This window comes from Vulpes lagopus, chromosome 6, assembly GCF_018345385.1.
Source record: "Vulpes lagopus strain Blue_001 chromosome 6, ASM1834538v1, whole genome shotgun sequence".
In the NCBI taxonomy this organism is placed as follows: domain Eukaryota; kingdom Metazoa; phylum Chordata; class Mammalia; order Carnivora; family Canidae; genus Vulpes; species Vulpes lagopus.
The window spans coordinates 10086989-10231167 of record NC_054829.1 but is presented as its reverse complement, the minus strand read 5'-3'; the positions used below and the strand labels follow the sequence as shown (position 1 = coordinate 10231167).

Sequence of the window (144179 nt, the reverse complement as noted above, 5' to 3'; positions counted from 1 at the left end):
CCCAGCCCCTGCCGCGGCCGCGGGCTCCAGGCCACTCACCTCCGCCCACTACAGCAAAGGCCGCCTGTTCTAGGGAGACGAAAAGGGGGAGAGGGAGACCGCGTTAGCTGGGTGGGAGGGGGAGGGGGCGGGGGAGGGGGCGGGGGGGCGGGGTGCAGCGCCGCGGGGGCTCGGGGTCCCGGCGCCCCGGGGGGGAGGCTCACTCAGCATCGCGGAGATCCCCGCCTTCTCCCGGAGCAGCTCTGCAAACGCCTCCGCTGCACCGGGTGTTATTTCCTGGGCCAACCAATGGGGACACCCCCATCCCCCCCAGGGCGGGCCCTTTCGCGGACGTCAGCCCCAGCAAAACCCGGGGCGGCCCTCCCCACCCGCCCCCAGCTCCACCCACTTCAGCGGCTCCGCCCCCTGCCTGGTGCCCCCACCCAAGAGAGAAGCTCCGTAAAGCATCTGAACAACGGAAGAATTGTTTCCAGCAAAAAAAAAAACTCCAAATGTAAAGAAAACACCCAATACAGATGACTGCTGCACAGCAAGGGTTTGAACTCTGGGGGTCCACTTTTGTACTGATTTTTTTTTTATAGTACAGTACTGTGAATATATTTTCTCTTATGATTTTTTTTTAAACATCACATTCTTTTCTCTAGCTTATTTTATTGTAAGAATACAGTGTGTAAAACATGTAACTCAAAAGATGTGTGAATTGACTTTATATGAGTGGTAAGGGAGAAGCAGGCTCCCCTTGGGCAGGGATCCCCCCGCCCCATGCGGGACTGGGTCGCAGGACCCTGGAATCCTGACCTGAGCTGAAGGCAGATGCTTAACCGACTGAGCCACCTAGGTACCCCCCAGTTTTATTTTTAAAGTTAACAGAAGCTAATTATTTTCGGGTTTACTAGGCTTATGCAATCCTTATGTTATGAATTATCTTCGCACATTCCTGGTTTTTTTTTTTTTTTTTTACATGGAGATGTTATTTTTTCCCTTACAATGTATAGGAAATATATATATATATATGTTTCATGATATATATCTCTTAATTCACTCTCACAAATGTTGCAGAACTTTGTTTCGAGTTCAGCACCTTTTTGCTTTTCTTAACACAGAAAACTTTAATACCTATATAAATTTGTCAATATTTTACTTCTTTATTTTTGTCTTTGTTGCCTCAAAAGGTTGTTCCCGTTAGCTGTCAGACATCATCACTTGCATTTTCTTTGGGTTCTTCTGGGGCTTCACTTTTCAAAATTAACTTTTTATTCCATCTAGAATTCAGGTTGCTACATATACGGTGATTTGCATACCTATGTCCTGGTTCTTCCCGTGTCATTAATTAATCATCTTTCCTTTCCTCTTTGATTTGAAATTCTGTCTTTATATTCAAAATGCGCATACTGGCATATACACCAGTATAGGTGATTTGGAATTTCTCTTTTCTAATGAACTATCATTTCCTTTTGGCAACACAATCACACTGTTTCAATGTTTATAAATGTATGTTTGACTCCCGTATTTTTGAGATAGAGATATTTTAGAGATAATATCTAAATTGGGCCTTAATATTTCTATTTTTTGGATAAGCACATGCTACACAAAAGGATACAGTGAAAAGTCTCCCTTGCCTTACCATTTGTCCTTGAACTACCCAGTTCCATCCTTGAAAGCAATCAGTGTTTCCAGTTTCTTATGTATCACCTTTGCACATTATTCTGTACTTTGCTGTTTTTCCTTTATCAGTGTGATAGCAGCTATGTAGTTTCTATTGTATGGTTACACCATGATTCATTGAGTAAATTCTCTCTTGATTGACTTTAAAAAAAGATGTATGTTTGATTTAACATCTGCTCGTTTTGGTTGAGGTTTTAAAAATATTCTGACTCTTCCTATTAGTTCTTCAGATGAACTTTAAAAATATTTTTTTTCAATTTCAAAAAAAATTCTTTCCTATTTTTATTGAAATTGAGCTAAGTTTTAAAATAAATATTCAGGAGAAAAGCTTTACAGAAACTATTTTTTACATCCAGGAACATGATAAATCTTTCCACTTATTCAACTGTTTTTTAAAAAAAGTATTCCTTAATAAAATTTTATAGTTGTTTTTATATAAGGACTAGATATTTTTAAGTAAACTTTATTTTTAAAGAAAGTTTTAGATTTACAGAAAAAATTTAAAGATAGTGCAGAGAGTTCAAACGTACCCCAAACCCATTTCCCCATCATTGATGTCTCATATGGTAGGGTACCTTTGTTAGAATCAATGAGCCAATGTTGGCACATTATTGTGAATTAAAGTCCCTATTTTACAAGCTATCAACCTGACTTACATGGTTGAGGTTAACCTTGAGGACCTGGCTGACCTTGAGCACCTGGCTGAAGGAGTGTGTGTCAGGTTTCTCCACTGTGAAGTCACTTGTATCCATTCCTTTCCATACTGTCCTCTTGGGAAGAAAGTGTGCAGCCCACACTTAAAGATTAGGAAGTTAACCCCAAGACTGCTAGAACTCATACAGCAATTTGGCAGTGTGGCAGGATACAAAATCAATGCCCAGAACTCAGTGGCATTTCTATACACTAACAATGAGACTGAAGAAAGAGAAAGTAAGGAGTCAATCCCATTTATAATTGCACCCAAAAGCATAAGATACCTAGGAATAAACCTAACCAAAGAGGTAAAGGATCTATATCCTAAAAACTACAGAACACTTCTGAAAGAAATTGAGGAAGACACAAAGAGATGGAAAAATAGTCCATGCTCATGGATTGGCAGAATTAATATTGTGAAAATGTCAATGCTACTCACAGCAGTTTACACATTTAATGCAATCCCTATCAAAATACCATGGACTTTCTTCAGAGAGTTAGAAAAAAATATCTTTAGATTTGTGTGGAATCAGAAAAGACCCCGAATAGCCAGGGGAATAGTAAAAAAGAAAACCAGAGCTGGGGGCATCACAATGCCAGATTTCACATTGTACTACAAAGCTGTGGTCATCAAGACAGTGTGGTCCTGGCACAAAAACAGGCACATAGATCAATGGAACAGAATAGAGAATCCAGAAATGGACCCTGAACTTTATGGTCAACTAATATTCAACAAAGGAGGAAAGACTATCCACTGGAGAAAAGACAGTCTATTCAATAAATGGTACTGGGAAAATTGGACAGCCACGTGCAGAAGAATGAAACTAGACCATTCTCTTACACTATACACAAAGATAAACTCAAAATGGATGAAAGATCTAAATGTGAGACAAGATTCCGTCAAAATCCTAGAGGAGAACACAGGCAACACCCTTTTTGAACTTGGCCACAGTAACTTCTTGCAAGATACATCCATGAAGGCAAGAGAAACAAAAGCAAAAATGAAACTATTGGGACTTCATCAAGATAAGAAGCTTTTGCACAGCAAAAGAAACAGTCAAAAAAACTAAAAGACAACCTACAGAATGGGAGAAGGTATTTGCAAATGACGTATCAGATAAAGGGCTAGTATCCAAGATCTATAAAGAACTTATTAAACTCAACTCCCAAGAAACAAACAATCCAATCATGAAATGGGAAAAAGACATGAAGAGAAATCTCACAGAGGAAGACATGGACATGGCCAACAGGCACCTGAGAAAATGTTCTGCTTCCCTTGCCATCAGGGAAATACAAATCAAAACCACAACGAGATACTACCTCACACCTGTGAGAATGGGGAAAATTAGCAAGGCAGGAAACCACAAATGTTGGAGAGGATGCGGAGAAAGGGAACCCTCTTGCACTGTTGGTGGGAATGTGAATGGTGCAGCCCCTCTGGAAAACTGTGTGGAGGTTCCTCAAAGAGTTAAAAATAGACCTGCCCTATGACCCAGCAATTGCACTGCTGGGGATTTACCCCAAAGATACAGATGCAATGAAATACCGGGACACCTGCACCCCGATGTTTCTAGCAGCAATGTCCACAATAGCCAAACTGTGGAAGGAGTCTCAGTGTCCATCGAAAGATGAATGGATAAAGCAGCTGTGGTCTATGTATACAATGGGATATTCCTCAGCCGTCAGAAACGACAAATACCCACCATTTGCTTCGACGTGGATGGAACTGGAGGGTATTATGCTGAGTGAAGTAAGTCAATCGGAGAAGGACAAACATTATATGGTCTCATTCATTTGGGGAATATAAAAAATAGTGAAAGGGAATAAAGGGGAAAGGAGAAAAAAATGAGTGGGAAATATCAGAAAGGGAGACAGAACGTGAGAGACTCCTAACTCTGGGAAATGAACTAGGGATGGTGGAAGGGGAGGAGGGCGGGGTGTGGGGGTGACTGGTGACGGGAACTGAGGGGGGCACTTGATGTGATGAGCACTGGGTGTTATATGTTGGCAAATTGAACTCCAGTAAAAAATAAAAAATAAAGATTGGGGAGTTACACTCCACCTCTTGGAGGGATGGGTATCCTCATAAATTATTTGTAATTCATCTGCACAGATTTGTCTCTTCTTCCCTTATTATTAATTTGGTCATTTGTTTATATCAGTATGGACTCACTGATATTTGTTTTATACTTTTTTGCATAACCCAACACTACTTTGTTTTTTTGCTCAAGTTTTTCCAGCTTTGGCCACTGGCAGTCTTTCCATTGGCTCCTGTGTCTCTTTGACATATCTCCATCATTGTGGAGTGCATACGTGTGTGTGTGTGTGTGTGTGTGTGTGTGTGTGTGGTGCTTCATCATTTTCTGGCATTACAAGATGCTCCAGGCTCATTTTGTATATTGCTTGTTCCAATCCTAGTATTGGAGTCCTGTTTTTTTTTTTTTCCCTTTTGATTGGAGCATGGTATTAGCAACATCTGCAAGCTAGGTGTGATCATTGCTACTGGGGTATCATTGCTTCTAGGCCCTCTTATTTACAGAGCAAAGAAATATAGGTGTATATACTAATCCATGCGTGTACACATATCTATACATATTTCTGTTTGTAACCACCTGGATCAATGTTGAGCTAAACAGGAGTTCATACTGATACCTCAAACTCCACCTCCAATGCATTATCTGTGGATCATTTTTGCTTCCTCTCTTTTCTTATCTTTTAACTCCCACTCCAGTGGGGAGAAACATTGCTCCTTTCTTCTATCATCCACTTACTTAAATGTTCAGTTCCACTATACAATAGCAGTATTAGAGCTGTTGATCCTAGACTACATATATTTTAAAATTGTTTTTAAATACTTTATTTATTTATTCATGAGAGACACAGAGAGAGAGAAAGGCAGAGGCACAGGCAGAGGGAGAAGCAGGTTCCATGCAGGGAGCCCGACGTGGGACTTGATCCCTGGTCTCCTGGATCACACCTTGGGCTGAAGGCGGCACTAAAATACTTTGAAACGTTTGCTACTATCCTGAAATGAAATTCATAGATAATATCATCCAGTTACATCCAATATATTTCCCAAACTTCAATATGAAAGAGAAATAAAAGGAAGTTACTTATATTAAACTAGTGTATATATCAATATTTATGTGCTTAAGCACTATTATACCAGAAAATATAATGAATAAGGTGCTTGCATCTATCTAAGTTTTGAATGGACTTAATATTCAGCTGAAAATTATAGAACACTTTTTTATATTTTTATAATTTGAAACAAATGCTTGAGAAATATCTCCACATGTCTTTATCCATTGATCTATATCTAATCATCAGAGATATGACAACTGCCAATACAGACTGATTCCAGTACCGTGAGTAACATTGCTACCAGCAACATGATTTTCCAAATGGTATCATTCTGGCACCAGTTATAACGTGTGGGGAATTTCATCCCACACCACCAAGTAATTCTCTGTACTAGTTGGGTGTCCTACAATTCAACTCCATTCTGACACTATCTCCCTAGAGATAGTGTCAAATCCCATGAGCTGAGGGCTCAGAAAGCCCCCCACTTCAGATGCCACTCCTAAGTCCGGGTTGTTACTTTGTGTTATTGACCAAGTGGAATCAGAGGTTCCCAATTAAATTGGATTAATTTTCTAGAGTAGCCTAGAGGACTCGGGAAACCAGATTGCCATTTATTACAAAAGATATTCAAAGATATGAATCAACTGTCCGGTCAAGAGATACATAGGGCAAGAACCCCACCCAAGGAGCTTCTGTCCTCCTGGAGTTTGGTGCTGGCATACCAGCAGGTGGAAGCATTTTGGCTCACCAACCTGGAAGCTCTCTGTACCCTTTCCTTTTGGGTTTTTATAAAGGCTTCATTACTTAGGCATGATTGGTGAGATCATTGACCATAGGTGACTGATTCACCTTGCAGCTCATCACCATTCCCTGGAAATGAAGGGGTGGAGCTAGAGTTCCAATCCCATGTTCCATTGTTGCTTCCTCTGACACCAGCGCCCCCACCTTCGGAGGATTTCCAAATGTCACCACATTAACAAAAGCTTAGTAGTGTTTGAAAGGGGTTTGTTGTGAATAACAAGACACATATTTCACCTCCACAACTCTGAAGTGACTCCAGGGATTGAGCACAAGAGACCAAATATTATGACAAAAGATACTCCTCATTGCTCTTATTGGAAGAAATAAGAAATCCCAGGAGTTTGGGGAAATGTGAGTCAGGAAACTTGTTCTAAGACCAAAATATATATTTAATATAAATCACAATTGTCACCAGTTATGAATAACTCTTGGTAATGTTCAGAACAAATCAAAGTACAATCTCGCTCTGGTTTGCAAGATAATTGCAATTACTGAAAATTCAAACAGTTATAACTATACAAAAAATACATGTAAAATTTGGTGACATTCTAGGCTCGGATAATTATGAGTTTTCTGCTTGTGTGAAAGGACTTTTGACATTTCTACATGATGACTTTCAGTTGTGTGAGACAGTCCTGCATATTTCAGGATGTCGGGCATTCCTGGCCCCTATGTCCTATTGGTAACATACTTCCATCAGTGGGACTACTTAAAAAAACAACAAAACCCCCAAATTTCCCAAATGTCCTCTAGAGGGCAGTACCATCCTATTAAAAACTATCTTCTTAGCTGGTAACTAAAAAACATAGGGATCTAGGGATGTTTATAATTATTTAAAGAAAAAATAAAGCAAACAAATGACAATATGGTACTAATTTTAAGAATACTCTGTGCATACTGAGTATGTAACTTGTGCATAAGAACTTGGTATATGTGACATATCAGAATTATGATTTAAATTTTAATGGTACATACTTCAGTAAGAATTTAATACTGGGATTATAAAGTTGAAAAAGATCCCATTTTTCAACCAATTTTGAAAATTTTGCTTACGAATACTTGAAATTAAAAATTGTATAAGCTGGGATGCCTGGGTGGCTCAATGGTTGAGTGCCTTTGGCTCAGGGCATGATCCCAGTTTAGGGATCGAGTCCCACATCAGGATCCCTGTGAGGAGCCTGCTTCTCCCTCTGCCTATGTCTCTGCCTCTCTCTGTTTCTCTCATGAATAAATAAATAAATATTTTAAAAAATAGTATAAGCTTATTTGATTAGATTTCTATGATTCACCAATGTTTGCAGGCGGATTTTAAAGAAAGAAAATTTCTTTAAAAAGGCAATTGACTGTACATGCTAAAACCACAAGACAACAGGCTCCAAATGGAGTCACTTATGCTAAGCCCCATGACACCAAACTGTGATTTAACTTAATAACAGTTTTGGCTCCTCCAGAAACAGAATCTTAACAGGGAATGGCTGTTAACCCTAGTTAAGTGATCCGCCTGATAGGTTCCTGACATGCCCTAAAGCAAAGTAACCTTGTGTTAATCATCCTGTTTTTTTTGCATAGTACATCTTCCTTGCTCCTGCTCCCCTCTGTCTAGAAAAGTCTTTCATTTTATGCAGTTCACCAGAGCTCCTTTCTATCTGCTGGACTGGGTGGGTACTGTCCAATTTGAATCAATTCTTGTCCAGATTAATGCTTACAATTTTTAATATGTCTCAGTTTATCTTCATACACACACACAAACTTTAAAAATTGATTACATTAATATATATGCAGCATTTGGTTAAGTTGTAAAGTCCTCTTAGATTTATATGTAGAATATTAAGTTTTTAATTAGACCTACTTAAGGAATATTAGCTTTTAATTCGTTTTTCAGTAAGTTGAGTATTAACCTAAAAATCCAAGTCACAACTAGACTTTATTGTCTCTAGAAGCTGCTTCCAAAGATAACCTAAAGCTCACATGTGTACCAGTTACCTTCTCCGTTTCCCCTGAGCCTTTACTAATTTACTCCAAATTGCAGATAAAGACTATAAGCTTAAACCAAACACAAACAAGTATTTAATCATTAAGGGAAAAGATGATTAATTTTAATTTTTTTTTGAGAGAGAGAGAGAGACTGCACACACACGCACATGTGAGTGGGGAGGGGCAGAGGGAGAGGGAGAAAGAGAATCCCAAGCAGACTCCCTGCTCAGCCTGGAGCCTAGGGCAGGGACTCCATCTCATGACCCTGAGATCATGACCTGAGCTGAAATCAAGAGTCGGCTGCTTAACTAACTGAGCCACCCAGGCACCTATTAATTTGAAGACATTAAAATTTAGAAGCTCTATCCAACAAAAGGCACCAAGAGAAGAAAGAAAATCCAAGCCACAAGGTGGGAGAAAATATTTGCCATACATGTAATTAACAGTTGATAACCAGAATACATAAATTATTCCTACAAATGAATAGAAAGACTTCAGTTAAAAATCCTAAGCAATTTAGAAATAAAAGGAAGCTTCTACAATCTTACAAAAGTTTTCTATGAAGAAAATCAACAACAAATGTGATTCTCTATGCCTGCATATTGAGTGCATTCCCCTTTTGATTGGGAGGAGGCAAGGATGTGCACTTTCTCCACTTCCCTCCAGTATTGAACTGGAGGTCCTACCTAGCACAAGGAAGAAAGTCAGGGTGCATGGGGAAGATTGGAAAGGAAGCGTAAAACTTTCTTCATGTACAACTTTATGTGTATGTAGAAAGTTCTTAAGAAGTCCACAAAAAAAAATCCTGCTAAAACTAACAAGTGAACTCAACAATATTGCCCAAATCAGTTGTATTAATAAATGCTAGTAACAAAAGTCAAAATGACACTTTGTAACACCAGAGGGGTTTCAAATGACATGATAGCATTGAAACTGGGAAACACTTAGGAATGTATTATCAAAGGATGCGCAAGACGTGTACGTCGAAACCGGAAAATAATTGCGGAGAGAAATTAAATGGGACTTCTCCTCCCCCAAATGGAGAGAGTCACCATACTCATGGGTTAGAAGACTGAATTTTAAGTGCAATACTTCACACACTGACCTATAGATTCAGGGCAATCCATCAACTCCATGCCAAGTGTTTATTCAGAAGAAATGAAGACATCTGTCCCCACTTACAGACTTGCACACAATGTCCCAAACAGCTTTATTCAGAATAGCCCTCCGGCTGAAAAAAAAAACCCCAAAATGTACATTAATAAGTGAATTATACAAGCAATACAGGGTCATTAGAACATTTAGATGTTCTAGATTTACAAAGTGGGGGGAAATCAAAGCCGTCCGGTTTCCTACCACTAACCCTGTTCATGCTTTTGATGCAGAGCCAGCCTGCAACGTAGTCCTTAGGCCTCTCCTATGGCCTCTACCTGAGGCCTCCTGCCTCTGCAGTTCTGGAAATTATATTGGGGTGTGAGTAAATCATCCAACTCCTAATAAAGTGAATGAATTCACCTGGGAGGTGTCATCCTTCAAGAGATGTGACAGCGGTGGGCGCCGTGCCAGGATTTCTGAGATCCTGGGTCCTCTGCTCTCACCAATACCTGCAGCCATCCCAGTATGGCCTCAGAGGTCCCTTCTGACAGGGGACTTGGGGACAGCTGTCACTTCTGAGGAGTTGGTTTGGAGGGCCCTCTTGTGGCAGCGCCTCAAACTGAAGCCCAGTTGCAGGGACACAGGGTAGCACACCTACAAGGCTGGCTCCACTGGGATGGAGATTTGTTTTGAGGCTGGAGCAGGCTTGTCAGGAATCTCAAGCTGAGAGGGCTGCCGGGGTAGCTCCTTTTACTGGAGCAAAAGTTTGTACTGGGCGAGCAGAAGTCTCACAGTGACAGAGGTTTTCCAATACCATCTTTTTAGGACGTTTCCTCAACTCTCAGCCATGCCATTAAATGCTATTTCTTCCTCATTCATGGGGTGGGCTCCTGGAATCTATGTTTGTGAACATGGCCTCCCTTCCTGGACCACAGCAATAGGACCTGGGTGGGCACTTGGCACATCTGGACCAAGCAGCGTTGTTTTCCTGGAAACTTGGAAGGAGAGCAATACAGAGATACTAACCGGATAGCTGAGTCTCTGATAACATGGGGAATGTGGGGCAGCTGTTTGTTTAGTTCTACTTTGATATCTCCATGTGGGTTGAGTAAGAGAGAGAGCTGGGGAAATGGAGCAAACGTGCAAAAAGGAGCCAGGTGCCTACACGCATGTGAGAGCCCTCCCTGTGTTCTCCTTTCTGGAAGCTTCTGAGGTCTGGCTGCATCCAGCTTTTGGGCTCTGAGATACTCCTAGAACTTATCGGGCATTCTTCCTTATGTCTTAAGCTACCTGATGCTACATCTGACCTTGGTGCTTATCTCTAGTCTGTTCATTCAATCACGCGTTCATTTATTCATTCAGCAAGTAATTATTGACCATATCAAATAATACTGCTATAGAAACTGGGGAAAGAGCAGTGAACAAAATGATTTTTTTTTTTACTGTCACGTAGGGGAGATGAACACAAAAAAAGCAAACCCACAAGTGCATCACACATCAGATGGTGTGAAGGCTATGAAGAAAAGTGAAGTAGAGTAAGAGGAACAGTGGATGTAGACAAAGCAGTCAATAAAGGCTTCTCTGCTTAGGTGGGACTTGAGCAAAGACCTAAAGGAACCAAAGAAGCAGAGGGAGCCATGTAGCAACTTAAGGAAGAACATCGGGTAGAGAGAACAGTAGTCAAAGGTCCTGGGACAGGGCGTGTTTGAAGAACATCAAGGAAGTGACTTTGACTAATGGAGTGAGTGAGGGCTGAAGATGAGGCCAGAGGGGTGGAGGGAACTTGAGAGGGTAGGCCGTGTGGGTATTGTCGGGTGGTGATACGGGGCCTACAAGGACTTTGGAAGGACTTTGGCTCTTGTTCTCAGTTGGATAGGGAACAATCCTATTGTTTTCAGTACATGTTATGATCCTACTACATTTTTTAAGTTAATAATCAGAATTTGGTGTTTATTTTGGGAGCCCAGGGAGATCCATTCAACATTCTGGAATTGCAAAAATTACCATAGGCCTGGTGGGTAACAACCCTGGAAGGTGCAGATCTGGGTCCTTGGGAGCAATTGGGATGTATTTGTAGGAAGAATGAGGGCTCACCCTAAAATGGGCTGGATTTCGGTTTTGTCCACTTGGTATCTCTAGGCTTTCACACACTTGATTTGTTCTCTTTTAGGGGCTTTCATTTTTTTTTCTCCCATGAGACAGAGCTGAAGGATGGGCCAGGTCTGATGTCCTCTTACTTGGGAGGAGAGACCCTTCACCCTGCCCAGTCTCCCTCCTTGGCCAAGGGGGAGGGAACTGAGGGGTTATGGGGGGGAGGTGGAGAGACAGCCTTACATTAGGACAGCACCAGAGTCCATAGCAACAACCACACCATGTCCAACACAGTCTTGGGTAGGTCCAATCGCAAACCAGACCTGGGCTCCAGACTTGGGGCAGGAGGGCTTTCCTCCACCCCAATCCCCAGTGGTCTTTCCCTTTGATGCCCCACGGAGCCCGGCTTGTGTCCTCCAGGAATGGCCCACTTTCATCTCTTCTACATGGAGGGGACTAGCTTATTTTATGGTCCCCTTGGTCAGTTCCTTGCCATCCTGGATTGTTAGGTAGAACCCCTACTAGTCTGTGGGCTGAAGCCTCATGGCCCCAAAGTGGGTTAGTAGAGCCTGTGTGGAAGTAGAGTTCATTTATTTATTTAGTGACTATGTATGTTCATATTCTACACGTCAGACTTTGTCCCCAAAGTGGATTTAAGGGAGACTTGATCAAGAGCCTTTCTCTGAGCAGTGGGGTAAAATACCACACATGCTGGATGCAAGGGAACTGTGAATCCCCCAATCTTCACTGATGCTCCACTGATGCTTCACTGATGCTGTGGGAAGATGAATGCCAAGACCATAGGTCCTCATTTGTACGATACTGAAACGTTTCCTCTTGAAGTGTCTATAATCTCACTATATAACCACTCAAAGAAGACTTTCAAAGTCTTGTTACCTGATACCTAGGACTTGAATGGTGAGACCACGCCTCCAGGAAAAATTCTTTAAATTTTTTTTTAATTTTTATTTATTTATGATAGTCACACAGAGAGAGAGAGAGGCAGAGACAGAGGCAGAGGGAGAAGCAGGCTCCATGCACCGGGAGCCCGATGTGGGATTCGATCCCGGGTCTCCAGGATCGCGCCCTGGGTCAAAGGCAGGCGCCAAACCGCTGCACCACCCAGAGATCCCTCCAGGAAAAATTCTTTAAATTTTTTTTTTTTTAAGATTTATTTATTTATTCATGAGACACACAGAGAGAGCGGCAGAGCCACAGGCAGAGGGAGAAGCAGGCTCCCTGCGGGGAGCACGATGCGAGACTGGATCCCAGGACCCCGGGATCACACCCTGAGCCGAAGGCAGACGCTCAACCACTGAGCCACCCAGGGGCCCCTAGTTTTTCAATTCTATCACATGCTGCATTGATTTGCTACAACCACCAGAATGCTGCAGAATAAGCTGTCCCTAAGTATAGGGGCTTAAAACAACTTTTTTTTTTTTTCCTGTGGCTCTGTAGGCTGGCTGGGTCTGTTCTGTTGATTTAGGCTTGGCTGGGCTGGGTGACTCTGCTTCAAGCTGTGATAGAAACATCTCTGCTTTTCCCTCATTGCCTGCGTGTTAGCAGGGGCAGCTCTGTTCCAGGTTTGTCCCTTCTGGCAGCTACCCAAAAGTTTTTTTTTTTTTTTTTTTTAGGGTAATGGTAGGAATATGTGAGGCCACTTAAAACATGTGTGCTTGCAACTGGCTTCCTGTTGCTTCCATTCCCTTCCATTGGTCAAAGCAAGCCACGAGGTCAGGCCCAAATCTAGGAGAAAGGGATTACTCTGCCCCAAATGAGGCCATGGAAAGGGTGTGGATACAGGGTGGGGTAAGAATCAGGCCAGTAATTCAATCTCACACCTGGTCAGTGCTCAATATGAACTGTTCGTCCCATGTGTTGACTTGTATATTCTCTAGGTTTTGAATGTGCACCCAGGAGAACTTAAAACTACTGTCTCCGGGGACTTGAGGTTAAGGATGTTAAGTCCCTTGGTTTCCTCAAGGGACTGCTGTTAGCTGCCGAAAGCACAAGGGGCCAGTCTGCCAGTGGTACTCGAGAAAGATAGAGGAGCTCTTTCTGAAATATAAAAACTGAGAAGCCTCCACCAGCCATGACTTGGGGCTTTTAAGATCTGCGTCTGGAGCTCCATCACTATGGACCCAAAACATCCATTAACAGGGCCATTAGCATGCGGCTGCCAGGGACAAGGCCAAGGACAAGGCCTCTGGGCCAAAGGGAAGCATTCGATTCCTCTACAAGACTGCAGGGAAGACTAATAAGAGACCTGTGCCAAGGGCGGGCCACACATTATCTCATTTAATGCTGGCCGCAGCCCTGGAAAGTGGTATTTTTAAACCCACGAAATGGAGCTCTTGTATCTGTGCCGTTATAATGCCTCTCCCTGGGTAATTACTTGAATGGGATTTTGTTGACCGAGATGCACTCCATTTCCCAGCATTGCTGGAAAATTTTGAAACACAGGTCAAGTAGCCTTACCTTCAAGTTATATCCCGAAGCTTGCTTCGTAGGAAATCCAGTGTCATGAGAATATCTCCATTAAGTGAGCACGCAATGCCTCTGAGACAGGCTGCAAGACCTCCTCATGTGCCCCCTTTGGAACCTGGAGGATGGGGCTGCTTCACGCTTCTCCCATTCCCTTGCTGACCTCAATCTTGGGTCTTTAGGTGCCATGCACAGGATGCTCTGTGGTCTGGAAACAGGCTGAATGGCACCCGCCTCACCCCACTAGCCCTCCTGGAGGAGTTGGAGGCCCTCACAGCCCTGAGCCTCGGGACATCTCCTTCCATCTGTGCTGGTTGTCACCTTTGGTTATCTGCTGTCTACTCTTCAGCTGCCTTTGTTCAACAGCTAATTTGAAGGTCCGTGTCGAGTGGCTTTGGTGGCTGGGGGAGATGGGGTGGAGGTGACAGAGGCCAGGCAGAAGGAAGCACTGAGCTATTTCCTGCTCTTCTGCATCTTTTATCTTTTTAGATTTTATTTATTCATCCATCATGAGACACACACACACACACACACACACACACAAAGACACACACACAGAGGCAGAGACACAGGCAGAGGGAGAAGCAGGCTCCCTACGGGGAACCCGATGCGGGACTCGATCCCAGGACCCGGGGATCACGCCCTGAGCCACCCAGGGGTCCCACATCTTTTATCTTCTTCTCCAACTCCCGTCTGAGCCCTTCCCTGACTCCTCACTTAATTGCCCCCATGCCTGGAAAGTGCTCTCTGTCATTCCACCCTCTGTGTGCTCCCCTCTTCATTCCACATTCTCCTACAACAACAGTGAGGACAAGAGCCTCCAGCCATTTCCCAAGGCCACAAAGGCAGCCTGGGGCAGAGCTGCATCCCAGTTAAGGGGATCCAGGCTCTACACACGTACCTTCCCATACCACTCTCATAGTTGCCTATTGCAATGCTCCTCACATAAATCATCAGGAAGGAGGTGCGGGGGGTGGGTGGGAATTTGCTCCATAAAAATCAGACTCTGATTCAGCAGGTCTGGGGTGGGGGTGTGTCTGCATTTCTAACGAGCTTCCAGGCGCTGCTGGTGCTGCTAGCCCATGGACCACCCTTTAAGTAGCCAGAGTATATGGTGTTTTACGAAGAACTTCTATAAATATTATTCCTCTTGTTCGTTGCCACAACCCAGAAGTGCTGGCAGGGCAGGAGCTAGTGCATTTATATTTCATGGGTGAGGAGGCTTAAGATCGGAGAGCTGGCAGGCGGGACGTGTTGGAGGCCGCCTGGGTAGCATCAAGGAATTGGACCCCAGGCTTACGATTAGCAACTCGATCCCTGGTTTATTCTGCTCAACTGTGAGGACACCACGGCGTGGAGCTGTGGGCTCCAGCCTGCCCAGCACGGCTCTGCAGCTGCTACAAGCCGCTGATGTGTTTGAGGTCACCCACACCCCTGCCTCTGAAAGCAGCCTTGAAACTGCGGTGACTGTCCTATTATTCCGAGGTCCCGTTGTTCCTGGCCTACTGAGGTGCCCCAGTAAAACGAAAGACTTCGGAAAAGTGGTGTGCGGCCGTAGGTCGAGAGCACGCACACCTCAGAGGGCCGAGAGCTCCAGGTTTCCCTGTATGAGATCAGGTGTGCTTCGTGGACTGTTCTTGGCTGTGGAAATGGGCCATATAAATTATACATCGACACAGCATACATCCCGCTGCAATCTGCCCGAAGGCCTTGCGATGGTGGAGATGACGGATTGCCTCACTGGGGAAGGTTGCGCTGTGCCGAGGCACCTGAGAGCATCAGAGAAAGACACCAGTTCGACAGGATGTTACCCCCTTTGATCCTTTTTTCTTGAGCCACTGTTCAGCTGGCATTTGCACCTGCCTCGCATTAGGGTATGTCATTTATCCGTCCGTCCCTCAGGAAATGCCATCCATCCAACGAGTGGATGAGCTGAGTGCTCAGGCCATTCCTCCCTGCAGCTCCTCTGTTTCTTCCTCGAGAAACCTGATGTCACATCTTGTCTCCACCAGCCTAACATAATGCGACCGTGTTCTAGAGGGGTGCTACTCAGAGTGCCTGTCCGCTTCCACAAAAGCAGCTTGCACCATGCTGTAAACTAACACACCTATCACACCACTGAGAGTCTAGCAAAGTGGCTGACTTATCCTCTAGCATGGGGTTTTATCATCTCATGGACCCAAAGATAATTGTGGACTGCTGACCTGTGGGCCACATGCCGGGAGCCCTGTTCTAGAGCATTTTCTGTGCATCAGGCACACAATTAAATGCTGTGTGTGTGTGTGTGTGTGTGTGTGTGTATAGTATATACATATACATATATACATATGTATATATATTTAAATCTATTTGTGTATTAATTTCATTCATTAAATTATGCCATAAAATTAACTTTTTCTCCTTTTTGGTGTATAGTTCTATGAGTTTGAACACTTGTATGAGTTCGTGTAACCCTGACTATAATCAAGATACAGAACAGATCCCTAACTCCAACAAACTTGCTCCTCCTATGCCTTTGTAGTCACCTTCCTGACCCACCCAGAACTCCTGGCAACCCCTGGAAGGTAGACATTTAGGTGGGGAGCCAACTTGGACCATGCAGAAGAGGGTACTATCCTAGGGAAAGAAGGAGCATGGGGCTCCGAGACTGCACTGAGCAGAACTCAATGAGAATCAACTCCTACTGTCAGGTCCCTTTCCTTACAGGCAGGACCTCAAAACTCTGCCCACATCTAACTGCAAAGGGCCTGGGAAATAGCACCTTTGCTCTGGACGGTCACTGTCTCGAACCTATCCTACAAAATAGGAGGGGTGACGATTATAGCCTCTGCCACAACAATGAAGTTCAGGAACTGTCTCGTTTCTTTATCGTTTTTTTCTTTTTGGAAACAAATCAAGTGTGAGGCTCCCTGCAGCACGCCCTGGCTGGACTGTCCAGAACCATGTGGAGAGAGACCCCTGGAGTTTTGCATTGTTCCCTTGATGCTTAGCACAGCTGACAAGGGTGGCTCTTCATTCTCTGTAGCTCTGAGGAGGGGATAGAAGATACTTTTTCTCCCCAAAGGCCCGGCTACGGGCTCTGCCCTGCTCCCACCCCTGCTGTGAAGGCCACCGCCTTCATAGGATTGGCCTGTTGAGCACCTCCTCAGCCACCTGCATCCAGGGCGTTATAAGGCATTCTTGAGGAACACCCCAGATCTCAGGGGTTCCTGACATCGTCTCCGGAGCCTCAAGATTAAATATTTAAAATCAGTATGAATTCCTAAATTCACACTAATAATGATCTTAAACATCCATATATATTTAAAATAGTCTTAAAAAAATAAATTGGACAGAGCCTTGGGGAAACTGACCAGCCTCTGACATTTAACTGAATCAAACATGGTTCCTGCCGATATTTACAAAGCAGATGTCTCGGTCAGGAGCCTGGCAAGAAGCAGAGTCAATTTGGGTAATTTCAGGAGAATTTAACACAGAAATCGCGCTGTGCTTTGGAGGTAGTAGTAACATCAGGCGGTGGGGGGGGGGGGGGATTGTTCCCAGCACACAGAATTGTCCTGAGGGCTTTTCCCAGGGTCAATGATTTAATCCTGGGGGGGGGGGGGCAGGAGCAAAGGGCCAGCAAAAGCCCGGTGAGGATGGGGAGGCGGTCCAAGCCGCTTTTGATCAAAGCTACAAGGAAGTGGATCCGAGCCAGTCCCTGCAGCGTGGAGTTGCTTGAAGACGACACGTTTATGTGAAACGCCCAGATGGAGGCCCGAAGCAGGAGGTAAATAACACTCCTGGATCAAAATGCACAATTTATGTGACGAGCCAACAGTGGTGAGTGGCATTTCCCCGAGTGGGCGGGAGGGTGAGGAGGGGGATGGAAGAGGGAGGAGGGGGGAGGAGGGAGAGGAGGGGGGAGGAGGAAAAAGAGGGGGGAAGGGAGAGGAGGGAGAAGGAAGTAGGAGGGGAAGGAGGGAGAGGAGGGGGAGGAGGAGGAAGGAGGAGGGAGAGGAGGGGGTGGGCGGTGGAGGAGGGGAGGAGGGGGAGGAGGAGGAAGGAGGGGGAGGAGGGAGAGGAGGGGGAGGAGGGAGAGGAGGGGGGAGGAGGAAAAAGAGGGGGGAAGGGAGAGGAGGGAGGAGGAAGTAGGAGGGGAAGGAGGGAGAGGAGGGGGAGGAGGAGGAAGGAGGGGGAGGAGGGAGAGGAGGGGGAGGAGGGAGAGGAGGGGGAGGAGGAGTGAGGAGGGGGTGGAGGGAGAGGAGGGAGAGGAGGGGAAAGGTGGGGGAAGGGGAGAGGTGGAGGGAGGGGGAGAGGAGGGGGTAGGGGTGTGCATGTTCAGACAGGATCTGGATCAGCAGGAAGTCTGCCTTCCTGCCCTTGCTGGAAGAGAGGAAGAGAGAAAGAGAGAGAGAGAGAGAGAGAGCAGCGGGGAGGGGCAGAGAGAGAGTCTTAAGTAGACTCCATGCTCAGTGCAGAGCCTGAAGTGGGGCTCAGTCTCATGACCCAGAGCAGAAACCAAGATTTGGGGGCTCAGGCCTGACTGAGCCCTCGTGTGCACCAGCCAGCTCTCTTTAATCACCCCCTTCAGAGAAAGGCCAGAAGAGGGAGGCCTCCGAGGTCAGTAAGGTCAGCGGTGGTCACCGTTTGCCAGGTCCCTCAATATGCACCACTATCCTGCAAAGTAGGTGTTGTCCTTTTCTTATAGATGAGGAAACGGGAGGCCCAGAGAGGTTAAGTAACTCGCCCAAAGTCACACAGCTGGTTCTGGCAGAGCTGAGGCTCAATTTCAACCCGGTGAACTTCCTGTTACACTATGTTGCCTTCCACAGCCGGAACAGAGACAAAAAACACGGGAGTGCAGGGGACTGGAACAGAGCTCGGGCATACATAATGGGAGGACGCACACTGAGGAGGGGAGGAGCATTAGGGCTATCTGAGATAGTTCCAGGAGGAAAGCAGACATAAATTGAACTTTGCAGGGCAAGGTGAGTTGCTATTAATGGGGCAAAGGGAAAAGCATTCATGGTGGGGGAACAGCATAGCCAAGTGCACGGAGGCAGGGATGAACACGGTGTCTAGCACAAGCAGAGGCAACGATCCTGGTGAGAGCAGGAGGCTCAATTGGGAGGGACCTGCCATAAAAAATATGGGGGCCACGACAGTGGACTGGCCTCTGTGGTACTTAGGCATTGGCTCAAGTTCTTAATAGAAAGGCAAAGGGATGGAAACAGTGATTAAGGAAGATTAAAATCCGAGGTGCACAGCTGACCTGCCGCAGATGGGGCTCTGAAGAGTGCAGGTGATACAGCTCTATAAATTAGATATTGATAACAAACAATTTTCAAACCCAGTCATCGTATGTTTTGCTTCTAGCATCAGGTCTATCTTAAAAAGGGCTGTATTCAAAAATGTAGCTCACATATAAAGTAGGTGTTTTTCCCTTTTTTCTGACTTAATTAATTTTATTTAATTGCCACTTACATTGCTTTTCTGGAAAACTACTCTTACCCTCTGTCGCCTCCCCACCGTGAAACCCATTGTGCCGACACAGCCATGAGAGGAGCCCCATTGCTTTGACAATGGACATGGTGAGCACCCGTAGCTAACACCCTGCCGTCTGCCCCTGGACTGGCCTGAACCCCCAACAGGTGCTAGAAAGGAAGGCTTGGTCTGAGGAGCCCCAGGGCGTTGATGCCTACAGTGAGCCCCAGGGTGTCAGTCTCTGCTTAAACCCACAGTGGAAGAGCTCCTCTTCCAAGATATAGTGAGAGCCTGGAAGCTGCTTTTATTTGATTTTTATAATATTGTTAAATCAAAGTTAAACAAGCATAAACGAACTTTCCCCAGGGCTCTAGAAATGAGCAGGCTAGAGAGGGATAGAAGCAGTGGCTGGGATAGTGAGGGGTCACCTGTGATGCGTGAGTGGGTGATAGTCCGAGACCATGGCCAGTCCATGTCCACGGAGAGTGAGGCTCTGTGCTAGGCAGGGGTAGATGCAACGGTCAGTGAGGCCAAGTCTGTTCTTGTGTGGAGAAGCCACAGTTTGAGTCTTTAGTTGTCACCTTTTCAAGGGTCCCTTCTCTGCCACACACATACCTGTCCGCTTCAGGAATAGGTGCCTAATCTGGGGGCCCTACAATCCCATGTGTTCTATTAATTGTGTTGTTCCCCATACTGGATTGTCATCTGCTAACTTACATGTCTTCTGTGCTCTTGTCACTGCTCATATACCATTGCTTGGATCAACGTTTTAAAAAATTGATGGACCAGTGAAACAGGGTAAGGGAATTTAAAACCATGGAGGGAGTGAATGACTGATGTCGAGTTATCTGAAGGACCATTGGCTTTCCTAAGAGAAGCAATTTAGGAAATTTCCTCTAGAAACTCAGAAAGAAACCATCTTGTGTGTTTGGGGGCTCAGGGTGGTTGTGGAATTCTAAGAAACTGCAGCCACTGACGGGCTAATGGATGCCTGGCCACCTGGCAGGCTGGCTGGTGGGGCAGAGCCACTAGGAGGAAGCACCAATCACCTTTGACCCTTTTACTCCTGGGGAGGATAATGCATCATGTACACATCAGGCTTCATTCTCCAATGACCGGGAGAGGGAGTGGCTTAGGGTGACATGACCACAGCCAGGGGAATGTTGCCCCTCACTCTTCTGGTCCACTGACATAATGGTGTCAAGCCATAGGTGACCATGCTCGACCAGCATGATAGCACAGTATTTGAAAGGGAAAGAGAGGTGACCTGCTGCCACCCAGTTGGTAGGCATTTGTAGATTGTCATGTGAAGAATATTTTGTCCTTTCCCCACATGATCCCGATTCTTCCTTGACCTCTCTTTTCTTTTACTGGTTCTGGAAAAGATTTCTTAGGCCTTGGGACAATAGTAGGCAAACTATAGGTGATGAAAATGCATTGCCACATTCCATTCTCCAATGTGACGTTCACTCCAATTATGTGGGCATAATGAGTTGACACAAGACACAGAGTGGTCATACACTCATACCAGGCGGTTATGGTTTCTTAGCAACAAACTAGAAACTGTTAAGTAGATTTTGTTTGTGTCTGGCCTCGTGTGTATCAGTAGCTGTGTAGTCACTGCTGAACGTAGATGGGCATTTTGTGCGTGTGTTGTTTTCTTCTCTAGATTCCTTTGCAATGCAGTCACCTAACGAAGAGTTTGAAAGGTCGTAGTGTTTCTGAAATTGTTTCATGGGTCTGGAGCTAATTTTAAGGGAAGCTAATCTTACCTGCTTATGTTTACCATTTAATGCGTGCTATGCTGTGAGTTAAAACAATTTACCTGGAGTAGCAGAGAGTAGCTATTCCTAAGAACTGCCTTAGTTTCTAAATCCAACAGTCCCCCCCTATTTTCTCTTGCTCAAATTATCTTCAAGGACATACTTTATTTCTATTTTACCTTCTGCAATAGAGGTTCAGAGAGGAGAAGTCCCAGATCCCTTGGCTAGGATTAGGACTCAGACCCAGATCAGGAGGTTTCTCGTGTGAAACTTGAACCGCTATATATAGTGCGATTCCTCAAACATGATGGCCAGAATGATCTTGGGTGTCTGTGACACGTGTTATCACTAGAGCCCAGCATCAGGTGGTCATTGTTTTGGCAGACCCTACCTCTGGGTCAAGATGTGGGAGGGAATAAAGCCAGGCTCTAGACCCCACAGGGCACCCGGCCGGCCGCATCACTGGTAATCTATTGGTGTTGCTAAGTGAATGAATGCATACACGAATGAATGAGTGAGTGATTCCAATTCCATTCACAGCCAAGGTTCACACTCGCCCTGCACACTGAAGCAAAACATAATGGTTTCCATTACCCAATACTTGGGAGATTATTTTGCTGTAAACAATGGTACTTTTGCATGTTACCGGAGAATTGTAAGTTCTCATTGTTCAAATTATTGTTCTCAATAATTATTGTGGTGACACAGGGAGAGAAACGGAGCTGCCCCCTCTTATGAAACAGTGAGCCAGCATGAGTCAGGAATGAGCATTAGTGAGTATTGTTGCAAACAGGTGGCAACGGACTGCCTCGCTCTGTTTGCCAAGACAAATGCTATTGCAGTGCGCAGCGTTACAGATCCTTGCACGGTCTTGCTGAGAAATTGTGTAGAAGCATTTGATATCAGCCAAATCCATTTTATCCTGAATGTGAGCCATTCTGACATAGGCTTACTACCGAGGTGCTTTGAGTCTCTTGGGCCACAGCATCTATTTATAGCTGGGGCTCCGAGTATAAATGAACAAAAGCCCAGCTTCGCCTCCTCATCCAACCCACACCCTCTGGAAGCACCTCATTGTGCACTCTTTATCTCCAACTTGCACCTAGATGTGAGGTCTAGAGAGACCTTTGTGCTAGTGGACCATTATTCACTCTTTCATTTGTGTCCATTCATTAAACATGCCTATGTGTTCTCTCTTATAGTAAATGCTCATCAATTTTTTGCCAAGTGCCAGACACACTGGGAGATGCAAAAATGAATGTCATTCTTCATGGTGAAGAAGTCTCACTCATGGGACACAGTGCCTTTGTCAGTGGGGCAGATTTTATTTAAGATTTATTGGCAGAGAAGGGGTCTTTCCAACTCAGCAATGCCAACAACTCAACATTGAATATTGAACATCACTGTCTTTATTTTTTTTTAAGATTTATTTACTTTTCATGAGAGACCCACGACAGAGAGGCAGAGACAGGTAGAGGGAAAAGCAGACTCCCCACAGGGAGCCTGATGTGGGACTTGATCCTGGATCCTGGGATCATGCCCTGAGCTGAAGGCAGATGCTCAACCCCTGAGCCACCCAGGAGTCCCGAGCATCCACTGTCTTTAAAAGTCTTCCTACTCCCATGGCTTGTGTTCCGGCTATCCCCACTCTCCCTTCTCTCTCAGCTGGGGATACTTGCATTCCTGCCTCCCGAAATAATTCAAGGAATACCTTTGATGGCTGAAGTTTCATTGATACAATCCTCTTGAGTGTTACTCCCTCTCCTCCCTGTCCTTTTAAGGGAAAGGAATGAGAAGTATAAAGATTTACTTTGGAAATAGCTATTTTTTTAAGCTCTTGAGTAACTACTATCAGTTTTGGTTTTATTTTTTTTAATTATTATTTTAAAAGATTTTATTTATTTATTCATGACACACACACACACACACACACACACACACACACAGAGGGGCAGAGACACAGGCAGAGGGAGAAGCAGGCTCTGTGCAGGGACCCCGATGTGGGACTTTATCTCGGGACTCCAGGATCACGCCCTGGGCCAAAGGCAGGTGCCAAACCGCTGAGCCACCCAGGGATCCCCCAGTTTTGGTTTTAAAGCACCGTCATGGTCATTACATGAACTTGTACTTGTGAACAGCTTGCATATCTTTCTCTTCTTAGATCGTAAGCTCATACAGGCAGAGGCTTCATCATTTTGCACCCCTTTTCTTCTCTTAGCGCCAAACATGGTGCTAGGCGAGTATGGTGATGCTTTATCCATGTTCTTATTAGATCAAACAAGTTTCATATTGGGGTTGAATAAAGGAGTCACTTCCTTTATACAACAGGGCCCAACATGTGGGACAGGAACCCAAACCAGCTTTCAACTCTGTTGTTGAAGGAATCGATGAATAAATCCAAGGTAAAAACGTAGCCTAGTGTGATCCTAGAGTCCTGGGATTGAGTCCTACATTGGGCTCCCTGCATGGAGCCTGCTTCTCCTCCTTCTGCCTATGTCTCTGCCTCTTTCTCTGGGTCTCTTGTGGATAAATAAGTAAAATCTTAAAAAACAAAAACAAAAACAACAACCATGTAGCCCGGGAACAAATGTGTAATGTGGCCAGGTATATGCTAACAGAGAATGGTGAGGCTGGAAGCAACTGGCTGGCACTGCTTCCCTTCATTGCTTTGAAACCCAAATTACAAAACAAGACAACATTTTGTGCTAACAAACATAGAATCCCAACCTCAGAAACTAATGAATGAGGGAAGCTCGCCTTCATAGACATATTGTGCTAATCTGCTCTGCTTGTGTGCGTGCTCTAGTGTCCCATTGGACTTGGCTTACAAAACACAGGTTCAAGGATAAAGTTAAGGACTTCAAGAACGTGACAGGAGAGCACGAACCTCAAGTCAGGGGCCCATCTGTGTTCCAGGCCCTCTCTATGAGACTGTCCAGGCTGTAGGCCCATGAAGCTGGCCCTACCTGGCATATAGTAAGTACTCAATAAATATTTGGTTGATGAATGAACACATGTCATCTTAAGCACAGGCCTCACTAACCAAAGCTCAATTATTGAAATTAATCTAGAACCCAGTTACAACGGTGGAGGTGAGGGGCTTCCCTTACATGTCCGCCAAGCAATTCTCCATGACACCAGCTGGGTGTCCTACAAATTAACTCAGTTCTGACACCATCTAACTGGAGGCAGCATCAGATCTTGTCCCATCCCACAAGATTGTTCCTCATTCAGATGGCAATCCCAAATCTGAGTTGTCACTGAGCTTCTGATCAATCAGCTACAAATCAGAGGTTCCCACAAGCCCCTCTTCAGGTTCAAGTAATTTGCTGGAGAGAGTCACAGAACTCAGGAAAAAAAGTTTACTTCTGTTTATGGGTTTCTCGTAAAAGCATGTGATAAAGGATACAGACCAACAGCCAGGTGGGAGAGATGAGTAGAGCAAGGTATATGGACGGGGGCTTAGAGCTTCTAGGCTCTGTCTGGCTATGCCTCCCTTCCCACACCTCCCACCTGTTCACCAAGCTGGAAGCTCTCCGAACTCCCTGCTGTTGGGATCTTAGAGATGTTTTCTTCCTTAGGCAAGGTCAATTGTAAACTCCATTTCTATCCTTCTTCCCTCTCTGGAGGGTGGGGCTAAAAATTCCAAGCTTCTGTCCATGGCTTGTTGTTCCTGGGGACCAGCTCCCCTCCATGAGCGCTCCCAGAGTCTCCTCAATAGAACAAAAGAAGCTCCTAGTGCTCTAATCACCTAGGAATTTACAAAGCTTTTAGAAACTCTATGCCAGGAACCAGGGGCAGAGAGACCAAGGTATATATTCTCTGTTATCTCACAATTGTCTATTAACGGCAGACACAATAGAAATATTGGTCTCAGATAATTTTTAAAAAGAACTTCTGAGCCAAGAATTTTAATCTCTTTTTCTTATATGAGTTTTGTTCATCAGCTGCAATACTGAGCAGATTTGTTTAATCAATTCTGTCCTTTGCTAGAGAGAAGAGGTCCTCAAGAGAGAGGAGGACAGAAATGGATGGGACATGAAAAATTCATAGTTGGGGGAAGCAAGTCCCTGCAAAGGAAAGATGAATTTTCGTGGTGTATAGAATTTGATCTATTAATAACCACTGTGCTGTGTATTACAGCCTCACCCCAGCTGATTGTCACACGGTTGTGAACAAATTTGTTGAGTCAATGCTTCTTCCAAACTTTGAGGGGCTGGTGATTGTACCTGTGTGCCCTGGGCTTTCATGCCTATTCACGTTTTGATGCCAAGGCAAATAAACGCCACAGAGAGAGGTGGTGATGTAGTTTTCCCAAAGGGATAGAGGGGAAGACCCCAAATGGCAGACACCTGAGGTCCTAGTTTTATTTTGCCTATCTCCGAAATGAAGCTCATTGCTGATAGTCAAGAGAATCAGATTTATATCGCATTTATTTATTCATTCAACCACTAGTTGTCGAGTGTGTACTGTATGCCAGGCATTGTGTTAGGTCCCAGGGCTTTAAAGTGAAATTTGGCTAAGTCCTAGTTATCAGTCTATCCTCAAATGACAATGTGGTGGTGGGGATGGGGTGGGCGTGGGGCCCTCCCATCTCCTGGCACCTTGGTGAAATGACGGTTCCCAGCCGGAGCTCCCAGGTGCTGGAGGAAGTCATTGGACCCCACAGAGGTTGGTAAGCACAGGTCATCATGGCAACAGATGAGCCAGAGCTGGGACTGGGTGTGAGCGCCCCAGCTGTGAGTGTATGTCTCCTCCTCCTCCTCCTCCTCCTCCTCTGCCTGGGTCCTCACCTGATGAGTCCTTGCTTCTGTAGGATCAGTATCCTGGTAGGGGGATTTGGCTGGAGAAGAACAAGCAGATGGAAGGGAGCTTCTAGGGCAGGGGAGAGGACACTAGAGACACTGCATATTCGGATAAAATGAAAAGTGAAAAGCCTACCACTCATTGGCTCCTCATCGTGTGCCAGGCACTGTGCTATATACATTCCAGCTGCGTCTCAGCTGATTCTCAGCATAACACTGTGTCCTTCCCCCATCAAAGAGGCAAGGAGACAGGTTCAGATGGGCTGAGCTAAGGTGGGAATCTGGGTCTGTCTGATTCCCACACCTGTGGGAGAAATGTCCATGTTAAGAAATGCCGTGTTTCCCATGTTGAAAAACAGAGTGGCAGTGGTTCTGAACTGCAGGTGTAGTGTACCTGGGGGTATGGCCAAAATCCAGATTCCTAGGCATGGCCCCAGACCTGCTGAATCAAGATGTCTGGAGATGGAGTCCAGGAATCAGAGCACCAAGGGATATTGGAGACTGCCTGGTCTGAGTGAGGCCTGGAGAGGAAGTGATTTGCCCCATGTCCCAGGGCTAGTTAGGACCAGGATCCGGGTCTGTGTGGAGGGGGTGTGTTCACAGAGAACCAGAAGAGGGTATGGTGGGCCCAACCACTGAAAGTTGTTCTTCACTTATGATGCTAAGGCTCCATCTAACTGGTGCTCCAATCAAGAAAAAGAAAAGAGAGAAGAGCCCTAACTGGTGCTTTATTATATTTTCTCTCCAGCATTTCTGCCTGCAAGGCCAACCCACTTCCTAGCCTGGTCACCAGGGTAACCATCACTCCCACCTTGACAGTCAAGTGCATACACAGCTTCTTGCACCCACATCCAGGGCCGTAGGACCCAGCCCTATAATCAGCCTCCTGCTGCCTCTATAGACAGCCAGCAGCATCAGCTCCCTGCTTTCTGGGCCCATCACCCCATCGCAGTTCTGCAGACACTCCCCCCCCACGCTCACACACTGAGTTCTGCTTCCCTCGCCCACTGCCTCCCAGGAGACAAATGTGCAATCTGCTCGCAGCGTGTATCATCACCTCTGGAGGGAGGAATCTGCCCTCGAGTTGGGACACAACCCAACACACACGGCCCACACATGAGGAAAAACACCCCCTCCCTGAGGAAGGGAGCGGTGGCAGTGAACGCCCTCTTTCCCTCCAGAGACAGCTGAGGGGGCAGCTGGAGTTTAGGAATGATTTGTGAAGTGATGGTCAGGAGAGGGGCTGCAGAGGCTAGGGAGGAAGACTGGGGGGAGGCTGGGGGCCAGATCCCATTGCTAAGGTAGTAGCTCCCTGCCTGCTGAGCCAAAGGGCTCCCTGCTCCGGACATCAGAGTCCCTCTGTCACTACAGACACCTGGCGTCTGACCCTGTAGGTGATGAGTCTGGGTGCCCTTCTTCAAAGACCCCATCAGAACAGTTCCATGAAGCTGGGCTGCTGGGGCCTTGGGGTCCCCATTAGGACTTCAAAGGACCAATTCCATCCAGCTCCTGGACTCAGGGGCCCACCCAAGGGCCCTGCCAGCCAGACTGTGCTCTTCTGAGCTCCTGCCTCAACTGTTGGGGCTCATTAGAGCTCCCCACTAGCTCCCTCCTGCCTCTGTGCCACACACTCCAGCTGTTTCCCTCTTCACTTATTCCTTCCCTTGGCCCTCCTGTCTCCCTTGTCTCCTAGGCGCTGAGCCACTTGCTGAGCCCTGGGGACCAAGGATTGGTTACCCTCCTTTCTCTTTCCCTTGCAGCCTCAGGCTGGCCCCTTCAGACACCTGCCCCATTTCCTGACTGGGCTAAAGCCTTCCTCCTGAGGGCTTGGGCTCCCGCTTCCCCAGAGGCTGCTGAGGGAACCCGCTGAGACCATTAAAGTGCAAGAGAGTTGACTCCCCAGGAGCCAACTTTGACCAGTGGGAAGCAAAAGGCAAGAGGAAGCCTTACTGGTTCCCAAGCCTGGGCTTCCTCACAGCCTGCGTGGAGATGTCCTGTATGGGACCTGGCTGGGCCGCTGCCTGGGTTGGGGGCCCGCCTGGTAGTCCGTGTATTTGCTTCCCCTTCTGTCCTACCTCACCTCACTGTCCCTCACTCCGGCTGCCCTGGGATCTTACCTCTTATGGAAGTGTTAGAGCTCTAGCGTGTCCTCAGACTTTTCTAGAGAATCTGGGCTAAGTTGGCACTAACATTCAACTAGAGCAGAATTCTCATTCCGTATCAGCTGGCCTAACTCCCTCATTCATTGGAGGGAGCTGAGGCCCAGAGAAGTTAAGTGATTTCACCAAGTTGACAGCCAGTTAGTGGAGATTCATTACTCCATTATTCATTACTTTCTGCCGATTCATTACTTTAACAAATAACTAATGAGCACCTGTTAGGCACCAGGCATGATTCTAGGCACTGGGAAGGCGGTGGGGGTGGGGGTGGGGGTGAATAAAATAGACAAAAATCTCTGCCTTTGTGGAACCCAACGTCTGAATGGAGGATTGGAGGAGAAAAACGACTATAACTGAGATGATTAGGTGAAATATTCAGAATGTTAGACTAATAAGTGCTGTTGGTGGTGCTGGGAGGTGTTATGTGCTGAATGGTGTCCCCCCCATTCATATGTTGAAGCCGTCACCCCCAGGTCCTCACCATGGGACTGTATTTGGACATAGGGCTATTAGAGATGCTTAAGTTAGGGTGGGATCTAATCCGAGATGACTGGTGTCCTTATAAAAAGAGAAAATTGGGGGGACACCTGAGTGGCTCAATGGTTGAGTATTTGCCTTTGGCTCAGGTCATGATCCTGGGGTCCTGGGATCGAGTCCCACATTGGGCTCCCCACAGGGAGCCTGCTTCTCCCTCTGCCTATGTCTCTGCCTCACTCCCTGTGTCTTTCATGAGTAAATTTTAAAAATGTTAAAAAATAAAAGAGGATATTTGGACACACAGAGAGACACCAGGGATGCACACAGAAAGGAAAGACCATGTGAGGACATAGCAGGAGGGCTATGCCAGCGTCAGGAGAAACCAGCCCTGTCTACACCTTGATCTTGGAATTCCAGCCTCCAGAACTGTGAGACAATAAATCTCCATTGCTTAAGTCACTGAATCTGTGCTATTTTGTGATGGCAGCCCGAGCAGACTAATATAGTGGGATTTTAATTTCATAAAAGGCATCCGGAGCTGGCCTCACCAAGAAGGTGACACTTGAGGAACATCCTGAAGGATGTGATCGCGGGAGTTACCTGACAATACGATAGAAGAACATTCCAGGCAGAGGGAATTGCAGGCTCCGTGGCTCTGACTCGGATCAGACCTCGAGTGTTTTGAGGACTAGCAAGGAGGCCAGTGTGCCTGACAAGAGCAGCAGGGGTGGGGGAGAAAATGGGAGGATGAGGTGAGAGAGGTGAGAGGGGAAGGGGGGGGCATCCTCTGTGTGAGATGGGGAGTTATTACAGAGTTTAGAGCAGTGGTTCTCAACTGGGAGGAAAGGGCATTTTGCTCTCAGTGGACATTTGGCAATGTCTGAAGACATTTCTATTTTTCACTTGGGCCGGGGGTAGGTGAGGAAAGGTCAGGATAGGATGCTGGCATCCAGTGAGTAGGGGCCAGGGGTGTTGCTAAAGATCCTACCCTGCACAAGACAGCATTTCTCTCCCCTTCCCCAACTAAGAATTGCCAGGGCCCATGGAGTCACAAGGTTGAGAAGCCCTGTTGTTGACAGCATGAAGTGACTAAGTCTGACTTTCATGTTCATAGGATCACTCTGGCTGTGATTAATGGTACACTATGTTTTTCATGTTTTTTTTTTCTTAAATATTTTATTTGTTTGAAAAAGAGAGAGAGAATGAGTGGGGGGGGGGGTAGAAGGAAAAAGAGAGAGAGAGAATCTCAAGCAGCCTCCATGCTGAGTGCAGAGCCTGACATGGGGCTCGATCTCACAACCCTGAGATCATGACCTGAGTGGAAAGCAAGAGTCGGATGCTTAACCGACTGAGCCCCCCAGGCACTCCAACAATACACTACATTTGTGTGTTGGTCATCTCCTTTTCTTTTCTTGGTCATTTTAACTACATAGGGATATTAGATGTATATTACTGTTTTTGAACATTATGTAAGAGTTTCATACTGTAGGGATCCCTGGGTGGCTCAGTGGTTTGGCGCCTGCCTTTGGCCCAGGGCGTGATCCTGGAGACCCGGGATCGAGTCCCACGTCGGGCTCCCAGTTCATGGAGCCTGCTTCTCCCTCTGCCTGTGTCTCTGCCTCTCTCTCTCTCTGTGTGTGACTATCATAAATAAATAAAGAAAAAAATATTTTAAAAAAAAGAGTTTCATACTGTAGGTAACTTTGCATTTATTGTTCAACACATTCATGAGATTTATCTTTATTGAATTATGTACCTGCGGTTCATTTTCACCATCATAGTTTTCCATCAATTTGAGTATAAAATAATTGATCTATTCTCCTGTAGAGAGGCATTTGAGTTGCTACCAGGATTTTGCTGTCCCAGTTTATACTGCTGTGAACCTTCTCATGCAGATCTCTTTGTGCAGGTGTGCTAGAGTAAATGCCCTGAAGAGATTTGTTCCATTCAAGAAGTTAATGCCAAGTTATTTTCCAATGTGGTTTCCAAAGTGGTAACCCCAATCGGCATGACCACCAATGCTCTGCAAGAGTTCTTCTTGCTCTACATCCTTCCAATACTTGATGAGTTCAGACTTAAACATTTTCGCCCATTTGATGGGCGTGTCCATTTATCATCCTCTGATTATTAAGATAAGGTTGAACTTTTCACAGATTTATTGGTGATTCCCCTTCTCTAAGGTGGTTGTTTGCCTATTTTGCCCATTTTCCTACTTAGTTGTCTTCTCTTACTGATTTTTTTTTTTTTTTTGGGGATTTCTTCTTTCTGGACAGCAATCCTTTGATGAATTTGCCATGACTATCTTTTCCCAGCTGATGGTCTTGTCACACTGTCTTTGTGGTGTCTTTTGATGAATACCAGTTCTTAATTTTAAAGCAGTTAGGTTCATCAATCTTGTATTTTATAGCCTGTGCCTTTTGTTTTAAGAAAACGCTCCCTATTCGGACATTGTAAAACTATCATCGTGTATTTTCTTGGAAGAGTTTGGAAGGTCTGTCTTTCATGTTTAGATTTTGCTGTTGTTGTCATGGTGACATAAATGAACTCGTTTAGGCTAGCGACGTTTCCAGTGGTGGAGCTTCAACTGGTCTTGCAACTGGTGAGGTCTCTCTGATGGTAGAAGAGGTGTGATAGGGTCCATGTGCCACCGACTAGAGTCTTCATGCAGGAACCACATTGCCAGATCCTCACAGCTCATCTCTCCATCTTGGTTTTGCCACAGAAGGAAAGAAAGCACTTGGTGTGCTGGTTCATTTCTATTTTCTTTAGCACTTTCCCGAGGAAGACGCCCTAATGGGTCCTGAATTTACTGACCTTCTTAGAGAATTTAGCTACGTCACTACCTATAGGTTCAAGCCCAGAGAGCCGCATTTAGGTTTTTAATTCACCTGACATTAATTTTTATGGATAGTCTGAGGTAGTCATCTAACTTAAACATTTTTGTCATATAGATAATTTCATAGTTTTAGTTTTGCTCTTGTAGCAAATTACCACCCATCTAGTGGCTTAAAAGCACACAAACAGTAACTTTATTATCTAACTTCTGGAAGTTATATCTGGGTTTCAGTGGGCTAACAGCAAGGTGTCATCAGGGCTACATTCCCATGTAAGGATCCTAGGAGAGTTTATTTATTTCTTGTATTCCTTTTCCAGTTTCTAAAGGCTGTCCTCTCAGGTTCTATTTTCAAAGCTCACCGCAGCTGGTCAAGTTTCTCTTGTATCATGTCACTCTGATGCCAACCTTTCTGCCTCCCTCTTTCACTCATGAGGACCCTTATGATTGCATTGGGTTTACCTGGATAATCCAAGATAATCTCTCCATCTCAAAATACTTACATTAGGTACATATTGAAAAACCCCTTTTGCCAAGTAAGGTTCCATAGTCGCAGGTTGGGGAGATGAGGACCTGGACTTCTTTTGGAGTATTTAATTCTAGAATCAAGATTGAACAGATTCAACCACAAGAATCAACAGATTCAGCACACAATTTATTATTATTATTTTTTTGATCCTGGGGACAGAGAACTGATCTGATGGTAATAATGCTTGCTATGTGCTTGGAATTCCTCTAACCATTGTGTGCATAATATCTCATTTAATTCATATAAGACTTTGTGCTGAGTACTACTGTTATTCTGATCTTAGAGATGAATAGAGTGGGGGATGGCATCGTTAAGTACCTTGCCCAGAGTAGGAAGGAGCAGAGTCAGGATTCTAGGCAGTTGGCCAGAGCCAATCCAGGCAGTTGGACTCCAAAGTCCATGCACTTAACTACTGTGCTTTTGTCGAATGAATACATGAAATGAATAAGTCTAGCTTCTCTTAGCTGTGTGCTCATGCCTAAAGTCATGTAGCTTCTCTAAGTCTAAATTTCATTACCTATAAAATTGGAATAATGGTGCAGCTCATCTGTATTTCGCAGGATTGCTTCTAGGACATATTGAGATAAGTTGTAAGAAAGCAGTTCAGGTCAGAAAAACAGGGCTCCAAGACTCCTTCACTGCATGTCACTGGCAGAGCTGGGACTAGGACTAAGGTTTCCTGGCAGTCAGGCTGGGGCAGGATATTTCTACCACTGGGTAATAAGCACAGCAGTTACTGATTCTAGTCACCAAGCTGACTTGTCTCCTGCCCTGTAACAACAGCTAACATCAAAGCTATGTCTGTGGATTCGATCAGCTTTTCATTTAAGAATATTGTCAAGTCTCAGATCATGGTGTTGCAAAATAGAGACATGAGGTAATACTTCTTAGGTGAAACAGGGTAAAGTTTAAAAATATTATTTAATATCAGTTACAAACCAAAGGGAAAAGAGAACAATTTCAGAAACTGGCAGAAAAGGGAGGTTCAGGGTATTGTTAAGGAAAACCATCTCCCCCTCGTCTCGGCCTCTTCTCCATCCTAATCTCTCCAAGCTTCCACCATCTTCTACTTTTTCCTTAATGTGGAGCAAAAATAAGAATACCTGGATTTTAGCCGTGAAGTAACCCACTGACCATTTTTGCTTTGAACTTCAGAGGCAATACTGAATTAAAAAGAGAGCAGAGTGGCAGAGCACTCACAGTACCAGATTTCAGGACATACAACAAAGGCATAGCAATAAAATCAGTGCAGAATTGGTATAGGAAGAGCTCTAGATAAACAGAGCAGTAGTGAGAGCCCAGAAATAGGGACATTTATCTATTAAGACTTGGCAAAGGACAGAGACGCTGTCACATATCTGTGGGGAAAAGATGGATCATTTGGTGGGTACTGCTGGGCAAATTGGCTCACTATGCAGAGAACATAATATTGTATTCCTGGTCATACCATATGCCAGGTGAACTGCAGATGAATTAAGACCTAACTGTGGGGGTGGAGGGCACCTGGGCAGCTCAGGGGTTGAGCATCTGCTTTTGGTTCAAGCCATGATCCTGGGGTCCTGGGATCGAGTCACAACTGGCTCCCTGCAGGAAGCCTGGTTCTCCCTCTGCCTACGTCTCTGCCTCTCTCTGTCTCTCTCATAAATAAATAAATAAATAAATAAATAAATAAATAAATAAATATTTAAAAAGACCTGTGATAGGTAAAAGCAGGAAGTTATTAAATATGGGAAAGTGTAGGAGGAGATTTTGAGTAGGAAAAGATTCTTCAATGAGACCCAAAGAAATCTACTTCACCAGGCTAAAATTAGATGCATTTGTCTACATTAGAATAAGGATTTCCCCTATACTGTAGGAAAGCAGAGGTCAAGCTATCACGGTGCTTGAAAGATTGGGAGAAATACTTGCATTTTTCCAAGATATGAGATTAGTATTTAGAATATATAGGAAACTCCTTCAATTCACTCAGAAAATAATGGCAGAAAAATAGGCAGAGGATGCAAATAGTTAATTCTTCTTTTTTTTTTTTAGAAATGTAAATACACAATTTTAAAAAGATTTTATATTTTAATTCAATTTGCCAACATATAGTATAACACCCAGTGCTCATCCCATCATGTGCCCTCCTTAATGCCTGTGACCCAGTTACCCCATCCCCCCACCAATCTCCCCTTGGCAAACCCTTTGATTCCCAGAGTTACAAGTTTCTCATGGTTTCTCTTCCTCTCTAATTTTTCGCCACTCAGTTCCCCCTCCTTCGCTTATGGTCCCTTTCACCATAAATAGTTAATTCACAGAAGGAAACAAATTTCAATGGTTCTTCAGTATACAAAAAAATGGGTCACATCACTTATCAATAAAAAAATTAAAAGAAATTACAATGTGATACTGCATTACTGATATCAGATTTCTATAAATTAGGACACCAGATAATACCAAATGTTAGCATATGAAGTGGAAAACGGGGACCTCTCCGTCTTCATATGCCACTGGTGGGAGTGCAAACGGGCGAAGCAACTTGGCAGAGTGAAAACAAGCATTGTAGACTCCAAGACCTGGCAATTCCATTTCTTTCTTATGGTCCATCAGGGACACGTGTAGTACCATTCCCGTATTGTCTGTGGTACAAGGAACTGCTGGCAACCTAACTATCCATTTTTAAGGAATTTTAAGTAAAATGTGTTAGATGCACAAACTGCTTTTAGTGGTCAGGATTAATGAGCACCTAGAATATATAGCCCCATGGATAAATCTCCAAGAGATTATATAAGTTAAGGGAAAAACAAGAAACAGAATGAGTTCTTAGCACGATACCTCTCATGCATTTAAAAAATAATACAAAAAAAATACAGAAACTAACAGTATCTTTGGAGGATATACACATGTGCCGGGACGTAGCTTACACATACAAGAGAGGGTGCGCATGGCAGCTTAGAGAAATGGGACTGCAGAGAGAGAACGAGTGGGAAATAATAAAATAACAGCTCTCGCAGGAGCTGAAGAGTATGATCAACATAACTTTTGCCCCTGACATCCAAAAAAAATCGCTCCAGTCCCCTTCCCATTGCTTTCTATTTTCCATGGAATCAAACGTAGGCGACTCAGCGCGGCTGCCCAGAGCAGGGCTTTGGTCCTTTTGGTCCGAAAAGGACCTGCCCCCCCCTTGCACGCCCCTTGCCCAGCGCTCGCTTCCCCGCACCCCTGCACGCCTAGCTGCACGTCACACAGTCAAAGCAAGCTCAGATTTCAGTTCGAAGTGGGCTTCCTCTGACTTCACTAGCCAAGTCTCACTGATGGGTTAAGATTGGGTGCTTCCCCTCCGGGAGTCCTTTCTGGCCGCCGCCCCGCCCCAAGTGCTAGCCTCACCCAGGACAGCATTCCCTGCACCCCTGCCCCCATCACCCGCTCGCACACACCACGTCGTAATTGCTGATTTGGGGTACACATCCCTCCCCCAGGGCCACAGCTGAGTTAGGGACGTCTCCTAACGCCCACAGCTGGCCTGCTGGGGTGGGCGATCGCGCGAACTAGCGGAAGGTCTCTCCCGCAGGTTAAAGACCACAGCAGCCCACCTCCCTCTGCTTTGCTTCTCCAGCCATTGGCTCAGCCTCGCCACTCCCGGCCCCCGCCCCCAGCCCGCCTCCGCAGGCTGCAGGAGGCGGGGCCTCTGCGCACGCGCCAAGGGGCGGGGCGCGCTCGGCCGGGGGCGGGGCGAGGGGGGACCCGAGGGCGACGCGCGGCGGTGGGGGCAGCCACGGCCCAGCGCGGCAGTTGCGTCGGGCTCGCGTGCGCGCGGCGCCGGGGGGCGGGGCTGAGGCGGGCCCGTGGCCCCGCCCCCGCCCGTGGCCCCGCCCCCGCAGCCCGCCCGCGCGCCTCGCCCCGCCCCCCCGCCTGGGCCGCCCCGCCCCCGCCCCTTCCCCCCGCAACCCCGGCGGCGGCGCTCCTTCTCCCGCCGCCAGCTGTAGCCTCCCGCCCGCCTCCCGCGGCCGAGAGCGGGAGAAAGTCCTGCCGGGGGGCGGCCGCGGGGCTGCTCCGGCCCGGGCGGCGAGGGGCCCCGGCGGTCCATGCATCCGCCGCCGCCCGCCGCTGCCGCTGCCGCGATGGATTTCGGTCAAAACAGCCTGTTCGGCTACATGGAGGACCTGCAGGAGCTCACCATCATCGAGAGGCCGGTCCGCCGGAGCCTCAAGGTGCGCCCCGGGAGGAGGAACCGCCCGCAGGGCGCCCGGCGACTGGCCCCGACCCGACCCCGACCCCATCCCCTTCCCGAGGCGGCCCGGGACCCTCTCGGAGTGCGGCTGGCCCCCGTCCCCCTGCGGCCGCAGTGTCACCAGTGTCACCCCGACCCGGCCGCTGCCGGGGCTCGCAGCCCGGACCCCATCCCCGGGGGACGGCCCTTCGGAGCCCCGGGCCCCGCCCCGACCCCATCCCCTCCCCGAGGCGGCCCGGGACCCTCTCGGAGTGCGGCTGGCCCCCGTCCCCCTGCGGCCGCAGTGTCACCCGACCCGGCCGCTGCCGGGGCTCGCAGCCCGGACCCCATCCCCGGGGGACGGCCCTTCGGAGCCCCGGGCCCCGCCCCGACCCCATCCCCTCCCCGCGGCGGCCCGGCCGCCTCTCGGAGGGCGGCTGGCCCCCGTCCCCCTGCGGCCGCAGTGTCACCCGACCCGGCCGCTGCCGGGGCTCGCAGCCCGGACCCCATCCCCGGGGGACGGCCCTTCGGAGCCCCGGGCCCCGCCCCGACCCCATCCCCTCCCCGAGGCGGCCCGGGACCCTCTCGGAGTGCGGCTGGCCCCCGTCCCCCTGCGGCCGCAGTGTCACCCGACCCGGCCGCTGCCGGGGCTCGCAGCCCGGACCCCATCCCCGGGGGACGGCCCTTCGGAGCCCCGGGCCCCCGCCCGCCCCCGGAGCGGACGGCCCAGCGCGGTCCCGGGCGCCCCCCGCCGGGCCCGGCCCCGCCCCCCTCCCGTCCACGCGGGATCCCCTTCCCCCAGCTCCGCCGGGCCTCCCTCCGCGCAGCTCCCCGCACCCGAGCTGCGGGCGTCCTGCCGCCGACCTCGGCAGCCCCCTGGACCCCCGCCCCCGCCCCCGTCCTGGGTCTGCACACGTCGGTCCTCCGGGACTCCGGCTGGGACCCCGGTCCGCCCTCCCTGGGCTCCCCTCCCCCCGCAGAGTCGTCTGCATCCCAGCCCCAGCCCCCCGGGCTGCTGGCAAACCCGGTTTCCCGACCGCCCCTCCCCCAGCCGCCCTCTCCGCTGCTCCCTGGAGCTTTTCTCACTCCCACCTGCCGCAACGTCGCGAATCTTTGATTTCCTTCCAGCCCCAGAGTTTATTCCCTTCCCTTCCCCCACTCCACATTTCGTCTTTCTTCGTTCTCTCCCGGCTGCAGTTTGCCTCCATCCCCTTTGTAGCATTTCCTGGGGGTGGAAAATGCTGGAGAAATAGCCTCGGGGCATTAGGGATTTTCAAAGTACGTGTGTATTTTATGCATGCGTGTCAAATCGAGTTCGGCAGTGACCTGAAGCCGCACTGTAATTCTCAAGATAGAACAGTTAAAAAAAAAAAAAAGCAACGAACCCATACCCCCAAACCCCAAACTCCAAATTCCCAACCCCCCCCCAACTCCACCCCACAACCCAACGGTTCCTTAGAGACCTCGGTGGTTGAGGTCCGCACCTGGAGCCCGCAGACTCTTGATTAGTTTTCAAGGATGATGCTTAATTGTGAAACTTTTTCATTAGTCTGTACTTATATGGGGTTCGCGGAGGGTCACTGGGGTGGGGGGCAGGACTAACCCACGTGTGTGTGCATAATTTGTGTTTTACACTTGACAGACACCAGAAGAAATAGAAAGATTGACCGTCGATGAAGACCTCAGCGATATAGAAAGGGCTGTGTACCTGCTCAGGTACTGGCCCCAAGTCTTTCTGTGAATTTGTTGCTGGTTCCCTGTGGCAGCAGGGATGAACGCGCTGTGGCGTTCAGATGTAGTGTGAACCGCTTGAGCAGAGCACTTTGGCATGCACAGCACGTAATTATGTTTTAAGTTAAGATTTTGGTATGGGCTTAACGTTTGACAACTGAAATCAATTAAGACAACCAACTTCTAGACTATTTCTTGAAGGAGGAGGAGGAACAGAACAGCTAAGGATTTGAATTGGATCTCGTTCTTTTTTATTTTTATTTTTATTTTATTTTTTTGTTTTTTATTTTCCAGCTTTGGTTGTTCTCCCACAGATCCAGTAAGTTGAGATGAGTCTTAAAGAATGTTCAGTGACTAATTTTAAGTTAATCATAGAGTATGAACTTATATGCTATGTACTAAGTGGAAAAAACCCACACACAAATAGAGTAGTTCAATTTGTTGCTCAGCATAGCCTGTTTATATTACTTCTGCTACGTAAGCTTTGTAATTTTGTCTGAAAGAGTTTAAAATTTAATTGAGCCTCTGTTATTCAACTGTGATCTCACAAGCTCTGCAGAATTGCTTAATCCAAGTGGTTATTGCAAATATTTATAATTTCTCTTAGCTGCTTAAAAAACTTTGGATTTAGCTTCTTAAAAGCTAATGCAGTGAACATTAATGAAATTATCTGTGAAAATACTTCAGAAGCAGAATTTTTTCCTAACGTATTTTGTGTATGTTTGTTTTGAAATTTCTCTTTGACTTACAGCCACATGTTTTTCGCTTTGGCAAATTAGTTTTCACTTTTGTATTTTAGAACGGATTTTGGAAACTGGTGTTATTTACCTCCTGAGATATTTATCATCCTTGTTTCCTTAGCTTAGGTCAGTTTTGCCAGTTTCAGGTGCTGGCAAGTTTCTTGTTCTCCTTTCTAATTTATAGGTCATACTTCTAGTTCCATGTAATTCAGTGGAGGGTCCTGTAAAAAGAAATCCCTCTCCATGACTTCCCTTTCCATGACTTCTCCTAATTATTCTTTAGCCTATTCATGGCCTCTTGGGTTTCTTTTCTTAGTCAGAATTGTAGCATGCTTATAATTTAGGCCATTCTCTCTAATAATTCTATCACTTGAAAATGTTTCTGGGTATTAGACCTTATGTTGGTGTTATTTCCCCTACTTTGGTGATCTTTGGTAGCATGCTGTCATTATTTCTCCCTATTTATTTATTTATTTAAATTTTTTAAAAAATTTTATTTATTTATGATAGTCACGGAGAGAGAGAGAGGCAGAGACACAGGCAGAGGGAGAAGCAGGCTCCATGCACCGGGAGCCTGACGTGGGATTCGATCCCGGGTCTCCAGGATCGAGCCCTGGGCCAAAGGCAGGCGCCAAACCGCTGTGCCACCCAGGGATCCCCTCTCCCCATTTATTTAAAAGAAAACTTTTATTTATGTATGAATTAACAATATGTGTTTTTGGTGTTTACACAGAGAATAGTTCAATGCTTAACCTTTTTTTTGATACTTTATTGTGTTATATTTGAATACTTTATTCTTTAGTAATTTACATGTTCAGTAGGGTGAACAATAGTTGTAAACTTCCACCTTTTCCCGGAGTTCTTTTGTTTGGAGTAGATAGACCATTGTCGAGAGTTTGGATAAGTTTTTAAACCTACAGCAGTTAATGATTTGTAGTAAGTTCCTACTTATTCCTACTGGATTCTCTTCTTTTGCATAAACTCTGGCTTACAATTAGGAAATGGAGAGTCTTGCTCTACTTACTTGTGACAGCAGATACCTTATTCAGATATCAGTGACAAGGCTTCTTTTTAAGGAGAGCTTATTTGTTTTCTATTTTGCTTTTCTTGTTAGTGAACCGGGTCATCTAAGTTGTCTGTATTTCTCAGACACAGAACATAGGTTTTTATCTAGTTCTGGAATTTACAAAGCCCTTCAGAGACAAATGGGTCCTCTCATTCTTATTTTTTTTTAAAGATTTATTTATTTATTCATGAGAGACACAGAGAGAGAGAGGCAGAGACATAGGCAGAGGGAGAAGCAGGCTCCTCACAGGGAGCCTGATGTGGGACTCGATCCTGGATCCCAGGATCATGACCTGAGCTGAAGGCAGGCACCCAACAACTGCTGAGCCACCCAGGTGTCCCAGGTCCTCTCATTCTTAGACAAGTTTTTTTTTTTTTTTTTTTTTTTAAAGAGATCTGATATTTAGTTTCTTGTGGCTGGTCTGCCTTGAAGGAGGTTTGGAAGGTGACTAAGAAGGCAAACACTAATTTGGTTGTGTATAGGTTCTCCAGCAGAGTTTTTAGTATTTATACTACCTCACCGCCTCCTGGGGGAAAGTGGGATTTCACCTGTAGGCCAGCTTCTAAAAGCACACTGCCTGAAGCGTTCTTTCTTCCCAGGGATTTGGGGAGGGTGTGGGGATTGTCTTATAGATGAGTCCCGACTTTGTCTCTGTTACAGCCTCTTCTGCTATCTTATACTAGGCCTTTTATTTATTTATTACTTTTTTTAAAGATTTTATTTATTTATTCATGAGAGAGAGAGAGAGAGAGAGAGAGAGGCAGAGACGCAGGGAGAGGTAGAAGGGGGCTCCATGCACGGAACCTGACGTGGGACTTGATCCTGGGTCTCCGGGATCACGCCCTGGGCTGAAGGTGGCGCTAAACCACTGAGCTACCCAGGCTGCCCTAGGCCTTTTATTTTATTTTATTTTATTTTATTTTATTTTATTTTATTTTATTTATTTATTTTATTTTTTATTTTATTTATTTTTTCCCTAGGCCTTTCATTTTAAACATACTCTATTTTTTTCCTTTTTTTTTTTTTTTTAAAAAAAAAGGTTTTATTTATTTATTAGAGAGAGAGAGCGCTCACATGCTGCATATGTGTAGGGTTTTGGGGGAAGGAGCAGAGTGAGGGACAAGCTAACTCTACTGAGCATGGAGCTCCGTGGGGCTTGATCCTAGGACCCTGAGATCATGACCTGAGCTGAAACCAAGAGTCAGATGCTCAACCAACTGAGCCACACAGGTGCCCCTTGGTTTGTTTGTTTGTTTGTTTGTTTTTCATCTGATTTTCAGATTCTTGAGTGCTCTACCTTTTTCTTTGTATGGGATATTTAATATCCAGATTCCCCCCGCCTCTGTCTTTGAATGTCAGATTTGTCTCTCTAGTTCTCTTATTTTGTATATTAAAACTCTTTCGGAATCTTAGGTTAAATTAGAATTCATGCAAATGTGTTTTCATCACACATGCTTTTATGTCAGTAGAGGTTCTGATAGCATTTAAATTGAATCTAATATCTAAAACATTATCTGTAGAGTACTGTCATCCAATGCAAAGCAAATTACATGGTTCATTATCTCACCCTAAAATATGGCAGATCAATTGTTAATGCAGTTTTCATAATTAAGCTTAGAACATTACGGTATTTGAAGACATGACACAGATGAATTTGTGGTTTTGCATAAATACGATGCTGATACATCCATCTGTGGCATTTAGTGCTGAAGCAGAACAGCTTTCCTAATAGTCACAGCTTGTGGCTTCGTCAAAATCATATCATCTTTTTCCTGTTCTCTGTCTTCTTTGCGATTTTGGCATACATTTTAGGAATGTACTTAAAATATGTGGATAATTTTGTTAAAGAGCCCTTAAGTTTGTATACTGTGCTTCATTAGGTAGGTCTTTACTTACATATCTGTAATTGCCTACCAATTATTGTTTCCACTCAGTCCTTTACTTTTTGAAGCAGTCCTGCTGGTCTCTTCACTGTTATTCATATTCATTGTGTTCATCCTTAGCTCTGCTTTTCTTGTCCTGGAGGACCTTTCATTATACCTGTTCAACATTTTCCATCTCCCGGATCCAGCTATGATCTTGCATCTTTCGTAAAGCCTTTCTTAACTGCTGAAACCACATGGAGCCCAGACTTCTTTGAGCTCCCATAGCACTTATTGATGCCTTCCCTCAAGTAGTGATGAATCACTACACAGTATTCCTTAACCTGCCTGTGCCAGTGAACATTTTCTTTCATTGTAAGCTCCCAGAGGGCAAGCCATCTGTTATGTTGTTGCTGTTTTGGTCTTTCTCGTTCTGTGCTGTGATATAAATATATACTTCTTAAGGTGTTTTTATCAATTTAAGATGACCAAATGGATTAAGATACTTCTGATTTTTTTTTTTTAATATTGTAGGCAATAGAATCAGTCAGGGTTAGGTTATAGCCTATTCTACTGTTTATTATCTGTGTGACCATGAACATGTTATTTATGGTTGTTATGCTCTCTTTTCTCATCTGTAAAATAGAAATAGCAATTCCTATTTCCCAAGCTTGTATTATGTATGGAGCCCTGACACAGAACAGGTACCCAATTAATGTTAATTTCGTTCTGTGTTTTTCCCCCATCCCTACGTCCTTGTTACTTAAGTTCTCAGGATATATTTCAAACTTTTAAAAGAGGCTACGATATTAATTTTGCCTTCCAATAATTTAGTAAAGTAACTGGCAAGTAAAGTATGTCAACTGAAGTTTGTGATCGATGCTATTAACTTCTTTGGCTAATAGTCTTTATCAGAAGCCAGAGCTTCATGAATTATAATTAAACATTTTTAAGCCTGAGTGATAAGGCCAGCCTGTTTTAAAGATTTGTATTTTCTTACCAAATGATCTTATCTTAAGCAATATTTGCTCTTAACATATTGCATGCATTGTGTGGATTGGCTAGTGTTAACCTCACTTTTATGTTGGTTGTTTTTACAGTCACTGTAACACTGCAAATTAAAAAAAAAAGAGATTATTTATTTTAGAGAGAGAGAGCACGCTGGAGAGGGAGCATGCACATGGGCAGTGTGAGGGACAGAGGGAGAAGCAGAGGGAAAGACAGAGAATCCCATGCAGACTGCCTGCTGAGGGCAGAGCCTGGAGCAGGGCTTGATCCTAGGACCCTGAGACCATGATCTGTGTCCAAATCAAGAGTTGCCTGGGTTACCAGCCGTCCCCCGATCCCAGGCCCCTATGCAGTGAGTTTTAGATCATTTTGCACTTTGCCTTCCAGGGACAGCCAGGTAAAGTGCATCTTTAATTAGGAACTTTTACCCTCGGCCCCCCTCTGTCCCTTGTTTGAGGAATAAGTGCTCCCCCTAGTGAAATCGTAGAGGGAGCTTTCTGCAGCCAAGTTTGAAAATGAACCAAAGTCCTATAAACTTGGCTACTGCTGATCACCTCTGGAGACTCTTGGCATTCAGGACTAGAACAGGACAGCAGTAAGATAGTGGGGAAGAACTTGAAGGATAAACTTGGCTACCTGGCTAGGTTTTGATCATTTTATCTTTAAAAATACCTGTTGTATTTGTTCTGAAAATGTGAAAAGTTGTGTGAAAAACTCCTTTGTATGGCCTTATTTCTAAGATCTTCTGTATCCCCACACTTCTTTTATTTTCAGTAATGTCTTGATTTCTTTTTTTGATGCCTTCTGCCTTTTAGTACAGTTTCAGTAAAACGGATATATAAGGGATGTGTGTGTGTGTGTATATGTATGTGAGACAGAGGGAGACTGTGTATGTGTGTGTATGGGGGTGCTTGACGGTCTAGTATTACTTTGCCAAGTTTTCTTGAGTGATGTACAGAAGAGCATTTTTAATGCCTCACAAGTAAAATGGATAGTTGGTTACTTAATCCAAAAAAAATGGTCAGTGTAGGGAATCATAGAAATGATACCTACGTTCAACATTTTATTTTAATATAAAAATATGTTTTTGTCTGCCAGTCTTTTGTTGTAGGTCCACTGCCTTTTCTTTGAGCATAGGTCTGCTGATTATAGTTCAGGATCTGCTTTATTGCATTGATTACCCCCATGAAGCACTTTTAATGTCAAGTTTATGTTTCTTTAAAGCTAGGTGAGAATTGGAAGGTGGCTTAGGAAGCGTTTGGAAAGCGTGGTCCTAGAGTTTTGTGATTTTCTACTCATCTTTTGCAAGTTGTCTTGTTTTTCCTAATTCAGTAGCAATTTTCTTTGGCAAGTTATCTTTACTGAGTGTTTCTAAAACTTTCAATTTAGTTTTCATAGAAATGATTCTGTTTTTGCATCTCATGTTTCTGCAATATTTAATTATGTAATTGCAACAGCCAGTAAAATTGGGATAAACTGGTCTGAGAACAAATACAGGCAACTCTTGGTTACAAATCAACTAGAGCAGAAGCCTGTGAATATTCTAGAAAGTAGCCTTCCTTTGGCAAGGAAGTGGAAAGTGTTGTTTAGTTGGAAGAGTCTTTTAACACCATGCAGAGAGAGATACTGTTTTCAAAGTGTGCACTGTGATGACCTCCCTTCATCCTTGGTTATCCATGATATTTCTCTCTTGTTTCTGCATTGATTTTAGGCCGTGGTGTGGTCTGTTATTCATTTACTTTTGTGTACTAAAAAAGAAAAAGAATTAGAAATCTTAAAGAGTTTCCTCCCTCCTTTCCTTTCCTTTCCTTCCTTTCCTTTCCTTTCCTTTCCTTTCCTTTCCTTTCCTTTCCTTTCCTTTTCTTTCCTTTTTTCTTTCCTTCCTTCCTTCCTTCCTTCCTTCCTTCCTTCCTTCCTTCCTTCCTTCCTTCCTTCCTTCCTTCCTGGTGGAGAGGAAAGTGAAGGGGCAAAGGGGGAGGGAGAGACAGAATCTTAAGCAGGCTTCATGCCCAGTAGATCATGACCAATCACACGACCCTGAGATCATGACTTGAGCCAAAATCAAGAGTTAGATGCTTAACTGATTGAGCCGCTCAGGCGCTCCACAAAGATACTTTCATGGACATAATGTTTTTGTCTTGTTTTTTAAAACAAGCTTTTTGTATGTCTGCAGAAATGTGCATAAATCCTGAATATGTAGCTTGTTGAATTTGCATGAATGAACACACCCGTGTAACCAGCATACAGAACACAATCTACTATATATTAGCCTAGCACTTCTCTTGTACTTCTGTCCAGTTCCTTCTGTTCCCTGCAAAGGGTAACTACCATCCTGACTTTTAACATCATACATTAGTTTGCCTGATTTTGAACTTAATATAGTAGGAACCATGGAATGTACTGTTTTATGCTTAGCTTTTACTGAACCTTTTCAAAAAGCGATTTGTCCATGTTGTTGCATGGATAGATTGTTCATTTTCATTACTGTATAGCATTCCATTATATGCCACAATTTATTTATTCATATAATATTCACATACAAGTCTCTTGGTGAATAGATGTGTGCATTTCTTTTAGTTATTTTCATAGAAGTAGAATTACTGGTCATTCATGTATGCATATGATCAGTTTAAAAGATACTGCTAAACAGTTTTCCAAATTGTTTCAATTTAAACTTATACCAGCAGTGTATGAGTGGCCCCAACCCTTAGTGTTTAGGAAACAAAGTGACAAACTTTCTAGTATATAAATTTTCTAGCATATTGATAATGAACTGCCTACTTAATCACCTGAAGAGGTTTTTGTTGGTTTTTGTTTTCCTGTGCCTGGTTTTACTTATACCATTGAACATTTTTCTTTTCCTACAAGAATGTTCCCTGTAAGAGGTCCCATTTAAAGAAAATTGCCCAAATTATCATCCTCTGTGAAGATGATGCTCGAATAACTTGCCTTTCTACATTGAAGTAGGAAGCACTTTCATTTTTGTGTTTTAAGATAGACGGACCAGTGTTTCACATATTGAGAGGAGTATATAATGGATTCCGGTTGTATATCTTATTATTACTCAGGCCAAATTACTTAAGCCCTTGGCAAACCTTGAATTCCCTGTTTCGGAAAAGTACTAGGTCACTGAATGTAGGGGGTTTGGCGATTATTTCCATCTCCTTTGCCTTGCCTTTTGTTATGAGCATAACAATGACATGTTTCTTTTTTCCTATTTACTGAAGCTTCAGAAGGCTGTCTCTGTGACATCAGGAGAAAGCAGAATGCTCTCAAGGGATCTGTAGGAAAAGCTTAACAAAAAACTATTTTCATCAGTGAAAAGTGACTTATATCATGTCATTGGAAAGATCTAGAGCTTACTAACATGATGCAATTATGAGAGATTTGGGAAGTTTTTATCTTAAGTATGGTCAGATATTAGTAATAGAAGAGATTTGTAATGTAACTATTACTTTAGAATAAATCTTATGAATTAAGGTAAAAGATAGAGAATGTTTATTGAGTACTTGTTAGGTGTTGGGCATCACCTGGGGAATGATAACATTATGCAGCAGATAACTTGTGTTCAGGAAGTAGTTGTTTAAGGGAGTGAATGCATTTTTCTTAGAGCTCAGTAGAAGAGAGGGCATCCCCAGTTAACAAGTGTGTTGGGTGTTAAGAAGGCAGGAGGTTGTGTTAGAAATACTTTATATTAAGACAGACCCAGATTGATTCTTAGAGGCTGGGGCTCACTGATTTACTTACGGAGAAACCTTGAATAAGTTGCTTAGCTTCTCTGAGTCCAAGCCTCCTATTCTAAAATGAGAATAATAATACCTATACTGTAGGATTGTTAAGATTAGAGGAAATGTATGTAGAGGGCACAGTGCTGGGTTCAGAGTTGTATTTAGAGAAGGGTAGTTTTTTTATTTTATTTTATTTTACTTATTTATTCATTCATGAGAGACACACCCACACACACAGAGATGCAGAGACACAGAGAGAGAAGAGGGAGAAGCAGTCCCGTGGGGAGCCCGATGCGGGACTCAATCCTGGCACCACAGGATCATGCCCTGAGCCAAAGGCAGAGGCTCAACCGCTGAGCCACCCAGGTGTCCCAAGGGTAGTTGTTGTTGGTCTTTTTAATCACCTGTTTGCAATTCAGTACATGATTTATAGATGTATGTATAGGGTATATGGGAAAATCCCGTCTGGAAACTTCCTTTAGTTATAAAGTTTTCTCTTCAGATGGTACCCCTTTGCAGTCAATCTTCCACTGTGACCCTGGGCAACCAGTGATCTGCTTTTTGTCATAGATTGATTTTTAGACATATGTTCTAGAATGTAGACGTATGTTTTCATATCTCTTGGATGAATTCCTAAAATAGAACACTGGGTTATGTGGTGAATATATGTGTGTTTTCATTTTTTATAGTTTTATGAGGTATAATTGATATCCAGTAAATTGCACATATTTTAGCTGTATGATTTGATGAACTTATATATATACATTTAATTATATTAAATAAACATATAAATATACATATATTTATATAAATTTATGGGTGTGTGTATATGTGTATATATACATATATATAAAATGTATATATATACACACTCATAAAGCTATCATCACAACTAAGGTAATGAACATATCCATCACCCTCCACAGTAACTTTTTAAAATATTCTCTCCCATTCCTCTGATCTCCCACTCTAGGCAACCACTGATTAACTTTCTGTCACTATAGATTAGTTAGCAATTTCTAGAATTTTATAGAAATTAATTGGAGTATCTACTTTTTTGTCTGACTTCTTTTACTCAATTGTTGTGAAGTTCATGTATACTGTTGCATGTGTCAATAGTTTATTTCTGTTTGGTGTTGATAATCCATTTTAAGGATATAACATTTTGCTTATCTATTCATCTGCTAATGGTCATTTGGGTAATTTCCAGTTTTTGGCTACTACAGACTTAAGTGGCTATAAATATTCAAGTACAAATCTTTGATGGGTACGTGCTTTTCCTTCCTTCTCTGGTATACAGCTAGGAGTATGATGGCTGGGTCATGTAGTGGATATTTACATTTGTAAGAAACTGCTAAACTGTTTCCAATGTGAACTTATAATTTTACATTTCCAGGCAGTGTATGAGAGTTTGAGTTGCTCCATGTACTCATTAACATTTGCTATGATCAGTATTTTTAGTTTTAAGCCATTTAATGGTGTTTCTAGTGGTCTGGCATAATGGTGTTTCATTGTGTTTGTAATTTGGATTTCCCAAATGACCAGTGGCCCGTGAGCACTTTTACATGTGTTTATAAGCCAGCCATATATCTTGTTTGGTGAAGTATCTGTTCAAAACTTTTGCCCATTGGTTGGATATATGTTTTGCAGATATTTTTCCCAGTCTGTAGCTTTTTAATTTTTATAGAAGTATTTTTCCAAGAGCAAAGATTTTTTTGCTTTGTTGCAGTCTAATTTTGATGAGGTCTAATTTATTGATTTTTCCCCTTTATAATTAGTATTTTTTTGAATTATATTGAAGAGATTTTTATCAACTTCTAAGCAGTTTTAAGGTGTTAGCTCTTAATTTTAGGTCTGTGATCCATTTCCAGGCAAATGGTAAAGATAAGGCTCGAGATTAATTTTTTTGCACTTGGCTGTAATGTGAAATGGAAAGGGCCAGTTTGTTTGCTAGTGTAAAAATCAGGGGACATAGCATCTTTGTCTGTGATCACATTTAAGTCACTTAAGTTCTTCAGGCACCGTTCCCCCCTCTTGCCTCCATATAATATAATGAGTTGTGCCTGACAGAATTTAAGGTTCCATCTTGCTTGAGCAGAGTATCTTCAATTGTAGGATAAAGATGTTGAATCCCAGTTTATTATTTCATCCATTGAGTGGTGCCATTGGTCATCCCTTTGGGCATAAGGTCCTTGGAGAGGTGAATGGTTTCACAGCTTTTTAAAAAAGTGTCATTTGTAAGGCAAAGAGTCATAATTCAGAAGGTGCCTGTGTTTCATTAAGGATTGGATACAATAATATGATTAAAGAAAAAATACTCATTTTGCTGAACTAGAAAATATCAGAAAATAGTTTTTCTTTCAAGAGTTCTACATATTATAGATTTGGTGTGGAGATGTTTGGGGCAGAATTAGAGTTATTTGGCCTGCATAAAAATATTTTACATGCTCATGTATGAAAAATCAGACTTTTCAGTCTGACTGACTTAGAATTGTCATAGAAATTCTCTTGATAATAAGTTTACAAACTTGTCTGCTTGGACATTCTCTTGGTAATAAAATTAAACTAATTTGCTTGAAAAGTAGGTAATCTTGAAGAGGGAAGGATTCACAAAAGTACATACAACCTGGCTATATGGGGGAAAAGGACACCTCTCCTTGAGGCTCTGATAATGGTGGGGAAGCACGGGGTGGGGGGTTGGTTTATACATGTGGATGGTGTATATGTGTAACTCACAAAATTTTCTAGTCATATGGAGGATTTTCCCAGAAATTTTCTGTTACTGATTTCTAGTTTAATTCTGTAATAGTCACAGAACATTCTCTACTTTGCTTGACTTCTGAGGTTTTATGACCCAGATCATGATTGATCTTGGTGAATTTTCCATGCATACTTGAAAAGCGTGTGCATTCTGTTGTTGGGTATAATGTTCTATAAGTGTGAATTAGGTCAAGTGGGTTGATGGTATTTCTCAGGTCTTCTATATCTCCAATGTTATTTTCTGTGTACTTATTCTATTAATTACAAAGATTGGAGTATTGAAGTCTCTATACATGTGGATTTGTCTACTTCTTTCAAATCTGTCAGTTTTAGTAGTTGTTCACATGTTTTGGTTTCTGTATTTAGGTACATATACAGTTAGGATTATTTTCTTGGTGACATAACTCCTTTATAGTTATGTAATATTTATCTTTATCCCTAGAAATATTTTTTGTTTTGAAATATAGTTTATCTGATATTAATATACTCTAGCTTTTTTTTTTTTTTTGGTTAGTGTTTATCCAGTATATCTTTTACTTTTTTTTTTTTTAAGTAACTTTGGAAGGAATTATTTTAGGTTTCTAGAACACTCACAAAAATAGTTCAGAGAGTTTCTATATACTTTTCATCAGTTTCCTCTAAAGCTAATATCTTACATAACCTTGGTACTTTTGCCAAAACTAAGAAATTAACATAGGCACATCACTATTAACTGAACTATAGATTATTTTGATTTCATCAGTTTTTTCACTAATGTTCTTTTCCTCCAGGAAACCACATTGCATGTAGTTGCCATATCTCCTTAGTCTCCTCTTGGCTGTGATGCTTTCCTAGTCTTCCCTTGCTTTTCAAGATTTTGATAGTTTAAAGAGTATTTGGTAGAATGTCTCTCAAGTTGTATTTGTCTAATGCTTTTCACATTATTATATTGGGGTTTATGGGCTTTTGGGAAGACTACCATGGAGATGAAATACCTTTCTCATCCCATCATTTTAGGGGATACATGCTATCACTACAATTTATCACTGGTGATGATAATCTTGATTACTTGGTTAAAGTAGTATCTGCCAGGTTCCTCCAAGGTAGAAGTGGTGAGAGAGGACCTCTCTTGTTTCTGATCTTAGGGGGAAGGCATTCAGTCTCTCACCATTAAGTATGATGTAAGTAGTCCTAATTTGCTGACAGTTTTTATTAGGAATGGATGGTGAATCTTGTTGAATATTTTTCTGAATCTAATTTGTATGATATATGGCTTTTCTATCTTAGTTTTTTTAATATGCTGAATTACATTGATCAGTTTTCAAATGATGAACCAGCCTTGCATTCTTGGGATGAAATCTATTTGGTATAAATCTTTTTAAATATTTCAGGGCTCTATTTGCTACTATATTTTGGAGGATTTTTGCAACTAATGTAATGAGAGATATTGACCTACAGTTTTCTTATATCTGTGCCTAGTTTTGGTTTTAGGAGAATGCTCATGAAATGATTTGGGAAGTGGTTTCCTATCTTCTGGAAGAGGTTGTGTAGAACTGGTAGGATTTCTCCCTTAAATGTTAATTTTTTTTTTTTAAGTTATCTCTACTCCCAACATGGGACTTGAACTCACAACCCTGAGATCAAGAATCCCATGCTTCATTAGCTGAATCAGCCAGGTGCCCCATATTTCTTCCTTAAATGTTAGGTAGAATTCACCAATGAAACCATCTGGGCTTGGGATTTTCTTTTTTGAAAAGTGTTTAACTAAAAATTCAATTATTTAATAGATATAGGGCTATTTGGGTTGTCTGTTTCTTCTTAAGTGGGTTTTGGTAGTTTTTTTCTTTCAAGTACTTAATTGTATTCCATCTAAGTTATTGAATTTATGGGCATTGAATTCGCTATGCTAGTATTTCCTTTTATTTTTATTTTATTTTATTTTTTTAAGATTTTATTTATTTTTTCATGACAGAGAGAGAGGCAGAGACACAGGTAGAGGGAGAAGCAGGCTCCATGCAGGGAGCCCAAGTGGGACTCGATCCCTGGTCTCCAGGATCACACCCCGGGCCCAAGGTGGTGCCAAACCGCTGGGCCACTGGGGCTGCCCTAGTGTTTCTTTTTAATGTTTGTGGGATCTGTACTGATATCCCCTCTTTGATTATCGATATTGATAATTTGTGCTTTCTTTTTTTAAACCTTTTTCTTGTTTACATTTGATGTTTATCAATTTTATTGATCTTTTAAAAGAACCAGCATTTGATTTCATTTTTCTTTTTTTTTTTAAATAAATTTATTTTTTATTGGTGTTCAGTTTGTCAACATACAGAATAATACCCAGTGCTCATCCCGTCAAGTGCCCCCCTCAGTGCCCACCACCCAGTCACCTCCACCCCCCGCCCTCCTCCCCTTCCACCACCCCTAGTTCGTTTCCCAGAGTTAGGAGTCTTTCATGTTCTGTCTCCCTTTCTGATATTTCCCACATATTTTTTCTCCTTTCCCCTTTATTCCCTTTCACTGTTTTTTATATTCCCCAAATGAATGAGACCATATATTGTTTGTCCTTCTCCGATTGACTTCTTTCAGTCAGCATAATACCCTTCAGTTCCATCCACATCAAAGCAAATGGTGGGTATTTGTCGTTTCTAATGGCTGAGTAATATGTTATATATATTTTTTGTATTGTAATGTTTTCTCTATAAGTTTCATTGATTTTTATTCTGTATTTAACATTTCCTTCATTCTCCTTACTTTGCATTTAGTTTTCCCTTCTTTAATTTCCTAAGGTGGAATCCTACTTTATTGATTTTACTTAAATCTTCTATTGTATTACATGCATTTTAAAGCTATGTGTTTTCCTCTAGGCACTGCTTTAACTGCATTCCACAAATTTTGATTTTTTTTTTTTATGTCTTCATTGTCATTTAGTTGAAATAAGAAAACTTTCTTTCAGGGGTGTCTGGATGGTTAAGCTTTCATTTCTGACTCTTGATTTCAGCTCAGATCATGATTTCAGGGTGGTGAAATCCAGCCCCATCTCAGGCTCTACACCCCGCCCACCCGGAGTCTATTTGAGATTCTTTCTCCATTTCCCTCTGCCCCTCCCCCTACTCTTACATGCTCTCCCCCTCTCTCCCTAAGTAAATAAAATGAAAAAATAAAACCAGCAAAAACGAGGGACACCTGTGTGGTTCAGTAGGTTAAGTGGTTGCCTTTGGTTCAGGTTGTGATCTCAGGGTCCTGGGATTGAGCCCAGCATTGAGCTCCCTGCTCAGCAAGGAGTCTGCTTCTCCCTCTCTCTGCCCCCTTACCCCCAGTCACACCTTTCCTTGTGCTCTTTCTCTCAAATAAATAAATACAATCTTAAAACAAACTTTCTTTCAAGACTTCTTTGACTCATGAGTCATTTAGAAGTCTATTAATTCCCACATATTGGAGGATTTTCCAGGTATCTTTTTGTTACTGATTTCTCATTTAGTTCCATTACAGTTTGAGAATGTACTTTGCCTGATTTCTGTGACTATCTCTTCTTTGCCCACAGCAGCTCTGATTTAATTTCTTACGATTACCTTCTTTGTTTGGTGTGTACTCTAGCCATTCTTTTCATTAAACATAGCAGGTACACATCTACCTTGGATTTTGCTCTTGTTCCTTTTGCTTTTAATATGTTTTCCCCAGAAATCTGCTAGGTCTATTATTTCCTTGACATCTTTATTCATATGTGGATTGCTTGTCCATCTCAGATAAATGGCACCATCATCTGCTCACAGGTTAAAAACCTGGGAGTGTCCTCAATCTTTCCTGTTCCTCATCTCTGATATTTAAGCAGATTTTCTTTTACAAAATATGAATGCTTATAAGGTTTCTGTAGTTTTCTTATATAGGCATTAAAAAGCCCCCGCATTTCTTTATTCAGGATGGTTTTTAAATATTGTATTAGCAGAAACCTGCTGAAGGGTCAGAATTCCAATGTTTTAGTCATTTCTTTTGATATATTAGTGGGTAAATAGATGTGACCTCTTATTTTCTTTTTTAGGAAAAATTTTCTTAATGTTCCAAAAAAGTATATATTTTATTAGTTTAGCTCTAGTTTCTTACTTATTATAGGAATATATATGTTTATATGTATATATTTACGTACATATGTAAAATTAGTTGAGACTAATTTTGTTTCTTTTTTTAGGCAACAAGAGCTATAAAACTTGTGTTTTACTTTTAATCCTTGTTGCTAAGAGACAGCACAGCCACTAACCAGCTGTGTGACCTTGGGAACATCATTTGGCATCTCTATTTTGTTAAGTGAGAGAGATGTACTTAGTCATGCTGTTAAGACCTTTTCTTGCACTATGACTATACACTTAATTCAGTGCTCACTGCAGCTATCAGCTAACCTCCATTTCTCTATTCCTTCAAAAATATTTACTTATCTGTCTTTTAAAAAAAAGCTCACAATAGGAGCACCTGGATGGCTTAGTCGATAAAGCGTTAGATTCTTGGTTATGGCTCAGGTCATGATCTCAGGGTTCTGAGATCAAGCATCTGGCTTGGTGCTCAGAGCGGAGTCTGCTTGTCCTTGCCCTCTGTTTCTCTCCCTTCCCCATAAATAAATAAAATCTTTAAAAAATAAAAAAAGGCCAGGGTATATGTGTCAGCTATGATTCTTTTGACTTGTATTTTAAAAATATTAAAATGTTCAATATTTTGCATGTTTAAATGTGTGCTTCTCTAAATTCTTTTGTGCAGGTAAATAGTTATAAAAATAGAATGACTTGTTATTTCATCAAATCATTATTTTGTAAAAATCATTACATATTGTGATTTATAAGTCCATTTACTACTTAGTATTTTTATAATTCCCACATAAGTAGCACATGAACCTAGTCTTCTGGACAAGATATTAGAATAATTTAAGTAAGCTATATGTCATTTTTTATTCATATATATGAGTAAATTAACTCATGTATTCCTATTTACTCACTGAATTATGTGGTATAATTAGCAACTGTATTTCCTTCAACACTATATTTCTTTTAAAATAGAGGACTGGTAATTCATTTATTGCTGGGAGGAATAATAGGAATGTCTAAAATAATTCTTTAAGGGACAGAAGGGAGAAAATTGACTTTATTTCTCTTAAAATATATGCATGAAATTAGTTAATTACTTAAAAATCTTAAAACAAAAAAAAAATTAAAAAATAAATAAAAGTCTTAAAACAGACTTTAATTTTAAGTAATCTCTACACTCAACATGGGGCATGAACTTAAAATCCCAAGATCAAGAGTCACATGTTCCACTGACTGAGCTAGCCAGATGCCCCTGAAATTAAATTAAGAGTTATTTAGGAACTCATAAGAAATACCATAGGACCAATAATTTTGTTTTATATAAATTAGATTCTTGCTTTATGGGGATATTGCCCTGACCCTGACTTGAACAACTTCCATAGTCTATAGGTGTTGATTTCTTCATTGTCACAATGTGAGCAGGTGAATTATGTTTTCACAGATTTGGAAATCATGTCATGGAGATGGTCACTGCTTCAGTCCCTCTTTAACACACTGCCTGCTATCATTAGCTTTAGAGAAGAGGAAGCTTTTCAAGCAAATTTTGCATATTGATTTTGGGTTGACTGATGAACTTTTTACATTTTATAATTGACTTTGTTTGTGTTACATTTCTTCTGATTTGGTGCTTCATTTGCAGTGCTAATGAAGACAGGAACCACTGTATGTTGTTTGGGACTCTTTCTGGGTCATATTATCCACCCCTAGATTTCAATGACTATCTCCATGACATACTTTCCAAATTTGTGGTGATAGCCTTTGGTTTTGCTCATGAACTTTGGGCCAGATCTGCCTGCTGAGTGTCTCCACGAGGATGTCTCTGCTAGAATGGCTTGCTGGCTTTTCAAACTTAGTATGCCCAAAACTGAATTCACCACTTTTTATCTAATTGTGCCTTCACTAGTCATGGAGCCTGACCATCCTTTCAAATCATCCTGGAGGGAAACCTGGGAATGAGTTTTACTCTTCCTTTTTCCTCCAGTAATTGGTTTTATATCAAGTCCTATTGATTTTATTTCTGCAAGAAACCATTTCTTCTCTTTCTACTCTAATTCAGACACATAGAATCAGAATGCTTTGTTTTCATTGTTTTCTTTTTTATTTCCAGAGCACAGTGACTGGCAAATCATAAGCGTTCAGTATATCCTTATAAAACGATTGAATGATTCCCATCTAGCATGGAACTTTTGAACATACTGTTCCTTTGACTCTCTTTTTTCATCTATTTCTGCTCATTTTTCAGGTCTCAGCTCTTCAGGGAAGCCCTCCTGTGGCCTCCAAATTAAGTGATGTTCTCAATAGTGCTCTGTACTGTTCCTTGATAGGTCCTTGCACACTTGAGATGATTTAATTGATTGTCATTTAATACTTGTCTTCTCTGACTGTGAATTCTAATCAGGCAAGGGCTGTGTCTGTTACCACCATATCCCTGCCAAGGCTTAGTTCACTGTCCAGTATAGAGTAGGTGCTTAGTCTTTGCTAGCTAACAGGGTCTATGGCCAGGCATAAAGCAGCATTAGATTATGATGGAAAATCCAGAACCAGTGCCTGGCACCCAACAGGTCCTGATTAAGTACTTCCTGACTTATTAAACATATAGTCCTCCTGTGTTCTATAGGTCAAGTAATCAGGTCTCTTCCCCTTCCTGTGGTAGCAGTTTATCATCTTTTCTTCCTGTAGGTACCAGGGATTTGGCCTGCTTTTATCTCTTTTTTACTCTTCTATTTTCCCTCCTGGGTTTCTCTCTTACTAGGTTGGCAGCTATGTAAATGGAATCTTCTTAGCTATCCCTTTTTCCCTGCTTTGTCCTAATATGTCAAAATAGTCTTTAAAAATATTTTTAAAGAGATTTTTACTACCGTGTTAATGGAGAAATGGAAAGTCTTATTAAAAAAAAACCAAAAAAACAGATTACGGTGTTCCCATGAATTTTCTGAGTTTGTGTAGTACTCCTGACCTTATATTTTGCATACCTTTCAACATTTCTGCTGTAGCTTATTTATGTAGGGCAGACCTTGGTAATTTTTCCTTTTACTCTTTGCAAAACACTGTGGAACAATGATCTTTTACTGTTTTTTTTTTTTTTTTTTTTTTTTTTTTTTTTACCACGACCTACAATAAGAAATACATTTAAATTGTGACCTGGCATGTACACACACGTTTGTGTGTGTGTGTGTGTGTGTGTGTGTGTGTGTGTATAACTAAAACTAAGTTTTAATAATTCTTCTTCTATGTATAATAAGATAATATATCAAAGTTAACATTAAGTAGTCTTGATATGGTTAATAATTGCCCTTTAATACGTTCATTCCACACCAGGACAAGTGAGGATAATAATGCTTACCTTGTAAACTGCTTTGAGATTTAATGTGGGGCACAAGGGAGAAAGGGAAGGTGAAAGTAATTCCAAGATGTATACCTGGAGAGTCAGAGGGCTGTTTGTCCCTGTGTTGGTAGACTGAGGGGAAAGGAGCTCACTAGTTGATACATGAAGTTGGAGAGCCACTCAAAAGGAAATGCTCTCTGTATAACTGGTGATACTTGGTTCCATCAAGAGAGGAGTTTGTTCTTCACAATGAACATGCACCTTCTGCATATTCTATTAACGTGGCACCGTAATATAGAGTGGAAATTGTCAACTAAAGAATTTATTGTAACATGAATATTACTAAATCATGTGCTAATTTTTCTCTTGCAGTATTGTCAACTTAGACACATTTTTAGGTTACCGGTTTAGCTACTTCTTATAATGTGATGTTATCCTGGGTATAGTGGCCCTAGGTTAGGTATAGGCTAGAAGTCATAGGTTGGAGTCCTATCTGGCTCTAATCTTTAGTAGTTGGTTGGCTTTGGGTAAGTTGCATTTTTTTTCTGGGCCTCAGTTTCTTCAATTGCAAAGTATGGATAGAATATATTACTCTTATATTGTGAACATTAATGTGATTACATGAAGGGTCTTGACTGGTACATTGTAGATCCTTAAATGTTAATTTTTCCTTTACCCTTCCTTTGGTACTATAAAAAAAGTATAATACGTTTCTCTATGATTCTAAGCATAATGACTAAGAAGGGTAGAATGGTTCCCTAACTATATATAAAGTTGGTACTTTGAAGATTTAACATTATTCAGAATTTGATTTTCTAGTACTAACATAGGAAAGTATGCCACATTTGAAAGATGACTGCTACTGTGGGTTGGTACTCTGTATCTTCTGCTTTAGATTCCTGAGTCATCTTTGTCTTAAAAGAAGGTTTTGTCTTTCTTGGAAGTTTTTATTTTCTGAGGTAATCATTTATTTTGCTCTAGTCATTAAAAGAAACTGTTTAATAATTTACTTGGAATAAAGAAATAATGTCAACGATGTGAAGTTTACTTTTGTTGGGAACTCAAAACAAGGCCTTCTGGCATCTGCTTCATTGTTACAAATTCAAACAGCATCAGTAGCTTCTGTGTTATATTTTTGAGTGTGAAATGAGAGCTGCGAGGATTAGGATCACAGACTGTGTATATACAAATCATAGTTTAACAGTAGCAAAGCTAGAGTTTTCAGATTAATTTCTCTGGTAGTGACTGATCATGATATGTCCTCATTTTTGCATAACATCTGTTCCTTCCCTTTTCCCTTTCCCCATGGTTTAAGATTCAATAAAAGGTGATGGTTGCTCTGCTAGGAAAAGAGATAGGACTTTTCCCTATACAGTCAGAATTCTTAGTGTCTGCATCTGTCCTCCTCATTAGAGTTTGAGCTCTTTGAAGGTTGAAGCAAGGTGCAAGGATAGAGAAAGGCAGTATTGTCAGTCTCCAGATGTGTTCTAACACTTGGCTCTAGTCTTCTTTGTGGGAAGGGCATGGGTTTCATAAACTAGCACAGATAGCCTCATTTTTGGAGACCCAAGATCATGTTTCTGAAAGTGCTTTGGGCAGTATGATACACTAAGCATTTCTGGTCTTTTTCTTGATTTCCCATGAATTATCATTCTGTTTCCCTCCGGCATCATTGAGGACCAGCTGTTTCTGAAATCATATGTTTTTAGAAGCATTACATAGCATAGTTATACAGTTTTCTCTAGTAATTCTCTATAGCTTAGGAGTAGGAGTAGGATAGAAAGCACAGATGGATGGGTTTGGTATTGGCCAGGTGCACAGGTTGGAAGAGAGGCAGTGTGGTACCTGGGTTTTAGAGTTATACAGTCTGGATAACTCTGTGCAGGCATCTTTCTAGGCTCTACTTTACTTCATCTATAAAATGGAGCTAATAAAAGTGTCTACCTCATAAGATTGTGAGCATTGAGTAATGTGACTGCAAGCAAGGTGCCCATTTAGCATAATGCCTGACATACAGTGTATCAGATACTATTTTTGTTGCTGTTGCTGTCAAGGAGGAGGAGAATTGAAGGAGGAGGTGATTGGTGAAGAGTGGCTGGAGGAAACAGCCGGGGAGATTCAGGTTGCTGAGAAAGAAAGTGAGGCATTATAGGAGGAGTATTAGAAACTGGAGAATAAGAAGGAATTGACAGGTTAGAAATGGGATCTGGGTAAAAAAAAATGGATTTAGTGATAGAGAAGTAGATAATAATTATGGTCAGCAAGTGAGATCACAGGGTTTGAGACTCTAGAGATGAGCATTTCTAGGTAAGGGGAAGATCCAGCCTGTGACAGTGGTTGCTGATGTGAATTAGAGACAAATTCAGTTTAAATCAACAAAATATTTATGGAGCTTTTCCTGTGTGCTAGATATTGCACTAAGCGTTGGGGAATGGAAAATTTGGGCAACACATCACTGGATTAGAAGGGGTAAAGAGCTAGCTATTTGCCATTCACCTACATGCTGAAGTTACCCATGACAATGGCAGGAGCTCAGGTGACAAGGAAGACTGGAACTTCGTTACAGCAGAAAATGCTTGAGTGGATTGATTTGTTTTTCATTGGTTTAAGATATTACTATAAATGGCTCTTTAAAATAGGTGCATCTCCCAATGGGAGTAAAATAATTAGTAACATTAATTTAGAATTTAGGAGATAGCTGTCCTAAATTCATTTATTTAACTAGTCTTTTTTTTTTCCCTCCCTCTTTCCTTTTTAGCCACTAGTGTACATATTAGATGATTAACCCAGTTCTTTTTGGTTTTAGAGGAGTGATTTGCTGAGTGGGCTTGTGTCCTTTTTGTTTCTGAGTGAGTATCCTTGAAAGGGAACATGTCCCAAAGAATAGCACAACAGAGACAAAAAGGAACAGCACATTTTGTAGCCAGACTGATGGTTCCTTGTGCCTTTCAGCTGAAAGTTGTAGGTTTTGAAGTTTAGGAACCTTACTTTTTTGTTGTTGTTTTTTAAAGTATGACACTGAATCAACATTTATTTTAAAATTACGTATATTTTATCAAATAGCAATAAAATGAATTTACACTGTCGATTTAAACCTATGCTGATTGTTTTTGGGTTCATGCCAATCAGTGGCACTCACATACTTCCACACGTGTTTGATTTATTTACCCAACAGGAGATAGCAGCAGGGCCATAGCACCCAGGAACTTCACAGGCATGCAGGCTCAGTATCTCACTTTACTGTCTGGCCAGGTCTATCTTGTCCGTGTCTCTCTTGTCTGATGCACAGCTCCTTCCCACGTTCCTCCTCCTGCTTTTCTCTGATGTGCATTTGAGATGACATGTTACTATACCCCTGCAAAACTGTTTTTGGCCACATTACTGTGAACATTGTTATGGGGAAGAGGAACCCCGTTGCCGTGACTAACAGCAGTAGCGCACAAATGCATTCAACATCAGATGGACCTTCTGCTTCATTTGGGCAAACTGCTACTGTGCACTTGGCTTGTTTCCCACATGTAGTCTAAAAAATGTGAAGAATTTTGCAGTCTCTTAAAAAAAAATTTTTTTTTTTTAAATTCTTTTTCCATCATGGTGGCTCTCATACTATTGTCTCCAGACATGCAGCATCAATATCACCTGGGGACTTGTTACAAATCAGGTGCTCAGGCCTCACCAAGATCTCCTGAACCTGACTCTTTCAAAGCAGGGCCCCGTTTTAAAGGTGCTCTTGGGGGATTCTGGTACCAGGTAAAGCTTGAGAACCAGCACATGGTGGTTACCAGCCTGTGTACATTTCCTTGAAATCTTGGACTTAATATATTTCTGCTAAGCTCAGGGTGTAAGTTGAAACTATGAAATTGTCATTGTTGTAGGTCAACAGTTACTGGATGTTGGCAATCTCACATGGTTCAGCTAGTAGTTACTTTGTGTAAACCAGGGTTTGTTAGACATTTTTTGTTGAGTTGTTGGTATTCTTAGTTGTGGACAGCATTGTGGGATGTTTAGCAACATCCCGGGATTCTACCTACTGGATCACAGTAGCGTCTCTGAAGTTGTGATGGTCAAAACTGTCTCCAGATGTTGTCATATGTGCCCTGGTGCTCTGTAGGTAGGGGGTCGCTCCCAATTGAGAATCACTAGCTAACCCAGTTGCTTTCCTTTTCTAAGCAATAATAGCCAATGCGGTACCTATAATATATACATTTTTCTCCTTGAGTGGGAGAAGGGCTGGACATAAATTAACTATAGAAATTAGATTTTATGTTTAGTAGAGATTATGGTGATTACAGTTTAGCTTCACTTTTTTTGTGTGTTTCTTCATGTCCTGTTTATGGTGATGTTACCAGTAGACTGTTAACTTGGTTCTCTAACATCTTACTGCTGTCAAAGTCTAATGGCATTCTGATTTTGTTTCTGAATAATTTGCTGATTTTGCTGAAGGATTTTTCTTTTTCTATAAAGTCCAGTATTTCTCAGTGTTGATTATGCTTGATTGATTTTCTCAGGCATATGGTGTGCTCTTTTAAATTCTTTTTAATTTAAAGGAAGTTTTCATTTTATAACTTTTTCTTTTTTAAATACCTCCCTTGCTTTGGATTTTTTTCTTTGGGGACTCCTTATTAGAAGTAGGAGCTGGTCTTTTTTCCTTATCTTTTATATTATTTTCTCTCAAATGCTTTTTACTTTCTCTCAAATTTTAAAAATCTTTTTGTTTTAAAATTTTCCTTCTTTTCACCTTTCATTTTTCTTAAAGCATTATTTATTGTATTCATTTACCCTTATGTTCTTTCTAGTTTAGTGGTTTTTGAAATATTTTCTTCATTTCTTTCCTGAGTTCTATCACCGTATTTCTGAGTTTTCATAATTATGATTGATGTGGTTTTTTTTCAATATCTTAAAACGTTTTCTTTCTTTTCCTTTTTTTGCTTGGGGAGAAATAGTAGTTACAGTTAGCTGTTTTGTGGGCATGTCTGTCTTTCACTGTCTTTAGGGATATTAGCCCAATCTTTATTCTCTTTTTCTTTTGGTAGCTCTATATGGAGTTAGATTATGATCCTCTGTGTTTCTCCTTTTTATGTGAAACTAGTTTTATAAACCTTAGAAGGAAGTGTGGTTCAGGGTAGCTTATCTAATTTCAGGATTCTAGAGCTCCTATATATTTATTTCTTTATTTTTACCTCATGTTTAAAATATGATGCTTTACTTTCTGAGGCTTCTGGGTTCTATTTCTCTACATTTATTTGGACCTCGTCTTCTTCCCTTTGTTGTCTTTTGTTTCTATCCTGTTCAGTTCAGATTCTGTTTCCTAGAATTTTTTTTTCAGTGTGAGGCTTTGTCCTAGATATTTTGAGAATTCATAGAAGACTACGATGTAGCTCTTTGAGTTATTAGTATTATGGATGCCTTGAACCCATCAGGTATTGGAGTGTACAAAATCATTCATAGTTTTAGCTGCTGTCTATACATGCAGGATCTTGGGTTTATGTGGGAAATCTCACCATTTGGTTATGTTGTTGTTGTGCATGAATTTTTTATTTTACTCTCCTGGTTGCTCTGTTTTTTTATGGGAAATTCAGGAAATTTCAAAAACGGTGTCTACTGTTGCCACCTTCCTAGATACCCTTCTACCTGTCTTTCTTTTTGTATTCATTTATTTTTTATCTTATACAGATTTATTGAGGTATTATTGAAATACAGAGAACCTGCATATTTAAAATGCAGTCTGATGAGTTTTGACGTAGGTATATGCCCATGAAATCCTCACTGTGATCAAGATAATAAACCTGTCAGTCACCCCTGAAACTTTTCTTATGCATCTTGGCAATCTTAACTTCATTTTTTTTCTTCTTCTCCAGGCAATGGCTGATCTGCTGTTACTATGGTGAATTGTGCATTGCCTGTAAATTTAGATGAATGGACCCATACAGTAGTATGGCTTCTTTCATTCAGCACACTAATTTTGAAATTCGTCCACGTTGTTGTATATCAGTAGTTCATTCCTTTTTATTGCTGATAGTATTCTGCTGTATAAATATATCAGAACTTGGTTATCTACCCACCTGTTAGTGAACATTTGGGTTGTTTCAGTTTTTGTCTATTACAAAACTATGATAAATATTAATGTTCAGGTGTTTTCTGTGAACATAGGCTTTTGTTTCTTTTCAGTGAATATCTAAGAGTGGAATTTCTAGGTTGTTTGGTACGTGTGTTTGTAAGCTTTTAAGAGATTGTCAGACTTTTAAAAAATATGTACCATTTTCTATTTCCATCAGTAGTATATGAGAGTGTCTTCCTTGCCAACATTTGGTTTGTTCAGTCTATAAATTCAGTCATTCCTAGTGGATGTGTAGCAGTTATCTTATTGTAGTTGTAATTTACCTAGTGATTAGTTTTGTTGAGCACCTTTTTCATGTGTTTGTTTGCCATTTGTATATTTTCTTTGAAGTATTGAAATCTTTTGTCCATTATTATTGGATTTTCTTATTATTTAGTTTGAGTGCTTTATATATTCTAGATATAAGTTGTGTGTTGAGTATATATCTTGCAAATATTTTATGCCAGTCTAGCTTGCCTTTTTGTTTTTGTAGCAGTGCCTTTGGAAAGCAAATATTTTATCATTTTTTTAAATGTGCTCATCACAAGTACCCTCCTTAATACCCAGCAAATGTTTTTAGTTTTGATGAGGTTCTTTTTGTTACATTTTTTCTTTTATAATTTATGTTTTTTTGTGTCCTATTTAAGAAATATTTGTCAAACCCAGGTCACTGAGATTTTCTGTTAAGTGTTCCTTTGGAAATTTTATAGTATTGGCTCTTACATTCAAGTCTGTAATCTACTTTGAGTTAATTTTTTGTATATGCTTCAGCCTGGGGAGAGGTTTATTATGTTTTGTATATGGCTATCCATTTGTTCCAGCATCATTTGTTTAAAATATGATCATTTCCTCATTGAATTGTCTTGTCACCTTTGTCAAAAATCAATCATGTATTTATGTTTGAGTCTATGTCCTGGACACTCAGTTCTTTTCTACTGATCTAAAAGATTATCTTTGTACCAGTGCCGAACTATCTTTTTTATTGTAGCTTTATAATAAGTTGTGAAATAAGATGGTATTAGCTCTACTATTACCTTGTTTGTATTTAAATTTGTTTTGGCTATTCTAGATCTTTTGCATTTCCATATAAATTTTATTTTTGCTGTAGACAATTATGTTGTCTGTGAATAAAGCCGATTTGACTTTTTTTCTTTGCAATCCATAAGCCTTTAATTTCTTTTTATTGCTTATTGCCCTGGCTCAGACCAAACCTCCAACACAGTGTTGAATAGAAGTGGTAATGAAGAAAAAAGAACATCTTTTTCTTGTTACTGATTAGAGAGAAAGCATCATTCTTTTACCATGAAATACAAAGGAAGTTGTAAGTTTTTCATAGGAGCCCTTTTATGAAGGGCATTCTTTATCTAGGAATTTTTGGTTTGATGACAGTTTTAAATCATGAATGAATGCTAAATTTGTCAGATTTCTACATCTGTTGGAGATGCTCATATGTGTTTTTTTTAAATTATGTCGATTTTTTAAAATGAAACTTTTTATTTTGAGATAATTATAGATTCACATATAGTAGTAAGAAATAATAGAGATATCCACATATACTGTTTAGCTAATTTCTCTCTATAGTAACATCTTGAAAAACTATGGTACAATATTACAACCAGAATATTGATACAATCAAGATAAGTAAGATTTCTGTCACTGCCTACTCATATTCATATCCCTCCTACTCTACACCTACCTATCTTCTTATAACAAACCCTGGAAACCACTAATTTGGTTCTCCATTTGTATAACTTGTGTCTGCAAGAATTCTAGTTACTTTGCCTTTCCATATAAATTTCCATATAAATTCCATAAAATCTTGTCTGGGTCTCCCAAAATTCTTGTTTAGATTTTTGATATGAATTGTGTTAAATGTGATTTTTGTATTTCATTTTTCAAGTAGTATTGTATTTGTAATTTCAATGTTAATTGTATTCAATTTGGTCAAATGTTTTTTCTGCATTAATTGATATGATCAAGGATATATTTCTTCTTTAACTTGTCAATATGATGGATTACACCCATTCTGAATAATGAACCAGCCTCCCATCCCTGGAGTAAACCCCATTTGGTCATGGTGTGTAACTTTTCCTTTTAGAAATCACTGTATTTTACTTGCTAATATTTTGTTAAGAATTTTTGCATCTGGGACACGTGGGTGGCTCAGCAGTTGAAGCAGCTGCCTTTGCTCAGGGTGTGATCCCGGGATCCCGCAATGGGCTCCCTACAGGGAGCCTGCTTCTCCCTCTGCCTATGTCTCTGCCTCTCTCTCTGTGTCTCATCAATAAATAAACAAATCTTTAAAAAAAAAGAATTTTTGCATCTGTATTTATGAAGAATATTTCTCTGTAGTTTTTCTTTTTGGTCTTTGCATGGTTTTGGTATTTCTGTAGTAATAGGTTCATAAAATAATTTAGGAAGTGTTTCCTCCTCTTCTGTTTTCTGAAAAAGATTGTGTAGAATGGTGCTAATTCTTCCTTAAGTGTTTAGTAGAATTTTCCAGTGAAATTATCTGGACCTGGAGATTTCCTTAGGGAGTTTTGACATAAGAATTCAGTGTCCTTAATGGTGGTAGGACTATTCAAATAATCTATTTCATATTGGATGAGTTATGATGGTTTGTGTGTGTGTGTGTGTTTGTGTGTGTGTGTGTTTTAAAGGAACTGGTCCATTTGGTCTAAGTTGTCAAATTTATGTGTTGAATTATTTGTAGCAATCTCTTATTAATTTTTTGGTGTCTGTAAGGTTTGTAGTGATACCCATTCCAACCTTGATATTGATAATTTGTGTCTTTTCTCATTTTTAATTTGCCAGTCTTACTAAAATGTAGTCAATTTTATTGATCCTTTATTCCTTTTTTTTTTCCCTTGATAGAGAGCATGAATGGTGGGGGAGAGAAAATCTTAAGCAGGCTCCATGCCCAGTATTGGAGCCTGATGTAGGGCTTGATCTCATGACTCTGAGATCATGACCTGAGCTAAATTCAAGAGTCAGATGCTTAACTGATGAGCCATCCAGGTGCCTTGATTTTATTGATCCTTTAGAAGGATGAAGTTTTTGTTTAATTTGCTTTCTGTATTTATGTCATTACTTTTTCTGTTTACTATTTTCTCCTGTTTGTATTGTGATTCCTTTGTTCTTCTAGGTTCTCATGGTAGAAATTATTGTAGATTTTTCCTGTTTTCTAATTTATGCATTTAGTATTATAAATTTCCCTCTATGCACTGCTTTGACTGTGTCCACAAATTTTGATACATTGTACTTTCATTTTCATTCAGGTAGATGTATTTTTTTATTTTCCTGGGACTCCTTCATTGGCCCATACATCATGTAGAAGTGTGTTAGTTTCCAAGAATTTTAGATTTTTAAATGATCTATTATTGATTTCTAGTTTGATTCCATTGTAGTCAGAGAAGAATATTTATGATTTCAATTTTTGGCAACATATGTAGTAAAATACGAGACAGAGAGCATGAGAGACAGAGCATGAGCAGGAGGAGGGGCAGAGGGCAGGGAGAAGCAGACTCCCCACTGAGAGGGAGCCCACCACAGTGCTGGATCCCAGGACTCTGAGATCATGACCTGAGCCAAAGGCAGATGCTTAATTGGCTGAGCCACCCAGGCACTTCTTGATTTCAAGTTTTAAATATTTGTTGTGGCTTGGGATGTGGTCTTTCTAGACCTATTATCCTTTGGGCGCTTGAATGTGCAATCTGTTGTTGGATAGGGTGTTCTAAAAATATCAGATCTTGTTGGCTGATGCTGTTGAGTTCTCTTGTGTCCATGATAATTTTGTTTCCTTGTTTGATCAGTTGTTGAGAGAGGGTTATGGAAATGTCCATCTACCTGTGTATGTGTCTATTTCTTCTTTGGTTATATAGGCTTTTGTTTCACATATTTTGCAACTCTGTTTGGTGTACACACATTTAGGATTGCTGTGTCTTCCTGGTAGATGGTCTCTCATCATTATATGATAAGGTTTCTGGTGATTTTCTTTCCTCTGAGGTTTACTTTATCTGGTACTAATCTAGCCATTCCTACTTTCTTTTGATTTGTGTTTCTGTGCTTTATTTTCAATCTGCTGCTATTATTCTATTCACGATTAGTTTCCTGTAGGCTGCATTTAATTGAGTCATATTTTAAAATCCACTATGCCAATTCCTGTCCTTTAATTGATGTATTTAGACTATTTACATTTTATGTAATTAATGCTATTTAAAAACTTAATGCTATTTTAGGCTTAAATGTGCCATTTACTTTTTGTTTTCTGTTTGTTTTTATGTTCCTTCAATGTAGCATTTTGTCTTCAGATCTATTAGATTTCTAATACCATATTGTTTTTTGCTTAATTGCGAAGTTAGTGAACAAAATTCACCAGTGTTCTGTGCAATATTAGATATTCCTGACATCGGTTCATTTCATGAGTCATCCATTCATGCATCCTTTTAAGAGACACTTACAGTATCTCTGCTCTGGGCCAGGAGTTGTCTTATGACACATTACTTTCTCAGATGTTTCTCTTCTCCTTTCTCAGATATTTCTCTTCTGTCCCAGTTCTTTAGTGGCATGTTTCCTGTGGCTGCCATAGGAAATCACCACTACCTGGATGGCCTAAAACAACAGAAATTTATTCCCTCATGGGTTTGGAGGCAAGAAGTCTGAAATCGGTATCACAAAGTCTAAATGAAGGTGACAGCAGGACTCTAAGGGGGAATCTGTTCTCTGCCTCTTCCAACTTCTGGTGGTTGTTGGCATTCCTTGATTAGTAGCGGCATTGTTCCCATCTCTGCTCTGTGATCAGATTCCCTTCTCCTGTTCGGTCTGTCTTCTTCTCTGAGTGTGTCTTTTAAGGACACTTGGTATTGGGTGTATAGCCTACTTGAATAATCCAGGACGATCTCTTGGTCTCAAGATTCTTTTTCAAATTAAGATAACATTCATAGGTTCCAGGATTAGGATGCAGATGAATTTTATGGAGGGCCAACATTTGACCCACTAGAAGTACAGTTGACCGTTGAACAACATGGATTTGAACTGTGCATGTTGGCTTACATGCAAATTTTTTCGGTAAATACACGACAGTATTGTAGATGTATTTTTCTCTTATGAATTTATTCATAACATTTTATTATCTCTAGCTTGCTTTATTTGTAAGATTATAGTATATGATATGTATACAAAATATGTGTTAATAGACTATTTAGGTTATCAGTAAGGCTTCTGGCCAGCAGTAGTTATGTTTTGGGGAAGTTGAAAGTTTATGCAGATTTTGGACTGTATAGGGGGATGGCAGCCCTAACTTCCATGTTGTTCAAGGGTCATCTAGAGTATATGTAACTTTAATTTCCCTTTTTGATCTTCTTCCCATCTTGGCATGGGTCCCTTCTTTTACTCTCTTCTCATTTCCTTTTTGGTTTTGTCGTCTTAAGTATTCACTTGGAGAGTGTCAAGGATGTGAAACAATTGTACTGACCTATATTTCACTGCCATATTGCAACGGGTAAAAGCCTTTCTTCACAATGGGCAGCTCCATTTAGAGTCAGAATATACTTCTTATTAACAGAACTTATTAAACTGAAGCCAATAAATGTAGTACTTTAAGAAATTATTTTTTTAATGTATGTTGCAAGTATGTGCACATGTCGCTTGACTAATGCTTTAAGAACAAAGACTTTTCTGTGTGGAAGTAGTTTCTCAGAGGAGTCCAAACACCTTGTCCAAGGTACTTAGGCCCCTAGAGTGTCACTGAGATTATTTTGGGAAAGCCTTAGTGACCTAATGAATGTTATATCAAAAAGGTACTGAATAAATATATCTCACTGACCTTTAAGAATAATGAATATATCTTTAAGAAATTTCTGGCAACTTTAGAGTTTAACTAAGTGCAACAGTGATTTCGTTGTACTAGAAGAAAGTTGTGTGATTCTGTGGTAGTCGATTTTGTTGCTGTGTGTGCTGTTGCCATAGTTATTATTATTTTACCATAATGAACCTTTACAACATCTCTATATGTTTTTTTGTAAAGTACAGTAAGTTGGCAGATCACAGGAAAAAATGAGGTAGAGTTTTAAAGGAAGTGTTTAAAAATCTCATCAAGACTTTCTGGACTTAAGACATGTATTTAGAGAATCTGGTTTTAGCATAAGCATAATTAATATCTTCATGCTTTTGTTACAAGATTTACTTGATGAAATTTCAGGTCTGGTTTTATTTTTATATCTAAATGATGTGTTGAAGGTTTAAAACTTTGTCAGATGTCTGCGTATTTATTATTAAAAGCAGATCAATCCCTGCTTTTTATATATAGTCGTGAGCTAGGCCCTTGGCTTGTAATCACGAATCTTAAATCTTGTTTTCTCTGTAAGTGCTGGCCAAGATGTCCAAGGAACGAGTGTGATTGCAAACCTTCCATTCCTCATGCGGCAGAACCCTGCTGAGACGCTTCGGAGAGTCTTGCCAAAAGTCAGAGTAAGTTGGTGCCAAATAAGATTCGCATTTACCATTTTTCCAGTAGCGTGTTGCCATGGTCAGGAGGAGGTTTCAGAGTTTTGGATGGCTGATATTTTGTGCTTAATTGTGGAGCGGAGGAAGTATTATGATACATATTTTGAATCATAATGAAAATATTTAGGAAGATTAGCTGATGAAAATGGGAAAAATCCAGATCTCAAGTTGTGAATGTTTCTTTAGTCGTATTCTCATGAGAGATATTTTATTTTCTTCAAAAAGACTGTTTATTTCAGAGAGGGGGGCTGTGGTTAGGGACAGAGAGAGGGGGAAAGAGAATCTCAAGCAGACTCTGTGCCAAGCATGGAGCCCAACATGGGGCTTGATCTTACCCTGAGGTAAGATCATGGACCCCGAGGCCATGACCTGAACCTAAACCAAGAGTCGGAATGCTTGACTGACTGTACTACCCAGGTGCCCCGAGATGTTTTATTTAAAAGTTAGCTTCTCAGTAGCTCAAAACAAAATCATAGTTAGTCTTAAGAAATTATAGCTATCTTATTTGGTATTCTGTTGACTTAAATTTATATTAATAGTATTTCTACAATACTGATAATGAAATTTAACTAATACTACTAATAATCACCCTCTGGTAACTTCTAGAGAATCACTGAAATAAAGAGTGAATTGCGGCCATCACAGTTTTAGTTTTATACTTATTGCATCTTAAATTCTTTCAGAATTAGTTTTCTTGCTTTAAATGGAAATCTTTGATTTATTAGAACATTCTTTTCTCTGGCTATTTAATATTTACTGATTATTAATTTATAATATTAAATTTTTGATAGTACTTGTTATTTATCTGTGGCTGTGTGCAAAGTGGTGTTCTTGTTTGTAAGAACCTGAATGAGCAAAACAGATAACAGCCTGTGTGTCCTCAGGGAGCTCTACCTGCTATTTAGGGCCAGGGAGGTTATATACTAATGGGGACTATGTTTGTTGATAGGGAATTTTGTATATTTTGCTTTGGCTTTCTGGTTGGTTATAGCTTATTCATAATTTTTTATTAATTTATATGCATTTAAAATATTATAATTATTAATGTGTTCTTGAGTTTCATTTTGAGGCCTCTGCAACATGGTTCTAGCTGCTGTGATTTAGGTCAAGGATATAGCATGTTATTTTTATAAGATGCCCACATTTCCATGTAGGCATTGTGAGTGTTTTTTTTTTTTTTTTTTTTTTTTTTTACTAGTTACAATGTTGAAATGAGAAAATGTTTATTTTGGATTTGCATGTGATTCAAAAGTGAATCAAGGTTTTTCATAGCTATTTCCCCCAGAATCGTGCCATAATTTCAATGGAATTAAGTTTACACCATCCAGGTTTAATTTCATGTTCATTTTCAGTGATAGTAACTGGCTTAAGCTTCTTAGCATGAGACCTGGAAGTGCTAGTTAAATGATAGTAGAAGGAACAAGTGGGTAGGCCCCCTTGACAAGGAAATATTGTAGATAAGTGAATTCGATGTAAAGCTAACACATAAAGCTTGCTATAACTCTGTGTTGAGCAGGCGAAATCTGGTCCATGGACAGCATACTGAGCAGCCACGGTTTCTTAAAGCAAGAATAAAAGATGAAGGGTGGAGAATAGTGGCTTTTAGAGGTTTCTAAATTATTTTGAAAAAATCCTTTTGTTAATGAGTTCACAATAAAGTCGGTTAAGTACTCCTGAAAAATCTTAATTTCATGGGAACGGTATAAAGAATATTTTACATTCATATATGTGGCATATTTATACAGAGAATCAAATGTATATGCTAAAACTATATAACTGAGTTATAGAAGATAAGGTTTTAATAAGCTTTTAAGGTAACTAAAGTTAATCCATAATATAGAAGGTTAACTGAATAAACGGATATAAAGAAAACGTATACTAATGAATATGTGCTAAGAAAGCCTTTACTTAGTGCTGAAAGATTTTATTCATTTCTCTAGTTAATCAACAAACAGCCATTTATTTATGATTCTCATTTATCCTATCTTGTCCTAAAAAACATACCAAAAGGGTAGAAGATAGTCCCAGATTAGAGTCCATGTCAGGATGGCCTAAAGACTATGGAAAACAAAGAACAATCATAGGAGAATATTTACTTGTGTGAAGATAGTAAAGAACTAAGTATTGAAAAGACTTTGTGGGGTAATAATAGTGACTTATATAGAGGGTTTAGTATATAATGCAGGCGATTAAACATTTAAGCAACTCCATTTCAAGTTATAAAACCTGTATTATGTGCAAACCGTTTTTTAGTCACCATATTCACATATTGTTAAGATTTATTGGTACTCATCGTTAGCATCTTCTTCAGTTCTACCTTGCTTCTGCAGGTGGTTACATTTCAAATGATAAAACTATGACAGAAATCACACATAGCCACTTTATTCTCTTCTGCCATGGCCATAACTCCTTTGTTGATTTTATAAAAAAAAATAATCTTGTATCCCAATGTGAGCGTTTAGAAATAATGGTATCTCATTCATTCACAAATATTGACTGAGTACCTCCCATGTGCTGGACACTGTTGTAAGCACTGAGAAAACAGGTGAAGAAAAGAGAGAACTTGCCCTCAAGGAAGGTACATTCCAGAGTGGGGGAAACAGACATTAAACAAGTAACTGTGAAGAACAGGATAAACAGACAGGATTGCCTGCTGTGCACTGGGAGGTCAAGGAAAGCCTTATTGAGGAGCTCAAAACCAAAGACATAGGAGGAAGCAGCCATTTGAAGAGTCAAGAATGAATGGTCCAGGCAGAGGAAGCAGCAGATAGCCCTAAGATGAGAAAGCTGGTTGGAATTGGAAGAGGCACAGGTGGTTGAGATGCAGTGGGCAGGGGTGGGATATAACTTGAAAAGAGGTTAGAGAGACGGTCAGTGAGAGAGCACGCAAGAGGTGTTCTTTCTGAGGACAGCAGAAAGCCATTGAGCAGAACAGTGGCCTATCCCATTTACATTTTATGATTATCATTTTGATAATTATGTGGTGAATGGCTTGGAGTGGGAGAATTGGGAAGGTACAGCACTAGTCCTTGTGATATGTGAAGGTGGCTTGGATTGGCCCAGCTAGCTGGGACAGAGGGGAGTAGTGGCTGTATTTGAGATATAATTACTGAGGTAAAATAAACAGAACTTCCTCATGAATTGGATGTAGGAAGTAGGAGATACCTTCCAGATTTCTGGCTTGAGCACCTGTATGGTTCTGAGTGTCTTTGCTGGATATTTATTAAATCCACGGGGAGCAATAGTTTGCATACTTACTAACACTGGTCTTCTATGAATGATTTACTTGTAGAGAACTTAAAGATGCAAACAATAAATATTTTGTATAAGAAACTAATCATTCCCAAAATTGTTAGCACATTCACAGCAGTAGGATAAGCAGCTTTTAGAGCTCACCCTTTGCTTTATCTTAAGAGCATCAGATGCAGTGATGGGAAGCTCTTTATGGCCTTGTAGTATAAAACGTCACCAATGATATTTTTATTGATTTTTTTTCTTGTTGTATTGCATTTGCATTTCATCCTTATAATACTATATTAACTGAACAATGGTTTTTAAAATAGTTTGCTATTTTCACTGTCTTAGAGATGAAGGAATTTAAGGTTAAAAATGGCAGAAACAAAGTCAGGATTAGAATTGAGCTAATCCATAGTATTTTTACAATTCACTTTGTAAATTTTATCCGAAGTGTACAATGAATGATAATGCTATCAGGTCACTCATCTCAAGGTTAAGTTTAAATAAGACTCCAGAAAGGAAATATTTTGACCTCCAATTTAAATTTCTTAGATTGGAGATACTTTTAAATATAGTTGTTATAATGTATTCATGTTCTATGATTTAATCATGCAGTATTTTTTGAAAAAGAAATAACTTTTTTCTATAGTCTATTGATTAAGTTTGAATTCTTTTCCACAATATAATCAATCAGGATCTTAGGTGTTAGATTTCAATATTTGACTTGAATATCTCGTTATCAGGAAGGGAAAGAATTTGACTATCAAGATACATTTCTTAAATACTATGGTCCTTTATAAAATTTGAAGTGGTAGTGATATAATTATACCATGTAACATTAATGACTCCTTTTATAATGAATTGCAAAAAATATCTCTGCCTGTTGAGTTATTGAATTCTTTTAATTGTTTTTATACTTATTTTGGGAACCCAAAATCTGTGGCATAAATTATATATTAGAAAATGCACAATGCCAGGAACAGATAGAAATAAATATAGCTAACATTTGTTGAGGTCTTACTATGTGTCAGGCACTGTACTCTATCAGACACTTTATGCATTTTTATTTTTATTTTTTTTATTATTTTTTTAATAATAAATTTATTTTTTATTGGTGTTCAATTTACCAACATACAGAATAACACCCAGTGCTCATCCCGTCAAGTGCCCCCCTCAGTGCCCGTCACCCATTCACCCCCACCCCCGCCCTCCTCCCCTTCCACCACCCCTAGTTCGTTTCCCAGAGTTAGGAGTCTTTATATCAGAAAGGGAGACAGAACATTTTTATTTTTTGAATGGTTACAGCAGTTCTGTAAGGGGCACTGGATAGAGGAAGAAACAACTTAGTTGAGTAACCTGCCAAAAGTCTCAAAGCTAGCAAGTGGCATAATCGGGTTTGAACAGGAAGTCTGGCTCCTGAGTCCTCCCTCTTAACTATTATACAACCTCCTCATTAGCTGATCATGACTGCCGCAGATATATAATGTATAATTTTACTTCTCAAGCCTTAGTCCTCTCTCATCTGGTTATACAACAGCCTTCTTGCTGGACCTATCCTTTCTACTTTGCCACCTAGGGCCCACTCAGCCAGAGAAATCTTTTATTTATTTATGTAGGAACAATCTACAATTTTTTGTGTATAAAATAAAATTGTGTATAAAGTGTACAGCATAAAGATTTAATATGTGTATACGTTGTGAAATGATTACCACTATCAAAACAGCCATCATCTCACATAGTTACCTTTTATTAAAACAGCCATCATCTCACATAGTTACCTTTTTTTCTTCAGATAGATCTTTTTAAAAGCATCAATCATATCTTCCTGCATGAAAATTACTGAAGTGGTGTGGTGGGCAGAGTACAGCCTCCCAAAGAGATCAGGTCCTAATCCCTGCAACCTTTAAATGTTCCCTTATTTAGAAAGTTTTTGTGACATAGTTAAGGATCTGGAGATGGGGGGATTATCCTGGTTTGTCTGGGTAGGCCCTAAATGTCATTGCACGTATCCTTCTAAGAGGAAAGCAGAGGTAGATTTGACCCAGGCATAGAGGAGGGAGGAGAAGGCCATGTGAAGAAGGAGGCAGAGATTGGAGTGATGTGGCTGCAAGCCAAAGAATACCAGCAGTGACTAGAAGCCGGAAGAGGCCAGGAACAGATTCTACCCCAGGACCTCCAGAAAGCAGAACATTTTGATTTTGGCTAAATAATAGTGATTTAGGACTTATGGCCTTCAGAACTAAGAGAGGATACATTTCTTTTGTTTTAAGCCACTTGGTTTATTGTAATTTGTTATACCCGCCACAAGAAACCAATAAAAGTACCTTCCCATTTTAGGTAGAATAAAACTCCTCACCATGCCCTTAAAGGACCCTGTTTAGCTTTCTGAGCTCATCCTCTACCATTCTTTTCTCTCTCTTCCTTAAGGGTGAAATCTTTGAGAGTCAGATTTGCCATAGTATTCCCAGAATCTAGAACCGTGCTTGACAAATAATAGACACTAAACAATTACTTAAAAATGAATATCGAATGAATTTAATATTCTGAGATAGTAAATGTCTGTCTGAAAGACCAGTGGCACATTGGCCTGATCCACTGATGGCATTCTTGGATGGGAAGTAAAAAGAGGGTATCAGTAGAGTGATATGCTGATTTATGGTCCTAGAGAGACCTTTGTTTTGGGGAGTGGGAAAAAGATGTGTAATAAGGAAAGGATAAAAGACACATAATCATCATGAGATTTAGTCATTTGAGATTAGCAGATGTAGTCTACCAGTCTGTTCTGAAAAAGATTCATTAGTTTTATTAATTTTACATGGCATTATTTTCATTAATGGGAATAATAGAAAAAATATCATAAGTTTCTGCAAGTATGGTTATTTATTAGAGTATTTTATATCTACTGAGTGTAGGTAGATATTTTTTAAAAAAATACTTCATTTTAAAATTTTTAAAGAAAACCTTTACTGTGTAAATGTAGATATATGTGAATTAAAAATTTAGCTCTACCTACTTTTAAAATATTATTTCAAGTGGCACAGATGTGTGGATAACTAACAATAATATAAGGAGCAACTTTCTGTGGGCCAGGCACTGTGCTTACTGCTTTAGACTCACCCTATTAAACATCTTACAACAACTCTACATGATGTGTTTATTCTCCTTTGGAGAAAATAAAGGCTTAAAAAATTCAATGTTTGACTATAAATATTTTGTTAGGAGCTTTCTAGGAAGCATGAAATTATATTTGTACAGTTCACCAAGAAAAAGAGAATTGGTTTTGACTAAAAGTATTAAAGAGCATAAACAGATGATACAAATTGCTTTTATCTTTGGCTTGCAGCTCAAAAGTAGAAGTACCTGTCTTCCTTAATGTAGGTGATGTTGTCTGAGATAAGTTAAAAGTTATGTTCTGAGATAACTCAAAAGTTACATCCTTAGAAAAGCAAAAGGATTTTGTGAAAGCAGTACACTTATACATATATATAGCGAACAGAACATGGTGTTCCAGACACCACAGATCCTAAAAGGTCCACAGTGTGGTACTCTGTTGACAGGCTAAGCATTTAGAGACACTCTAATGTGAAGGAAGAAAATGAAATAATGCCCATTAATGTAAGCTAATGGAAAACAACCATCAGGGTTAGAATTGACCTTACTAGGAGGTTTTATGGGCTAGGAAGCATAAAATTATATAACATTTTTTTCTAGTTCATTTAAAAAGAAAATAAAAAGAGGCTATATTAACCAAAGGAATTAGGGAAGATGAACAGATGATACAAATTACTCTTTCTTGTGCAGTTCATAGTTCAAAAATAAAAGTACATTCACCCCTATGCATTTTGAAAATGTTTGTGTTGTATCTTTTTACCTATTTGTACTTAAGGATAAGGTAGAGTAACATCATTAATTACATTGCAGCAATTAAATTCAATGGAAACATTTACCAAATATATAGTTTTTCTGGGCATACATAAAATATTACCTAATATTCCTAATAAACCTAAAAATATTGCCTTTCAGTAAATTCTGTTGGAGACCAGTGTTTTCACATGAATTTCTTAGTCATGAATGACTTGTTATGTTTACCTTGCTTACCATAAAAATGAACTGGAACTTTTGAAATTCTTAATTAGGATATCCTTTAGTTCTGTGATAGTGGGACCATTATTACTATTTGAATATTGTTTCTGACGTGAGGCACTTGAGTGATATGAAGGAGCAAATGTAAATATTTTTATTTACAATCCTTGCAAAATTATAAAATAAAATATTTATATAGTGTACTGTAATAAAGATCTATAATGTCTGATATAAAACTTGATGGATTAACTAACCTGTTGGCAGTGGTGAACCAAATATCCTAGAAATTTCTCAAATCAGAAACTCAAATCTAGAAACTCTAGATACAATACAGCAAGCATTCTTTTAAATGTTTAGTGAAGCTTGTAAGAGAGGAAGGACTATTCAGGGCTCAAAAACAAAGCACCCAGTTCCATATCTACTTAGGGTGTGGAAATGTGCAAGAAAACATTGCTCCTGTCCTAATAACAATAAGCAGGTTAGTCACAGAATGATAACAATAGGTTAGTCACAGAATCTATATAGTCATCACTTCTCTTGGCAACCAAGAAAGCTGAATTTACAATAGCAACACCCTTCTGAGGAAAGATGGGACACAGGGACACTGACTTTTGACAGAGTATAGAAGGAAGAAGTGGCTATCACATAAGGTTGTTAGAAAAAAATCACCAAAATACTGGAAAGTTTTTAAAGGTTGATTATGGGCTAGTACATCAGTTTAGAATAACTTGGAGCTCCAGACACAATTTTGCACCAACTAGCAGGCTCTTTTCCACAAGCCTCCTTGCCTTGTAGGACGTGAGACTTGAGAGACTCTCCCTTGCTGATGCAGCTGTGGTGATGAATGGGAGGTGTTTGGGGATGGGAACACAATACTGCCCATTTCCTCAGACTGATCAGCATGAACATACAGGGAATTTCAGCAGAGAGATGAAAGCTACAAAATGATCAACTGAAAATGCTAGAAATAAAACGGATGATATCAGAGATGAAACATTCTTTCAATGGGCTTAGCAGGAGTTTAGACACATATGGAGAAAGAGTCAGTGAACTTGAAGGTAGAAATGATCCAAACTGAAACACAAAGTTAGAACAGAGTGAAAAAATAGGAGAGAGCATCAAATGGCTTTGAGACAGTGTCAAGTGGTGATCTAATATATGTGCAATTGGTGTCTCAGAATGAGAAAAGAGAGAATAGGGAAGAACTATTTGAAGAAATAATGGCCAAGATTTTTCTGAAGTTAATGAACAACAGCAAACCAAAGATCCAAAAGCCCAGAGAATCTGAAGCCAAATACACACACACACACACACACACACACACACACACACACATGCACACACACATCATCCCTAGGCATATCATGATCAAATTGCTGATATTAAAAAATAAGAGACAATCTTGGGAGCAGCCAGAGATGAAAGAGACATTACAAACAGAGGAACAAAGGTGAGAGTAAAGCAGACTTCTGGTCAGAAATAATGCAGATTAGAGCACAATGGAATGTTAGAATTACTAAAAGCAAGGAAAAAATATCAACAAGAAATCTGTACCCAGTGAAAATATCTTTCAAGGATGAAAGCAAAATGCTATTTTCTTTAGATAAACAGAAATTGAAAGGATTCTTTGTACCAGACTTATCCTACAAGAAATGCTAATGGGGGAGGGTTTCTATGTAGAATTAATGTGATAAGAGATGGATGTTGGGTTTACATGAAGAAATAAAGAGCACCAGCAATGGTAAAAATTAAGGTAAATGTAAATGAAATGACAATTCTACACAAATTCTTCCAAAGAATAGAGGAAGAATTTTTGTACATGGTGTGAGGTGTGGACTTTTCCCCCATTAATCTATGTACAAAAATTTAAGTCAAAAGTAAGAGTAAGTCATCCTATGAGGCCAACATTGCCCTGATACCCAAATAAGACATAGACATTACAAAAACAAAAAAACTATAGGTGCATATCCCTCATGAGCTTACATGCAAACATTTGAAAAAACAGCAAATCAAATTCAGCAACATATAAAAAGGATAATACATCATGACCAGTTGGGGTTTATCTCAAGAATTTAGAGTTGGGTCAAAATTCAAAAACAAATCAATATGAGTTATCATATCAACAAACTGAAAAAAAGGAAAAAGAAAAAAATCCACTACCATTTAGTCATCTCAGTAGATTTAGGAAAAGCATTTGACAAAAGTCTAACAGTCATTCCTGAAAAACAAAACAAAACTCAGCAAACTAGGGATAGAGAGGAGCTTCCTCTGAAAAATTTATAGATAACATTATACTTAAAAGGTGAAAGACCAAATGCTTTCCCCTAAGATCAGGAACTAGCCAAGAGTGTCTACTCTTTCCACTTCGTTCAACATTCTACAGGACATTATAGCCAGTGTAGTATGGCAATAAAATTAGTGAAGGCACTCACATTGCAAAGAAAGTAATTATAGTCTTTAAAAAATATATAACATTATTATCTATGACGGAATCTACAAAAGAAAAATAGAACTACTTAGTAAGTATAGAAAGGTTGGAGGATACAAGATCAAAATACAAATCAGTTGTATTTCTACACTAGCAAATTCAAATAACTGAACAACTGAACACTGAAGTTTTCTTAAACCATCATAGTAAGGTATAATAATACCTGGGGCTCAATCTGATAAACGATATGTAAGACCTGTATACTGAAAACTGTAGAACGTTACTGAGAGAAATAATGTAAGAACTAAGTGAATGGAAAGATGTACCATGTTCATGGACCAGAAGACTCTATATTATTGTCAGTTCTTCCCATATCAATCTATATATTTAGTGTAAAATAATAAAAATCTCAGCAGGTTATGTTTTTATTTTATTTATTTTTTATTTCTGGTAGGAAATGACAAGCTAATTCTAAGATTCATATGAAAACACACAGGACCAAAAATAGCCAAAACAACTTTGAAAAAGAGAAGCAAAATTGGAGAGCGTTTACTGCCTGATTTCAAAATATAATGTACACCTACAGCAACTAAGACTATGTAATAATTATACAAAGACAAATCTGTGGGATGCATACAGAAGAAATATAAATCCCACATTGCTAGTGGATTTCAGCACAGGTGCAAGGGCAGTTTGGCACAGAGATGATAGTCTTTTCAAAAAATGGCACTGGATTAATGGGGAAAAATCCACACCTCACACCGTGTACAAAAATTTAACTCAAAGTAGATCATAAATTTAAACACTAAAATTATAAAAACTTCTAGAAGAAAACAAGAAAATCTTTGTGTCTTTGGGTCGGTCAGAGATTTCATACCTATGACACTAAAAGCATGATCCATAGAAGAAAAAATTGATATATTTGATCTCATGAAAAATTTAAGCTTCTGCTCTTCAGAAGACACTGTCAAGAGAATGAAAAGAGAAGACGGTAGAATGGGAGAAAATACTGAGGGATCACATATCTGATAAAGGACATGTGTTCAGAATACATAAACAACTCTCCAAACTCAGGAAAAAGGGGGAGGGGTAACCAATTTTTAAAAATGGGCAAAAATTTGAACAGGTATTTCACTAATAGTGAAATATCTGTTCAAAGAAGATTTGTGGATGGCCACTATGCATAAGCAAAGGTGCTCAGTCTCATTAGTCTTTAGATACATGCAAATAAATTTATATACTTGTTAGAATATTTGCACTAAAAATCCCTGACCATTATGATTTCACACATTTTTCTAATATCCTGCCTAATTCTCTCTCTACTCTTCTTCTGTGACTCAAATTTCGCTTATATTAGACCTTTCATGGTATCTTCTCTGTCTTTTACCTTCTTTTTCCATTGTTTTCTTTTTGTGACTCAGTCTGAGTGATTTATCCTGACCCATAGTTCAATTCACCAATTCATTTGTGTCTAAACTGATTTTGATTATTATACTTTTCCAGTATAGAATTTCTGATTAGCTTTTTTAAAAATCTCCCACGTCCACTTGAGCCACATATACATCAGATAACACCAATACCCACAGAATTTTTTGGTGCGTTTCTGTTTTCTGTGGCTTCTTCTGGTTCTCATTCATCTTACCTTATCTCTTCGTGTGCCTGCGGTCATTATTAATTGTGTGTTTGATCTTGTGCTTGATAAATTGTTTGTAGAAATAGATTGAGTCCTAGGGTGATATCTTTCTCTAGAAAGGAATGTGTTTTCTTCTGGGAGCCACTTAATTGCACTAACAATGAAGTCTCCACTAATCCAGGGTCAGGCATTGGATGATTTGAAGCTGGGCTGCCTATCCTGCAAATGCCAGTCAGCTTCAGGATCACCCTTGTCTTATCCCAGGATTCTTACTGGGGCCTCCATGAGACTCAAGCAGTCACTTAACCTCTCAGCTTCTCTGGAACCTTTTCTAGAATTAGCAAGTGGCCCCAGAGGAAAAACAGCTTCCAAATTACATGCTTACCTTCCTAGAGTGCCATTGTCTCTTAGATCTTGGATGGGTAATTATCCCAGTGATAAGTAATCTAGGATGGGTAGTTTTGGCTGGGTAACCTTGTTAGTTTCCATATGCCTTTATGCAAATGAATTTTGTATTTTGTCCAGTTTTTTTGCATACTATCCTCATCAGGAGAGCTGATTAGATTGATCTAGTCTGTCATTACAAAGTTCCCTTTCATTTTACTCTTCTTGGTTTAATCTTGGAATATTAACCCAAAATGTTTCTGTTTGTATATCTGCAATATACCCTGCACCATGACCTGCCATCACCCTTACCCCCACAGAGAACAATTGATTGTTTTCTAATAATGTGTTAGGAATAACCTAGCACTTTAAATATTCTGCTAAAGCATTTGTGATGGATCTCTTTACTTAAACTTTGAGTTCTTCAACTAAGTTCTTTTGTTGGGGTGAAATTGTGTTAACAGTAGCAGATCTCCACTTAAGTCTGTTTCTGTATAGGCCGTCTCATTGCCACCCAAGCCTTTATATATTGTCCACATAAATTGCGTCTATTCTATGTAAATTCTCTGTTTACAGAAACCTTTCAGAGCATCAGATCTGTAAATGATAATGTTCTCTTTGTAAGCTCGACTTGGATGGCTCAGAGGCCTCTTAGAGTTAACAAGCTCAAAACTCAGCTCTGGCTGTGTCCCTGTGCCACATGGGGCTCCTCCAGTGTTCCCTGTCCTAATATGTAACACTGCTATCCCCCTAGTCTTCAAGGTGGAATTTGGGGAGCCACCCTTGATACTGTCTCTTCTTGTATCACTCGCTTATGCAGTCCTGTTTATGTTATGCCTTAAATATTCTGTGGAATCACTCCACCTCTCCAACCACACCACCTCCATCCTCAACCAAGCTGCTTTGAGGGTTCGCTCGATTGAGGGGGATAGCTTTGCAAGTGATCCCTGCCCACCACCTCCCTTCACTTCTATCTTGTCTCACTACTTGCTGACTCACTTTCATCTTTATAGTCAACATGCTATTTCAAAGCTTTTAAGACTACCATTTGAGTATTCTCTTGCTGAATGCATCTAAAGTCTTGCATAATTGGGGCTCTTTCTACTTTAGCAGCCTCAGCCCTTCCTCTCAGTCTGCTCTAGGCATACTGATCTTTCAGTTTCTGAATCCACCAAGCCCCTTCTTACTTCTCATTGCTGAGAGTGCTTGCTTTTTCATTCTTCTTGCTTTCCGACCTGTCTTTATCCCAGCTTTTGTCTAATTATCTCTTTCTCTTTGCACAGGTCAGTTGTCACTTCTCAGTGATCCCATCTCCCTAGAAGAGATCAGGTCACCTGTTAGATGTCCTTACACTGTCTGTGCTTCTCATCCTTAGCTCTTTTCACAGTTTTAACTATAGTAGTAACAGGTATATTAACATGCTAGTCCAGCTCATGGCTAAGTCTCCAGTGCCTGGCATGGTGCCTTGGATGTCACTAAATATTTGTTAAATGTTTGAATGTATAGAAGCAACAGGAGTCTCTCAAAGGTAGGGGCACAACGTTTTGGCTTGTCTCCAGTTTCCCAGAAAACTTAGTGTGATGCTTAATAAACAGTTGTGAATAAAATTAAAATTATATTATCAGAATTAGATCTTCATGGGGCTACTTTAAAGAAAGATCAGAAGGGACTAAATTAGGATAGACTGAAAAGAAAGAAAACTTTATTTCTACCTGCTTATAGACGTTTGCCACTTCCCAGTGCAGCTTCCTCCCTCCAAGAAAACAGTTCATATTTTTATCAAAATATATTCAATTAATTAAATATACAGTGGATCTTTTGACATTGTTATTGACCGTACTGTATCCAGTAAATGAATATTTCTTTGATAAGTACATCTTTTCTTTGCAGTAGTATATAGATCTTTATTTACATTCTAGGCCTAAATTGTGAGATTACATGATTCTAATTTATTCTGTGTAAAAATGGCTTGGCAGAGTGGTCCAATTAGAAGATCAGTTTTAAAACCATTGTTGTGAAATATATTTCTTTGTTTGGTGTTGTCATAATTTTCCATGGAAGGATACTTCATCTGAAGCATCTACAGTAGTGATATGAGAGTTACTGCTGGCATTGATATTTCCTTTATGGAAAGAGATTTTTGGGATATTGTTATGTGTACCTCCTCATGAACCTTGCTAATCACTGAAAAACAGATTTCAAGAAGGGTAAAACACATCCCTTTTATTCCTGTTCCTGTCTCCACTTTATTTTACCATTTTCCCTCTCAGATTTTGACTTTCAGGATTCTTAACTAGTTTTCCCCACCCTTTATTTTAGTGTAGAGCATGGCAGTCAGTGATAGAAAAAAAAAAAGACGTATAGTGCATTGTTAAAGGTATCTGAATTGGCATGTTCCAATTATTCGTATTTAACGCAGTTTTAAAGACCTATAAATACTACCGTTTTATAGTGAAAAGAGCTGTTTACTATTATTGTTAGCCACTAAAAGTTCTCATGATTATGACCCTCACAAAACTCCAGATATTTTAAATGTCCCAAGTCTTCAGTGTTTTACCATTTAAATTCCTATTATTTAACTTCAAAACAATTGATGACATTCTCTCTAAAAATGTACAGAGACTTTGTAATGTTGGGGCTCCTTTACCTTTAGCCAGCACCATTTGTTGTAAATATATTTACCAGTTTAATTCAGTAAGTTCAGTTTCCAAATATGTGAAATCCAAAATATTTGTTCTTGTAGGATACACCAGTGATTTATTTAATGCTTCTCTATGTTGGTATTGTAAAAAGAAATATCTTCCTGATGTATACAATGTGAGTTTATTGGAGACAGAGTAGTTGCCCTCTAGGCAAGGACCGTATTATGTTGTTTCACAAAACGCTCTCTTGTGCTATTCATGCTAACTACAGAATGAATTTAAAGAGAAGTGTCTAGGACATTCTCCTTCCTTGAGTGGGAGTCATTTTTTAAATTTGTGGAGATGTACCATGTACTCATTTATAAAATGTCTCATTTCATTTTTGAGGAATTCAGGTTGGAATGCCAGCCATACAATAGTATAAGGAGCATAACTGGCATTAAGGCATGCACTTAAGCAATAGAAGAATTTCCTTTTCAGTGTCTTCCAAGGTCCATGAGGATGCACACTTATTTACCCAGAGAGTATGGATCTCACTATGTTTGTCCAGAGGGTGTGACTCTGTGGAGGAGAACACTTACTGGTAAGTGTCAAACTCTTATCGTATTATTTTTCAGAAAAATATGTTTAGAAATCAGTTGATTTTTAGCAGTGATAAAATCTCTTAGTCTGTGCTGGTTTCTTAACAGTGGACAGTCCCAGATGTTGAAGTCAGCACAACAGGAGAAAAACCCAAATCCTGATAAGACTTGAGGATTTTTCGAAAATTAAATGCAAAATAGTTGGGGCAAATGTTGCTGCGGGAGTCAAGACTAAGTAATGCAGTAAGAAGATATGAAGTTGGAGAGCTTCTCATGTTCTTCTTTTGCATAAAGTTTGCATACGTACAAAACCCAAGACTCTAATGACTTAAAAGGGGGCAGAATTACATCTCTTGGAACTTAAAACAGCAGACTCATGTGAACCGGAATGTACACTGTGGCCCTCACAATATATTTTAATATTTCCTGCAAAGTACTTTCTGTTTCTAAATAAAAGCTGTGTGTTCTACAACCCGTAAGTGATGTATATTGGCCACATCAAATCTTTTAAGAGTGTTTTCCAAATCCAGAATGGTTAGTGTGGAAGAGATGTTTGCTTTTAAAACAGGGAGATATGGGAGGGCTGATTTCAGAGACTATTTGCTGCTTTTTGCTTTACACCTATCATTCCTTCTCTTTTTCTTTTAGCCAAGAACTCTTAAGATATGTAATTGACTGTTGGTTGAAAAACTTTGTAAAAGTACACTTGTGTGTGTGATACAAAAGTCTGAACATGTGGTAGGGGTTTCTGGGAATTAACCATGCTACTTAAACATTTGCCACAGTGAAGCCACCATCTGATCTCCCGTACTACCACGTGAAGGATTGGGATTGATTTAAGCCATGCCTTAATAAATGATGAATGGAAGTACAGAATCCACAAGGAAGAATTCAGCACTTAGCTCTGGCATCAGGCAGACAAGGATTAAGTTTAAAGAGTTGCCAGTCACTGGCTTGCTGGCCTTCAGCAGAATATCAACAACTCCAAGTCTGTTTCTTTAGCTATAGAATAATAAATATGTTATCTCCTGGAATAATGACTGGCCATGGTGCCACCATATGAATCAAGAAGTCTGGGTACTTGGTATGCATCATGGTTGCAGAGATGCTGGGGAAGAAGATAGCAGGAACATCTTATTGACATGTTAGAGGATTGAGTGTATTTGTGTGGATCCATTTTTGTTTTGCCTTGTGTCTAATTCTACCAATCCCTAATCTTTAGGACTCAACTCAAAATCTCTTGAGGCCACCTTTTAGGAGATGTGTAAAATATATGTGAAGGGAGAGAGCATCAAGAGCAGAACGTTTAGGTGAAAGGATGAGAGATAGTCATCTGGCAGTTACTTACTGAATGCCTGCTGTGTGCTAGGAGGCAGGGTACAGCTGTGAGCACAACAGCCAGGAACTCTTGCAGTCCTGAAGTTCATGTTTAGATGTGGGAGATGGACCATAAGCACATGATCATGTTGGATGGTGGAGATAATACACCTATAATATAAAGGAGCTAGTGAGAGCTGGAGCCAGGGAGTGGCTTTCAGTATAAAATCAGGTCATCAAGGAGGAGCTCCTTGGAAAGGTAATGCTTGAATCTGGGAAAAGTGGAAAGTGGGAACAGATCTGGGAAGTCATTGAAAGGACTGGCTTTTACTGTGTGTGGGATGGAAAGACCCTGGAGAGTGTTGAACTGAAAAGTGCTGTGATCTGACTTATTTTTATAAGAATATCTCTGGCTACTCTCTAGGAACTAGTCAGTAGAGGGGAAGATATGGCGACTAGTTAACAAGTTACTGGGATAATTCAGGCTGGTGGTGATGGTGGCTTGGAACAGGGTGGTGGTGGTGGAGGTGGCAAGTGGTCAGACTCTGGAGCAGGATCGGTTGGCCGTCTGTGGTGAGTGAGGATCTGAGAGGAGCTAAAGACTGGCCTCAAAGTTTTGGGGCCAGTGACTGGAAGGAGAAGGCTGTTGTTCAGCATTTACTGAGGTGAAGATTGGAAGAGGAGCAGGTTCTGGGGAAAGGTCGGTTCAAGTGTGGACAGGATGAGATTCCTATTAGATGGCCTCATGTAGAGGAGACCGGTGGATCCGGCCAGTGGTCATTATTTAAATGCTGAGTTTGCACAAGTTACTAAATCGTAAAAGCTCTGCTTAAATGGTTTAAATCTCTGAGACGATGGTATTACAAGTAACATTTTATAGATTAAGAAAAAATACAGAGAGATTAATTTTCTTAAGGTCACAGATACGAAACTTTGTTTTATGGCTGCAAGTTTCATGTTCTACCAACTTTATTATGTTAGTTTCAAAATAGGCATTCAAGAGAAATTCCCTTAATTGACATAACTGATTAAGCAAGGTAATGCTTTTAGCTACCTTTATGTTACAAACACACACACACACACACACTCTCTCTTTCTCCTATAGAAGTTGAGGTAATATGTTTGATGAGGTTTATATGAAAGATTTTCTTTTTTACTTTTTGATGTGTTGAAAACTAATATCTCACGTAGTTTTTAACTTTGAGTATATGTTAAATTTTTTAAAAAGTGAATGGAGATGGCTATGAATATAATTTTTATAAACATTCTTATATTTTAAAAATTTCTTTTAAAAAGTTTACTGCATGGTAATTTACGTGCTTGTCATGGTTTCAAGGGGAAAATACATTTGCACAATCTTAAGTGTATTCCTTTTTTATAGTAGAATGCAAATGTTTATATTTTGAATCAGAAATACAAGTAATGAAAATACATGTGATTGTCTGACCTTTGATATTGTTGCTCTAGGTATGGTGGCAAACTGTACAATACAAATAGCAAAAATAGAAATAGAAATCTATCAAAAATCTTTACTGTATTATTTAGAGGTTTATCTATATTTATAATTTTCATTTTAAAAAGCAATGGAATCTTATTTTATTTCATAAATGCCTAAGACATTTAAACTTTTCTGTGGTGTAACAAATTAATAAGGAACAGATTAATATAGTTTTCTTAAGGTAATAATAGAAAGTACATATCATTAAAGGTCATATAGAGATACTTTGTGAAATACAACTTTGTTTGGTTTCTCTGACCTTGGATTTTTAAAAGCTTAAGGGTTTCTGATTTCTCATCTCAGTAATAGCAAACTCTTTCTGATTATGCAGGAAGTCCTGCATGTTGCAGGAGTGGAAATGCAGTTAACAGCTGCAGTGTCGTTCCTGACCATTCTACAGGAAGAATCAGTGTCAGTTCATACATATGCCCACTCCTTTCTCCAAGTCATCCTGCTACATCTGGACCACAGGGACACAGGTCAGCAGCCTGGTGTGCTTCATTCTTTACCTATTCATTATGTCTTGGATGCGGCTGTGATGTTTTTTGAATCTTGTTAGCCTGATGAGGATTACTGAATGAGGCCATGCTGCCCAAGAGTTAATCATTAGTGTGACTTAAATCAGCCACGGCTCTTTCCTTACAAAACCCGCAAAGTTCAGTGTCCTTAAAAGCGGAAGACTCATCTCATTAATTCGTCTTATGATCTATACTTTCTTCTTAGAATTTTTGAATTTTACAATATTTGTGTGTATAGTATTATTGTACAGCAAAAAATACACATTTTGGCTGAAAGGTACTCCCCCCCCCCATATTATTTTTAAAGATATAAATGTTTTCTAGATGTTGGCTAAGGAAAAAAAATAGGGGAACCTCTTCAAATACTGATAAAAATAATAATCCCATTTTATCATTAAATATTGTTGTAACTTAATGACTGAGTTGAAACAAAATTTGTGGGCATTTAATTTGGCACTTTTTTTCTGTGTCAATCAGGTGTCAGCAATGCATGGCTTGAGACTCTTCTGTCTGTGATAGAAGTATTGCCCAAAGAAACCCTAAGACATGAGGTAATACTTTTTTTTTTTTTTAGTAGATACTATTAAGTGAGTCACTCTAAGGTTTTTTGTTTTCTTTAAAAAAAATATTTAAAAAGAAAATAAGTTTATTTTCTACTCTGAAAGCGATGCATGTTCATTATAAAAATATGAGTAATACAGAAAATAGTAGGAAGAAAAATCATGGTTCTGGACTTAACCTAAAATCTGAAATATCATTTCAGATTTTTTCCCTACACACCTTTTTTGTTTGCCATATTAGTAATCATGTTGAATTTACATATGGTAATTTTTCACTTAGCATTATTTTTCTATGTTATTTTAAACTCAGTAGTATATATAAAATATTTTACTTGTTAAACATTTAAGCCTGTTTTCAGTATTTTGTTATAAATAAGGCATTAATGAGCATCTCGGTAGAGCTTTTTAAGTTTTTTTGGATGATTTTCTTAATTATAGATTCCAGAAAAGTAGAATTAGTAGAGGATTTTCATATTCTTAAGACTCTTACCAGCAATATGTGAAAATTCCTGTTTCCCTAGACCTTAACAATAGTTTTCCAATTTTATTTACTTATTTAGATTTTTTTTTACTTATTCATTTGAGAGAGACAAAGTGAGAGCATAGGCAAGGGTGAGGGTCAGAGGGAGAAAGTCAGAGGGAGAGGGAGAAGCAGACTCCCCACTCATCAGGGAGCCAGACACAGGGCTTGATCCCAGGACCCCAGGATCATGTGCTGAGACAAAGGCAGACACTTAACTGACTGAGCTACCCAGGTGCCCCAGTAGTGTTCCAATTTAGTTTTCTGGGCCAAAAAATTGAATTACATTTTAATTGGAATTTTTTTTATTATTATGCTGTTGAACATTTTTTCGTATATTTATGTCAATTTTATTCTTTTGGAATTGTCTGATCATATCCTTTGATCACTGTTTATACATGCTGTTTGTCAAGGTTGTCAATCTTTTGTTATGTTTGTTGCCAATATTTTTACTAATTTATTGTTTGTTCTTAAACTTTTAACACAGTTCATTATACCTATCTCTAAAAGTTTTAGTAAATTAAAATGAAGGAATGAGAAAATTAGAAAGGAAATTTCTTCTCTAATGAAATGATTTTTCATTCTTTGACAGCATCCCAATATTCTTTTCAAATATATCATGGTTGAAAAAAGTAGTTAATTGTCAGTGAAATGTCCTCTATATACTTCGTACAGTGTTTTTGTCCTACTTTGCCCACATATGGTTTGCGGTCCTATCTTAGTGCCAGAATACTTGTTTGAAAATGGAAGATTTACCCAGCTATGAGACTGTTTGTAAACTTAATGCCAAACATCTAGATGATTACACATATTTAAGTGTTGTATTTAATGTTGACATAGTTATTTATATTTTTTGAAGAGTGCTATATAGTAGATTGCAGTTTTTACACTAGAATGCCATATATTATTTTATGTGATTTTTAATGCACAGTTTATTTTATTTCACATCTTCAAGTTTTAAATTACAGTTATCATTATGTATTCAGCATTTCTGGCTACTTTTTTGAGAGGTAAAAAACCAGTTGACTTTTTTATTAGAGTCCTAGAGTTTTAGAACTTGGAAGGTTCTTGGTGTGACATATTATTATTAAAATTGTATTTGTTATTTAAATTCAGTTAATTAGCATATAATGTATTATTGGTTTCAGAGGTAGATGTCAGTGATTCATCAGTCTTATATAACACCCAGTGCTAGTACAGCATATTCTAATTTCCATTTTCATAGATGAGCAGCATGGGACCAGAAATAGCAAGATTACATGGACAGATTAAAGAATGGAGGCCAGAATCAGGATTGGATCTTCATAGTTCTTCACAGTTTGTCATGCCGTTGCATTTTTTAGTGCCCAGCATTGCATAATACAGTATCAGAACTGCATCCAAATGACAGAAGTACTTAGTAGAATCTATTTGAAGCTATATTGTTTTGTATCCATTTAGGATCAATATTAAAAATTTATATGGAATAAAAATAAATTTCAGACTATGTGATAATTTGGTTTTTTTCTTTTGAAAATGTACATTTCCCAACAATACTTTACATGCATACAGATCACTGCCGAATTCACCATAAGCTTTAATTCAGTTTTTATGTGCCTGATTGGTATTTAATTATGTAATTTATCATCACCTTTACCTTAATAAGCCAGAGGCAAACAAGGTGATTCAGGTTATGAGCAACCTCACATTTTAATTTAGGTTCCTTAAAAACATTTGGGACCTTAAAATATTCCTTGAGGAAAATAGCTGACATTAGTGGTAAGAATATATAAAACTTTGTGAATTTGTTCTCTAAATCTTTTCTCTTTAGATTTTGAACCCACTTGTTTCCAAGGCACAGCTTTCCCAAACAGTCCAGTCTCGTTTAGTTAGTTGTAAAATTTTAGGAAAATTGACCAACAAATTTGATGCCCATACGTGAGTATTTGTATATAATTTTTGTCTACTTTATTCAATTAAATTGATTTAAAATGTATGATGGTCATATGATTAACAATTATATTAGACTTCTATCGTTCCATACTGCATACAAGCTAGCTATTTTAACTTTATAGAATTCTTGGAAGTCTACTTGTTCAGATGCATTTCCTCTGATCTCATGGTGTTTCAAAATCAATATGGTTAAATTTTTTTCTATTTTTCATCTTAGTCTTATCTGTCACACACCTAGTGTAGTTTTGAGCATAAAATGAACATTCTATATATAGAATATACATATATTCTATAGACTTCAAAAATTGTTCAAAGCTGACCTAAAGATGGACTTTCTGATTTCTTCCATTATTGTTATGAATTTATTATTTTGAATAACTTACCTTATTTTGAGATTTCTATGGAGAAGCTATTCTCTGCCCAGATGATAAATACCAAGTGGAAAGAAAGGAATGTTGTATAATTAAGACATAAGAGTAAAATATAAAATTGAAGCATATTTTGGTTGATGGTTGTTAGACATTCCATTTGCCTCTAACCTTTCATCTTAGCTGTTTAACTGTCAATCCAAAATTAACCATTACTTTAAAAAGACCCAGACATATATATAATTTACAAGTAACAAAAGATAACATCCAAATGGGATGACATATGTAAAAATACCTTGTAAAGTATAAAGCTTTAAGGTATATTTAAGGTATATTTAAGGTATATTTGTTGTTATTAAGCTAAATAAGATTTTGATGATAATTATTTGAAAATTTTAAGTATTCTAAAACACCCATTTGCATATTCCTTTTCTTCCCTTCTAAGCATTAAAAGAGAAATACTTCCTCTGGTAAAATCACTGTGTCAAGATGTAGAATATGAAGTTCGGTCTTGTATGTGTCGGCAATTAGAAAACATAGCTCAGGGCATTGGGTAAGTATACTTTCAATTCCTTATGTCATATTCTTATTTCTGGATTTTCATATGCATATTCTGTTCCTGTGTTCCATGAGAGTGTGCTGTTGAAAGGCTAAACTTTATATGATCTTTAAAAGTGATTGTAACAAGTACCTACTGATGTGTCTGGATTAAAAGAGATTAAAGTAAAATGCTTATTAGATTTACTTCATGTTAATTTCTTTTTCACCTTAAGTTGTTTAGTAAGCATCCCAGATTCAGGAAGGGAAAATTAAATCATATAAATCACTATATCATATAAAGCATGATATAAAGCATGTTTGCACTATTACAGTAGCTCTTCTTTGGGCTAGCAGCATATTATTGGGTAATCTCAGATGGGATTACTCAGTGGAAGTCTTTGTTTCCTGTACAACTCTCGCTTCCACTGCCTATTATGTTGCTTTTCTTGTCTTTTGGATATGTGAAGCTCAGGGAAGAGACACATAGGGCAGATAGTCTTTTCTCTTCATAAAAACTGATCTTGTGTCAAAGTAGATTAAAGGAAATTTTATCTAAGAAACATTTTGGGAAATGGTTTCTTTTAAAAGAACCTAAATTGATACAAAAAACATCAGACCTCTCATTTTTAATAGAAGTTGCGCTGTTTTCACCTGGTTCTTTGTTTCACAAGCAAGGACAATCAGGTTGTTGCCATTTGCACAATTGTTAATAAAAAAATTGGGGACCAGCATTTAAGGCTTTAGAATGGCTTCAGAATGTCACACAGATTCAGGTCCTCTGTCTTGTCCACCTTGCTGAGTTGGATTTAAGTGTGCAGGAAGCTTAACATTTCAACAGAGTGATCATTTCTTTAATTTTGATTTCAGAACCAGCTTCTTTCTGATAAATCTTCAAAGGCTAGGGTGACTCTGGATCATTGTGGACCAGAAATAATTCAGTTTTGCCCAATTCTGTGTTCCTTAACCAGGATCAGAACCTATCAGAATATGCTGTTGTCTTTTGGTATTCCATTTTTTGTCATCTGACATTTTACCACTGTTAAAAACAGCCTGATCAGTGGGGTGCCTGGGTGGCTCAGTTGGTTGTGTCCGACTCTTGATTTCAGACCAGGTCATGATCTTAGAGTCCTGAGATTAAGCCCTTCATCAGGCTCCATGCTCAGTGGGGAGTCTGCTTGGGATTCACTCTCTCCCTCTGTTCTTCCTCCAGCTCACACTCTCTATATCTTCCTAAAATAAAGAAATAAAATCTTTAAAAACGAAAAACCCTAAAAAGCTCAGCCTGGTCAAGTGTGTTTCAGTTAGTCTTCTGAATAATATAGCATTATTGCTTAAAGATTAATTTACAAAAAGCAAAACTACAATCTACCTGGCTTGTTAACTTAGAATTCACTTAAGAAACTAATTTACCTGATTAAATGCATATTCATTCACTTTTGAATTCTCACATACTATTAGAACATAATCATAGGACTTTCATGGTATATCAGCTGACTACAACTAAGATCTAATTCATATTCTTTATTATCCCTTTGATAAACACATAAAACTAAAGATAGGTACACTGTTCTGTTTTTTTTTTCTTTTGGCATTGGAAATCAGGACTGTTGATAAGATCTGATAACCACAAACAAGAATTTCCTAATTCAAGGATAGAAGAATCCCTGAGATGGGTAAAAGGAGGTGGGAAGAGATATTTCAGAGATGGCTACTGATTTAAGAGAGAGGCTGCCCACTACTGCACTGGAAATTGTGTTCTACGGCAAAACCCTCCTTGGGAAGAGGCCCAAGAACAGTACAGATATGGGTTTGTAATTCTCTATTTGCTGTGGCTGGCAAGGGAACAATTACTGACCACTTTAATCAGCAATGAGCACCAGAAACTGTTATTCATTAATAAGATAATCAGGAAGCAAAATTATGAGATTCTTGTCAAGCTAGCATAGCCATATGAAATAAAGGCTGCACAACACTAGAAGGCTAGCTATGGGTTGTGCACAGCTTAGGGTCAAAGAGGACAGTTTTCAGAATAGTATAATGAAGAGTATAATGAAGAGGTCATGCACATTTGTTTATAGAAAAACAACTGTATGGAATGGACCTAGTACAGGGGTGACTAAAGAGAAAATAAACCCACAATTGTGGGATCTACAAAAAGATCCTTTAGTGTTAGAGGGGAAGAACCTCCCCTCAGCATCCAGATTGGAAAGGAAGAACATACTTTTGAAGAAGTTGATCAACACTTCTAATTCTGGTGATACAGTAAGTAAGATAACCTGAAAAATGGCCCCATTATGAATATCTGACAAAATTCAATATCCATTCAAGATAAAAACTTTCAGGAAGCTAGGAGTGAAGTGAACTTCCTCAATCTGATATACGGCATATATGAAAACCCTATGGCTAACGTTATAGTTAATGGTAGGTATTGAATGCTTTTCCTTTAAGGTAAGAACTAGTCAAGGATAGTTTTTTCAATTCTATTCCACACTGTACTGGAGGTTTTAGCTATTGAAATAAGGCAAGAGAACAAAAACCTTAAAGGTTTAAAGATCTGAAAGGAAGAAGTAAAAGGATTACTACTTACAGATGATATCATCATTTACGTAGAAAGTCCTCAGTAATTTACAAAATGGTTAGGACTAATAAATGGATTTAAAGATGTTTTAGGATATATACAAAAATTTAGATCAATGGAATGGAAAAGAGTCCAGAAATAAACCCACATATATGTAGCCAGTTGACTTTCAGCAGAGTGCCAGAGCAGTTCAGGTAAGAAAATCTTTTTGAAACCCAGTAGTGGGTGTTAACTGGATATTCATGAAACAGTGAATATTGATCCTCACCTCACACCATACATAAAGACTGATTTGAAAATTATCAATTCCTGAATATAATCAAATCAACAGCTTTCCAATCTGACATGATGTAATATTGCTGATTGGCATTTACTTAAAAGTTAAACATCTCCTTTATGACCTAGCCATTCTACTTTTAATTATTTATGCAAAGAAGTGAAAATACATGTCCTCAACAAGAATTAGATTATATATACATGTTTATTGCAGTTTTGTTTATAATAGCCCAAACTGGCACAATCTAAATGTCTAACAATAGGTGAAGGGAAAAATAAAATGTGGTTATGTTCATACAGTGAGCATATTTAGCAAGAAAAAGAAATGTAGTACTGATACATGCAATATAACATCATGGGTACATCTCAAAATCAGTATGTTAAGGGAAATAAACCAGCATATGCTATATGATAAATACAAACTGAGTGATAAAAAGCAGACCCACAATTTACCTTTGTGAGAAGCAGATTGTAGAATTCAGATATAATGGGATTGATGATTGGTTCTTGTCCTCTGCCCATAATTTTTGTCTTTTGTCAGATTAGAAGGTCATTGGGATCCCTGGGTGGCGCAGTGGTTTGGCACCTGCCTTTGGCCCAGGGCGCGATCCTGGAGACCCGGGATCGAATCCCACGTCGGGCTCCCAGTGCATGGAGCCTGCTTCTCCCTCTGCCTGTGTCTCTGCCTCTCTCTCTCTCTCTCTCTCTCTGTATGACTATCATAAAAAAAAAAAGATCAGAAGGTCATTGATGAAGGGGAGCCATGTAGGTGGGCTAAGCAAGAACAGTAGAGGCAACTTCATCTTCTTAACAAAGAGATGGGGATGATTAGGTCCCCAGTATTTCTTTAAGCCTAGGCTTCTTAAAATAGGTCAGTGGAAAAGGAACAAACAAATGAGAAGTTTCCTTGAATTGCTGTTGCTGTCCTGGCCAACCATTGAACTCAGTCAGGATCATCTTCATCAGTATCTAGCTTGAGGAGATAAGCCACCATCAGATGACATAGCCAGCACCTGGGTAGATTTGTTATCACGCAGCAAGACCCCAGAATTACGGGTTGGCTCTCTGAGCAAGCTTGCTTATTTCATCCATCTTGTTATCCCTCACCCTGTATTTTACACACCTCTCCCCTTCTGACATCATGAAAAGGTTATATTGTAACTGGAGGTTATATTTATTGACTAATAAAACTGGACTTCTATGCAAATAATAGGATCAGGCTGTCCTGATTTTTGTTCCGAACACTTAAATGCCAGAAGAGTTTTTAGTAGAAAGGATAATGATCTAGAATTCTGCCCAAACCGGGCTGGAGTTTACATGTAAAGTTAAGAAAAAGATACTCTCATAAATATATCATCATAGGCAGTGTACAACCCGTATCTATTTCCTGAAAAAGTTACTCAGCTATAATCCAGTTTGTTTAGAGGAACTGAGAGAGAATATTTGTAATTTACATGTGTGGGTCTGCCATGATGCCTTATTTCCACATAACTTTTATAATGTGACAAATGGGCAAAGAAAACAAATATATACTTCATAAAGAAGAAATACAAATGTCTAATAAACAAATTCAACTTCATTATTCAACCTCATTAGTTGTGGAGAGGTGTACTTATTGAATGCATATACATAGAGCGTCTGTCGTAAGCACTGGATTAAATATGGGGGGTGTAGGGACACCTGGGTGGCTCAGTGGCTGAGCTTCTGCCTTCAGCTCAGGGCATGATCTGGGGTCCTGGGATCGAGTCCCTTGTTGGGCTCCTTGTGGAGAGCCTGCTTTCTGCTCTGCCTATGTCTCTGCCTCTCTCTCTGTGTCTCTCATGAATAAATAAAGATCTTAAAATATCTATGTCTGTGTCTATATCTATCTATATATGTAATAGTGAAAAAGCACCTGTCTTCCAGGTGCTTAGAGTTTGATAAGAGATGTAGTCAAGTAGACAACTATTGAATAATATGTGATATTTACAAAAACAATAGGGATGCTACTTTTGCCAATGAAATTTGAAAAGTTAATGATAAATGTTTAGTGTTAGCAAAGGCCTACAGAACATCTTCACCCCCTACTGGGAGAAACATAAACTTAGAGTCCTTTTGAGTTCTACAACATAGGAAAAAAAGTTTGCTTATCTTTTACCTATATTCCATTTTTAGAGAGGAGTCTAAGGAACTAGTATTAAAGTTTATAAATAACAAGTATACTCTTAGATAATATTTACTCTGTGTGAGATATTGTTCTAAGTGTTTCACATAGATGAACTTTATTTATATCCTCACAACCATCTGTTGGATGGATAGTATCGTTATTCCTTTTTTACAGATGGGGAAGCTGAAGCCCAAAGAGGATGTTATATAATATGAACAGGATTGAAGTCTGGAAGGCCATACATTATCAGAAACTCTCAAAGTTTCTCTAAGTAGAGGGCTATAGGTCATTTTAATTTTTATACTGCTTATGTTTTTAAAATTTTGATAATGAACATAAAAAATGCTATTTTAATACATAGTACAGTAGTTTTTAGTGGCTTTATCATAGTTGGAAATGAGAAATCCTCATCTGTGTTGGTGGGTTGAAATTGAAATGTCCCTGTTAACCACTAATGCAATACAGATTTGATTTATTCTCTTTGCCTTTTTAGCATCAAGAAATCATTATACAGTTTATTAAAGACCTCTTGCTTCTGATTATCTTTAATACTTAGATAATTAAGTTGGGATTGCATCAGTGTACCACTTTTGGGGAGAAAAGAAAAGTCTGTTGAAAGATTGAATGGAAATAACTTTTGACTGTAAATAGGGATGAAATCTTAAATGATTGTCTTTCATTCTTAATAAATTCAAGGTTTTCAGTGGTATACAAATACTTTTGAGGAAGATTTGTATGAAATAATTTTTTGTGACCTTTGGGCCAGAATGTATTCTTATCTTTTCTCCTTCTTCACCTCCTCTGTCTGCTTCCTCCTATGTTTGATAAATGTTGAACTACTGGTCATGCTAACACCTGTATCTGTGATCTAGATTCACTTCTTTTTCTTCCCCTTCTCTTAGCCTAATGCTAAAGAAATGGGTATTGGTGATTTTCCTGGCAATTTACTCAAAATATCGCATGAGTATTTTATATTGAAGAATAAGTACTATTTAGAAGAAAATTTTTATTGAGGTATAATTGACATATTAGTTTCACGTGCATAAAGATTTGATATTTGTACACATTGTAAAATGATTATCTTAGTTAAGTCTAGTCATCACCTATCACGTAGTTACAGAATAGTTTTTTCTTATGGTGAGGACTTTCAAGATTTATTGTTTTAGCAACTTTCAAATATGCAACACAGTATTGTTAACTCTAGTCACTATGCTATACATTTCATTCCCATGCCTTATTAGTAACTGAAAGTTTGTACCTTTTGACCATGTCACCTCCTTTCATAGATTAATTTCTTAAAGACAGTTTTTGGCCCTCTGCTCACTCAAGTCCTTAGAGCTCTGCTGTCCAGTATGGTAGCCACTAGCCATGTTTGGCTATTTAAATTAAGTATAATAAAATGAAAACTTCAGTTCCTCAGTTATACTGACCTTATTTTAAATGCTCAGGAGCCACATGTAGCTACTCTACAGATTATAAACATTTCCATCATCACAGAAACTTCTGCTTGGCAGGGATGTCTTAGAGTCTTTGTGCTCTGCCCTGAATTTTTTAAGGTTTTCTGCAGCTCCTATTGACTTTCTTGTACTCTATCAAATTATAATTCATACCATCTTCAATCAAGTGGTCAAGAAAGCTGGCTACCTTATATGCCTCTCCTGTATCAGTGTATGTCATTGTAATAACGTCTTATCATGGTGAATAAGCAGAATCTTAAAGTCTTGAATAAGAACCATTTGTGACTGTATTATAAATGTCGTATATCCCCTGAAAGCATGTACATTGTGTCTTGTTCTTTTAGAGGAAGCATCTGGTATCATATATCATTCTTCTATATAGAAATTAGTTCCTTTAATAATATATTTGGAGTGAATGAAAAAATTCTTTAACCCTTTAAATCTAGATAAAAAGATTTTGTTAAGGTTTCTATAATCACTGCTGTAAAGTTTTTCTAATTAGTCCAGATCATTGACTGGTTGCTTAAAATGGAAAACCATGTTAAAATTTATAAAGTTTAATATACTTCTAGTCATTAGGATCTCTGTAGGTAATAATATTATCCTGGTGGAACTAGAATTGTTTAAGTAATTATACAATTACTGTTAATGTTTCTTATCATGCTTTTTATCCAGATTGGAAGCTTCTGGGGAGCAGGAGCCATGTCTTTATGATTTTTCCTATTTTCTACAGCACCTGGCACCATGATTTGTTCTTAATAAGTTCTTGTTATAGTTTACTGAATTGATTTATTTTCTTCTGTTGCTCACTGTACAGGACAGAACTTACAAAAAGCGTGGTGCTCCCTGAACTAATAGAACTCTCTAGGGATGAAGGCAGCAGTGTGCGGCTTGCAGCTTTTGAAACTTTGGTTAATCTACTTGACGTATTTGATACAGGTACATCTTCATGTGGACACATCTTTGCTTCTGGGTTGTGAATTCAAGCCCTGCATTGGGCTCTATGCTGGGTATGGAGCCTAATTTAAAAAAAATCAATTAGCTTCTTAAGGAAGGGTCTTCTAAGAAGTCAAGGTGAAGAAATTCAGTAAACAGGCTCACCGAAAGTCTGAGCCCCTCCATCTGGCATTAAAATTTTTGATGATCTCAACTCTCTTCTCAGTGCTGCTTCTCCCACACCTCCCCCACCAATGCTGGCAGATATTTTCTGTTACTGTATGGCTAACAGAGTAATTTTTCTTTCTGGAATCTGTGTGTATGTCTTAATTCTACTTGTGTGGGTAACTAGATCTAAAGTCTTTTCTTTTGTTTTCCAGATGACAGGAGTCAAACCATACTTCCCTTAGTGAAATCATTTTGTGAAAAATCTTTCAAAGCAGATGAATCCATTCTTATTTCCTTATCTTTCCATTTAGGAAAACTATGCCATGGACTATATGGTATGATATATCTTAAGAATTTTAAGATTGTAGATATTTTTTTCCTTTTTGGGGGCATGTGGGTAGCTCAGTGGCTGTACATCTGCCTTTGGCTCAGGTCATAATCTCAGGGTCCTGAGACCATCAAGTTCCCCGCAGGGAGCCTGCTCCTCCCTCTGCCTATGTCTCTACTGTGTGTCTCTCATGAATAAATAAATGAAATCTTTTTAAAAATATTTTTTCCTTTTTCTTTTACCCCAGCCATTAAATTTCAGCTCTCTAGTTATAAAACCTGTCCTTTAAGTGTGTGAAATCATAAGAGGCCTTAGATTTTTGATAGCATAATTTAGAATACATTTAAAATGAGTTTTCCTCTAATAGAACCTATTTGAAAGAATAGCAACAGAATGAAGTAGGCCTGGCCTTTTAAATTTCTGAATATTTTATATTTATGTATCAGTTGACATATAATAAAAGCTCAATTGACTATTGGTACATAGTAAATATACCCTTATTAACTATTTGTTGGATAATTAATATATCATGTGAGCAGTTCAGCTTAGAATTTAACATAATACTCACAACCTGGCATCTTGAACATATTACCCAGTTCTTAGCTTACTATAATAATGTAAGCATAAATTAAGTTACAACCATCTGGCATAGTAAAACATTTTAAAAAATGTATATTGTAGACTTTTAACAGGCTGTTGAAAATAAGTACTGCAATATATGGTGAGTTCCCAGCTCCCTAACATAGTTTATGAATGTGGAATCAGTCCATTGATAAAAATATTTCAAGTTTACTTTGCCATCTTTTAGATCAAGTTTTTAAGTACCTTCTTTGCAGAAACATAAGTATGTCTTTTCTACAAACAATTTTAGAATATTTATGATAAGTAAATAGCATTAATGACCCTGATATATTATTATTGTAGTGGCTTGTTAGTGGTCTGTGGTATGATACATCCTGCAGAAATTAATGCAGTTGTAATTTTTGCATTGCATAGTTTATACTATCAAAATTAAGTTGTTGTGAAAATTGACATGAAGTGAAACAATAGATCCATTAGATTTCTTCATAATAGGTATTCTTTCCTTGTTGCTTTTATTTATGATCTTTAGCCATTTATTTGAATATGTGGTTCCAATTATATATGTATTGTACCTTGCTTTTCTCTTTGTTTTTGTTTTCAATTAGAATGTTGAACACAAGTTTTACGTTTGTTTTAGGAATCTTTACTCCAGACCAACACTTGAGATTTTTGGAGTTTTATAAGAAACTCTGTACATTGGGTTTGCAACAAGAAAATGGACACAATGAAAATCAGATTCCACCCCAAATCCTGGAGCAGGAGAAGAAATATATTTCAGTACGGAAGAACTGTGCTTATAACTTCCCGGTAATAAATTATATATTTGAACTGACTAAACATTTTGATTATAACTTTAAAATATATGAATAGATAACATTTAAAAATGTGGCCATATTTGACACCTGCTGCTTAATTAGCCTTATATCTGGCATATACAGGAGGTACTAAGTAACATTGGTGTAATTTATGTTTGTCTTTATGTATAAATTAGAACTATATGCATGCATCTGGACCTTCTAAATATGATCTCTATCTAAATTATTATTCAGAGGACATGATTTCAATATAAATGAAATGATTATAATATTAGGTATTGATGCATGTTTTTCTCTCCTTCCCATTCATCTTCTCCCTTCCACCTCCACCAGGCCATGATTGTTTTTGTTGATCCTAAAAACTTCCACCTGGAACTCTATTCTACATTCTTCTGCCTTTGTCACGACCCTGAAGTACCAGTCAGATACACTATTGCTATTTGTTTTTATGAAGTAAGTCTGAAGAAGTGATACTACTTTATGTTTGTTGTTAATTCCACCCATATATGCTAGAGGATTTTTTTTGATATTGTGTACACTTCCATTTATAAAAGTTTATTACAAGATACGGGCTCCATATGTCTTTAATATTGTAGTCCTAAATGTTAAGATTCCCATAATTCTCTTAATATGTTTATGGAATTCATTTACATAAGCATATTATAATCATTTATCATGTATTAGTCCGTTCACTCCATATATCTATACTAAGTGCTTACTTTAAGTCAGAGATTGTGGTGTAAATATGGGTGTTGCAGCTTTGGAAGTAAAATCAGTTTTTATATGCTTTGCAATATTTGTTCTTGACTTTGCATCTAAACTCAAGACCCTAAGAATAAATGGAAAATTGAGAGATTATTTAAATTTATTATTTTTACTGCACATGGATCATGTTTCATGAACATAGCTGTTAGGTTCAGCTATTACAACAACTGTCTGTAATGTAAGAGCCAAAAGTGAATTTAAACTTTTATGACGGATTAACTGTGTAACACTTGAGGTTGAAATTTGGATATGTGTCTTAGATGATCCCAGTAAGCATATGTATGCTCTAGTGCAGTAAACATGTATAAAGTATAACTTACCAACTTTAAAATGTAAATATATCTTTATAAATAGCATAATAAATTATTTCCTTTCTTTATAAGAAATATCTATCCTTAGTCTCAGTGAGAAGATTTCAGCCACTTCCTTGCTGTGTTCCTACAGCAGAGCATTATGAGATTAGGTGAAAGTGTACAAGGTATCTATAGCATCATTATTATGTTGCTTAAGACTAGGAAATATTTCCTTAAAAGATGTAGTTAATTAAAATAATTCCAATGTTGCACAATTAACTCATCTTTGTAAATATACCTATAGAAATATGTTTTTGGAGAAGGGGAAACAACAGAGGGCACTGACTAGCTGAGTGAAATATCTGTTTCCATTCTACATTAAGTGGGCATTTAGCCTTGGTTGTTGTGTGTGCTTGTATTTGTTAGATGAATGGTCCCTAGAGACCTGTTCATAAGGTTAGTGTCTGAGAACACAATATTAATACAATATTAGAATTTTTACTTATGTTTATCTCGTCCCCTTAATATTTCATTTCTATTTGTGTTTTATAGTGGACATAATATGTTAACACCCTATACATAAACATCTTGAAATGTGTACTTAAAAATACTTCACTGTTAGAAGTGAGTTTGGAGATTGTTGATATAGCTCCTTGCTGGGTGGCCAGTTGCCATATTCTCTCAGTCAGGCCATGTAGGTAGGCTATTATTGATACTCCACAAAATAGATTGTTAGTCTAGGTTTATCCTCTTGAATAGTGAAAATTCGCTAGTGGGTTTAAATTTTTCTCACAGTGTTACTATAAAATTCTGATACTTACATTACTATGTTCTAACTTTATTCTTGTTTTTCAGAAATATATTATTTTGAAAATATTTTGAAAAAGTCAGAAACAACCATGTAGAACAAAGGTTTTTTTTTTTTAAACTCTGTCTTTATCCAGGAAGCTTTCCCCCCCTCAAATAAAAACTTACCCAGAGGCCCAATATGTAAAACAAAACAAAACAAAACCCAAAATCCTAAAACAAATTCCCCCAAAAAAACAAAAAAGAAAGGAAAATAAAAAAGTGAAGTAGAAACTGGTGAATTTACAATTGTGGGTTCTGAGTTTACTTGAGGAAATAAAACAAACCTGTTCACAGGGGAGCTAAATAAGACAGTTCCAGCTCCTCTTGTGCTGATTAAAGTCTTTGATGGGAAAAATCTTGGATGTCTTGCTTGCTCAGGAGTGCCTCCCACCCCCCCCGTCCCTGTGTCACACAGATCTTCTGTAGTGCTTCCCCTCTTTAGGAGGCACTGAACCGAGATGAATGCTTATATGCCTGCAATGTCCTGTAAGACCCTCTTGCCTGCTGTTAAGACTTTAAAATATGAGCTAGAGATGTCCTTGGACTTATTGCTTGTGATATGAAAATTGTGACTCAGATAAATCCATCTTGTTCTTTATACACCCACGTGGGCACTTACTTTCCCACCCTGTGTGTCCATGCTCCAGAGTATTAAAAAGCTGTTTTTCTGTGCACTTTTTTTTTTAGAAATCTAATTATCATATTTATGTTGTAACCTAGTTTCCTTTTAGAGGAAGCATCTAACAGGCATGTATTTTATAAAATTATTATAACCTTTAGATGTCTAATAGTTTTAAATCTGAGAGACTTTATTGCTCCTTTTTAGGTATCTAAACTTCTGAATTCTGGAGTATATTTAATACATAAAGAACTAATAACATTATTACAAGATGAATCACTGGAGGTAATATCTTCTTACTCTTTGGTTTTCACTTCTTTATGTTAAGTCTGAATGTATCAATGCCTTCCTCCTCCCCCACTTCTTAGGAATTGCATTAGGTCTGTCAGCTGACTAGCCCCCAAACCATCAAGACAATGTATCATTGTATCATAGACTGGAAATTGATATAATACCATATATATATGTTTAAATACATATGTACTTATGTATTTAAACATATATGTATTTACATACATAAAAACATACATAAAATACCATATATGTATGTTTGTTTATTAAGAAAAATTTAGGGGTGCCTGGGGGTGCTCAGTCATTTAAGTGTTCTGCCCTCAGCTCATGTCATGATCTCTGGGTCCTGGGATCAAGCCCTATGGTGGACTCCTTGCTCAGTGGGAAATCTGATTCTCTCTCTCCCTTTGACCCTCCCCATGTTGTGCTCTCTCTCCCTCAAATAAATTATAAAAACCTTTTAAAAAAATTTAGGAAATGCCAAAAAGTAGACAAAAAAGGACACCTTTAGTTTGAATCAATGTTTCTGTTTGTTATATTTTTAAAAATCTTTTTGCTATGAAAAGATTTTTGTTTTATACAATTGCAGTTGTATTTTATATCACATTTTATGCCTTTTTTCTCTCCTAGCGTTATTTGGGGAGTATATTTGGAGAGTTTGTGGAAACTTTGAAATACTTTATTATGATGCTGCATTTAGTATATCCTATTCATCCAAATGACTACTAGCTTGCCAAAGCTCAACTCATCAATATTTACACATTGCTGAGGGTGTTATCCAACATAAATTGCTTTTTAAAAGTTGAGAGGCAGTTTCTCAGCATATTGGTTGTATAGAAATAGCTGTCTCAGATCTAAACTGTTTGAACAATATCAAGAGGCAGATCTACTAACCTCTTTTCAAAGGTAGTTTTGATCAAGGCAGTTGATTATATTTCTGAGATGTTCTAGTAAGAAGATGGCAATGTAGGAAAATAGAAACTCCCCAAATGTTGTTTGGTAAATAATACTATTTCTGCACAGAAATTGACATATGAGGCTAATCTAAAATTAGAAAAACAGTAGTTGCTGTAACAATAATCAATAATAATCAATATCTCTATTAAAAGGTACTAGATGCTCTTATAGATCATCTTCCAGAAATCCTTGAACTTATGTCTACTGGTGGAGAAAGCAGTGTACAAGAAAATAAGGTAAATCCCATTATCAAAGAAATTCCTGAATGTTTTAAGTATGATCTTACTCTACAGAGGTGTGGGGAATCAATGAGAGAACGTACGGAAAACATTTAAAGTAGTTCTTGCCCTGTAATAGCAGGTGCTTCGTAAATGTCTGTTTGAGCTTCAACAGTGTGAATTCCCCTACAATTCTTCCATTACCATGGTTCTTATTTATTGTCCTTGGAGTTTACATTCATATTTTCAGTTTTTATTAGCATTAATTATTATTCCAAGAATAGCATCTGGTGTGGACAAAAGAGTAGGAAGCTAGAAGGTCAAAATTTTCCAACAGTGAAATAGAACCAATTTTACTGTAGTTCAAAGGATTGAGTCCTATTCTCTCTTTCAAAATTTTGTTTTCTGTAAACATAAATTTTACTTACAAATTTTTTAAAACATTTGATTTTGCCAGATAATTACCTCCTTGGGGCAGCTGAGATCCTCCTAAGTTCTCAAGTGAGCGAGAATATTCCTCTCCTCAGTGTGTTGTAAGACTGAATAGTTTGGCTGAATGTTGCAGTTGATTTATTATCATCAATCCTCTGATGTGCTTTCTTTTTCAGTTATCATCTCTGCCTGACTTGATCCCAGCCCTCACAGCCGCTGAGCAGCGAGCTGCAGCCTCCTTGAAATGGAGAACTCATGAGAAGCTCCTACAGAAATATGCCTGTCTGCCGCATATCATATCAAGTGATCAGATTTATTACCGTTTCTTACAAAGAATGTTCACGATCATGATGACAAATGTGAGCCCAGTACCTTTTATCTCCTTCTTTTGAACTCACATCTGATTTTGGAATTATCAAATTCTTCCCATTCTCAAGATAATACAACAAACTCTGTTTATTCCATTTTGCCCTAGAAGGATGTTATCCTAGAAGGATGTTATCTCCCCAGGTCCTCAAGGGGGAAATCAAGTTTCCCTGTGCTTCTCCACTAATGCTTGTTTTTGAACATTGTCTGCATAGCTGGATTGAAGAATGAACAAGTGTTATCCTTACTTACCCTTTTGACATATGTTGCCAACAAGAGTGTGAACAGACTCACTTCAAACTCAATATAGTTCTTCTCAGGAGACAGGTTGGCTGGAGTCTGTGATCTCTACTGCTAAGTCCCTTTTGCTCTGACATACACCTTTTATGTGTCGTAGTCTCAGAGCCTACCTCAGCTATGCCATATTGTCAAGATATCCCGTAAGCCGCTAAATCTTAATGGAGTTGCTTTTTCTTTTAAAGTACCTCTAAAAAGTGGCTGTGTAATAGGGAAAGCTTATATTAAATGCATGATAACCTGCTATGGATAGCCTTAAAATTAGAGTGAAAAGCAGGAAGAAAAAAAAAGTTTGTACTCAGAAATCCCCCAGAGAGTAAGTTGTCTACCTTTTCACAAAAATATCCAGAGGTTTATTTAACCCACAGCTCACTGTACATTTAATATGATGTCTTCCTACCCTTTTAAAGATTAAAAAAATCTTTAAGAACATTTTTATTTATTTATTTGAGATAGAAAGAGCAGTGAGAGCGAGCGAGCTAGAGAGTGCATGAGCAGGGGAAGGAGCAGATGGAGAGGGAGAAGCAGACTCCCCACTGAGCAGGGAGCCTGATTCTAGGCTTGATCCCAGGACCTGAGCTAAAGGCAGACACTTAACCCACTGAGCCACCCAGGTGCCCCCTTATCATTTTTGAAATATGAAAAAGTTCTGTGTATTGTGTATGTTTTAGAAGCCGTTAAAAATCACTTTATACTCTCATTGTTCTAAATAAGAGGGAGGTAATGAAATCTAATAGACATCTCAGAAACCCAAAATCAGCTTTTGCTTCAAAGATGAAAAAGAAATAAAAAATAACATTATTGGTGTCATTTACAACTTAAGTAAAAAAAAAATAGGCCTACATTTCATGAGCTAACACTTCTACAAGTTAATTTCATTCATCAAAGCAAAGCCTAGAGGACTAAGGTTACATTATAGGCTTACGTTATAGGTATAACAGTCTTAAATGATTTTGACAACAATGACTCCCATATTGGAGGACAGTGCATGAGTGTACCACATAGGAAATTTCACATAAAATTGAGCAGAATTGATGGATTATTTTACTCAGAAATGACGTATTTGAATGTCTGCTATGTGTTAGGCACTGTTTCAGGACTTAGGAATATAGGAGTGACTCCTATAGGAGTGACTCCTGCTCTTTTTTTTTAATTTTTAATTTTAATTTTTTAAAATTTATTTATGATAGTCACACAGGGAGAGAGAGAGGCAGAGACACAGGCAGAGGGAGAAGCAGGCTCCATGCACCGGGAGCCCGATGTGGGATTCGATCCCGGGTCTCCAGGATTGTGCCCTGGGCCAAAGGCAGGCGCTAAACCGCTGCACCACCCAGGGATCCCCAGACTCCTGCTCTTAACAGAGCTTATGTTCTGAAGGGGTGGTGGCAGGATAGATAATAAAACAGGGTCAGGGAATATATTAACAGCTGCTAGTAAGTGCTATGAAGTTTGATCTTAATTGTTTATCTCAGCCTGATGATTTAGTAGGCATGCTGTATTTACAAAGCTAAGAAGACATAATTATGCCATATTTTTAACTTCACTTATCAAGAAAGAAATGATTTACAACATAGAGTATGAACAAAGCACTTGCAAGCCTAAGAGATTTGTTTTACCTTCTTTTACAAGACAGTGATTCCACACTTAAAAGGAGATACATGATTATTATAGCATGTTTTCCATGATCAAAGAGGATACTTTATTCTGCTTCAATATTCTCTGGAGAAAAGAAAGATTTATATTTTCCACTCCATACCTAATGGCTAGAAGACTCATGCATTCATTCAGCAAAATTTATTGAGTGCTTACTATGTGCCAAGCACTATATCCAGGGTACCTAAAAGAGACAAAGGAAATATTATCCTGGAATCTGAAATTTCACTGGAGACAGACAGTAAACCAACATATGTAGATAGTATGTCAGGAAAGAACAACAGTGAAACAGTAAAGCAGGGTAGAGAATGAGGAACGTGACAGTGGGTAGTAGGATGCTCTTGTGGAGAGAAGATAGTGGTCAGGAAGGAGTCCTCTCTGATCAAGTACACTTCATGCAGAGGTTTGAACCAAGTAAAGGAGTTACCGTGTGGAAGTCTGAAGGACAGGTGGCCTGGGCAAAGGGAATAGTGTGGTTGCATGAGGAGCAAGGAAGCTGGTGTGGTGAGTGGCAGAGAGATGAGGCAGGGGGTGGTGGGGCCCGCAGCACAGTGTACTTTCAGGGCCTTGACATGGAATCCAGCTTGTATTCTCTGAAACATGGAAAGTCTTTGGAAGGTTTTTAGTAATGATTTTTTTTCTACTTTTGTTATAAAAAAATTGTAAAGATACAGAAAGGCAGAGAAAATGATGAACCCCCATGTAGAACTCAGCTAGACTGAATAGTTATTAACATTTTGCCATATCCACTTTTTCTGTTTCATTGTGCTGAGGAATTTTAAATTCTAGGTATCATTATATTTTGTCTCTGAACATTTCAGTGTTCATCTCTAACAAAGGACATCCTCCTATATAATCACAATATAGTCATTGCATTTTACAAAGCAGACAATTATTCTTCAATGTTGTTTCATATCTATGCAGTCCACATTGGCCCCCTAAGTATATTTTATAATTGTTTTATTCCATATAGGATCCAATGCATATCCATATAGGATCTACATTGCCGTTGGCTGTTACAACTCTTAATTGTCTTTTAATTCAGAACAGGCTCCCGCTTCTCCCTTTCGCCACTTTTTCATGACATTGAATTGTGGAAGAGACTTTGTTGTCCTGTAGAATATTCCGATTCTCTGTCAGAGTGCTGCTGCTTCATGGTTCACCTATTCTCAATATTTCTTGTAAATGGGAAATTAGAGCTAATAGAAAATTAACCTAAAGCTCACTGAATTTTAGGTTACACATTTTTGGTGAGAATACTTCTTGGACACCACTTTACATTTTATATTGCATCCTATCCAGAATGTGTTTCTCGGTCAGTTAGCTCAGAGTGTTTGTCCAGGTGGGGACAGCTTTATCAGCCTGGTGCAAAATTATATTTTCTCTTTCAAGGTACACTGTACCCTGAAGCTGATGGTTGGAACACTCTGAACACCATGTTTTCCATCAACCTTAACACTCATTAGGCAACCACTGGTGATCCTTCCTGAATCTGTTTTCATAAGAACTTGCAGAAGAGTGATTTTTAAAAATTCTATCACTTCTACATTTTTCATGACATTCTTCCATGAAGAGATGCTCTTCTTTATCCATTTGGGTAATTTGATTACACTGAAATATATTTCCTCATGTAATCCTTAGTTTTTTTTCCTCCTGCTGTCAGTTTTTAGAGCTGGGAACTGGTGCAGTAACCACACCCAGTGGTGACAACTGAGTTTTGTTTTGGTTTTGTCTCCCTTTCAGGCTCATTCTCTAATATTAGATATTGTTTTAATCAAATGCAGTCATTGTTTGTGTACTCAGATTGTCACAATTTACTCAGGCAGGCCCTGACATGTTTTTGATATGATTACCTTCATCTTTGATTTCTGGCCCAAAAGATAGCTTATGTTATACTGTGAGGTAAAAAATATATATATTTTCATATGACTAGTATTGATGTGTTTGAAATTCTATTAGTATACCCAAATTGAAGAAGAGAGGTTTTTATTCAGTTCATTTATCTAAAATTCATTTTTAAAATTCCAGTGGTGCTTCTCTTTATGTACCTTTCTTAAATTTTCTGTTGTAATTCATAGGGAATACTCTCCTTTTACGTTTAACACATCAAAAATACCACACAGAATAGTACTCTAGAGAAAAAGAGCTTGTATAAAACATGAGAGGAGGTAGTAGGCTACTCCCCGCAGTGTAAAGTTTTATTCTACTTGAATTTCAAGGATCCCCACTATAATACTCTGAATCTTTGAATATTAAATATGATGGTATTTATATGTAAGCCAAGGTGGTGAATACGAATTTTTTACTGGTTGAGAGATTTTTTTTTCTAATATATAATTTGAACCCAGTAAAGATAGATAATAGAATTCATTTACAGTTGACAAATTCTGCCCAGTGATAAGATGGAAAGTCAGAAGACAAAGGATTATAGAACACTAGTCAGAGTCACTGACATGGTGTCCCTTGGATTCTAAATTTTATCTGTGATATAGGCCAGGGATCTCGATGGATGGTCGAAGAGGCAGAAGCAAGCGGAAGGATTGAAGGGTACACTTGATCATATGATTTCTAGATTTCAATTTAGAAGTGGCACATTTTTGGTGATTAGGTCTGAGGCAGGGCATGTTCTTGCAATATTTGTTGAATAAATGAATGACAAGGTCCAGGGAATGGCTAAGAGAATGGATGGCTGAAATGTTTTTGGGGAGAATGCCACTTAACGATGAAGTGGTAGAGAAAGGAGAGTCAACTAAAAATCAGAACTGGATGATTTGGAAATGACTCTGCCAAACTAAATTAACTTTGTTATGTGATGCATTAGTTGATCTGCCTGAGTGATATTCACACTGAATTAGGAAGACACTTCCTCGGTGATTTGAGAGGCAGACAAAATTGCTCTTACTTTTAGCCAAAACTGAAAATTGATCTGTGGAGCAAAACTGTTCTATAAGATTGGCCTAATTGTCTTTCCTACCTGTTTCTTTAAGAATGTCTTACCTGTCCAAAAGGCAGCTTCACGAACTCTATGCATTTTTCTACGTTATAATCGTAAACAAGAACAGAGACATGAGGTCATTCAGAAATTAATTGAACGTAAGTAATCATTGCCTTTCATTTGGAAAAGCAGAAAGTAAACTGGCCTTAGTTATCTTGGGCCAACATTATGTATCATTTTGCCGTGATGTTGATAAATATCTAGAGTGTGTTTGTATTTGAGTTTTGTAGGTTATTTATTTATTTTTTGCTTTAGAAATTTAAATGACAGGATCGGTCTGTGATTGAATGGGAGAAATATTTACTCTGGGCCTTCTTTAGTGAGTTTCTACACTTGAGAAATTAAAATAATGTATATATATATATTTTTAAATTTATTTTTTATTGGTTTTCAATTTGCCAACAGAATAACACCTAGTGCTCATCCCATCAAGTGCCCCCTTCAGTGCCTGTCACCCAGTCACCCCCACCCCCCGCCCACCTCCCCTTCCACCACCCCTAGTTCATTTCCCAGAGTTAGGAGTCTCTCATGTTCTGTATCCCTCCCTGATATTTCCCACTCGTTTTCTCCCCTTCCCCTTTATTCCCTTTCACTATTTTTTATATTCCCCAAATGAATGAGACCATATAATGTTTGTTCTTCTCTGATTGACTTATTTTACTCAGCATAATACCCTCCAGTTCCATCCACGTCGAAAGCAAATGGTAGGTATTTGTCGTTTCTGATGGCTGAAGAATATTCCATTGTATACATAGACCACAGCTTCTTTATCCATTCATCTTTTGATGGACACCGAGGCTCCTTCCACAGTTTGGCTGTTGTGGACATTGCTGCTAGAAACATTGGGATGCAGGTGTCCCGGCGTTTTGTGGCATCTGTATCTTTGGGGTAAATCCCCAGCAGTGCAATTGCTGGGTTGTAGGGCAGATCTATTTTTAACTCTTTGAGGAACCTCCGCACAGTTTTCCAGAGTGGCTGCACCAGTTCACATTCCCACCAACAGTGTAAGAGGGTTCCCTTTTCTCCGCATCCTCTCCAACATTTGTGGTTTCCTGCCTTGTTAATGTTCCCCATTCTCACTGGTGTGAGGTGGTATCTCATTGTGGTTTTGATTTGTATTTGTCACATATAATTTCATGTAGGAAAGATTAAACTTATCTTTTTTGTTGTTGTTGTTTCTAGAACTGGGCCAAGGAAAAAGTTATTGGAATAGACTTCGATTTTTGGATACCTGTGAATTTATTATAGAGATCTTTTCCAAGTCATTTTTCTGTAAATATTTCTTTCTACCTGCTATTGAACTGACACATGATCCGGTGGCAAATGTAAGGTATGCTACTAATCCAAAGAAATACTTGAAAATATTGTACGTTTAAGTTTATCTACTATAAAAAAAAAAAAAGTTTATCTACTATAATTCATCTTCTGATCTACTATAATGTACTTACACTTTGAAATTCCTGGTAGTCTTAATTCATGAGCCTCAATAGGACTTGGAGGCATAATCTTGTTTATTGGGTTGAGAGAGTAGTAGTCAAAGCCAGAGTGGCAGGCTTCTCCTGCCACTTGGATAAATATATACATTGGTGTCAGGAGAAGGTTGAGTAGATATTCTTAATTTGTGGATTTTCTGAGACTAAAGAAAATAACTTAAAGTTGGCTTGGCCAAGTTCTGTCCATTTTTAGAGGCAATCAGGATTGGATTTTGTTTCGTATTTTTAGTGTAAGAAAATACAGAAAATGCTACTGCATTGGCTTCAGTATTTTTACATCTAACTATGTTGTTAATATTTTGCAAATTGAAGTTGTGACTCTAGAAAATCAGCTCCCGGTATGATGAATTATCATTTATCAAGCAGTTGATAAAGATTATTTGAAAGGAAATGAAATCATCTCTACCCTGGTCAATATGACTAAATGCATAGCACTGACCCTAAGAGATAGCAACCTGACAATTCAAAAACCAAATGAAGATTAATTGAACATTGCTCCATAAATATTGGTTATTTTTGGAGGGTAAGAGATCATTGCATAGCAATTTGTCTTGGTTTCAGTCTTCTTCTTTTTTTAAAAGATTTTATTTATTTATTCATGAGAGACACAGAGAGAGAGGCAGAGACACAGGCAGAGGGAGAAGCAGGCTCCCCATGGGAAGCCTAATGTGGGACTCAATCCTAGGACTCTGGGACCACGACCTGAGCCAAAGGCAGACACTCAACCTTTGAGCCACCCAAGTTTCAGTCTTCTACCTGGGCAGCTGCCAGCCAAACAAACAGATTCAGCAACACCGTATGCTAATTGGCTTTTGGATACAAAGCATTTGCCCAACTCTGTAGAGATATTATTTAGAATGAAAGCCACCACAGGCAAGATTGGTGGGATCATGCAGTTAGAAGGAGGGTTTCTGGAGCTATACCACCTGGCCTGATTTCCAGCTATATACTAGCTGTGGTCTTTGGGCAAGTTACATAATCTCTCCGTGCACTAATTTCCTTAATTACCCAATTTCATAGGGTGTTCTGAGGAATAAATACCTGAGATAATGTATATAACAAAGTTAGCTTACCAGAAAGATGTGACATCTAATCTTAAAATCTTTATAATCTCACGGGTCCAGGAGTCTCACAGAGATAAATCACCGCTGTGGCTTCTTCTGTACCTTCTGTTGAATATGTTTTCTAGACCTACCTTGAGTTATGAAGAATGAAGTATGCATAATAGTCTGTTGTTTCTGTTTTTCCTTAAGTGAATGTTTAAAATTTGAATTCATTGATTATAGACAATATGAAGCCTGGAAAGACCATTGGTATTCCAAAGGAACCTTCCCCTTTGCCAGAAATGCAAAAAATTCTCTTTGGGGCAACTGGGGCCTCTTAATTTAAAGAAAGCATCACCAGGATCCGTGGTGAGCTCTGAGTGAGTTTAAGACCATTATTGCTATGAACAGAGCTGAAAATTCTGGAGGAAGAGCCTATTTAGTCTTTTTGCTTGAATAAAAAGCAATTTTTTTTTTTTTTTTTTTTTTTTTTTTTAACGAAGAATCCTCAACTGTGAGCTTAGCTGACAAGGTGTCCTGGAAACTCTGGGAATGGGACTTGGTTGTCTCAAATTGGCATAGGAGTAAAAAAAAAATAGTATTTGGAGAGCACTAAGATGAATGAATTGATACAGCAGCTAAAACATAGGCAACCACCTAGCATCCCTCCTTAAAGCCAGCCCTGGCAGAGTGGTAGAGTAGTAGCTTATCAAAGCAGAGAATTTTTTTTTGTACTGTTTCTTCCTAGGAAGCTTTCTGTACTTCCCCGGATTGCTTCTCCCCTCTTTGGCATTCTTCAGCCTGCGTGTTGCTTCCTTATCCATGTGGTATAGACTGGGATGGCGCTTAGACTCTGTCCTTTTATCTTTTCTTGAATTGCACCTACAGCCTTGGTGATCTGTCCAGTCTCATGAGTTGCATATCATCTGTGTGCTAAAGATTCCTGACTATATGGATATCCCTCTTGGACAGGAGCCACGTTGAACTAGCTGCCCACCTAGCATTTCCATGGCATGTCCAACAGGTGCCTCAGACTCAGTCTGTCCCAAAGTAAATCCTCATCTCCTGCACCCGCACACACCCTTGCTCCTTCTGCAGTGTTCTCCCTCTGAGCAAATGACCATAGCACCTTAGCACCCACTCAGGTCAAAACCTTAACCTCTTTTCTGCCAACCCACTGTAGTCCCTCAGCACATCCTGCTGCTTGCAAAATATACTGAGTCCAACTGCTTCTCCCCTCCTGACTGCTAGCACTGTAATTCAGGCGGCCACCATCTCCTGCCTGAATTACTGCCAGAGCCTCCCTATTGTTTCCCTTCCATCCCCAAGCACCTACAGTCTCCTCTCTCTTAGCCTCAGTAGTCAGATGGTCCTTCCTGCATGTTAAGTCGGATCACTTCATTCCTCGGTGCAAAATTCTCCATGACTTCCTACGGTGCTCAAAGGAAAAGCCAGTCTTCAAGCAGTGGTCTACAAGGCCCTGCAGGAGCTGGCCTCCTGTTGACAGTTTGGGCCAATTTGCCGATTTGGAGTAATACCCTAGGCAAGCTCCCCCTGTAGAGCATTTGTACATACTGCAGGCCCCTGCCTGTCATGTTCCTCTCCAGATGGTCACATTACTTCCTAATTTTCTTTAAGTCTTTGCTTAAATATTCTCTTTTCAATGAAACCTTTGCTGAAACCCTCTGTGACCACGTGTTTTAAAAATGTAATGCCTCTCTGGTACTCTCTCATCTTTTCCTGCTTTATTTTTCTCCACAGCCCTTAGTACTATCTGATGGACATTTTACTGATTTCCTTATTCTTTCTTCCCTGCCCCATACTACAGTGTAAGCTCCCTGAGAGCAGAGAAATTGTTGGTTTTATTCAGTTGTATTTCTGCACCCACAATGAGTGCTTGACTCATCACAGACACTTCATAAACATTTGCGACATGATGAAAAACAAAACAAAAACAAAAAGAACTCCCAGGCTATCCAGAGTTTGAATTTTCTCTCAATTTCATGTTACTATTATTTTTTAGTTATTAAATGTATTCAAAAGCAAATACTGTTTAATTTATTGTAGAATGAAACTTTGCTACTTGTTACCCAAAGTGAAATCTACCCTGAAGATCCCTGCAGATAAGCATCTACTGCAGCAGTTAGAAATGTGTGTGAGAAAACTCCTCTGTCAAGAAAAAGATAAGGATGTTCTGGCTATTGTGAAAAGAGTAAGTATCACTCTTACCACCACATCTGTGTGTCTTGCATGTAGATAGTGTCAATCATGGCTTCCCTGTTTTAGCTTGACGGGATAGCAGTATGTTAAAATATTCATATCGTTGCTAGAGGAGTATCAGTAACTGACTTGGCTGATGGGTGCTACAGCTAGTAAAGTTCCTACCAAGGGGCACTCAGACATTCAACTTCCATTACTAGTAAGACAAGCATCATGAGAGGGAAGCTGGCACATTTGAGGCACTTAGGAAAACTTTGTTGGTAAAATTAGGAAAGTCACACTTCATGGAAATTAGCCCTGGAAGGGCCTTCATGATCTCTTTGATTTTGCAAATCAAAGGCCTAGAGGTAGTAAATGTCTGCTTGAGATCTCATTATCAAGTGGCAGAGCTGGAGCCAGAATATAGATCTCTTACCCTGAGTACATTTCTTTTTCAGTAATGTGACATTGTGTCTTACATGTTTGTTGTTTGTTTTGTTTTACATTGGGTTTTATATGGATTGTTTGGAAATATTAGAAACTAAAACAGGAGAAGTTCGGGTTATTGAAGTCCAACCTGAAAATACTTTATAGTCTTCAAAAACTTCTTGCTTAAAATGTGTAACTTATTAAGTCAAATTAATAGTGGTTACTTCTATGAATCTGAATGTGAACTTTAGCTTTCTGATTTGTACTGAGAGGAATTAATTTATTAATGTCTTTAACTTAGCATCAGTGATGAGGAAAAAAAAGAATCCTTTGATTTTTTTTCCCCCTTTGGTTTCTAGAGATCATTACCAGATGTCACACAAGGAACTTTTTAATAAAGTGATTTGACAATGTAGTATAATTAGTATACTCTTGTTTTACTGAAATATGAATTCCTCTTTTACCAACTAAACTAACCAGAAATACCCAGAGTCTTGACATGCAGCTACATCTAAAAATGTATATAATATGTATTACATGTATTTGTTTCTACCAGCTATTTCTGTCCTTACTATTTAATTACAGAAGTTTAGGCAATAGTTAACTTTTAAAATAATAAACATATGAGGGTTAGTTACTTTTCTGAAAGAATTTATTAACCCAAAATATATATAAACTAACCCTTTAAGTAGGGACAAAAATGATGTAATTAATGGATTATTAATGTACAATAGATTATTCTGGACTAGAGCTCTTTGAGTATATGTCATGTGAGGAAGCCAGATCAATCCCATGAAAGTTCTATAGTATAATGTTTATCAAACAAGTCTTGGCATGGGAACCTCTGACTTCAGTATAAAAATGGCATGGCTTATGCTAGTCAGTTTTTTAAGATGGGAAGTAATTTTATTTAAAAGGGATATTTCATGGCATAAATTGTAATATTTTCACAAATTTCGGCATAAAAATAGGCTTCAAATAAATACTGCATTTGTAATGGTTATCTTTGGGCATAAGAATATACGAATGTACTTTATTTAGGCCATGAGAGTTACTCCTGGAGAGAAGTATTGTCCTCTGTCACAGTCAGAATCCTGGGTTAGATGGACCATTGTTTGGTTGAACAGTTTGTTTTAGACTAACGTGTTCTGAAAGAGAAATAGTAAGTTGAGAAATACTTTTAGGGAAAAGTCTTTCTTTATGGTTAGAATGTCATAATGGTCAAAAGTTTCTGCAGAAAGGACTAAGGATTTTCATCCAAATGAGAGTTTGCTTTATTATATAGTTAGCTAAAATTTTCAAAAATTCAAAAAGTATCTTGTATTCTAAAATTCAGAGAAGAGTGGCCCTGGGAGTTATTAGAAGTTTGTTAATTTACATGTGTTTTGTGTGTTCAGTGTCCCTTGAGACTTGCTCATCTTAAGGTTAAAGTCTTTTACAAGTATAAATGGATCCTGGCATTAGGAGACTAATTAAAAATACAGTGCAAAATTGGAAAGAACCTCAGATATTTTCTAATTTAGTCTTCCACAGAGTAGAGAAGTCTTCTCTTTGTACCTCCCTCTTGGAGAGGAATCTTTCCGAGAAATGATTGGTTGGTTTAATTTAATTACTGCTGAATAATTTTCACAACTTTGCTTGCAGACTGTGTTAGAGCTGGACAGAATGGAAATGTCAATGGATGCGGTAAGTATACACTTTACCTTAGCCTGAAAGAATATCTTAAAATTGGCAGAAACTCATCATAATGTTTCATAATTTCATTTTAAACTTTAAACTTAGTTTCAGAAAAAGTTTTATGAAAAAGATTTGTTGGATCAAGAGAAAGAAAGAGAAGAACTACTTCTTATGGAAATGGTACGTTGTTTTCACATGCGCACACACACATACTTATTTCTGACCACTATGAGCTGTACTTTGTTATGGAACCTAATAAGTAATTTCCTTCAATTTCACACTACAGTTTTTCTTTCTAAATGACTAAAGAAGAGTCCTGATCTTTTGAAATCTCTTTTATGAACTACATAAACAAATGTAGGAAAACTACATTTGAGAGTCTTTAAAAAAACAACTACTCTACTGAAGCATATAATTGGCATACAATTAAACTGCATATATTGGGGATCCCTGGGTGGCTCAGCAGTTTAGCACCTGCCTTCAGCCCAGGGTGTGATGCTGGAGTCCCGGGATCGGGTCCCGCGTTGGGCTCCCTGCGTGGAGCCTTCTTCTCCCTCTGCCTGTGTTTCTGCCTCTCTCTCTCTCTCTCCCTCTCTCTGTGTGTCTATCATGAATAAATAAATAAAAGCTTTAAAAAAACTGCATATATTTAAAGTGTACAATTTGATGAATATTGACATATAGGTAATCCATGAAACCATTGCCACAATTAAAATGCCAAACATTTTCATACCCTCAGAAGTTTCTTTGAGCCCCTTTATAATCCATATCTTCTACTCTGGGCCCTAAGGACCGCTAATCTAGTTTCTGTCACTAAATTAGCTTGCAACTAGAATTTATATAAATTTATTCATATGTAACATTTTCTGTTCATGCTTCTTCTCACCACAATAATTGTTTTGACATTCATCCATGCTGTTGTATATATTGATAGGCCATTCCTTTTTATTTCTGAGTAGTATTCCATATTATAGACATACCACAGTATTTACCCACCCCTTAATGAGCACTTGGGTTACATTTAGTTTGGAGATGTTAGAAATAAAGCTGCTATGACCATTTATGAAGAAGTATTTGGGTGGACATATGTTTTTGTTTCTTTTGGGGAAATACTTAAGAATGGAATGGCTAGATCATATGGTAGGACATGTTTGACTTAAAAACAAACAAAAACTGCCATTTTACATGTCTATCCACTTGGTGGATGGCTTCAGTTACCCCATATCCCCTCAGCTTGATAGGGTGGTTATGTAATCGTGTCTCATTGTGCTTTCAAATTGTGTATCTCTGATGCCTAATGAGATCGGATGTCTTTTTGTTTGTTTATTGGCCATCCTTATCTCTTATTTAATAAAGTCTGTTTTCAGATTTTAAAATGGGTTGTTTATCTTCAATTCTTGAGATGTAAGAGTTGTTTATACACTCTCAATACTATTCATCAGATATACATTTTATGAGTGTTTTCTTGGAGTCTATGGCTTATCTTTCATTTACTTAATGCCGTTTTTTGAAGAGTAGTTTTTAATTTTGATGAGGTCAGCTTATCAGTATTTTCTCTTATTGTTTATGCTTGTTTGTTACAATAATCCTTTGTCTATCCCAAAGCTACCAAGAATTTTTCCAATGTTTTCTTGTAGAAATTTTAGTTTTAGGTTTTACGTGTTATGTATGAATTATATGTATAATTCTGTTCAGTTTTATATATTTTTCCCATCTAAATATTCAGTTACTCTAGCATCATTTGTTAAAAATTTCCTTTATTGAATTGCCTTAGCACCTTTAAAAAAAAAACCCGATTGTCCATATATGTATGTGTTTATTTCTTGACTCCCTATTCTGTTCCACTGATTTATATATTTATACTTTTGGTAATTCTAAACTGTATAGCCATAACATTATAGTAATTCTTGAAATCAGGTAAGTTAAGTTTTTCAACTTAGTTCTTTTTAATTGCTTTGGCCAATCTAGGCTCGTTGCATTTTGATAGAAAGTTTAGAATCAGTTGTCCATTTACATAGAAAGCCTGCTAGAATTTTTGTTAGGGTTGTGTTAATTAGGATTGATCTATAGATCATTTCGAATAATTGCCATCTTAACAACCAATTTTCTAGTCCATGAACATTGTCTACCCATTCCATTCATTTAATCTTTACTTTTTTCTATGTAATTTTGGTAATTGTTAAGTGTGAGTTTAAGGAAGTCTTTCGTTAGATTTATTTCTAGGTATATTATCTTCTTTGGCATTATAAATGGAATTATAATTTTTAATTTCACTTTCTAGAATTTTGTTGCTGTCAATTACTGTTGATTTTTGTAAATTAGTCTTATATTTGTTCTAGAGTTGTTTTTTAGATTCAATAGGATTTTATACATGAGCCATTACAACTTCTTCAAGTGTAGCAAGATTCCTTCTCTTTAATTCAGTGTTTATGCCTTTTATTTCTTATGTCTAGTTGCAGGGTCTAGGACATCTCATATAATAAACCACTTCCAGTTGAATAAAAGTAATGGAAGCAGTCGTCCTTGTCATTTTACTGATTTTAGGGAGAAATATCTAATTTTTCACCATTAAGTATGATGTTACCAAGAGGTTTTATGTGGATGTCCTTTATCAAATTGTGGAAGTTCCCTCATATTCCTAGTCTACTAAGAGTTTTTATGAATGTTTATTGGTTTTTGTCAAATGCTCTTTCTGCATATTTAGAAATACTTGTTTTTTCTACTTCATCCTGTTAAAACATTGAATTACATTGATTTTTTCGATGCTAAATCAATCATATATTTTAGGGATGAACTCCACCTAGTGATATGGTGTTCTTTCCTATTTTGTTGGATTCTTGGCTAATTTTTAATATTCATCTATATTCATAGTGAAATTGGTCTATAATTTCCTTTTTTGTCATTTTGGGGTCTTTAAAATTTGATAGAATTATTCTGGCCTTATAAAATGAAATGTGTAGTATTAACCACTTCCTCTGTTTTCTGATGGAATTTGTATAAAATTGGTCTTATTTTTTTCCTTGAGTGTTTGATAGAATTCACTGGTGAAACAATCAGGGATTGGAAAGGATTTTGATAATTGATTCAACTACTTTAATAGATATAAAACTCTTCAGACTTTCTATTTATTCTTTTTTAAATTTGATGATGTTGCTTCCCACACCCAAAATTCTCTATATCATTTAAGCTATCAAATTTGTTGCCATAAAGTTGTTTATATTCTTATATTCTTCTTCTAATGTATAACAGACCCATGGTGATAACCCTTGTTTGATTCTTCCCTTAGTGGCTGTTCTATCTCTCTTTCCCTTCTTTCTCTTTTTCTCTTTCTCTCTTGGAATTATTTTTTGGTGGTTTCTCTAGAGTTTACAATATACTTAACTTTTCAAAGTCAACTTATTATTAATGTTATACCACTTCATTTAATAATGATGCAGATCTCTACCCTTTCTTTTGTTAAAATATTTATGTGAATTATATTTGTGTTGAAAACCCCATGAGTCAGTTATCTCATGACCACTGGATCTAAACTTTGCTCTAAGTTGTAATATATACCTTTGAAGCATTTAAGAGAGTGAACTTCTGTGTTTACTTTCTTATTTTTACCATATCTAGTACTCTCATTCATTACTGAGGATCCAAAAGTCCCTCTGTTATTTTTTTTCCTTCAGCCTGAAGGACTATCTTTAGTTGTTCTTGGGGTGTAGGTATTTTGTGACATATTTCCTTAGTTTTCCCTAATCTGAAATATTTTGTTATCTCCCTTTGTCCCTGAAGGATATTTTCACTAGATATGGAATTCGGGGTTGATAGCCTTTTTCTTTCTGTACTTTATATATGTGTTCTTGTCTCCAGAGCATCTGATAAAATATTAGCTCTAATTCAGATTATTGTTGCGTGTATTGTGGCTTTTCTCTGGCTACTTTAAAGGTTTTTTCTTTTTATCCTTTGTTTTTAGCAGTTTGCTTTTGATGTGTTTAGGCATAATTGACTTCAAATTTATCTGTCTTGGGATTTGTGTAGCTTCCTCAATCTATAAATGTGTATTATTTCCCAAATTTGGAAAGGTTTGAGCCATTATTTATTTAAACTTATGTTTACTCTTCAGGGTGCTTAGGTGGCTCAGTTGGTTGAGCATCCAACTCTTGATTTCAGCTCAGGTCATGATCTCAGGGTTGTAAAATTGAGCTCTGTGTTGGACTCCTCATGCAGCAACAAGTTTACTTGAAGATTCTGTCCCTCTGCTTCTCCCCCAACCTGCATATGAGCTCTCTCTCCCTCTCTCTCTCAAATAAATAAATAAATCTTAAAAAAAAAATAAGTAAATATGTATTCTCTCCTACTTCTGGGTCTTTGATGTTAGATGTTTTGATATTGCCCCACAGGTCCATGAGATTTTGTTCTTTTCTTTTTTTTCCTTAAACTTTGTTACTCAGAGTGAATAATCTCTGTTGATCTGACTTCAGTGTCACTGACTCTTTCCTGTCCTCTCCATTTCAGCTGCCAAGCTTATTCAGTGTTTTTATTCCCAGTGCTGTATTTTTCAGTTCTCAAATTCCCATTTATTTCTTCTTTATATGTTCTATCTCTTCATGGAGAATTGTATGGTAAGATTAAACACTTATGTGGAAATCTTCTGAAAAACGATCACATTGCTTTAGCAGCCTTCTGAGACAAAGATCGAAGTTCAGGATTCCTAGTGATAGAGGTTGTAGAACATAAGCAGGCTCTAAAAATTTTTAGGACTCAAATGACCTAAACCCAAGACAAAAATCAGGTATTAGAAAAAGACCTACAGATGATCCTGGTTTTGGAGTTAGCAGATAAGGACTTTAAGACAACTCTGATTAATATGATCAAAATAGAGGAAAAGTTGGACAAAATAGATAACACTACTTGTGAGCTCACTTAATGACATTTTATTTTTCAATTTTACATGTTTTCAGTGTTAGAGATTCCATTTGGTTCTTTTTTATGCAGACCAGTTCTGTGTGGAAGACTTTTTAATCTATCATCTATTTTCTTCCTGTTTTTCTTTACATGTGCAATCAAAACGCATGCATGTTCTCCAAGTTGTTGAGTATAGTGGAGTTTTTTTTGTTGTTTGTGTGTTTCTTTGTTCTTAAATTTTAAGTAGGCTCCATGGCCAATATAGGGCTTGAACTCATGACCCTGAGATCAAGAGTTGCATGCTCCACCAACTGAGCCAGCCAGGTGCTCTGAATGTAGTGTTTTATATGTGTCAGTTATGCTACATTTGCTCAGAACTTGGTATGTTTATTGATGTTCTTGCCTACTTGTTCTGTTTTTTTGGGATAAAGGACTCCTCTGAGTTTTGGTAACATTTTGTTTCTGGATCTGGAAGCTGGTTATGTAGGTATGTTCATTTTGGGAAAATTCATTGAGCTGTGTGCACTTATAATTTGTACACTTGAGTGTGTTATACTTCAGTAAAATGTTTAAAAAATACCGAAAAGACCATTTCTTTTTTCCTCTGTCCTTTTAGAGAAGGATAATTGGTAATTGCCACTTACCAATCAGAAGTGAAAAAGACTCGTAGTAAATAGTTTGATGATGAGAATTGGCAAATGTCTTCTAGAATATAAAGGCGAATTACAACAATGATACTAAACTCATTGTTTTAACTTGACAAAACCCCCAGGGTAAAATTCAGTGGATGTTGAAAGCACACAAATCCAAAAGAACCTTGACTTATTTTGACAGTAATTTATATTAAAAAATTCTTTCCTAAGGAATTTTTGTAAACTGTATTTGTAAAGCTTAGAGTACTTTCTCATTAGAAGAATTTTCTAAATCTATGCTTACTTTTAATGCTAACATACTGTTTTAATAATAGGAACAATTAGAGAAAGAGAAGCAACAGAATGATGGGAGGCCCGTGAGTGATAAGACCTTTGAAAAGAAACGTAAGTAGTTTTCTTGTGTCTTCACAACTAAATTGTACAATTAAGGTTGCATCCTGGCATTTGGAAAGTCCGTGCTGATTTTCAGATTTGATGTGGAAGATTGCTTCATTTTCTTTCATTTTCTAAAATTTGTTTTAAAAAATTGGCTACTTCATATGGTACTGATTGAAGAATACATGAATAAATTGTGGGAGTCAGTGTGGAGATTGAGATCCTTCAGAGGAAAACTTAAAGTCTGATAACAGACTTTATGAGTCTGTGAAATTGGTCACTGAATGGCTAAGATTGAAATATGTAAATATATAAAGTAAGAATATTCGGGAAAGAGCATGCTGCCTAACTAGGGACAGTGACTCATGTTCTCTGTGTTTTCTTGGTTTATGGAGATTAGGAGCTCAGAGGAAATTACAGCATTTAAAATAGAGTTTGTTTTAGGTAGAGACACTAAGACACCAACAACTCTGCCCAAGAGCATCCCTATTTCTGTTCCTGGACCCTCTGGAACAAGCACCCCATCGACAAGTAAGAAACAACTTCTTTTTATGTCTCCTTTTTCCCTTTTTTGTAAAAATTAATTACAGGGAAAATCACTCCACTAGATGAGATTCTCAGATGCCTTTTACCTATATCATTCATTGTTTTGGGAGTTCTTGACAGGCAGTAGGGGTAAGAGATACTCCATTTAGCTCTCTGAGCTAAGGAAAGGAAGCTGGGCCACCTGTATCTAATGAAAGAGGCGGGGAGTTGGTGAGGGGTTGGGGCAGCTAAGGATGAAATGAACAGCTGCATTTTCCTTCTGCTTATTGCTCTAGGCAAAGAAATCAAGAAATCCAAACTGATTCGAAGCCAGTCTTTTAATAATCAAGCCTTCCATGCAAAATATGGCAACTTAGACAAGTGTGCTAGGTATGGTCTGTCAGCTATTCATGTTTTAACCCAACTTTTATTTTGTAGTTGCACACCCTTATTATGTGAAATATTTACATTATGTAAAGTCAGGATTAATTTGGGGTTTTGTTTATGTCAATAAATTGTAAGTTTTTTTCTGTAAAGATTCTCTATGAAAAAAATTGGACTCTACCAATTTGTATAAGAACAGGTTTTATGGCATTCTAGGAAGACTATTGCCATGATGCTATATAATAATGTCATGGGAGGTGGTGCTCTATCACATAGGTCACTCAACCTCTAAGTGTATATGGACATGCCCCATTTGCTAAGTGGATGTGAATATCCACATACTGTTGATATTGTTTCTATATAGAGAAGCCACAGGTATGTTTCTGTAGTAAAGTGATCACAACAATTCTAGTTGAATGTCTGGTTTCTCCTTTGGCCCCACAGACTGAATTATAAACAGCTAAGATTAGGAGAGAATTAGCATAAATTCAATGACAACTTTTTATAAATGTTGTAAATATATAATATATAACAGCTGTATATCAATCAACAAAGGCAATTTTAAGTAAACATAATTGTCCTTGAAAGTTTTTATTGAGAAAAAAAATGATGTGGGAAAAATAGGTTTTTCTTTTGTTAAAGATAGCTTGCTCTAGATCGTTAGCTGTATTTTGGGACATTTTCAATATATCTATCTGGAGTTCTAGTCGATAGGGTGATCTTGCAATGGACAAAAGAGATGAGAACTGAAGATAAGTTATTTCTAGGAAAATTTTATCCATATCATCTGTCTTAGCTGAGCACCAAGAGAAAAACTTTGATTCTGATGTAGCAAGTTTAAGGAAATTAAATTTGTCTTTTAAACTTTGTCTTTTAAATTAAAGACAAAGGAATTGTCAGGAGGCATGGCATGTAAACAATAAATGAGAAGTGAAAGTAGCATGTGTGCTTCATCATAAGTAGAAGAGAGCATTAAAAAAAGATTAGAAAAGACCAAGTGCCTAATGACTGAAGTGAAAGAACAATGTTCTTGTATTTTAAACTAAATCATGTTCTTTTCTAGTAAAAGTTCTACAGCAGGATATACATCTTCTGTCTCAGGGTTAGGAAAGACTTCTGTGATTTCACTACCTGGTAAGTAGAAATCTGAGTTCTTCAAAAAAAAAAAATGCTAAATGTAATGAAATATTATTTTTTTAAGGACCAATTTCTTTATTTCTATATAGAGTGTTTTCCTGAAACTTACATCTTTATCAAATGCCCAAATAATTGAACTTTTCCCTAGCAACTGAGAAAATACTTGACTGTGCCATTTTGTTTTTATTGTGAAGACTCAGTATTTAATACTTTTGAAAGAGAGAAAGGACAGTAATAGGGTAGGTTGTTCCGTAGTCTGAGGGCCTCCTGGGGCACAGATTAAAAGTTTTTGTAGTAATTTTTAGGGAAGTTAAGAATACTAGGGCTTCATGGTAGATCACATGCAGCCGAACATTTACAATATTATATATTTGAAAGTTTATACCAGGGGTCAGCAAGCTTCTCCTGTTAAGGGCAAGATAAGTAAATATTTTAGGCCTTGTTGGCCAAATTGGTTTCTGTCACAATTATTCAACTCTGCTGTTGAGCAAAAAGCTGCCATAAACTGTACATAGTGAATAGGTATGGTTGCATTCCAATAAGATTTTCTTTACAAAACCAGCAGCAAGCAAGATTTGGCTCACGGACTTATAGTTTGCTGATCTCTGGCTTATATAATAGAACCCAGAATTATACTATGAATAAGGGGAAATATATTGCTAAAAATTACTAGTGGCTCCTAAGTATATTTTTAAGTTTTTGCCTTAGCATATTGGCTGAAAATTATAGTACTGATCTTTGGTAAGTTTTTAGTGTAAAGAATAGCAAATCTACTCAAAGGTCAGAAACTTTTTAAAGTTTGGTCACATTTCCTTCCCAGGTTATGTGTTGAGTATTTTGTCTTCCTATTACCTCTTATTATATTCTTATATTATGAAGAATAGATATACACTCACTGGCTCTATAAACAGTATATTTTCATTTGTCAGATCAGAAAAATCTTTCTAATATTAAAGCACTGACATTCATATGCCATACATAGAGTGGTTTTACAAGGTAGACTAGGAGTAGCATAAAAAACCTGGAAGAATTTGATAATGGAAAGTTTTTGAGCTAAAAGTTATCAACATTTCTTGAAGTGGGGGTTATAAATAATAAAACTATTGATTACTTTTATAATAGCAAATCAGTGAATTCTTTAGGAAATACTAAGAGAGCATTCGGGATTTGTGAAGTTTATAATACAGTGTCTACGAATTTCATATATATGAGTCAGTTTGAATTAGCTCAGATTGGAGCTAAATGGTGCAGATGATTCTTGATAGCCTTAAGTAGTTCTTCAGACTTGCATGGATCCAATCTGGCCTCTTGGAGATGACTTCATATGAGCATATTTATTCATGAACCTGTAACAAGTCTTGCCAAGAAATTTCTTTGCTTAAGTCATTAAGAATATTGATTCGGAACAGGTTTTTTTTTTCACGTTTTAATTATGTGCACTAATTTCTTCAGTTTTGACTTTGCTTGTTCTTACTTTGAGAATCAAGAGTGATCAACTGATCCTAAAATGTATCCAGAATCTTAAGTAAAATAATTTTATAAGGGTAAATCTTTTATTAAAATATTAGAAAAATATTCTGTCTTAAGGGTTCAATGTTATTTTGGGGAGAGGGAATATTGCCTGAATGAATGAAATCCCTTCCAGGTTATTATGTATTACTTAATATATATATATTATATATTATATATTGCTTTATGAAGTACAGACTGAGGAAAAATTATATACCTGATCTACAAAGAGAAAAAGGAAACAAAGTGTCTCTTAACAAATGCATTAGGTGTTCACAAGAGAAGAGATTTTACAGACTTTGGGACTTAAGGCAGGTCTTAAGATACTTCTATCATTGGGGATGAAGCCTGAGGCGTGCTAGGATTTCTGATAGGCAGAGATGGGTCTGGAGTAACATCCTACTCAGAGGGCCTGTAATAAAGAAGACATGTCAATGTCTTGAGGAAGCAGCAGTAGGCCAGTCTGACTGGAGCACAGAGTTGAGTGTGAGAGAGTGGGATAAATAGAGCTGAAATGAAAGGTCAGTTATGCTTGGAAGGCCAAATTGAGGACTTTTTACTTACCACGAGCCCATCGTTAATATTTTGGTGACTTTTGCCTGTTGTCAATTCCAACATTTATCTAAGGCTATGTGAGCACAACAGACTGGGGGAAATACACGGAGAATGCCAGTAAGGAGTCAGGGAAACCAACTGTAATGTATCCATTATTAGTGGGTATGAAAATCTGTGGAGCCCTTTTGGAAAACAGTTTGGTGAAGTTCATCAAGAATCCTAGTTTTAAAAAGTAGTCTTTGATGCAAGCAATCCCATTTCTAGTGACCCATCATGAAACGGTGGGATAAAATACATAAAATGTGATAAAAAATATCATAGCGTATGGTATGATGTGATGAAAATGGCACTTTACCTCTGTCACCCTTCCTTAAACCTATAACCTTAGTCTAATTCTAAGAAGAGCATCTGATAAATTCTAATAGAGGGGCATCCTGCAAAACATTTGGCCAGTACCTCTCAAAGCTGGTAAGGTCACCAAAAACAAGGAAAGGCTCAGGAGGGCCAACAAGTAAAGGTAATGTTGTGTACTGGATGGGACCCTGAGACAGAAGCAGACGTTAGGCAAAAACTAAGGAAATCTGGATGCACTGTGGATTTTAATTAGTAATAATGTCTCATTACTGGCTCATTCACTGTAACAAGTGTAGCATACTAGAGTGAAGTGTTAGTAGAGGAAACTGAGTGAGGGGGTGGATGAAAATTCTCAGCGTTATCTTCTCAATTTTTCTGTAAATCTAAACCTTTACATAATAAAGCCTATTTTAAAAAATCACTTTTATAGTAACTCCAAAAACATTAGGTCTTCAGGAATAAATTTAACAAAATGTATATTCTGTATACACTAAAAAATTCAAAACATTGCTGGATAAAACTAAAGAAGAGCTAAACAAATGGATACATATACTGTGTTTGTGAATGGGAAAGCTTAATATTGTTAGGATGTCAATTCCTTTTAAATTGATCCAGAGATTTAATGCAATCGTGATCAGAATTCTAGTAGTCTTTTTGTAGAAATGCATAAGCTGATTCTAAAATCTCAATTGAAATGCACAGAACTGAGGATAGCTAAAACCATTTTGAAAAAGCAAACCAAATTGAGAGAGCTTAAACTGCCTCATTGCAGCACTTACTAGAAAGCTCCAGTAGTCAAGACTATGTGCCTACACTGACATACATGTGCAGCTGAGTTTCCATAAAGGCTCCAGGATAAATCAGCAGTAATGGGATAGTATTTTCAAAAAATGAAGCTGGAACAATTAGATACCTATATCTTCTTATTAGTTTCAGAGGTAGAATTTAATGATTCATCAATTGCATGTAACACCCAGTGCTCATTGCATCAGGTGCCCTCCTTAATGCCCATCACCCAGTTATCCCATCCCCCCATCCCCCTTTCCTCCAGTGACCCTCAGTATGTTTCCTAGGTTCAGCATCTCTTAGGGTTTGTCTCCCTCTCAATTTTCATTTTATTTTTCCTTCCCTTCCCTATGGTCATCTGTTTTGTATTTAAATTCCACATGAGTGAAATCATATGATATTTGTCTTTTTCTGACCAACATTTTGCTTAGCATCATACTCTCTAGTTCCATCCACATTGTTACAAATGGCAAGATTTCATTCTTTTTGGATGGAATAATATTCCATCCAAATATATTCCATTCCATCCATTCCAATATTCCATTCCAATATATTCCATATAATATTCCATCCAATAGAATAATCCATTGTATAGTTATACACCACATCTTCATTCATCTGTCGATGAATGATTTGGCTATTGTGGACATTGCTGCTATGAACACTGGGGTGCAGGTGCCCCTCAAATTACTATGTTTGTATTTTTGGATATTTATATTTAAAAAAAATGAACCTCAATCCTTATCTCACACTACACATAAAATTCTCTCAGAATGCATAATAAATTTAAGCATAAAAGCTAAAACTATGACATTTCTGAAGAAAATGTTACAGAAGGAAGTCTTTGTGGTTTTGGAATAGATTTCTCCAGACCATGAAAGAAAAAGTTAACATATTGGACTTAGTGAAAATTTAAAACTCTGCTCTTTGAAATAAAGCATGACAAAAATAAAAGGCAGGACACAGATGAGAAGAAAATAATCATATTACATATACCTGACAAAGGACTTACAGTCAGGTTATACAAAACAAATCTTTAGAACTAATTAGTCAACTAATTTTAAAATGGAGGAAAAATCATGTATCTTCTTCTTCACGGAAGAAGAAGATATACAAATAAGTACATGAAAAATGCTTGACATCAGCAATCTTTAGAGAACTGCAACTTAAAAGGAACAAGAGAGGCATAAATAGAACCGAGGGTTGCCAGGGGTGGAGAATGGACAAGATGTGTGAAGGTGGGTAGGAGATGCAGGCTTTCAGTTAGGGAATGAGTAAGTCACAGGGAAGAAAGTCACAGCATAGGGAGCACAGTCAATGATATAGTAGTAGCTTTCCCTGATGACAGATGGTGGCTACCCTCATGGTAAGCACAGCATAACCTATAGTGAAATCACCGTTGTGTACTTGAAACTAATGTGCTGTTGCATGTCAACTATACTTTTAAAAAAAGTTAGTTTCAAAGATGGAATTCTATGCATTCCTTAAAATGTTTAAGAGAAAAAAATGTTGACTACATAGAAAAGTAGTCATGAATGGCTAAATCACAAAGTATGTTATAAAATAGAATGCACAGTAGGTCTTTATAAATTAGATGCATAGGTGTGCATATACATAGCCCGCTTAGGAAGAGATATTGAAACAATTTATATTAGAATGATTAAAGACCGTGGCTTTAGTTGCTAGAATTATGGTATTATAGAGGATTTTAATTTTTATACTGTTTTTGTGTTCCATTTTTAAAAATTATAGGTTATTCTTGTAATGAAAAAATATGTGATTGCTAATGCTGTAATTTGTTTCATGATGTCAGACAGATATTTTACTATATGTCCATCTTTTGGAAGATTTGGTAGACAGAAGACCCAGACAAATATATTAAATCAAGAAAATGCTAATTTAAAATTTTTTTAAAGTTCCAAATTAAAAAAAAGCAATGGGAAAAAACACAAGGAGATAACACTTTACGGTCACTAGAATGTCTAAAATAAAAGACATAATATTAAATGTCTGTAAGGATATAGAGAGCAACTCTCCAGAATGCTTATTTGTTGCTAGTGGGCATGTAAAATGGTACAACTGCTCTGGACAACAATTCAACTGTTTTTTTTTTCTTTTTAAATGTGTTTCATATTTTTTTAAAGATTTTTTAATTTATTCATTTGAGAGAATGTGAGCATGTGAGTGAGAGCATGAGCAGCGGGGAAGGTCAGAGCGAGAGGGAGAAGCAGACTCTCCGCTGAGCAGGGAGCCTGACACGGGGTCTTGATCCCAGGAGCTCAGGATCATGACCTGAGTGGAAGGCAGACTCTTAACAATTGAGCCACTCAGGCGCCACTTGGCAGTTTCTTATAGAGTTAAATGTACGCTTATTATGTGATCAGCAATTCCACTCCTTGGCTTTTATTTACAAGAAATTAAAACATGTATCTATACACAGACTTGTACACAATCGTTCATAGCAGCTTTCTTTGTGAAAGTTAAAAACTGGAAAAAATCCATATGTCTGTCGACAGGAGCCATGTATAAATGAGTTTTGGCATATCCGTGCAATGCATATCAATCAGCAATAAAAGGGAATGAAGTATTGATATACACAAACAATAACGAGAATGAACCTCAAACTGATTTTGCCAAGTGAAAGAAGACAGACACACTGTGTGATTCCATTTACATAAAACTCTAGAAAATGCAAACTAATTTTTAGTGAATGCGGCAGATTGCCTGGAGTGTAGGGGAGGGGTTGCCAGGGTGCAGGAGGTACGGGGTGGGTGCATTTTTTTACTCTTGATGGTGGTGATGGCTTCATAGGCATGTTATGCATCTGTCAGACCTTAAATTTGTGCAGTTTCTTGTACCTAGGCTACACCTTAATACAATCGATCTTAAGAAAAGTCAGCTATCATTAACTTTACTTCTCTTAGGTTAACATTTCTTAGCGCATTCAGCATGTCTGACTGTACTTGAATTCATTTCAGATGATTCATTCCGCACTCGCAATGCCAGTAGCACTCCGACTTCCTTTCCCTCCAATCCTTCCCTACCGAGCACCTCCCGGGGGACAGGTAACTCAGTTGATCCAAAGAGCAGTGGAAGTAAAGACACACAACCACGAAAGGCTACCTTGTAAGTAATCCAGTGATGTGCCAAGTGTATCATTCTGCTCTTTAAGTACTTTCCAAAGAAGAGACAAAGTCTGTAATGAGGAAAAGGTATAAATTAAAAGGAATTCTTTTCACCCATGCCTCTATTATGTCTGATACTTTACATAAGATGATACAGATATGGCAAAGACACTGAAACCCTAGGGGATCAACAGGAATCTTGAAATGGCTGCCATTCAAACCTGAGGTCCATTTATTTTTTTGTGAAGTGTTTGCATTCAGGGCATTTATCTCTGAGAAGACACTGGGTATAATTGCATCCCTTTTGCACACCCAGCTCAGATACACAGTATGTAATCAGCCAGTGCTTAGAAAGGTCAGTACAGCTAATGCTCCTGAAGAAATAGGACTGCAGCCTTATAATCTAGGATTGTGGCTCTGGCAAACTGAAGAGTTCTACAGACCAAATTTATGCTTTCATGTTATGGTTATAAAGGGCCTCTACTCAGCTTTTCCCTTGTGGTTCCTTTTTGTGAACTATTTGTATCTTGTTTGAATTGTTGAAGCCTTTGGTACTTGCAGTTGAAACATTGAACAGGGCAGACTATAAAAATCTCCAGGGTGAGAGAGGAGCTCAGGGTAGAACTGATTCAGCCAAGATGTCCAAACCATAGTTAGGGTTTATACTTTCATACCGAACTCCCAAACCTTCTGATTAGCATGGAGTTTAAACAGGACTCAGGCTTTCTTTGAAACATATTTCACTGAATGCATGAGTATTTTCTTATGTAGTTTCTCAAATGCCTCTTTTTTTTTTTTCAGAAACTACATGCTATTACTCCCTTTTAGGAACTGAATATCATAATTCTAAATTTTAATTGGCTGTTGGTATATAAAAATACAGATGTATTCAAAATTCATTCAAAGCTTAGGAAAAAATGTATTGAATGGAGCTCAAGGAGAGAGTAGGAGGATATAATAGAGAAAAGCAATAGTAAATAGCAAAGGTGATATTGATAGTACAGATTAGTAGCATTTAATACAAAGGGTACTTTCATTTGTAGAGAATGTTCTTAGCCCCCCTACAATTACTGCTCAAACAATGACACTTTGAAGTTCTGTTTACAAGTCCTGCGGAGAGAGGCAGGACAGGATGGTGGTGTGTGGAGAGTATGGAGTAGCAGCCCTGCGCCCTGGCTGCAGTGGCCACTCAGAGCTCCGTGTGGTTCAGTAAGATGGAGTCTCCCTTCGGGAGCCTTCCAGGCCGGGCACCCTGGTCCTTACTGTCTGTCACCCTATGCTTTCTTCCTCTCAAAAGTCTGCCCTGGAATCCTTCTATTGAAAAGCATAGCTAATAACATCAGAATGTCATCCATTCTATTCTCATTTTTCTAAATGCCAGAGGCATTTGTAAAGTAAGGGTAGCTGAAACCTAATATTTATACCAGTTCTCCTTTATTTAGATTACCATCTTCATCTGTTCTTGCTTTGCTGTGTTTTTCCTTTTATAGACTGAATTTTCTCTTGCTCAGTATACACCCTATGTAACATAGCCATATGGATATTACATATCCATAGAATTGTATACTCGATTACATATACTTGAGGGTTACAAAAAAGAATCTAGAAACACTCTAAAAAATCACATCATTTGTTTATTCTTTTGTGAATATTCTGAAGGAGGAGGAATGTTGGTTTTTTTAACAGGAGACTGGATATCAAGTACATAACAATTTCTATATAACATGGTTCTAGTCTAGACTTTCTCATGAATGCACACCTGCTGCACAACTGGAACAGCTGAGTGAGATGTGCATTGGTCTGGTTTCTATGAAGTATTATGCACAGTTCGGTGATGTGCCATATTGAAATGAAAATAAGCTTATGAAGTGATTTCAGAAAGTATTAGTTATTTCAGTATTGCTTCTTCAAAAAATTCCATGTGATACATTCTCCCACTTTTGGGTGTTATAGAGATGACCCATTTGGTATTTAGGGGTATCGGTGTCTTAAAGTAGGTACAAGAAGGCATCATATCTTATGTCCTTTAAGGCCAAACAGTTGATATATTTGGGTCTATGTTCATTTCCATTATTGTTATACAAAAAAAGTGGGGAAATTATATGAACTGAATTGAATGCTATATTAGATGTATGTAGGATTTGGTAATTAAAGAGTTCCAGGTAATCCTTAATGCGTGATTTCTTTTTCACTTAATCAAACTTAACCAGAATCCTCATATTTTCAGTTTATTTGAAGTAGATTATATTTCTTACTTTGTAAGCATTATATGTACAAAATTTTTCATGTTTTGTTTTCTTTTTCTCTTCTCTTTTTCCTTCCCTCCTCCCGCTCCTCCCTCTCTCCCTCCCTTATTTTCTTGACAAAGAAAATCGAGAAAATCCAATCCTTAAATCATCCACTTGATGAAGGAAGCAAAACAAAGACAACTGGAGATAATGTGATTGATGGACAAAACCTAAAGCAATGGCTGGGCTTTTTCTTTCTTTCTTTCTTGTCTTTTCTTTTTTTTTTTTTCTTCTTCTTCTTTTTTTTTTTTTTTTTTTGGTTAATGAATGGAAAAGAGACACATAATGGCAGCTGATGTTGATAAACTTTAAACTTTCCATGTTTGAAATTAGATTCCCTAGCAGGTATACTATGTATTTCTCAAGTAATAATGTGGTTACAGAATTCCAATGTCATAGTGAAGTGCAATGAAAACAACTTTAGGTATGCGCTTTTAGCACCGCTACAGAAGAGACCAGTCTGCATTTATCTGTGCAGGAAACCATCTATTTAACTGTCCTAGAGTTTTAGCACTCAAAAGTTATATGAAAGTCCAAATCAGCTGAAATTGCTCTAGCTAATCACTTGGAAAGGCCTTGGAAGTAAGAAAGACATTGCATCTTCTGGAAAATCTCCAAGCCCAATTGAAAAGTCACATTGAAAAGGGTACGAACAGCTGTCAGCACCTTTATCATTCCTGCCGGTGAGGCGACAGTGTTGTACCTGGACATTCTAAAATTTCAATTTGGCAATGAAAATTCTACCAAGATTTCTGATAACTTTTAGCTACGAATACCTTAAAAATAATAGATTGATGATTTCATTTCCTAGAAGACTTTATTTTATAAATACTTTGTTTACATTTTAGATTGTATTTGTCCTTAATTTAAAATGATGAATCTAGTTTGAATCAGCTGTTATTCCAAGCTATCATGCTTAAGCTATGTCAACAGCATTTATTTGTACTAATGCTAGTATTTCCATCAATATTTGCCTGTGGAACATATACAATTCTTAATTTTAAAATGTCAGTTCTTGAGATATACTGTATGAAGCTATTGTCAGCTTCTCGATTTCAAAATGCAATCAGCATATAACTATATTGATATTAGAGAGTGTTTGTTTTTTAAAATATATTGATGTATGATAAAGATGATCTAATTTGTGAATGCATATGCGTGTGTGGTTACTTTTTATAATGTGAAATAATGAATAATGAGTTTACTCAAAATAAAACATAGGTTAATGAGATACCAGTGTTCGTGAAAAAAGTTTTAAATCTTTCCTGCAGTTTTTATTCTACAATTAAAGAGTAAGTTCATTTTTCAGTAATGAATGAGAAGCGCACCAACATCAACTATAAATTAATTATTCAGGGGACAGCTACTCAGTGTGAGACTTCTCCAAGACATTCGTTTCCCCTTTTTCTTTTGTATGGCCTCTTCAGGGCTATTTTTAGCAAATCTTAGTGTCTTTCATTTAAAGATAGGTAAATGGAATTGTCAAACTACTCATTTTGTCAGTAATTAAAACTAGGGTAGATTTTTGAGAGACTGGACAATATGGGCTCAGTGAATCCCCTCTTCTTTGTGGCTTTCATGTCACGGTTAGCACCTGTCACATGGAATGGAGTGCATGATTAGGAGAGAATGCATGTGTGCATAGCAGCACATCCAGCACTTTGCTTCATACTCATCATTGATTGTGTTGCTTTAAATAAAATGGAGAATTTCAGTTTGCTTGTTCAATAATAACTAAAAGCAGAATTAGGGGCTTTACTTCCCAGCATGCACGCAGGAGAACAGTGAAGTGTTTTGCCAGGGGAAGTCACCACTGTGTGTAAAGTTCAGGAGTATGCCCAAGTCAGCTGTGGTCTTGTTCCTACTTAACTAAACTGTCAATTAAGACGGTGATTTTAATCAGTGTTACTTTCGGATTTTTTTTTTTTTTAAGAAAAAAGAGCTCAATTTTTAAAACCATTGACCTATTCGCTAAGATTATACTTCCAAGGTCGGATATATATAAAAACAGAGTAAAAACCAAATTGGTGACAGTTATGAATACCCACATATATCTCGATTTATACCAGAAGCAAGATTGATAGTCTTATTAAAAGTTCTCAGTGTAACAACTCATCAAATAGATCCTTTAAACTAATTGTGTAACATCTGTCACTCCAGAGAATTAGGGATGGCTGGCTCCTGTATCTTCCTGTTAATTATGAAAACTCGCATTTTAAGGACAGGTTCTAGGATGTCCCTAGTTCACATAACAAGTGAGGTAACAGACCCATAGAACTCTGTCTTACTGGCAGACCCAGAGATCAGACTAAAAGGGATTTTGCTTGTGAGAGAGGAGCATAGGGAGTCTTTCTGACATAACCTCATACACATTTAAAAATAATTTCCATTATTTGACTTCCTGAGTTCAGACATCTTATTCTGGAAGGTGGATCCATTAGCCCTGCAGTTAGTGGGCATATGTGAGATACACAAACTGAAGTAGGACAGACTCTTCAGCTTGAGTAGGAGTCTTGCCATGAAGATAAAATGAATTGCAGCAACCCAGTAATCTGTTCTCAGTTGTTATAGTGTGTGTGACAGTGGGTGAGTGTGGGTGAGTGTGTATGTGTCTGTGCCAGGGTAGTTTTTAAACCTGACACTTAAATATAATGAAGACTTGTTGCAATGTTCAGATTTCCCCCCTCAGTTGAAAACTTGAATTTTCTTGGTAAGATCTATTATATTTTTCATTGGCCTGCATTTTTTCACCACACAGAGATACTTGGAAAAGCTGAAACCTAGTGTTTTAGGGACTTCATCAAGTAAAATGGAGGGGATTATTTTTTTTAAGTTTTTTAAAGCAGGGTATAGGGCCGTTTTCTGCCTCCAAGTATAATGTGTTAGATATAATTTTACGCTGTCATTGTTTTGCCATGCATATGATGGGCGAATTTGACCTGCACGTTCTAGGAGTCCTTCGATAGCAATGAAGCTTCTTATAACTGGGTTTGGCCATATTTATTTCAGAGGATATTATATTTCCATAGACTTTCTTTTTTAGATTTCATCCCTTAAAGGTGGGTAATTTGAACTCTTATTTCTTTTTCCCACCATCTTTTCACAAACACACTTGACTATTAGAATACCAACAAGTCAGTTAAGAATGTCAGTTGCAGTTAGTCCTCTCTGTTTGCCTCGTCCTAGGTCCTAGCACTGCCTGGCCATTCCCAGATGTCAGCTGGTGCTCATGGAAGGAATATAGGAATGAAGTGATGTACACATGTTAATATGATGAAAAGTCCATCTCTAAACTGCTTAATAGTATTTCCTGAGATACGGTTCATGTTACTCTGATTTATATTCATAACCAAGATGACAAATAAATCCATTTTAGGTACATTTAAACATGGGATAGCAAACAGATGGAAATCCAGTTAGGCATTTAGTCTACACATTTGATGCTCCACAAATTAGCTAGCTCAACCCGTGGTTCTCTGAATTTACTCCTGAAATATTTTTTTTTTATCTCTGTAATAGAAAATGACCAAGAGAATTTTAGAGGTATTTGCTAGTTTCCTTTAACCCCCAGACAAAGCCCATGCTCAAGTTCTGTTTGAGCAAAGTGGGTAATAGAGGGGAGTATGTGTGGCCTGTATATTTAGATTCAATGTTTTCAATCGAGGGAGGAAGAGTGAAATGGGCCAGAGGGTTGGGGTCAGGAGAAGCAGATCTCCAGCTGTCACACCATGCCACATGGGGTGACCTTGGGCAAGGGTTCTTCTTTCTCTGAGATGAGATCGTTGCCATGAAGACAGAAGTGCCTGGGACAGTGACCGTCCTTGGACCTGTGACCCAGTGTGTGTCCCCCAGTTCCTGCCTGTGTGAAATGAAGGAACTGAAGTCCATCTGCAGCTCAGTTAATGCCTCTGTCAAAGGATCTGTCACACCGCAGAACAGCCAGGGCTGCACAGAGCCTGCGGCCCCGGTCAGGGATGCCTACAGGTGTTTTCTTCTCATTGTAGTTCCCAAGAAATGATTCCATAATGGATTAAAATAAAACGCTTCCTTTGCTCCAGGGAGAAGTAAAGATAGCGAAGCTCATGACTCCTAGAGAAAGTGTCTTTCTCCCAAAGGCTTTGTCCTGAAACGGGGCTCTGGTCTACCATTTTTTAAAAGTCCAAATACGTGAGTAACAGAGAGGGATAAAGATCTCCTACCAACCTAGTCTTGAGCCAGTAACAAGGGCTCTGAGAAACAGGCTTAAAATACCAGACAGACGGTACAGACCTCTCCTTAAGAGTGAATGTAATAGTCGGGTTTATCTGAGAATGGCCCAGACTAGTAGGGGACAAGGGAGACACTCTCTTCCTCACCACCCCGTGCCACCAGCTGCACCAGACTCCACCTCTGCTGAGCACTTAGTACTTAGCATGTCTTAAATCATAAGAGAGAGTCCCCACCCTGCCCAGAAATAGAAGGATTCTAGAGGTTTCTTCATAGATCATGAAGTGAAATGGCTGGTCCACCCTGATGAGGGGAGGCATGGAATAAGCAATAATTCCCTAACGGCTTCCCACCACTGCCTCAGTTCTCTTCTCATCCACTTCCATCACTGTTCTTTGTAAGACCTAGAAAAGGAAATAATGTGGAAGACCATTTGTGTGGCAGTGGTGAGGAGGGAACTAATTGAGCCCCTTGATATGTTTGGCTATGGTCCTACCCATGGGGCCATCCAACGCTCCTGAGATTGAGTGGTTCAGGCTTCATCTGTGCTGAGAGGACTGGTCTGAGGTTGTACCAGGGACTGCCTTGGAAGCCCAAAACAATACCAGGGCACCCCAGACCACAGTGCGGGTGTGGATCAGGGGACACCGCCTAGCCAATTCGTGCATGCATGCATCAAGTCAGCAAATACTTAGTGACCATATACTTTGTGCTACTGATTCTTGAATGAGCTGATGCTTGTCCCAGAAGATTTTCATGCTGCCTGGTGCTCCTGGATGGCAGGCGAAGTGGGAGTAGGGGCATGGTTACTTTTCCGTAGAAGCTTTCCCAGTCCCTAATACTGCTGTGAGGCAGTCCCTGGGGGCCCTGAAGTCTCCCTGGACTCCAGTTGCCTGGACTCAGGCTGCTTGTCACGTTTGGGAGGCCCTTTTGTCCAGAAACCTCATGTAATATAAATGATGTTACCCACATAATTTTTTAAAGAGGAGATCATGCAAACTTCTGTGTCCCAACACCTGGAAATTCTCTCATTTCTGAAGTGGAATTCACTTTTCAGATTAAATGGGGGTGGGGTGGGGGGTGGAATATTAAACGGTCTGCAAATTAAACTGTAAAATAGCATATTTCTTCATTTTTAACTGTGTTTACAGCAGAAATTCTTTCAGGTGCTGGTGTGCAGGATGGTCCTGTTTGTTTACCTTATTTTCCCTGAGCTGGTAAAGCCTGATGGGGAAAAAGGCAATCAGATTCCGTATCCCCAGAAAGCCTGAGTAAGATATCGCTGCCATCTGTACTGTCTGTCGGAATAGTTTCTTGGTTGTAATCATGATTGGGGGTTACTGCTGGCTCCTTCGTGCACATGGACCAGGCATGCTTGCTCAGCAGTTCCCCAGGATGCACGGAACTGCCCTGGACAGCAGATGACTGCTTCTCCAAACCAGTAGCGCTTGCATTGAGAAAATGGATTAGCTGGGGCAGGGTTTGGGGGGGATTCCATGTGGAAGAATGACTGACCTTGCTCTCAGTGGCTTCAGAGGCAAAACTAAGGTGAAAGGATCTGAGTTAGCTAGTGTGTGTGTGTGTGTGTGTGTGTGTGTGTGTGTGTGTAACAAAAACAATCTTAGCCATTTATGGATTGAACTGCTTTTCAAAGAACTGGCAGTTTCTCTCATTGGAAGCATTGAAAGAAAGAGAACGAGGGGGCTGTTTTGTAGGGCTATTCTAGAAGGACTTCCACAAAGGGGTGGGAAATTGGCCTGAGTGACCCCTGGGGGATGCTTTCATCTTGAAAGTGGTGTCATCTCATGCAATTTTAATGAATCTGTGACCCAATTCCATTTCGGGGTTAAATCTTGAGCATTGAGAGAGAAGAAGGAGAAGTCCACATAAGAGAAGTCACATGAGTTAAATGTGTTAATAAAGTAGCTTAAAATTATAAAAACATCCAACCTAGGTGCTATTTCAAGTTTTTTTGAGTTTTAAGTCCAATTTTCTACTACAGCTTTTCTACTACACCATGGTATTTTATCAATGTTAAATGGTTTGCAAAAATATGTTGGTTTGGGCCACATTTCATACTTAGGGATTAGGCCTAAATGAAGGATTTTGACTTATTCTGGGTATTTTTGGGTTTCTTGAAGAAACTAGGGCTTGCTGAGGTCAGCCCAGGGCAAGAACATTTCTCTGATTCCCATCTGAAGCAGTTCACACATCTCTCATACTTCTGATCTAGCTGGAACTTTGGGAAGAAAACTTCGATGTTTCTGCAGTACAAGCTCATACAATGATGAAATGTAGACAAAAGCCATGGACTCTGAACACCAAAAAGGGTTACACTTCCTTCCTTTTTGCTTTGGTCCTAAATTATTACCATGATGGAATTCCCTCAGTTGACTGTACGTGTAGCTCATCCCATTCTTTTGTGATGGTCTCGCTTGGAGAAGAGTTCTGAAGCACATTGCTTCAGCTTCGGTGAATCTATTTCCCAGCCAATGACTCCCCCCTCTTTAGCAGAGAGTGGCACACTTTGTGTCCATTCCTCTGATTAGAAGACCGCCCAAGCCAACCAGGTAGCTGCTTCCCACCATTCCGCAGACCCTAGGATGGTGGCTGTGTGCAGTCTCTAGATTCTGCAGATCGACCAGATTCCAGGAGAGCCTTAGGAGGCAGGATGGACAGCAGGAGGGCATGAAGGAGAGACTTCAACCCCCACCCATCTTTAGCCCAAGAAACTCTGATGTTACCTACTTTATATATTGGTGTTTCCCCTTTGAAAATAGTTTGTTTGGAAAAACGAGTTCAGTGGCTCAGAAATAAAAAGCTTGAAAATACTAATTGATACTAGATCAGTCGTAAGGGAGTCCCGATCTCTTAACCTGTGAAGTGTAGCCCAAGATACCAACACAATTTCACTAGGCTGTTTGGAGAATTACATGAAATTATGCACGTGAAGTCCCCAGAACAATGCCTGGTGGCTAGTAGGGGCTTAACAAATAGGATTGCCTTCTGTTCTCTCTATCCCCTTCATCATCTCCTGCATGTGGTGTTGGGCCAGGTGTCAGACGAGAATATAACCAAGGACATGACCTGCTTGGAAGATTGAGTTATAAATTGATTTGCTCAGTCCAACATTCGTTGAGGGCTTATCCCGTGGGAGGTCCCATGTTAGGCACAAAGGATCTGAAGCTAATACTGAGGACCAGCGGGAGGGCTCGTCTGTGTCCCACTATGGACTGACCGGACGCAGAAGGCACCTCCACGGGATCCTCTCTGCCTTGTGCCCCAGTGGCAGGTAATCAGCTCGCTCGACAAACATTGAGGGCCTTGCCTGTGCTTCCGACCCTCCTCTGGGCTCCTGGCCCCTCCCCAGGTCACCGGGTGCAGTGTCACAGTTCCCACTGCGCTGATGGGCTGGTGACTTGTGCACATGGGCGTCCAGCCGGGACCTCACCCTCAGCTCCAGAGCAGCTGCCCCTGCCACCTCCACCTGGACGTCCACAGACCTTCCTGATACCTGTGCTTCATAGGGAACCTATGAACTCATGCCCCGATCTGTTCCTCTCACGGTCTCCCCGTTTCAGTCAGTGGCAAGCCCACCCTCCCCATTGCGAAGGCCAAGCACTTGGCCATCATCTCCGACTCCCCTCTTTCTGTCTCTCACCTGCATCCACTCCATAGCTAACCACACCACCTCTACTTCCCGACTGGCCCAGTATCCACCCATTCCCCTGTCCCCTGCTGCCACCCCCATGCCCAAGTGTTACAGTGACCTCCTGAGGGCCCTCGCTTCCTCCCTCATCCCCTCCCCCCCGAGTCTTTTCTCCGTGTAGGAGCTTGTGAGACCCTTTCACACCCAAGTCACACCATGTTGCTCCTCTGTTCCAACCCCTCCAGGGCCTTCCCATCTCTGCCAAGATTCTTCCAGGGCCTGTAATGTAGCTCCTGGATGACTGGGGCCCTGACCTCATCCTGTGTTAAGTGCAGGCTGAGTGGGTGACACAGATCCAGGGAACACAGTGGACAACGGGACAGATGCAGCCCCTGGCCTCAGGGAGGCCACCTACCCACAGGGGAGATGGGCTCTGGGCAATCTCCAACCCTGCCTGGGCCTCTGGCACCTGGGGGAGGAGGCTGAACCGGGCACCAGCCACATCTCAGCCAGGAGGCAGGGGCGCGGGAGGCTCAGCACGGCCTTCCGCTGGGCAGCGGGGAGGCCACGGGAGCGCCTCCATTCAGCAGCGAGCCTTCCTCAGGGGAAAAGAGGGAACAGATTGCATTTAATGCCCAGTACCTGTCTCCTCTTGGTGTCAGGGTGCAGTTCCACCACTGACCCCACTTTTTCCTGGGTGGGGTGGTCGGGCTCGCATCCAGGGAGCCCGACCGCGGAGCTCCGGGGAGCATCCGGGGAGCTCCAGAGCGAGTAGGGGTTCACATTTGCCCACCCCGAGAGCAGCACTATTTTGCAGAGCAAAACCTCCTCTGGTTCCCATTCCTGGCCAGGCCGCAGGCGGCTCAGGGGCCCCTCCAGCTTTGCCCCCCTCTGCCCACTGCCTTCCAGAGGGCAGAGGGGTTAACGAGAGTGAGGGTGAGGGTGAAGCCTGGGCCCCAGCCTGACTGCGTGAGGGTCCCAGCAGAACTGGGATTGATCTGCTTCATCCATTGCCCTTGACCGGTGGGCAGGCTGTGGGGACCAGTCTGGGGCACGTTTGGCTGGGGGTCTGGAGGGTCTGGGGGTGGCCGGGGAAGGAAAAGCAGAAGTGCTGAGTGCGCCTGCTTTTGTGATCCGGATTCTCTCCCTGCTCATCTCCTCCAGCTTCCCACGCAGCCCTGCACCCAGCTACGCGGCCCCTGCCTTCATTGCACCCGGAGCGCCCCAGGACGGAAGCGGGTGACTCACCGGCCTGGGCTAAGCTCCCCTGGGACGCTTGCAGCTGATCCCCATCACACATTCTGGTGGAGCTGGTCTTCCAGCAAGGGGAGCGGCTCCCCAAACCCCACACTCCCCATCACTAGCTGCCTCCACCCCCACCTCTCCTGCTCCCCTGCACCCTCCCTGGGCTCCAGAGCACCTGCACGGTTCCCATCTGAATAAATGCCTGTGGGCCGGAGGGTGCCACCTGGCTGTCTTCGCACTCAGTTCCCGGGTGTCACTGACACGCACCCCTTCTCTCTTGTGGGACCCCTCGGTAGGGAGGGGGGAGGCTGCGGTTCCCATCGGCAGAGACCCTCATTCTGAACCAGGCCACCCGTAGAAACTGTGACTGAGTGAGGTTCTCAGGCCTCTCCTGCCTGATGCAGGGGGCTGTGTCCGCGTCTGTGCCCGATGGAAGACAACACCCAGCCCAGGGACTCGGTCTGTGGCTCCTTGCTGATTCTAAGCTTTGCCTTTAGGACTCAGGGCCCCACTCCTCCTGCGGCCTCTGGGTCACTCCCTTCTTCTGTTGTGCTTGCTAAAGGTCTGTGTTTGGGGAAGCCTGTCTGGTTCTAAATGGCAAGCCTGTGTTCGGTGGGTCGCTCCTGAACTATAAGCACCGGGCAAGGCTTCCTGGGGTGTACTAAACGTACTCCAGGTCCACACCTTCATTATATGACAGTATTAGCACTACCTTGTAAAGTAATACAGAGTCACTTCTGGTGGCAGTCATCAGAAAATGATCCCGGCTCACCCAGCAGATGTCACCCCTTGCTGATTGTTAAGTCTTGCCTTGAAGCTCCTCCTCCGGTCTGGAGGGGCAGTCAAGGAATACATGGGGGGCCCTGCATGCTGCTGACTGGACCGTCCCATGTAACCCCAAAAGCACGTGTTTATCAGCTGAGCAGAAGAGAATGTCTGCAGGGGCGCCTCCCCTCTCCAGGCACCAGGCTGCCATCAAGCATCCTAAGGATGCACCAACCCAGATAGAACCTGAGATCTGAGAAACCAACTGCTCACCTGCCACCCCTCAGCCCTGAATTGCCTGGAGCAGCGGCCCTGCCATAGCATCCTGCTCCCAGTCCTGGAAGGGGTGGGCCAGCTCCCTGGGCAGGAGGGTCCCTGGGAAGAAAGCCAGGGACTTGATTGAGTGTGGTTTGCACAGTGAGTGTGATGGGCATAAGATCTCAAGCCCTGAAAGCCTCTTCCTCTGGCCACCATCCTGCAAAGGAAAGCCCTTGGGTCTATAACACACCTCCTGCCCCATCCAGTGTGGGGGGGGAGGGCTCGGCACTGCCCGGACACCCACCCCCTCCCCTTGTGACCCACCCAGAGCCAATGAGGGCATCTCTCCCCCACCCTGTGCTGGTCTCCTTTAATCTGTGGGCTCTTACCAGCGAGTGGC

At 39.3% G+C, this 144179-nt stretch overlaps 2 protein-coding genes across 5 annotated transcripts in view; one reads left to right on the top strand and one right to left on the bottom strand.

The window, feature by feature from the left end:
* The window catches only part of LOC121493784 (interferon alpha-inducible protein 27-like protein 2), a 1708-nt gene extending 1382 nt beyond the window's left edge, over positions 1–326 (bottom strand). The window contains exons 1-2 of the mRNA XM_041760033.1: positions 204–326; positions 40–69 (exon numbers count right to left, since the gene is read on the bottom strand). Coding sequence (XP_041615967.1) covers positions 40–69; positions 204–210 — 37 coding nt within the window. The 5' untranslated portion in view covers positions 211–326. The remainder of the gene's footprint in view (positions 1–39; positions 70–203) is intronic.
* Positions 327–35853: 35527 nt separating this feature from the next.
* On the top strand, positions 35854–134947 carry PPP4R4 (protein phosphatase 4 regulatory subunit 4). Of its 4 annotated transcripts, XM_041759946.1 has the most exons (25): positions 35854–36109; positions 37751–37824; positions 68834–68936; positions 87107–87254; positions 87771–87844; positions 90184–90290; positions 91119–91226; positions 98488–98609; positions 98987–99109; positions 100322–100491; positions 100833–100952; positions 103233–103310; positions 104426–104509; positions 105100–105282; positions 110227–110332; positions 111417–111564; positions 114838–114982; positions 117043–117084; positions 117181–117255; positions 122933–123002; positions 123438–123524; positions 123815–123908; positions 124966–125036; positions 131222–131369; positions 133737–134947. In XM_041759946.1, the coding sequence occupies exons 1-25, from the start codon at positions 35984–35986 to the stop codon at positions 133759–133761; spliced, it is 2631 nt and encodes an 876-aa protein (XP_041615880.1). In that variant the 5' UTR covers positions 35854–35983; the 3' UTR covers positions 133762–134947. The 4 variants fall into 4 exon arrangements, with proteins under 4 accessions (XP_041615880.1, XP_041615881.1, XP_041615882.1 ...); XM_041759947.1 differs by lacking the exon at positions 117181–117255; XM_041759948.1 differs by lacking the exons at positions 35854–36109; positions 37751–37824; positions 68834–68936 and adding an exon at positions 83860–83962.
* Positions 134948–144179: the final 9232 nt, after the last annotated feature.

Bases quoted from the DNA above. Each gene is read 5' to 3' on its own strand.
- PPP4R4 (XM_041759946.1), top strand. From the start codon at position 35,984: ATGCATCCGCCGCCGCCCGCCGCTGCCGCTGCCGCGATGGATTTCGGT. The intron at 68,937-87,106 runs GTAAGTTGGTGC...CTGATTATGCAG, and splicing joins GAGTCTTGCCAAAAGTCAGA to GAAGTCCTGCATGTTGCAGG. The intron at 117,256-122,932 runs GTACGTTGTTTT...TTTTAATAATAG, and splicing joins AACTACTTCTTATGGAAATG to GAACAATTAGAGAAAGAGAA.